This window comes from Gossypium hirsutum, chromosome A04 (assembly GCF_007990345.1).
Source record: "Gossypium hirsutum isolate 1008001.06 chromosome A04, Gossypium_hirsutum_v2.1, whole genome shotgun sequence".
In the NCBI taxonomy this organism is placed as follows: Eukaryota; Viridiplantae; Streptophyta; class Magnoliopsida; order Malvales; family Malvaceae; genus Gossypium; species Gossypium hirsutum.
Genome location: NC_053427.1, coordinates 88,912,581 through 89,041,435, shown reverse-complemented (window position 1 = coordinate 89,041,435; position 128,855 = coordinate 88,912,581). Strand labels below are relative to the sequence as shown.

General features: G+C 32.7%; 13 protein-coding genes, 1 long non-coding RNA gene, 2 other non-coding genes and 1 pseudogene across 21 annotated transcripts; 9 read left to right on the top strand and 8 right to left on the bottom strand.

Moving 5' to 3' along the window:
• LOC107934925 (26S proteasome non-ATPase regulatory subunit 11 homolog) lies at window positions 1-2,361 on the bottom strand (the record flags this gene model as incomplete). The annotated part of the gene is given in 2 exon segments (XM_041111807.1): window positions 1-607; window positions 2,164-2,361. A coding segment is annotated over 1 exon segment (170 nt), but the record flags the coding sequence as incomplete, so codon positions are not given.
• Window positions 2,362-3,282: 921 nt separating this feature from the next.
• On the bottom strand, window positions 3,283-7,596 carry LOC107934912 (probable protein S-acyltransferase 22). Its single transcript, XM_016867435.2, is given in 10 exon segments — window positions 3,283-4,115; window positions 4,117-4,397; window positions 4,499-4,687; window positions 4,786-4,866; window positions 4,951-5,079; window positions 5,459-5,530; window positions 5,627-5,695; window positions 5,879-6,283; window positions 6,840-6,953; window positions 7,042-7,596. Coding segments are annotated over 10 exon segments (1,860 nt in total). The 5' UTR covers window positions 7,084-7,596; the 3' UTR covers window positions 3,283-3,637.
• Window positions 7,597-17,834: 10,238 nt separating this feature from the next.
• LOC107934924 (probable WRKY transcription factor 4) lies at window positions 17,835-21,244 on the bottom strand. 2 transcript variants are annotated; one of them, XM_016867451.2, is made up of 4 exons: window positions 20,591-21,244; window positions 18,784-19,373; window positions 18,528-18,686; window positions 17,835-18,374 (listed from the first exon to the last, which is right to left on the bottom strand). In XM_016867451.2, the coding sequence occupies exons 1-4, from the start codon at window positions 21,011-21,013 to the stop codon at window positions 18,089-18,091; spliced, it is 1,458 nt and encodes a 485-aa protein (XP_016722940.1). In that variant the 5' UTR covers window positions 21,014-21,244; the 3' UTR covers window positions 17,835-18,088. The 2 variants fall into 2 exon arrangements, with proteins under 2 accessions (XP_016722940.1, XP_016722941.1); XM_016867452.2 differs by having other exon boundaries at window positions 18,784-19,346; window positions 20,591-21,207.
• A 2,854-nt stretch (window positions 21,245-24,098) lies between these two features.
• LOC107934919 (histone H1) lies at window positions 24,099-26,575 on the bottom strand. The gene is made up of 3 exons (XM_016867443.2): window positions 25,510-26,575; window positions 24,811-24,870; window positions 24,099-24,536 (listed from the first exon to the last, which is right to left on the bottom strand). The coding sequence occupies exons 1-3, from the start codon at window positions 26,446-26,448 to the stop codon at window positions 24,342-24,344; spliced, it is 1,194 nt and encodes a 397-aa protein (XP_016722932.1). The 5' UTR covers window positions 26,449-26,575; the 3' UTR covers window positions 24,099-24,341.
• Window positions 26,576-29,506: 2,931 nt separating this feature from the next.
• TRNAN-GUU (transfer RNA asparagine (anticodon GUU)) lies at window positions 29,507-29,580 on the bottom strand. The gene has a single exon. It is a non-coding gene; the product is annotated as a tRNA-Asn (tRNA).
• A 1,243-nt stretch (window positions 29,581-30,823) lies between these two features.
• TRNAT-CGU (transfer RNA threonine (anticodon CGU)) lies at window positions 30,824-30,895 on the bottom strand. The gene has a single exon. It is a non-coding gene; the product is annotated as a tRNA-Thr (tRNA).
• A 985-nt stretch (window positions 30,896-31,880) lies between these two features.
• On the top strand, window positions 31,881-40,109 carry LOC107934896 (probable 6-phosphogluconolactonase 2; annotated as a pseudogene).
• A 1,769-nt stretch (window positions 40,110-41,878) lies between these two features.
• Window positions 41,879-44,282, bottom strand: LOC107934865 (squamosa promoter-binding-like protein 6). The gene is made up of 4 exons (XM_016867379.2): window positions 44,084-44,282; window positions 43,367-43,886; window positions 43,011-43,147; window positions 41,879-42,784 (listed from the first exon to the last, which is right to left on the bottom strand). The coding sequence occupies exons 2-4, from the start codon at window positions 43,861-43,863 to the stop codon at window positions 42,279-42,281; spliced, it is 1,140 nt and encodes a 379-aa protein (XP_016722868.1). The 5' UTR covers window positions 43,864-43,886; window positions 44,084-44,282; the 3' UTR covers window positions 41,879-42,278.
• A 5,971-nt stretch (window positions 44,283-50,253) lies between these two features.
• LOC107934871 (MADS-box protein CMB1-like) lies at window positions 50,254-54,044 on the top strand. 2 transcript variants are annotated; one of them, XM_016867391.2, is made up of 9 exons: window positions 50,254-50,428; window positions 50,508-50,692; window positions 51,862-51,940; window positions 52,192-52,253; window positions 52,327-52,426; window positions 52,609-52,650; window positions 52,747-52,788; window positions 53,296-53,417; window positions 53,709-54,044. In XM_016867391.2, exons 2-9 carry the CDS (start codon window positions 50,508-50,510, stop codon window positions 53,794-53,796), a joined length of 720 nt encoding a protein of 239 aa, XP_016722880.1. In that variant the 5' UTR covers window positions 50,254-50,428; the 3' UTR covers window positions 53,797-54,044.
• Window positions 54,045-67,622: 13,578 nt separating this feature from the next.
• On the top strand, window positions 67,623-68,991 carry LOC107934867 (uncharacterized). Its single transcript, XR_001694078.2, has 2 exons — window positions 67,623-68,214; window positions 68,612-68,991. It is a non-coding gene; the product is annotated as an uncharacterized lncRNA (long non-coding RNA).
• Window positions 68,992-74,381: 5,390 nt separating this feature from the next.
• LOC107934869 (truncated transcription factor CAULIFLOWER A) lies at window positions 74,382-80,503 on the top strand. 4 transcript variants are annotated; one of them, XM_016867387.2, is made up of 10 exons: window positions 74,382-74,624; window positions 74,765-74,968; window positions 76,478-76,556; window positions 76,650-76,714; window positions 76,833-76,932; window positions 77,032-77,073; window positions 77,187-77,228; window positions 77,503-77,633; window positions 78,066-78,173; window positions 80,233-80,503. In XM_016867387.2, exons 2-9 carry the CDS (start codon window positions 74,784-74,786, stop codon window positions 78,166-78,168), a joined length of 747 nt encoding a protein of 248 aa, XP_016722876.1. In that variant the 5' UTR covers window positions 74,382-74,624; window positions 74,765-74,783; the 3' UTR covers window positions 78,169-78,173; window positions 80,233-80,503. The 4 variants fall into 4 exon arrangements, with proteins under 4 accessions (XP_016722876.1, XP_016722875.1, XP_016722877.1 ...); XM_016867386.2 differs by lacking the exon at window positions 80,233-80,503 and adding an exon at window positions 78,290-78,466; XM_016867388.2 differs by lacking the exon at window positions 80,233-80,503 and having other exon boundaries at window positions 77,068-77,073; window positions 78,066-78,466.
• A 1,924-nt stretch (window positions 80,504-82,427) lies between these two features.
• Window positions 82,428-88,293, top strand: LOC107934913 (nucleolar protein 14). The gene is made up of 14 exons (XM_016867436.2): window positions 82,428-82,760; window positions 82,863-82,997; window positions 83,270-83,411; window positions 83,875-83,957; window positions 84,159-84,218; window positions 84,319-84,531; window positions 84,930-85,058; window positions 85,396-86,073; window positions 86,162-86,354; window positions 86,442-86,635; window positions 87,000-87,104; window positions 87,190-87,329; window positions 87,448-87,726; window positions 87,823-88,293. Exons 1-14 carry the CDS (start codon window positions 82,542-82,544, stop codon window positions 88,088-88,090), a joined length of 2,838 nt encoding a protein of 945 aa, XP_016722925.1. The 5' UTR covers window positions 82,428-82,541; the 3' UTR covers window positions 88,091-88,293.
• A 4,064-nt stretch (window positions 88,294-92,357) lies between these two features.
• On the top strand, window positions 92,358-102,017 carry LOC107934894 (cytochrome P450 CYP749A22). Its single transcript, XM_041111805.1, has 5 exons — window positions 92,358-92,644; window positions 92,738-92,964; window positions 93,044-93,276; window positions 94,821-95,199; window positions 101,404-102,017. The coding sequence occupies exons 1-5, from the start codon at window positions 92,371-92,373 to the stop codon at window positions 101,830-101,832; spliced, it is 1,542 nt and encodes a 513-aa protein (XP_040967739.1). The 5' UTR covers window positions 92,358-92,370; the 3' UTR covers window positions 101,833-102,017.
• Window positions 102,018-103,757: 1,740 nt separating this feature from the next.
• LOC107934898 (cytochrome P450 CYP749A22) lies at window positions 103,758-108,141 on the top strand. The gene is made up of 5 exons (XM_016867415.2): window positions 103,758-104,044; window positions 104,137-104,363; window positions 104,447-104,679; window positions 106,191-106,569; window positions 107,534-108,141. The coding sequence occupies exons 1-5, from the start codon at window positions 103,771-103,773 to the stop codon at window positions 107,960-107,962; spliced, it is 1,542 nt and encodes a 513-aa protein (XP_016722904.2). The 5' UTR covers window positions 103,758-103,770; the 3' UTR covers window positions 107,963-108,141.
• Window positions 108,142-109,791: 1,650 nt separating this feature from the next.
• Window positions 109,792-111,968, top strand: LOC107934897 (cytochrome P450 CYP749A22-like). Its single transcript, XM_041111804.1, has 5 exons — window positions 109,792-110,065; window positions 110,141-110,367; window positions 110,449-110,681; window positions 110,797-111,174; window positions 111,395-111,968. Exons 1-4 carry the CDS (start codon window positions 109,792-109,794, stop codon window positions 110,945-110,947), a joined length of 885 nt encoding a protein of 294 aa, XP_040967738.1. The 3' UTR covers window positions 110,948-111,174; window positions 111,395-111,968.
• LOC121228122 (cytochrome P450 CYP749A22-like) lies at window positions 111,401-111,823 on the top strand. The gene has a single exon (XM_041111271.1). The coding sequence runs from the start codon at window positions 111,401-111,403 to the stop codon at window positions 111,821-111,823; it is 423 nt and encodes a 140-aa protein (XP_040967205.1).
• Window positions 111,969-114,041: 2,073 nt separating the features above from the next.
• Window positions 114,042-123,219, bottom strand: LOC107934895 (DNA-3-methyladenine glycosylase 1). The gene is made up of 5 exons (XM_016867413.2): window positions 122,796-123,219; window positions 115,999-116,056; window positions 115,845-115,928; window positions 115,369-115,510; window positions 114,042-114,545 (listed from the first exon to the last, which is right to left on the bottom strand). The coding sequence occupies exons 1-5, from the start codon at window positions 123,187-123,189 to the stop codon at window positions 114,267-114,269; spliced, it is 957 nt and encodes a 318-aa protein (XP_016722902.1). The 5' UTR covers window positions 123,190-123,219; the 3' UTR covers window positions 114,042-114,266.
• Window positions 123,220-128,855: the final 5,636 nt, after the last annotated feature.

The following is a 128,855-nucleotide window of genomic DNA, read 5'->3' as shown; positions in this document are numbered from 1 at the left end:
CTTGCAGCGGTTAGAGATGCCTTGGCTTTAGGGAGGTTTCGGAGAGAGAAATGAAGCTTACTCTCCAACAAGTTTATGTCAACGAGAAGCAGCTTGTCATCCAACCTTCTAACCTCCTTGATTAAGCCAGAAAGGAGATTCAGTGCTTCAGGATACTCCTTGTTCTCCATCAAAAGAGCTGCAAGCTTTGCTTCAACTCGTTGGCGAAGGAAAGTTCGCTTCTCAGCACGAGTCCACTGCACCACTTCTTTGCAAAGAGAAATCTGCAGATCCGAGGTTCCTGGTATTTTAGCTACATCGTCGATTATACCTATGGACAATTTTAGCAGTTTTTGCCTTGGGAATTAATACAAAAAAGGGCCTCAATTGAGTCAGAAAACTTCTAAGCTCCTCTGCTTGGTTCTCTTGACTAAGAAGATCAGAGAGATTCGTTATGGCCTGCTCTTTAATCCGCAGAGCATCAGGAGCGGATGAAGGATTTTCTAGTACACGATAAAGGATTGATATGGCTTCAGATGGTGTTTCGGCTTCTAGAGCCTGAGCAATTGAATCAGTGGTTGCAGGGAGGTATGATGAAGACATTGTAAATACTTAAAAATTCCAAATCCTGCAAAATCAACAATTAAATTTCACATAGATAAACTTGCATAAACAATTAAATTTCATTACAAAGAGACACAAAGGGAAATCAACCCTAGAAGTTACCAGCTACTTTGGCAAATGGATTGCACTTGAACCAACTCAAAGATTGCAAAAGTCAATGGCTTTTTAAAATCAACTTTTTGCGTTATTTCATCACTCAAACAAAAGCTAAACATCATCACACAGCTCATTTTTTTTACAAAACCGCAAACATTCTCACAAAGCTAACTGCAACTTTCTAGGCCATATAACCATTCATCCAAAAATTTTGAAACAAAAACACTTTATTGTTCGGTCTCCAGAAATGTTTTGACAATATACATAAAAATATGTCAGATATACACAAGAAAACAGCACAGAATAGCAACTCCTTGGACTATATGTATCAACGTGTTGCAAAAGAACAATAACTATCTCCTGCTCTCACATACAAGTCGAGTTCCACTTCAATAAACCTCAAACAACTATGGAATGTCAATATAGTTTCTCACAGAAGAAACAGCCATGTAAAGATTAAATCCAAGCGCTAATGATATATTTGAACTTCTACAACTTTCAATCAAAGGGTGAAAATCTAGAAGTCATAATCACTTCTAAATGTGAATATGATGTTAATTGAAATTCCAGTAATTAGCTATTCAACATTTTTATTTCTGGCTAAAACGGTAAACAAAGTGCTAAGCCTCATAACACTGTATTCAAAGAAAAAAGGAGTTGATATTTCTCGGTTGATATTCCCTATATTGGAACAAGTGAGTTTGTTTCCCTAAAGAATGGAGGTGAAACAAATTAGAAGACCCGGTTAAATCACCCCCGACACTTCACTTATTTGTTGATGTCCCTCAGATTGAGAGAATATATGAGTAAACAGTGATGTACTCGTTACTTCACTTTATGCTGCATGTTCTAACAATCAAATTTTAAGATCTTCAAATCAGGAACAGTGCATAAGCTCTATAGTTTACTCTAGTGGCATTTTCATTCCTAAACAAAACATTTCCCTCGTTATCTATTATCAATACAATTTAAACCCAACTACACAGCAATAGCCACCATATGATATGGTCCAAAGGGAAAATTAATACTCACTGAGAACCATAGAAGCTAACCAGCAGAAACTTATGAAGCTATGTGATATCTAATCAACATGCTTCCACATTCGCCGGATTTAATTAAAGGAAATATAATATTACTTTTACTTATTTAGGGTTTGGACGGATTCGACACCAGAAAACCTTGAAACAAAGTAGGATGAAGATCCGATAGCGGAGCGGGAAACCACGAAGATACGAGGTAACAAAGTGGAATATCAAAAGACCAAAATAGAACAACAGAAGAAAATTTCAAATAAAATATCATAAAATGAGCTAAATAGCAAACAAATTTTCGATAGTTAAAGAGAATTAGCAGAAATATCATGAATCTGATGGAAACCAAAAAAGAAACAAATCGTAAAATCAAGAAAAACCAAATCCTAAACATTAAAGTGAAAAAAAAAGTAAAAAATAAAGAAAATCGTACCTTCAACCAGAGAAGAAAATAGTCGAATCGATCCGTTCGTCAATCAAACACTTCACTGCTTAACTCAGAAACGTGTGCCCTTTTAGGGACGATAGACTTATGCAGCAAGAAAACTTCAGAGACGATGGATTTCAAATTTTGCCTTACAGAGTTTTGGGCTTACATATGTTGATCGGCTTCGGCCCGTGTCTCAGCCAACTTCAACATTTCACTATTTAAACAATGCTTAATTCCAAAATTAGCCCTAAACTATATTATTTTTTCCACTTAAGTACTTAAATTTTCCTAAACTATAATTTCTTCTCATTTTACTCCAAGAGTGTACGAGATAAAAAGAAAGCACGAAGTGTCGCAATTTTATTGACTGGTATCATGATTTGCAGTAAATAAGACAAAATTAATAGTTTAATTACAATGTTTGACCAAAAAAGTTAAATATAAAGTGAAAGAAGAGGTATAGTTTGAAGGTTAAATTTGTATTTAAGCCTTTAAAGATTTTAATATTATTTAATTTGTATTCGGATTGAACTAGCTCAAAGTCAAAAAATCTTTGTTCGAATTAGATATCAAGTTATGATCAAATTAGATTCGAAAAATTCGACTCATGAACAAGTTTAATATATATATGTTTAAAATTTGATCTATATATTTTAAGTATTCTTTACGTTAGATCTGAACTAACATTTAATATATAAACTAAATCAAGTTGTCGAGAGGGATCAACTGATCTAACCCCAGTTTTTATTCCTTAATAAACAAAATAAAACATATTATTAAATAACTTATAGAGAGCACAGAGTACTAATCATTGGGCTCGCTCCAACCGATTGATTAGAAACCAAAAAAGAACATATTATTCATTCATGAGAGTTAAATTAGATATCAAGTCATTTAAAATAAATTCATTCAAAAGTTGGACTATTTATTTGACGTGATAAGTTCAGATCAATAAAAATCGGACTCATCATTAGATGAGATTTAGGGTTGAGTTCAATTCGATTCTATTGAGTTATTGAAGCCACCTCCTGAGGCGGCGTTGGGATATAGCACCACCAGGGACATCTTTTACTTAAATGCAAGGATGATGTAAATAACTGATACAGCACCGGTGACAACATATTAAAATTTTCACATTTTTCTTCTTTCTTTTTTTTTTAGAAACTCAAGAAATGTTCAACAAAATGTCCATGGAGGAATCACTTTTCACTCCAAAACCAACAAGTACAATGGAGTATTATACCTAGTACAAACCAAAAAAACCTTCCTTTTTCGTCATCCCGAATGCCAAATGACCGACTCTTCGATGACACTTACAGCATTGCCCCTGGCGGATACCAGACTCTACAGCCGTGACTCTACAGCAGTCAAACACCTCTTCCGAAATTCAAAGAATTGAACGACAGTCCACTAGGCACTTGAGAGTTCTTAGGACCATAAATTAAAGAATAAACCGAAAAATCAAATTCGGAATGTGTCACAGCATTCTACCGTTAACCGGACCGGACGAAGATGGTGTTTTGAGTTTAACAACCCTCTCGGTCTGTTCAGAAAAGAGAATGTTGTTCCAGTTTGTTGGTCTATGAACAATTCTTGATGGAACTCGATCACTATCTTCCCCACCGGATGCTTCATAACCATCACTAGCGGATCTCGACAATGGAAATCCCTTTTGACCAGCCATATTGAAAGGAGGTAAACCTGTTCGATGTCTTGATTCTTCGGCTCCTGATGAGGAGACCCGAAATGGATGAATATCTGGTGAATCTAAACTACTCTCTGGAGAAGAGGTAACAACCCCAACTGAACTCGACATTGCTCGGCTCGTTTGGAAAGCACTCCGCGCTTCTAGTTGAAGTGGTGCCAAGCTACTTGATGTGTCAGTGAAACCTTTATCAGCAGGTTTAGACGAAATGTTCATTATGGACTCCATGGGTAGGTCTGCGGGTAGACGCACGCTTAGCTCTCAGTCTTGGGAACATTCGTCGGCCACTGCTGCCAAAGCTATTATCCCCTTCTAACCCAAATGGGGCATCACGTCTCACAACGGGCTGCAGGATTTTGGACTTTTTCCTTGCTTCAGCAGCGGCTTTTGAAACATGTTCCGCATTTAACCGTGCCAATGTCCACGGACTGATCTTAACTGCACCTGGATTCTTCTTCTTAATCGGTTCCTCCCGGACCATTTTTTTCCCGAACGAACTTACAGATCCGGTATCAGGAGGAACAACGTCAAACTAACATCAATTACAAAAAAAAACAGCTCAGTTTCAGTGATTCAACAAAAAGTAGGATCATTGTATGATGAACAATTTGAGGTAGGTTTCGTAAAAAATACCTGATCTTCGAGGAACAAGCGTGGGGGTGTACACCATGCACCCCGGTGGAAAGTAGAAAACGAACTAGCACTACTTAATCCAGTAAGCGAGCTGGCAGGGGACATTTGTGGACTCTGTTGGCCACCGACACCTTGTAGCTCTTGCTCTTGCTCCCGTAAAGCTATTATATAATCGTATGTGCTGATTCCCTGAGGCATATTCAGAAATCACCAAAATAACAAACAAGCTTTTTCGTTATTTCTTTACCCTCTAACACTCCTTGGGATTTTACTAATTGTAGCCTTACCTTTTTTATGAGTAGAATGTGAAAGAAGAATAGCTGTGCAAGCGGTAACGTCGCTACCATAGCCAAAATTGTGCACAATGCCTGCGGACATAAAAAACTACACTAGTAAGTAACGGATTTGTTTCGATGCCGGGGGGGAAAATGAGGATTAACATGAATACTTACAACCACAATAATGAACGGAACCAAAGAGAAACTGCTTCCTAACTTCGTTGAAATATCCAAAGAAAACTGCTTCCGGTCAACGAAACAGCAGATAAGTACGAGGATTCCGGTTGACCATTGTAGAATAAGCTGCAATCTCAAGCCCAAGGTGGACAAACCAAGTACATACCTGTCAATATTCAATTAAAATGAAAATGACTAGAAAAATAAAAAAGGCTTACTCTCGGTTCTCTTCGTGTCTGGCAATTGTGCAAACATGGCAGTGATCTCGTGAAGTGAATTTGGCATTTGGTAGAAAGAATGAAAGATAAAAGAACACAATAATAGAGGCTAATTGTAAGGTACAAATTGAATCATGGAACAAGAAGCCTCGTGTTATTGTTCTCGTAGATCAGGGTCGGAGATGCATGTAAGGAAGAGGTTGGCTCGAAAGGAAATTGGGATCGCAAATGAACATGTGGTATTACATGATGTAATATGACGACGGGAAGATGGAGGCCGAGCTTACCAATAGAATAGCCGACACCATGAGAGTGAAAAATTGTCGGTAGTTCCTTTTGCCTATACAATTGTTTAGCCACTACAGAAAAGAAACCGAGGGAATAAAATAAGTATTAGTAGAGTTTCTGATGAAGAACCGAGATAAAGTATTCAATGAATGAAGATCATGCAGTACCCTGCAGTGATGATCGAAATGGTTGACACATTTGTCACAGACTCGGCAGTGCTTACTGTATTTGAAAACCTGCCAGGAATAAAGTACTTATGACAACAAAACGAATGGCAATAGCATAAAAAGAATGCAAGACAAGCATGGACGGTGGAGCTACTTTTTCCCCTCCTAAGTCCTGAGATCATAATGTAATAATCATCTCATTGAAGAGAAGAACAAACAATCAAACTTTAAAGGCACCAAAGGGATCCGTACCTCAACTTCACACAAACTGCAATAGAACATTCCATCTTCACTCATCTGTTGCTCGGAAGATTCTTCATTCGAGCCACAGCATTTGCAAATAACAGCACAAGGAGAGAAAATCCATAGCAAACAAGAAGACTGCTTCATTGAACCATCGTTTCCCTCAAGTTCAACAGCACCGTCTTTCAAGGTTTCATCAGTTGCTGCTGTGTCCTTTTCTGCAGTTTTTCCTCCAACCAAAGCATCATTATCATCATGCAAGGTTGTAGCTGAACCTCCACCTAATTTACAGTCTTTTGGTCCAGAATACTTTCCGCTTTCAGGAATTATAAGATACTTTTTAGACTTAAAAACTCCAGGATCTGCAGGATCTGCCGCCGCACACCAAATATATAGGCCAAAGCAACAAGTAATCTAAAATGAAAAACATTGTTACTGATACTTCCATGTAATAAACACACACTTCCCCTAACAGATTCCGATATCAATAGAACCCCAAAAAACCGAGATTCTAGTAGCAAAACAAAGAACCTTCTCCGGTGTTAAATCAACTGCATTTTGAAACTCAAGTCCAATTGTTCTTAAACTTGTTCAATCAACACAAATAACTTAAACCTACTTTATCCTAAAAGAACAAACCCGAGACTAAACCGCATACCAGGAACTGTCATCTCCTAATCCTTAAACGAAGTTTAAATGTACAATCTTCAACCAAATCAAGTGATAAATTAACAATCTTGATGTACAAAAATTTGAAATTCTAGTACAGAATCAAAGGAAACAGTAGCTAAAAGACAAGCAACATATTTTGCTTTATCAACTGAGGTGACATGTTGATTGAAAAAAAAAACGACACGAAGAGAAAAACACCAAACAGATGAATCAAAAGAAACAAACAAAACATAGATCTCAAAGATGTTACTAAAATTATGTACCAAAAAAAAAAGGAAATTTGTTTGAAATGGCTTACAAGAGGGGTATAGATTCCCATCACAATATATTGAAACATTTTCTTCCCAACAAAAGGAGCAAAGAACACATAGAAAGCAAATCCAAGTGCCAAGAACACAGCAACAGCCACCACCTTCACAAACAACAAAAATGAAAACTTTACTCAATACCCCGAATTAAAACAAAAAAAAGCTCGATTTTTTACATAAAAAAAAAGTTACCTGAAGTGGATGAGAAGGAAGCTGCCATCCATGCTTCCTCATTTCCTCTTCAAATGCTTTAGTCCCAGAAAGAACAAGAAAGAAAGTGTATGAAACAGGAAAAGAAAAATCTGGGTATTCCTTTCTTTTTCCCACTTTATTCTTATTTTCTCACACTTTCCCTCATTTTCCAGGAAAAAAAAGGATAACCCATTTTCACTGGATCACTAACCAAACAAAAGCAACATTACCCATGTTTTGTTTCTTTTTTTTTCACTACAACAATAATGAAGTTGACGAAGAGCTTCACTTAATCATAGCCCTACAGAGGAAAAAAGAAAAACAATGGCTAGTCTGGTCTTTTTCGGGGGTTTCCTTTGTTTTCTAAGCAAAAACAAGGAGAAACAAAGAGTGGGAAATGAAATCTGGTTTATCTTTTCTATGACTATAAACTTATTAAATTTACCATTCAAGTCCAAAGTCCAACCCAACTTTTACTTTAATTTTATATTTTATTTTATTAATTTGTTTCTGCCATGACCTTTTTCACTGCGGCAAATCATGTGTCACAGGCCCAATGCAACAGACACTTGTTTGGTTTCCACTTTTTGTAATTGCTTTCACCAACCATTTGTCTTTCAAAATTTGGTCCCCCAAGGTCGCAAACACATTTACTCATTGCATTAAAAGCCATTAAAATCCCTTCCCACTTTAAATACCAAAAAAAAAAATGTAAAGATTAACACCAACAAAACACAAAACCCAAATATCCCATAAACAAAGTTTTATCAATTGAAATTGTTATTGGTTCTTTTTTGTGATGCAATTAACCCCAAAAGAAAAAAAAAATATGACCCACTCAATATTTATTGTGTTTTGACTAGAAATGAGGGTTCTTCTGTAGAAACGACTCATGTACCTGTCTTTACCTGATGCCGTTAAATGCATGGTTTCTTCTGGTACAAGTAACATGGAGATATTTGTATTAGTATTCATATTATATTTTTTTATTTAAAAAATAGTAAATTAATATTTTTTTAATTTTTTTATTTATTTTTATTATTAAAAATTAACATAGTTGACATAATAACTAAATAGATACACACATATATCTTATGCTAACGTATAAAGATCAGTTTTTAACAGTAAAAATTAATTAATTTTTTAATAAAAATATTAATTTACTCTTTGATCTAATATATAGATATTAATTTGTCAATTTTTGTAGTAAATAAGGTAAAATACAACCTGACTCTTAATACAAGGGTCCCTGTTATACTTTAAACTTTAATTTTGCCATCAATCCCTATATTTTTCGTACTTTTAAAATTTAATCTCTCGATTTTGTTTAATTTGAAATTTAAAGTTCAATCAATAATATTGATGGGACAAATCTTAAATTTATACATGAGCTTTGTTTTGGTACATTTATACATATAAAATTTTGATTTAATTATACACAAATTTAATGAAATAAATACATCCATTTGTTTTATATGAAATAAATATAATTATTTGTGTATGCAAAAAAATAAACATAAATTGATATTATATCGATAATTATGTTAATAAATTATGAAATTTAAATCAAATAAAAATTTTATATATAAAATTACACAAAAATAAAATTATTGTATAAAATTACGTAATTTTGAGATTTATTCCGAAATTACTTTCGTTTAGTATTCAAAGGTAAAGTTGGGCAAATTACACCTCGACTTTTTCTTTTAATTATATTTTTCAAACCATGTGTTACAAACTCTAGCCTCAATGGCTCTCATACCCCTATCACATAATTTGTATAGGGTGGATGAAATTTCAAATTAAAACTTTTATTAATTTTTTATTTGAAAATATTTATTTTTCAAGGGAAATTTCATAAAAATAGTCATTCAATTATTAGCGTATTTTAATTTTGGTCATTTAAGTTTAAATTTTTTTATTTTAGTCATTAAAATTATCGAAATTTAACATTTTAGTCTCTAAAAAGATATTAATATAGTTTTTTTATTGACATACTAACAAATTTAGCTCTTCAATATTTATAAATCCAAAATTCAATAAAATTAACCCTTAAATTTACATATCCTTATTCCATTTACAATAAATTCGTATCCCATGGATGTACTAAAAAATGGTACGTACGTCAAGTTTGATTCAATCCAATTTAAGCTATGTTTCACGTGATTATAGTTTTGAACGGCGAGTAAGGGTGGTTAAGTTGAAACTAGTGACAGACCAAGTTTGTCAATGATGTAATTAAAATAAAAATGATTCTAAACCAACTAAATTATTGTTGTATAAGTCAATAATCACCCAATTTGTAAATTAACTTTTATTATATTAAAAATGGTCACGTAACAGAGAAAAGAATAAACTAGGAAAAAGAGCTGATTTTTTTTTTTTTTGCAAATGGTGTTTTAAGAAATAGATTTGGCATTTTATTGTCAGTTTTTGGACTTTGTGACTCCCTTTTTCTTGGTTATACCAAATAAATAAATAGTTATTTAATAAGTAAAGACACCAAGAAAAAACAATGGCAGCTGGCCAGCCAGTTGACGGGAAGAGTCACAGTTGTAATAAAATAAAAACATACACGAAAACGGCGTTACGGTAATTAAAGGAGGTGTCAGAATATATGGACAATTCTGGAAGGTTAAAATGTAAATTTTATTTTAATATTTTAAATTTTGATAATTTAAATATCATTTTAAATAATAAAAATTATGTACTTAAATGAGAAAAATAATATTAATTTGTAACCTAAATAAATAGAAAATAATAATTATCCTTTAAAATTTGTATTAATTATTTGATTATATAATGCATAAAATATATCGTATGCAAGTATAAATATCGGAATTAATAGTGAGACATGAGGTATCGTTGAAGTGCTTTAATGAATGAATATATATATTGGTACATTACAATTAATTTTGAGGAAAAAAATCAAAAACCGATTTTAATCGTGGTGTTTAGATGATTTTTTTAAAAATTAAATATCTATGATTCTTCGAGTCGATTTTTGTTTCATTTAATTTATTAATTTTTTATTTTTATGATTAAAATAATTTTTTATATTAAAAAATATTTAAAAAATTGAAAATTTTCCTCAACATAAATTAATTTTATTAAAATAAAGTGTCAAAGACCCAAAACTCAAATTTAATAAAAAATTTCTAAGCAAACCAACCTGAAGTTGATCATAATCATAAGTATGTATATATATATAATTATAAATACAATTAAGAGGGAGGAAATATTGGCAATTATCTAATGGAAGAAGCATGTAAATCTTTTTACTTGTCTTTTCAAAGACCAATGACTAATGTATAAATTTCGTCTTGGGTATCGGTTTGTATAAATAATAAAATAGTAAAAAAATAATAATAAACACAAATATTTACATAGAAAACCTTTAAAAGAGGTATTACATTTTTATTAAATGAGTAAACAAAAGAGAGTACAATATAAAGAAACATAAACCTCAATACCAAACATACATTACCTAAAATAACGAATACAAAATTTAAAATCTTAAAAAGTAAACCGATAAATAAAATCCTAAAAAGGGTATAAAATACTTTCCATAATACGAAAATATTCCTAAAACACCCACATTTTGTATTACTTGATGTAGGTTATTAGTTTTAATGAATAAATTTCTTTATTATAACCAAACCTATATAATTTTTATTAATATAATTGAATTATATATATATCATTTTAACTGAAGCTATATAAAAAGACAAATTAATATATATTATACATATTAAATGAAATGTCTGAACATAAAGAGAGAGGTTGACATAGAAACAACAAGTATAAGACAAAATGAAAGAGACGATAAGCACTACCCTCTGATTTTGCTTTTCTTTATTTAATTAAATATATGATTTATTTTGTTAATTGTTGTTTTTTAGCTGCATGGGCGAGGCTCTCCATTACATGGTTCCCACTTCAATGAACATTAAGTCAAAGGAATGTCTTAATTGGTATCTTCTCCGGTTTCATTTCAAGTAAGTAAAAAGAAACAGGATAAATTATTAAAATTGTCACTTTTATTTAAAACGTTACGTTTTAGTCACTAAGTCATTAATTACTGTTAATAGTATAACTGTAAGCTAATGTGGTACAATAAATCATCTTTTCAAACGAAAATTTTAGGTTAAATTCTATAATTAGTTCATATATTTTTTTCATTTTGAGCAATTAAATTTCTTTTTTTTTCTGTTCTTTTAACTTTTTTTTTCTTTATCTTCTATTCTCTTCTGCTTCTCTCTCTGTTTTGCTCCCTTTTTATTTTTTTAGCGTAGTTTTTCTATACTTTTTATTTGTTAAAACTAGTCCCTCTACTTTTATCTAACAAATGAAAAATATAAAAAACTTATGTTAAAAGAATTAAAGAAGGAAGAAAAACAGAGAAAAAGCATAAGAGAATGAAAAATAAATAAATAAAAAAGAAGAAGAGGAAAATTAAAAGAACATAAAATAAACAAATTAAATTGCTCAAAAACAAAAAAAGAATATAGACTAATTGTATAAATTTACTTAAAATTTTTTATTTAAAACGATGATTTAATATGCCACGTCAGCTTACCGTTATACTATTAACAGCAATTAACGGCTTAAGGACTAAAATATTATAACACGATAATATAAATGACTAAAACGAAATATTTAAAATAGAAATAACTATTTTAATAATTTACCCCAAAAAAAACTATTTGTTTATGTTTATTGCTGTCTAACTTGAGAAAAAAATAAATTTAAGCATGTTTAAACTTATATATTTTAATATTAATAATAATTTTATATTAATTAAGGTAAGATTGAATAAATAAAAATAAATATTATTTTATTAAAAAAAGAAAGTGTGAAATGACCCGTGAGTGAGCATGGTATAATAGAAACACACGTGATTGATACATATTGATACCCGTGACAGGCCAATGACCACCTCACCTCCTCTAATGTTTTCATCACAATCATATCTTTTTTCCTTTTTTATTCTTTTACGAGGAAATGTATATATAGGTTTTTTATAATTTATAATTTTTTAAATTAATAATAATAAAATTATATTTTAATCTTTTTAAAAATAATAAAAATTTAAATTATTCAAATAATAAAAATTATATACAATTGAAATTCCAAGTCAAAAAAATTTTTACCACATAAAATGTGATGGAACATTGGAAGTGGACCGAAAATAAAGTATACAGCTTTATAGCCGAAAGCAATTAGGAACAAAATGATTATAATCAAATATAAGTTTTGCTTCATTTGTGCGCAAAGACAACAAATCAATCAATTAATTCTTTTTCTTTTAAATAAATTTTATTTTTATTCTCATTTGCTTCCAACATTAGTTAACCTTTCTATCTTTTCATTTTCCTCATTTTTTGTGTCACCCCCCACCAATCAACTTTCAATTTTATTATTGAATAAATTATTATTTTTTTTTATTTTTTTTACTGTTAAAAATTATATGATTCGACTTTTAACATTTGTTAAGAAAATAAATACAGTAATAAAGTAGAGGGATTTGTAAGAATAAAAGATCGAAGATTGTATAAAACTATTCTTCTTCTTTTGACTTCAAATAGAATAAAATTTTTCAACGTTAATAAATTTTTCCTCTTTTGTCCATGATTTTTTTTCTCAAAAAATTTCTACGTAAAATTTATATTCTTATTTTTTTTCTTTTTATTACTTAACGATTATTTTACTGTCATTATCGATATTTATTATAACAACTACCAAATGAAAAGAAATATATATTTGTAACAGCTAATAAAAAAATATAAAATGCATTTTTAGAGGAAACAAAACACCTACCATTCTTGAATTGATGGCAAGGCAGTTAAACCATATGGCGAAAGCTCTAAGATATTAGACCCAAGAGTTTACGTCAATTCACCGATATAATTATTATTTTTAATTTTTTTTAACAATAATCTCAAACTAATCACGACTTATCATAATTCTTATTAAGAGGATAAAACCACTTAAAAACACTTATATTCATGTTCTCCTATATTAATAATAATATTAATACTAATAAAATTAAGATTTAATCAACAAATTTATAATACTAACCTAACTCCACTTCGACCTTATGCTGTCTCCTTTTAATGCTTTTTTGTTTTTGGTTCCATGACTGAAAACCGTTAACTAGAAAAAAGGGACAGAGACAGAGGAAAGAAAAACAGTGGAAAAGCAATGTAGCGAAGAGAGAGAGAGCAAAGTATTGATACAGAAAAGACATGTAATTGTCTAACATATTAAGCAAGCCATGCCATGCCATGCCATCTATCATATCATATTATGTGGTCTCATTTTTGTACATTATCTATTATACAAAAAGGAAGAGGGTGCTGAAGATCTCACCCTCTTTCTTTCTATCAATAAATAGACACAGCTATGGGTGTAAATTGTTGAATATTGGCAATATCCCACATTAGGAAAAGATAGAAATGGAGGGGGTTTGGTTTGTTATATATAGAACCCCTCCCCCTTTGGTTGTATCCTCCCAAAATCTTCTCCTTTGTAATATTTCTAGAGGAAATATTAATTTGGTAGTGTCCGAGGACGTAAGCTAAATTGGCCGAACCTCGTTAAATCTCTGGTATTTTATTTCTTATTTGTTTGCTTATATTTAATAGCTTTATGTTGGTTATATTTATTTAGTTATTATTGCTATAAATATCTAAGTGAGTTCTGTCTAGTTGTTGGGTTTTAAGCGGGACCATTGTGACCCCTCCAATTTAACTGGGAATTTTCTTAGTATAATTGTTGGCATAATAATTATCTAAATATTTCTGATAATATTGTTATTAATATTATCGTCGCTTCCGCAACAATTGGTATCAGAGCCAAGGTTTTGTAGTATGCTCTGTGTTTGCAGCTTAGTCTGATCTTACACATCAGAAACATTTCCTAAAGCTTGTGGGTATTCTGCATTTGGTGGCTATTAAGTAGAAGCTATGGCAAAAATGACAGAAGAAAAACCATCCATATCAACAACTTCCACTTCGTACATTTTGCCGAGGATTGGAACTGCAAATACGAGATTTGCAGTGGAAATTTTTGATGGAACAGGTCATTTCGGCATGTGGCAAAGCGAGCTTCTAGATGCCCTCTTTCAACAGGGTCTAGATATTGCCATTGAGGAAGAAAAACCAGAAGGGGTTGATGATAAAGAATGGAAGACCATCAACCGATTGGCATGTGGTACAATTCGATCATGTCTTTCCAGAGAGCAGAAGTATACATTCAGTAAAGAGACTTCTGCAAGTAAATTGTGGAAAGCATTGGAGGAGAAATTTCTGAAGAAGAACAGTCAAAATAAGTTACATATGAAGAAAAGACTGTTTCGTTTCAGTTATGTTCCTGGTACCACGATGAACGAGCACATTACCAATTTTAATCAGCTAGTGGCTGATTTGTTGAATTTGGATGTGACTTTTGAAGACGAAGACTTGGCGTTAATGTTGTTGGGATCGCTTCCTGAGGAGTTTGAGTACCTTGAAACTACTCTACTTCATGGAAAATCGGAAGTAACTTTCAATGAAGTAACTGCTGCATTGTATAGCTATGAACTACGCCGAAAGGATAAGTTGAAAGGTTCAGGTGAAGCAGCAGTGGAAGCATTGGTAACAAGAGGTCGTCAGCAAAGTCAGTCTAAGGGGAAGAGAAGAAAGTCCAAAGGTCGAGCTGTTGCCAAAGATGAATGTTCTTTTTGCAAAGAAAAAGGACATTGGAAGAAAGATTGTCCAAAATTGAAGAAAAAAGGGAAGACTCCGCAAGATGCAAATGTTGCAGAATGCAATAGTGAAGCAGAGTCAGACTTTTCTCTTAGTATGACATCTTCAACATTATATGCAGATGAGTGGATCATGGATTCTGGTTGTTCCTATCATATGTGTCCCATTCGGGAATGGTTCTTTGAATTTCAAAAACTAGATGAAGGGGTTGTTTACATGGGTAATGATAACACATGTAAAATAGCCGGGATAGGTTCAATTAAACTGAGGAGTCATGATGGATCTACTAGAATTTTGCGGGATGTACGATATGTCCCAAAGTTGAAGAAGAATCTCATCTCTTTGGGGTCGTTAGAATCTAAAGGCCTAGTTGTGACAATACGAGATGGAGTTCTTAAAGCAACTTCAGGAGCATTGGTGATGTTGAAAGGCATAAGAAAGAACAATCTGTATTACTACCAAGGTAGTACAGTGGTCGGGACAACAGCAGCAGCAATTACGAGTACCAAGAAGGACGCTGAGGCAACACAGCTGTGGCATATGCGTTTGGGCCATGCTGGTGAAAAATCCTTGCAAACTCTAGCCAAGCAAGGATTATTGAAAGGTACAAAGACTTGCAAATTTGAATTTTGCGAGCATTGTGTTCTGGGAAAACAACGAAGGGTGAAATTTGGCACTGGGATTCACAATACTAAAGGTATTCTGGATTATGTGCATTCTGATGTATGGGGACCGTCCAAGACTCCATCACTTGGAGGAAGACGTTATTTTGTCACCTTTATTGATGATTTTTCCAGACGAGTTTGGGTGTTTCCTATGAAGAACAAAGATGAGGTGCTTGAAGTTTTCCTTAAGTGGAAAACTAAAGTTGAAAATCAGACAGGAAGGAAGATTAAGGTTCTCCGATCAGACAACGGTGGAGAATATAAAAGCGATCCTTTCCTGAAGATATGCCAAGATTGTGGCATAGTAAGGCACTTCACCGTAGGTGGAACACCGCAACAGAATGGGGTGGCAGAGCGTATGAATCGAACGCTTGTGGAGAAAGTTCGATGTATGTTATCTAATGCTGGATTAGATAGAAAGTTTTGGACTGAGGCTGTGACGTACGCTCAACATCTCATCAATCATTTGCCATCATCTGCTATAAATGGCAAGACTCCTTTGGAGAAATGGTATGAAAAACCTGCTACTGATTATGACACCTTACGCATTTTTGGTTCTATTGCATATTATCATGTGAAAGAATCAAAGTTAGATCCAAGAGCAAAGAAGGCTCTATTCATGGGCTTCAATGCTGGTGTTAAAGGATATCGTTTGTGGTGTCTAGAGGCAAAGAAGACGATAATCAGTAGGGATGTTACCTTTCATGAATCTGCCATGTTGAATAAGGTAAATCCAGAAGGAGTGAGTAGTACTTCGCAGCAGGTGGAGTGTACTCCGCAGCAGGTGGAGTTTGAGCAGAGTGTGGTAATTCCAGCAGAAGGTACCACTAGTGATTCTTCATTGGCAGATGCAGAGTCAGATGAGGAAGAGGTTTCTACCCAAGAACCTCAACAGCAATCAGAGCCAATTGCAGTCAGAAGGCAGAGACGAGAAATTCAGAAACCAGCTCGTTTCACTGACATGGTAGCTTATGCACTTCCAGTTGTTGATAATATTCCATCCACTTACACCGAAGCCATTCAGAGTTTAGAGAATTATAGATGGTTAGGTGCAATGGAAGAGGAAATGCAATCTCTAGAGAAAAACAAGATGTGGAAGCTGGCACAACTACCAAAAGGGAAGAAGGCGATTGGTTGCAAATTTGAAGACACTATTGAAGTTTGTGTTATGAGAAGATGTTCGAAGATGTGGAATATCGCCAAGGTGGAGATTTGTTGAATATTGGCAATATCCCACATTAGGAAAAGATAGAAATGGAGGGGGTTTGGTTTGTTATATATAGAACCCCTCCCCTTTGGTTGTATCATCCCAAAATCTTCTCCTTTGTAATATTTCTAGAGGAAATATTAATTTGGTAGTGTCCGAGGACGTAAGCTAAATTGGCCGAACCTCGTTAAATCTCTGGTATTTTATTTCTTATTTGTTTGCTTATATTTAATAGCTTTATGTTGGTTATATTTATTTAGTTATTATTGCTATAAATATCTAAGTGAGTTCTGTCTAGTTGTTGGGTTTTAAGCGGGACCATTGTGACCCCTCCAATTTAACTGGGAATTTTCTTAGTATAATTGTTGGCATAATAATTATCTAAATATTTCTGATAATATTGTTATTAATATTATCGTCGCTTCCGCAACATAAATATGAATTTGTTTGATTAGTTATGTATTCATTACTAACCATTCTCTTTAGTGGGTGCAAATATAGAAAGCAAGCTTTAAATTCAATTTTCAAAAATTTTAGATGACTTTATTTAAAATTTTCAAAAAATTGGGAGGTACTAAAATGAAATTAAAGCTACAGGGTCTTCCTTTTTGGCTAAATTTAGCAACAACTTCTATAGTTGGGTTTGAGTATTTTTTTTTCAAGTTAATCTCGATAATTGTTTTCACAGACTTGAACTTAAATTAGCCCACATAAACTTGACAATTGTTCTCGTATTGAGTTTGAATTTAATATTTTCAAGGAAATACAAAGAACTAATTTGGACAAAAAAATTTAAACCCTAATGTGAGAATAATTGTCTAATTCAAGGATTAACTTGGAAATAAAAAAGTTCAGGCCCTAATTTAAAACTAATTGTCAAATTTAAAAACAATTTGGGTCAAAAAAATTCAATCCTAATGCGAAAATAATTATCAAATTCAGGATCTAATTGATTAACCATAATTAAATTAAATGAAATCATTTCTAATGGCATTGTTTTCTCCCATCATATTTGGGTCAAAAGAGCGGGTCATGGGTGGGTGTCATTCATTATTCAACTTTACACAAACATGTGAATAGCATTTATTTATAGATTATCTACCAATTGAGTTTATATTTACAAAATTCAAATTCCATTAATATTTTACAGTAAAAAAATTGAAAAAATTACGGTTACTCAGAATTTTATTATTTTTATTTAAACATATTAATGGCCAACAATCATAAAAACAACATAATTCAGCATGTTCCATGTACAAAAGAATGCATGGAATAAGAGAATCAAATTACAGTATATATACACGCACTAAACTACTTTACGTACAACCTTTTAAGCTTTCGCCCCTACTTTTGAATATTACATACGAGACATTTGCCTGAAATATGACAGATTTTCCATGTTGTACTCATGCTGCAATTCAGAGACATTACGTTACCTGTTCTTCTTTTAACCGTAACCGTGCTACCGGTCGTTGCCCATCGTTCGTAGAATCGACACTGTTATCTACACCGCGGTTGTTATCGGTTACTATATTCTGTGTTCTTACCTGTGTTGCGTTACTACTGGCGGTGTTGTGGCTGCTAGTTCTGGCAGCCGGTACATCATGATTATGTTTTCCCTCGTATGTCGTTATAACAGCCTTGGGATCAGTCGAAGCCCTCTCGACGTGTTTACGGACATTGCATCCCGGGGTTGTACATTTGTAGTAGCTTCTGTAGAACCAAAAAACATGCATTAGGAATGTTCCACATCCATCCACAAAAGAACAGAACAGAAAATGAAACATTCCAGTATCCACATTTGTTCCAAGAGCTAACACCGGCGTTACGGATAAACAGTGAGTAAATAAAACCGAGACTCATTACCTTGGATAAGGATTGCCTTTGACAACTTTCTGTCCATACTTGCGCCACCTATAGCCATCATCCAATAGATCAACTTCGCTTGTTGTCTGCACGACAATTCTAGGTTCGGTAACGGTCCTATGCGACGAACATGGCTCCAAAACTCTAATTTCCGTACTTCTGCATATAAAGAAACAAGTTTTGTTGGATATAGGGAATTTCAATACTGATTCAGTGGTGGTGCATATAATAAGAACACAGGAAATTCTTTGCATACCGCCTTTTGGTATCAGGTTCATCTTCATCTTTTTCATCATCACTATCACTCGTCCCGGAAAGAAGTTCGGTTGTAGCTTGGCTAGACTCTTGATCCTTCTTAGACATTGAAGAACATGTCCCTTCTTTAATTATGTTCAAGTTGGTACTATGAAGTTGAGAAGTTGATTCGGAATTCCCCCGATTATTCGAAGTTCCGTTTCCTTTTGCACGCTTATTCTGCTGAGGAGGTTGATGATTATGTTGCCCTTTGTAGATGATTTCAGTGACTTGGCCATCAAGTGATCTCTCAACCTTCTTCTTGACGGGACAACCGGGATGCGTACACTTATAATAACTTCTTGGGAATTCGCTGCCTTTCACCTGTTTCTGCCCATACTTCCGCCAGTTGTAGCCATCACTGGCATGCTTACCAGAAGCAGGTTGGGATCTCTGATCAGACTGAGATACGTCCGACGGTTGCTTAATCATAGCACTAGAGTCTTGCAACGAGGTTGCCGTATCGGCGTGTATTTGCATATGCGAATTAGCTTGTGCAGCCTGCGCCGTGACCTGTGCTAGAGCCTGTTGGTGTGTCATTCCGAAAGGTCCCTATACATTTCGTAAACAGAGGATATTGGCAGTGAATCGAAAGCACCAACAGTTATAAAACTACGAGCTGCCACTACAATGACACCCCACATTGACAAAGCTTTTTAATGTAACAATGAATCAGACACGAGAATGTATCGAACCATATATCCAACAGCATAAGCGTTGAGGTCATCCACGCTCGTTTTTAACATGACAATGAATTAGACATGGGTATGTTCGAGTAACTTAAGCAACTAATCACACTCGAGATATGTTCAACAACATAAGCATGGACCTGAAAAGTTTTTATGTCGAGTGTATGTATCAAACCATATATCTAACAACAAAAGCTTCTAAGTCATCCATGCTCGTTTCTAACGCGACAATGAATTAGACACGGGTATGTCGAAGTAACATAAGCAGCGAATCACACAAGAGATATGTTCAACAACATAAGCAACCATCCATGGCTTCCTTTATATCTATCTCCTCACTCATATAAGACTCATAAACCAAGAGGCACATTCTTACAAGTTGTCATTTACTTTAACATCAATCAAATGGTTAAAGAATCCAATTCAATCCAAAGGAGTCTACAACTTGAGATAAAGTAAAGGATTTGCAAATGTTAGGTAAAAGTAAAAGTATTACGAAGTCACTCGTAGTAGAAGTTGGTTGAATTTTGACCTCTATACTAAAAAATAAATAAATTAGTCCTTTTATGTTATATAAAAAAGCAAATTAATTTTATATTACTATTCAAAATTATTTCTTGTACATTAACATAAAGTACATGTGTTAGTGTCTAATTACTATAGAAAGATGGAATCTTTAAAAGAAATAACCAATTTATTTCTTTAGTAGAAATAACAACATGCAATTTGACTCTTTAAATATATGAAAGGTGGTTGCGTAAATGAAGTAAATTCACTCAAGTCCTAATTTCACAAATTTTCATTTTTATTTCATTCCTTTATTGCTATATGAAAACAAAAACAAGAGTCTACAAGAAGAAAATGTTATTTTGAGTGCGAGGATGGGGTATTATATAATACAATATATTTGGAAGAAAGTTAAAAAGATGACATACATAAAAGTTTTTTCCTATTTACTTGGAACAAACTCTATTTCCAATCTTAAAAGCATTCCTTTTATACTATTGATTTTCTCAAACAAAACAACAAACAGGGAAGGAACTCCTTTAAAGAAAATCAAATTTAAGTTGCTAATATTACCTGGGGACCAGGAGAAAACACACTAAATCCTGGAGATTCCAATAAGCTCGCAGGGCTCAACAATCCTTGTGGCATCACAAACGACGACGGTTGTTGAGTTATCGCTAAACCGGCCGGCTTATTCTGCTTGAACCGCAACCCCGTGTTAACTCCTCCACCTTCAGCCTGCTCTTCGGTCAGCTTTTGAGCTGCTGGAGACGCCATGGCACCGGCGAGCAGCTGAGAAAATGACTTGGAATCGTCGGTGGTGTCGGAGAAGAAGTTGGAAACAAGTGTCATGGGACCTGGACTGAATCCCATCAAGCCTGCCTCACCGTTGAATAACGCCTCCGAGAACGGCCGTGGTGGTGGAGTAATCACTGGCCGTTTAGACGAAGCTACTGTTTTCGACGGCGGCTTCTGCTCCTGCATCTCATCCGCCATTAAAACGTGTAAAAAGAAAAAAGACAAAGCTTTAGCTTGTCTGGATTCTGAAATTATATAAGTTTTCCTTCCTCTTTCTCTTTTTGCGGATCTGAATCGTAGCAAAAAAAGTCCACGCTTCAGATACCTAAAAGCTTTTTCTTTTTTCCTTTTTTTTTTTTTTAATCTATCTAAGGATGTTCAATCGCGCCATCAGATCGGCCGATATGTACACTTAGAATTCCATTTATGCCCCCATTTTTTACTTTTTTTCCCTAAATATATTTTAAATTTAAAATTAAATACTAGAATTATCCACCACATAATATTTTCTTACAAAAATAATAGGTAATAGTTTAAATAATTTATAAAAAAATTAAAATAAATAACACAAATTGATATTAATATTAGTGGATTATCATATGCAATTTTTAACCTATTTTAAATTTTTTTCCAAACAACATTTCTTAACACTCCAGGGTTTGAAGCAGAATCTTATCAAAGTTGGATACTTATCTAAATATCTTCCTCCTTTTTCTCTTATCTTCTCACTTGATTCATGATAATAATTAATCGATAATAATATATTGTATTAATTACAATTTTAAATCATTTATTTATTGTAATTATTATATGATTTTTAGTGCTCGTAGTGATTAATGAGACCAATTTTTTTAAAAGTAACTATAATATTAATATACGATTTCATATATTATTAATAAAATAAATATAATTATCATTTTAAATTGATAATATTTAAATGTCTCGTTGAAAAGAAAATAACTTGTGATTGCAATACAACCTACTGGCTCCGTCTCCAACAACACTTAACACTTACTCACGTCCAAGTCCAAGTCCGAGTAACGTAGGTTAAAACCGACAAGCCCAGAAATTGAGATTTACAGATAAAACCCACCATGGCAGCAGCAAGATTGAAAGCTTAATGTGGCTTTTTCCAATATGTACCATGGCATGAACTCATCAGCATCATCCTCAACAGGAGTTGGTAAGATAAATTAGACTCGGCAATGGAATCTCAGTTGAGTCCTGTTTTCATCATTAATGTTTTTTCCTCCAAACTTCCAACAACCCCCTAATGCTTGGCCAGACTTGAAAATTTTGGTGCCCCTTGTTTTTTTCTTTCTTTCAACAACCATGTGGAAAATGATCTCTTTGTTTCTACACAAACTGACCATCGTTAGAAGCACATTTCAAGTCATTGTTACATGCAGAACCCCTTGAAAGCATCATCAAACACAAAGCCACCTCTTGTTGTTCTTGTTCTTCATCCCCCATATCTGCCAAAGTGACTGAGTTCTTTCAGCAAACGCCAGTTGTGTCACTGTTTCTTGAATGACAAGCCATGTGACGACAAACAGCTTTCAATGAATGGAAACCCTTACAACGTTTGAGTACACAAGTGTTCCTGTGTCAGAGAAATTGTTGGTCTTTTTGGGGTTAACCCTTAAACCACATGGGGATTGACCACCACCACCAACATCATTTTCACCTTCAGCAGCTCGCCTGTTAATGGAGATTTCAGCTGATCCTTCAACTTCAGCAAAATTCATATGAGTCCTTATGTCACCACCTAACGACTTTCCACATCGATATCTCTCTTGTTACAAAACTTACAAACAAATTCCTTCTCGACTTTTTGCCATTAAAACTCAATGGAGACTGATCATTCAAAAACATTAAAAAAGGAAACATAAGCAAACATAGTATCAATAGCTCATTTCTCACCTCAATCTTCAAAGAGACTGCATTTTTTCATGATAGCATAGAAAACAGGTCACAAAGTTTCTTCTTTTTTAAAAGGATCCAAAAACAGACTCTTCAAATCCCAATTTTCCGAAATGGAAAAAAATAAGAACTTCACAGTAAATGGGGGTGACTTAAAATGGCAATGAAAAGGCCTATAAGAAGAATAAAGGAAGCAAAGAACCCAAATACTTTATTTTTTTTTCATTTCTCTCTCTTTTCCCTTTGTTTTATTGTTGTAGTTGAAGTGGAATTACAATTACATGCATGGAAGCAAAATGCTTTAAAGGGGAAAGAAAAGATAGACAACACGTCTAATCAAATGAGAATCATCCGATGATTTTGAACGGTCAAGAATTTCTGGGCTTTGTTAAGGATTTCCTCAACAGAGTGAGAACGACTCACTGAGTGCAGTTGACAAAAATGTTTTTTTTTTTTTTTACTAGCAAAGCTGTGAGAGACATCCAGAAAGGTTTTGTCTTTGCTTGCAAAGCTCATATAAGTTAAAGGACAAGAATCTCCAACCCCTTTATGTTGCTTTCAGCTTCCTTTATTTGCCTTGCCACCATTAAAAGGATCCTTCTTATGCAAAAAAACTGTAAAACTTTATGGTTGGCCCCTCCATTTTCCTTCCAAACACCTTTAAAAATTCGAATAGACTCGTAATATTCACATTCAAATACATACTTATTAGTGCACTGATATATATATATTTTTTGTTATTTTAAGTGTCGACCACAATAAAAATATCATGAAAACTTTTATAGTAAGAGTTACATTACATTTTGTTCTATCTACTAAAAAAAATTAGTAAATTAGTATAAAGTAAAAATTCAATCCATTCTAACCGTTAAAAACTAATTCCTATACGTCAATATAAGGTGCACGTAGCACATCATATGTAGCTTTATGATTTTTCTCTTATTATTGTCAATTTTTAACAGTAGAAATGAATAAAATTTTAATAAAAATAACAAATTTACTCTTTAATCTAATATAAAAAAACTAATTTACTCATTTTTATAATAAAGGAGCAAAATCTAATCTAATTTATAATATAGGACCTTTATGATACTTTTACCATTATTAATCACTTCCACTACCAACCTACCTACTCTTACAAACATGGGAAGAAAAAGAGAGTGGATATTGGATAAGAAGAAAAAGCCTAGTACATAGGACCATCTCATTTAAATACTCCCAAAATACATAAAATTCATTTAAAATAAATAAATTTACGGATACCCGAATTCAGCAATCACACATAAATCCTGAAGTGCAGTAAATAACAACTACCATTCAAGTACAAAACTATGAATAAATTCCAGCTAAGTTCAGATCATGAGAAAATCGTACTCCAAAAATTGGAATTCTGGAATCAGTAATTTCACTACAGAGAAAAATGGCCGAATCAAAGTCATTCTCCAAAAAAAAAGAAAAAATGTTTCAGACAACCTCAGCAACAACAACAAAGAAAAAAATTTAGATCTGCAACTTCCCTGTTTCCCTTTACAGACATATATCATGGTTGTATGCCTAAGTCAAAACATTTCCTACATCTCTCTCCTCATGCAACTGAAAAACATCAAGGCCCTTGTCCTTCGTTCTGTAGTATCGGTGGCTGTGTTGGCACCTGCTGCGGCGGCTGAGCTTGCCTGCGAAATGGTGCGTTAATGTCCATTTCTGCAAGTCCTTCTAATTCTTGGATCGCGCCTGCGCCTGTTCCGTTGTTGATGCACTGAGTCTTTAGTACTTCAACTGCATGCTTCACTTTTGATTGCTGCAATCAGACATCATTCCAGGACAAAGCCACAAGTTTATTTTTAGGTGTCAAATTAAATTACAAAATTTTAAAGGAATTAAAGTACAATTTTATGCTTGTTATTTTAGAATTTTAAAAGGATTAAATTAAAAAATTTTCATCTTTAGCAAGGCCTAAATGATAATTTATCATTCCGAGGGGCCAGAGTGCTGTCCCTGCATCATTCATTCATATGATACATACATGCATAGATCCCAAATACGCATAATCGTAACTTTCCGACAAGACTTACAAAGAATTCGAGTTTTGTCTTAAGATCTTCATATGTAGCTGCTGATGCTCCACCAGTTGTCTAGTTATCAACCAAAAATAGGTCACATTAGATTTAACACAAACAAATCCAACAGAGTAAAAAAGAAACGGATTGTATTTTGCTTATATTTTTGTACAGAGTAAATTAATTTTTTTTTAATTTTTCTTCTATTTCAACCATTAAAAATTGATCAATATACGTCAACATAAATGTACATCAACATGAAGTGCATATAAAACCGTACATATAATTGATGTCAATTTTTAGCAGTAAAATTAGATAATAACAGTAAAAAGGTGATGTGTATTTCCACATCATGCATTGGGGAGCGGAAATCAGTTATAACTGATTTAATCAACTAAACCAACAAACCAAACGGAACCAATCGATATTGACTCGCTTTGGATAATTCAAGTAAGCGATCAGTCGGTTCGGTTCATGTTAGAAATGGCTAGTTAGATGAGTTAAATTTGAAAAGCTGATCAAGTCGAACCGAAAAGAAACTTGAATGGTCACCCGCTTACTCGTGTAATCATATCATTGAAAATAACATGTACCATTCTCTTACATATGTCTCCATATATTTTTGATATATTTGAAGAAAGAATAAATGTATAGCCCAAATTGCAATATTAATACGTAATACTAGGAAATGTACTGCATAAAAACCGGGTTTACCTTCTTGGGGCGGCCTACCGGTCTCCCAGTGGTTTTCTTGGCCATAGTGGCTAGCGGTGGCGCAATATTGCTGCCAACTTTGGGCGGTCGACCTCTCCGCTTTCCGGGGACCACCGTGCCGGTGGCTCGAGCCGTGCCCTTAGGCCTCCCTCTGCGCCTTGGTAAACTAGGAGCAACGGGGGCAGCAGGATCAGCGTCAGCATAGGGAACAGCCACGGGTTGACCCTGGATCGGCACAAAACCCTGTTGAGGTACCTGGTCCACGGCCCTAGGCGGCCGTCCACGGCCCCTTTTCACCGCATTAGCACCACCAGCCACCACTGACCTAACCGTCTTCGGTCTCCGAGACCCACTTTTAGGTGGCCGACCCCGGCCCCTCCTAGCATCAAGTTGACCAATGGGTGCATTTTTCCTAGGCCTACCGACGGATTTCTTAACTTCACCCGCAACCGGAACATCCACCAGCTGAGACCCTGAATCAGTAGCCGAAACCGTCGGTTTAGCCTTAGGAGGACGCCCGCGACCACGTTTTGGAGCCAAAGAATCGTCGGGGACATTAGAAGTAGCAGAATCCGGCACCGGAACTTCAGATCCGGCAGAGGGAGCAAGCTTATAAGATTTCCTTACCATAACAAGTTGACCGCTGCTTTTCAGGAGCTTCAAATCTTGAGTCAACAACTCGTCGTGACTCGGTGGGTACGGTTTGTGAGCTAACTCGATGTACTTAGAAATGGCCCTTTTGCTTGACCCATTCTTCTCTTTCAAAGCACCAATGGCCTCGATTATCATGTCTGAGTAAGGAGGGTGGTCGGAAACCGGAGGCACGGCGGACGCCGCCGCCGGTTGTTCGACCACAGAAGGCTGAGCGGGGGCCCATGCGGGCACAGTGGGCGGGGGGGGAGGGTCTGCGGGGATGGAAGCTGATGGTGAAGCATTCATTTCTTGGTTATGGGTTAAATTGTTTTTGGGAAAGTGATAATAATTATGGGAGGGAGAGAAACAAATTTTTTTTTAATTTTTTTTTCTGAATAATAATAAAAAGAAACGGTATTTTATTTTTTATTTTTAAATGAAAAATGAAGGACACATTGTGCTATAAATAAGGAGAGGCATGTTCTACCAGGGTTATTATTTCTTCACTTTTTTAATTTTATAATGCAGACCCCATATAATTTACATTTTTATCAATTTAATCCTTATTTTTTAAAACTTCAATCTTTTATTAAAAAGAATGTAATTGATTTTTCACTTTATATTAATTTTATCAGCTTTTTAAAATATTTTTATAAATTTTAAATTACTTGTTGACATGATATAATGTCATTATGAAGTACATGTGGACTATCATGCAGGTTATCATATCAACATTATTAAAAAATAATAATAATTTAATTAATATTTCTATTAAAAACGATTTGAATCTTTTTGAAAAACTAATAATTAAATTTGACTAAGGATTAAATTGACAAAAAATAATACTATCCCATTTTATAAATATAGTAAAATTTGTTTTAATTTTTAAATATTAATTAAAGATTTTATTTTCATATATATAAAAGGCAAAGATTTATTTGGCAGAAAATCACTTAAACCCTTTTAAGGTCGACTTACTAAATATATATATATATTAGTAAGCACAGAAGGGAAATTCCCTAAATGAATTAACTATCATGTAAAGTTTTGATTAAATTGATGTTGCTGTTATATCCTAATTTGAAAATATATATTATATTTAATATATAATTATGTTAAAGTATAATGTAATTTAATCCTAATTAAAATTATTTTTTAATTATTTAAATTTTTATTATTTGTAATTAAAAATTACTGAAAAAGGAGTGGAGATTGCAAATAAATAAAATAATAAGTAATTAATAGAGATTCAATTTTTTAATTTAATTATTTAATAAATAAACAGTGAGGCTTAATGTAAATTTTTTTAAAACAATTTTATTATAGATTTTGATCATATCTACTCTTATTGACACGATATTTAAAACTATCAATAGCCCCTCCCCAACCTTTAAATAGAAGGATTATGCACTCTAACGCACTCGAACCTATGTGTTCCTACGTTGACAATAGTACTCATACTAATCGAACTAAGATTAAAATTACAAGAGTTTTATTTTTTGGGGAAGTGATAATAATTATGGTGGGGAGAGAAATAAAAATAAATAAAATACATATTATTTAATCAAATATTTTATTTAATAGTATTGTTATTTTTTATTTTCAATTGTTTTGATATAATAAACGTATTTATAAAATCTCTTAATTAAATTTGTATAATTTATTTTTTTATCTTATTCAAATATATTTTTAAGTGTTGCAAATTTAAAAATAAAGTTTCTGAACGACTTGAACTTTTTATAAAAAAAATAAAATTGAGAATCCCTGAATCATTTAAATTGTTTCCAAGCTACATTTTTTAAGGTTTTCAATATCGTCTCGAGACACAAGAATGTCAATCTTTAGACAACCAACATCGGAACTAAAAATGCTTCAAATGAAACTTTTTCTCGAGACAAAAACCATATTATCTTGAAAACAACCAACATTGAAGCTAAGGTATGCTTCAGGTGAGTCTTGTCTCGAGACAATTGAGCAATTGTCTCTAGACTTAGGCTCCAATGGTCATATTTGTTTTTCCTGTCTCAATATATATTGATGCCATGTGGCACTCTCTATTAGATTGAAATGTCATGTGGCACATTCTAATTGGATCACATTTCAATCGATTTTTTTAACAATGGATTGAATCGATTAATAAAATATAACTTTAGGTATCAATTTGGGCAAAAAAAAAGTGGAACTACCGAAACAAGAAAAATGATATACTTCAGGGGCAAATGATGCTTTAACCGTATATCAAATAGAAAAAACTAAAATTGACAAAATACTTTGAGGACTGAATTAGATAATGTTGAGATTGAGCCATAGTTTAGGGATGTGTGGTGCAAATAATAAAACTATAATATATCAAATAAAAAAACTAAAATTGGCACAATACTTTGAGGACTAAATTAGAAGATGTTTAAGTTTGAGCCATAGTTGAGGGGCCTATGATGCAATTAATAAAAATATCAATTTAGTGCCTACTTTGGCCTTCGAACTATACTTATTTTCCTACCTTGATATCTAAACTTTTTTCATCTCACATTGATACTTAAATTATCTTTTGTTACTCGGTTCAACCTATTTTTTAACGACATTAAGAAAAAACCATGAACACACGACACCAATAAAAATGTTCCATGTGGCACATTTCTTTAAAAAATAAAAATAAAAATATATTAAAATTAAAATTTTAAAAATCTTTTTCATTTCCAACATCACCTGTTTTTTTAAGGAATTTTTCTTTAACTTTGAAATATTTTCAAAGTTTCACAACTTTTAAAAATAATATATATACTTTTACATTTTCTTTTAAAAAATAAAAGAAATTCTAAAATTGATATATTTTTATTTTTTTTAAAATTTAAAATTTTAAATTAATCTTTTTCAATTTCTAACCATCAAGTTTTTTTTAAGTTAAACTTTTTCTATTTTTTAAATTTTATTCAATTGTTTTGAATCGTTAGAATTTAGAATTTTTGGAAAATATATAACTTTTACATTTTCTTTTAAAAATAAAAAAAATTTAATTTATATTTTTTTTTTTTAAAATTTAAATTTTAATTAATCTTTTTCAATTTCTAACATCAAGTTTTTTTTAAGTTAAACTTTTTCTATTTTTATATTCATTGTTTTGATTATTTTGAAATAATAATTTTTACAAATTTTTAGAATATATATTTTTAATTTTAAGTTTTTTTATTTATATTTTTTTATTTTTAAAAATTTAATTATTATCTTTTTCAATTTACATTAAAAGTTAACCTTTTTCATTTTTATATTTTTGAATTTTGAAATAATAATTTTTACAAATTTTTAGAATATATACTTTTTGAAAAATTTAAGGTTTTATTTTTAAATTTCAAAAATTTTAATACAACGCTAGAAGGAGGGCTTGAACCTCCGACCTTGTGGTTAACAGCCACACGCTCTAACCAACTGAGCTATTCCAGCCGTTTGATTGCAAGTTAGAATGTTAAGATATTTTACAATTACAATATACAATGAACAGATCAAACCCAAAGATAATTAACTAAATCTTATTTCATATCCGAATACACATAACACATATATTTTGTACATGCACCAAGCAAGCTCCTCTACGAAGCACTTAATTAATGAACTCCTTCACTGGCCAGAAAATAAAAAGAAGTCATTGCCTTTTTGCAGAGACAAATGGGAGTTGGTCCATTCTTGGAAATTATTAAGGCTACCTTCATTTTATTTATCAACAAATCATATGGATCCTGTTTGTTCGTTCCGAAAAGTGTACGGATGCATCTAAAAAAAGGGTACAAAAATATAATCAACTTCACCATTTCCGACCTGAAAATATGTAATGAAAATAGGTTCTGGGATGTCTCTCCCGTGTCGGCTTTAGGACCGATCTTTACCTGGAGGCAATGAGCATTTGCTTTGGCTACAAGATCAGTGCTAAGGCCTACCGGCTTCACTTAAGTCATTATTGACTGATGGTACAAATGTTTCCTTCTAGGGTCCGATTCCAACGACATATGCCTTTACGGAATCGAAATAACCATCTGAAGTAATCTCGAAGAATGACTGCAACAACAATTTTCAAGTATAGTAGTCACCTGTGTCAAGTACAAGTAACATAGCTGAATAGTAGTGCATGAACCTGGTTACGTCCTCTGTTCTCGTTGTTGTATCGGCAATTAGCAAAACTTTCGGCGAATTTGTGAGGTTCGATAAGTCTGAGTGAATGTTTCAAATATGCATAAAAATATGATCTTTTGAATACATGAAAAAACTAAGTATTCCCGTATTTCATATTTTACATTTACCTAGTTGATCTTTAAATTTGAATGACATAAACACAAATGAAAAGTTTAAAACACTTGAATAACTTTAAAAAGGTTAAAATATGCTATTAGTCTATGTATTTCCATAAAACTTGAGATTTAATCCACATACTTTAAAAATTAAAATTCAATTATCTCTTAGTCCAATCATTATTATCGTTGATAGTTTCCGTTAAATTTTTTCAACTTAATATGTTTATTTTTTATTAATCATATATAATATCACATGATGGCAACTTAATTGATATACAAAATTGACAAATTTTGATAAAAATACTTATACTAAACAAAGTTTGAGGAGACTAAATTACAAATTTTATCAAAATATAAGGATTAATAATATATTTTAACCTTTTAAAAAGTATAACATAAAAAGCCTCTGGCGAGGATCGAACTCACGACTTTTCGCTTACGAAGCGTACGCACTACCACTATGCTACAAAGGCATCTGTCTCCCCGTTTCTCTATTGGTTTAAAAATCGAAAATCAAATTCTTTTTGGGCCATTTAACTACATCATTCACAACGAAATACAACTCGTTTGCCACCTCATTTTCCTTGAAAAGCTGAATAATTTTTTTTGACTAAAAAATTATTATTATTGAATTATACGTGGTTAATTTGAAAGTTTTGCCCTTGTTTGTATTTGATTCTTCCGTAATTACTCTCTCATTCAACCTCTTTTTTTTCTTTTAGCTTTACCATCTATCATATATAATAATTGAACCAGTCACGTGATTTATATAGTATAAATCCACTTAATCAAATCAACTTAATGTTGGTTAATTTGACTAATTAATTGATTGATATAAAATATTTATTTAAGCCACTTAATTAATTAATTTATAAATATATTTAAAATAATATTTTAAAAATATTAGATATTAAACCAATTAAACTGATGAGTTTAATTATGAAATTCAATAATGATTATCTTAAAAAAATAAACCAATTTGTCTAAAACCAACTTATGCTTTCTAGTATTCCTTACTACTAGATTCAATGTTTTGCTTCAATTAATGTTAACATTTCATGCACATCACTACGAAAATCCATTATTTTAGTAAAATAAAATTGATTTATATATTTATTTGAGATAGAAAGTGAAAGGTTTAATAAAATAGAGTAATTAAAAAAATAAAAGAAAAATCATTATTTTAGTTTTTAAGATAAAAAGAAGTCATTTGCTGCGAATTGATGCCCGTGATCATTATACATAAAACGTTCTATTAAGGTTAATTTATTAAATATGACTCATTCAACACGTATAAACTAGTGTCATTAGAGTTATCAAGGTAAATAGTATACATCTTAAATGGATAAGATTATATAGAATTTAAATCATTATGACTCTCGATTGCAAATAGGCTCTTATTTCGACCATCGATGTAATTCAATTTGTATAGTTGATTTTGAGAGAGCTCAACTATAAATGGAGGCATTCTCTTCATTTAGTTATAATACTATTGAGAGCATCTACTCAAAGTTCCGAGAGTATACTAACTTAGACAGGATTAAAACCGCGCGATTTGCCAAACTAAAAATCTAGCCCATTGACACAAAATGTTTGATTGTTTTTAGACTCTAGCTCGTTAACATAAATAAAAACTTTCTAATAATTTAATAATAATTTTATAAAAACTCTCTCAGTCTTTTATCCTTTTTTTTGCCTTTCATTTTCTCACATACGAAAATAGAGCAAGAAACAGAGTTTAGTTTATCTTTTTTATTTGGGTGATTTTTCAATATCATTGGTTGCACGTGGAAACCCAGAATGTAAGTTCTCTCTGACTCTTTATATATGTGTGTGTGTGTGTAATATTATATTGCAGTTTCCATCTTCATCTCTGTTTTTGCTCCTCAGCCTTCAGCATCTTCTGTCATAGTTTTCTCCTTTGTAAGTATTTTCCATTTATCTTTTTTACTTTTATTTGTCATATGTAAGAAAAAAATTGTATATTTCTCCATGAAATTGATCTCTTTGAAACTTATCAAATTTGTTAAAAATATTCAGTTTATGATGATCATACCCTTTTCTTGGATTGTCCTCTTGCTTCAATTTAACAATCTAATTTCTTTGCTTCAATTAAAGGTCATTTAGCTATTGGCTATTTTTCAAGTGACAGATTCTTTTTAATGCATATGAGCTGCAAAAAGTTAATGGCTTTACTGTTCTTCATTAAGTGTTTAGGTACCAAATTGAAGAAATGAGTATCCTTCAGGGGCGAATTAAGAATCCATGAAAATTTAGATGAACTAAAGTCAGATTTGGCTGATTATATTGCTGAGCTATCAGAAGCAGCAGTAAAGGAAAGGTTGAATTGTGTTTCATGTTACAATTGATTCTTTATTTGATTTGTTTTTTCTAATGTTCGTTTGAAGGTGTTAAATTGCATTTTGTTCCTATTAAAAAAAATTGGTAAATTAGTTATTAGATCAAAAAGTAAATTTTATTTTTTGTTAAAATTTGGGATAAATCTCAAAATTATACATAAATTATGGTTTAATGTACAAATGTATACATGAACTTTGATTTTGTGTAATTTTACGTGTATAATCGCACCAAATTTAAAGTTCATGTATACAATTGCACATTAAATCAAATTTTAAATTTTTCATCAATTTCTACCGTTAAAAACTGGTCTATATATGTCAGCATGATGCATACATGGCATGCCGTTTGGATATTCCATCAGTTACATCAGTTTTTAATAGTAAAAATGAATGAAATTTTTAACAAAAAAGATCAATTTGCTTTTGGTACAATGTACGGAGACTAATTTATGCATGTTTAAGTGAAGGGTACAAAATGCAATTTAACTCTTAGTATACAAGACGATACTTGTTAATCTCCTTATAACAAGACTATAGATTGGTCAAAACGGCATCTATTTTTGGCTGATGAATGTGTTATGGATAAAAACCTTTCTGATAGTAATTATAAGCTTTCAAAAGACATTTTCAAGGTTTGGATTCTTAATATTTCAAATTTTTTCGTCTTTTTTTATGTTTTCCATAAGAAAATGAATCAGTATCTTACTTTACTAGGATGTGTAGTATATAGATTAGTTCCTTCATTGCACTGATCCGGTTGCTCTTTGCATCTCGAAACAATAGCATTCATTATAAGCTAGTTTGGGATGGAACCCTGCATTTGTTAATGGATCCGTTAGTTTAGGGATATAGTACGATAGTTAAATATTAGGATTGTCTATTGATCTGCACTTGGAATCTCAAAATATTAGCTTATGTTATAAGGTCTTTAAGCTTTTTTTCGAGTTTGGGATGGACCGGTTTTAGTTGCTACTATGAGTTTACCCTATTGTTGTTCGAATAGGGTCGGAAGCGTGTAAATTATTGTACTAAAAAATCACACAAAGTTCAATTCCCAGGGAAGAGAGGTGGATCACAAGGATCTCTTAAATACCAAGTCTTTCCTTAGTCAGAATATCCCTTTTACAGTAATTTAATAGCACAATTAAATACTACTATTATACCCTCAAATATTGAAAGAAAAATAGGACAAGAAAGAACACAAGAGTTTTAACGAGGTTCGGTAAATTATACCTACGTCCTCGGGCACTAACACCAGATGATAACTTTACTATCTCCAAGATATTACAAACAAATAGAATTCCTTAAGAATTCTCAAATGAGAGAAGAGAGAAAACTAAGAGAGAAAGATTGGTTGGGATGAATTGAAATGAGAAATGAGAAGGCCTATTTATAGTTGAGGTTTAAGGACCAAACAATAAATAGCCCATTATCTCAAGGACCAAAAAAAAATTATCCCATGCCACTTTTTCAAAGTCAACTTTAGGGTGCTAAACTTGCACCACTGGGATTGTTTTCCATTAAAATTGTCTGCCATTAATCATAATGTTAACAATCTCCACCTTGAAGATTTGATTAGGATAATCACATCTTCACACACTTCCTTCAACTCCCCAAATTCGATAAAGCTATCTTTTGTAGTGCCTCCAAATGCGCTCTCGAGCGCCATACACCTAAAGGTGCTCAAATTCTCAAGATGTTAATCAAGTTCAAACAATGATTAAACTTGATTGTTGTTACCACCTTGGTCATCATATCTGCGGGATTATCTGCTGTCGGAATCTTCTGAAGTAGAATTTTTCCTTTTTCAAAGACTTCCCGCACAAAGTGATATCTTACGTCGATATGCTTGGTTCTTGAATGATCGACTTGATTTTTCGCTAAATGAATAGCGCTCTGACTGTCACAATATAAACTTATGTGACTTTGAACAACTCCTAAGTCTTTCAACAATCCATTAAGCCAAATAGCCTCCTTAACAGCTTCTGTAACTGCCATATATTCTGCCTCTGTAGTAGACACAGCTACTGTAGACTGTAAGGTAGACTTCCAACTCACTGGGGCTTTCGCAAGAGTAAACAGATACCCCGTAGTTGAACGACGTTTATCTAAATCACCAGCAAAGTCGGAATCAACATATCCAACTACAAACTGACCAAGTGCTTCATCCTGTTCAAAAATTAAACCAACATCTACGGTTTTTCGAAGATACCGTAGAATCTATTTCACAGCTTGCCAATGTCCTTTTCTAGGATCATGCATATACCTGCTCACAACTCCAACAGCTTGCGAAATGTCAGGCCTCGTACACACCATCGCATACATCAAACTCCCAACTGCATTAGCATATGGGACTTTCGCCATATATTCTCTTTCATCTTCAGTCTTCAGAGATAATTGAGCACTAAGTTTCAAATGAGAAGCAAGTGGGGTACTTACATGTTTTGTGTTTTCATTTACACCAAAACATTGTAATACCTTTTTCAGATATTGCTTCTGATTTAAACAGAGCTTGCCTCTCGGTTTATCTCTACTTATCTCCATGCCGAGAATCTTCTTGGCCTCACCTAGATCTTTCATCTCGAACTCTTGATTCAACTGAGCCTTCAGCTTATCTATCTCTTTTTGGCTCTTCGAAGCGATTAACATATCATCAACATACAAGAGTAGATAAATGAAAGATCCGTCATGCAGCTTCTGCAAATATACACAATTGTCATATTTGCTTCTTGTGTACTTCTGCCTTCTCATAAAGCTATCAAATCGCTTGTACCACTGCCTCGGGGATTGCTTCAATCCATATAGCGATTTGTTCAGCTTACAAACCCAATTTCTACCACCAGCATCTGTGTATCCTTCGGGCTGAGTCATATAGATCTCCTCTTCTAACTCACCATGCAAGAAAGCCGTCTTAACATCAAGTTGAGCTAGCTCCAAATTCAACTGTGCTACCAAGGCCAACAAAATTCTAATGGAGGAATGCTTCACAACAGGGGAAAATACATCATTGTAGTCAATTCCCTCCTTCTGAACGTAGCCTTTAACTACCAATCTTGCCTTGTAGCGAATATCCTTCTTGCTAGGAGATCCATCTTTCTTTGCGAATACCCACTTGCATCCGATTGCCCTTTTACCTTTTGGTAATTGCGCCAACTCCCAAGTATTGTTCTTCCGGAGAGACTGCATTTCTTCATCCATGGCGCTTTTCCATTTATCACTTTCTAAGCTTTGCATTGCTTCTTGATAAGTGATAGGAATATCATCAACAACGGGAAGGGCGTAGGCCACCATATCAGTAAATCGAGCAGGTTTACGAATTTCTCTCCGTGGCCTTGCAACTGCAACTGGTTCTGGTGTACTTAGTGGTTCTTGGGTCAGAACCTCTTCAACCTCTAATTCCTCCATTGTGGCTGGAGAATTAGACTTATTAACTGGGCAAATCCCCATCTGCTCAAACTCCACCTGTTTGGGAGTACACTCCACCTGCTGTGGAGTATTGCTCGTCTGAATATCTTTATCTGCTACCTTTTTCAATGTGGCAGATTCATCAAAGGTAACATCTCTGCTACAGATCATTTTCTTTGTGCTTAAGCACCAAAGACGAAATCCCTTCACTCCAGAAGTGATTCCCATAAAGAGAGCTTTCTTTGCCCTCGGATCTAACTTTGACTCCTTCACATGGTAATATGCAGTGGTTCCAAACACATGTAATGAATCATAATCTGTAGCCGGTTTTCCAGACCATACCTCCATAGGAGTTTTTCTTTCTAATGTAGATGATGGCAAACGATTAACAAGATGGCCAGCGTATGTCACAGCCTCAGCCCAAAATTGCTTGCCCAACCCAGCATTGGACAACATACATCGAACTTTCTCCAGCAATGTTCGATTCATACGCTCTGCCAATCCATTCTGCTGTGGTGTATCCCTAACTGTGAAGTGTCGAACAATACCATACTCTTGGCACACATCGAAGAACGGATCACTTTTATATTCCCCTCCATTGTCCGTCCTAAGCCGCTTGATTTTCTTGCCAGTCTGGTTTTCGATCATAGTTTTCCATTTAAGAAAAACTCTAAGCACTTCATCCTTAGTTCTCATGGTATACACCCAAACTCTTCTGGAAAAGTCATCAACAAAAGTAACAAAGTAGTGTTTTCCTCCCAATGAATGTGTCTTGGAAGGCCCCCACACATCTGAGTGAACATATTCCAAAATACCTTTTGTATTATGGATAGCAGTACCGAATTTCACTCTCTTTTGCTTTCCCAGAACACAATGCTCGCAAAATTTTAATTTGCAAGCCTTTGTACCTTTCAACAATCCTTGCTTTGCCAAAATTTACAAGGATTTTTCGCCGGCATGTCCCAACTTCATATGCCACAACTGCATTGAGTCCAAGTCTTTGTTACCGGAAGCTGCAGCGACTGCTCCAATAACTGTACTACCTTGGTAGTAATACAAGTTATTTTTCCTGATGCCCTTCAATATCACAAGTGCGCCAGATGTCACTTTCAAACCCCATCTCTCATAGTAACAACTGAACCATTGGATTCCAAGGCTCCCAATGAGATGAGATTTTTCTTCAAACTGGGCACGTACCGAACATCAGTCAGAACTCTGGTTGATCCATCTTTATTCTTTGATTGGATTGAACCTATCCCAACAGTTTTATAGGTATTGTCATTGCCTATATAAACAACTCCTCCATTTAGTTCTACTAAATCAGAGAACCACTCCCGGTTAGGGGACATATGATAGGTACAACCCGAATCCAATATCCACTCATCTGAATGGAACGACGATGATGATGCAACCAGTGATAGTTCAGAGTCACTAGTATCATGCTTAGCAACACAAGCATCTACAGCAGCTTTTCCCTTATTCTTCAGCTTTGGACAATTTTTCTTCCAGTGGCCTTTCTCATGACAAAAAGCACATTCATCTTTCCCGAGTCTGGACTTTGACTTTGATCTCCCCTTTTGAGTTTTCTTCCGAGTGTATGAACGACCTCGGACTACTAAAGCTTCTGTATCTCTGATTGAGTTTTTCTGTTTGTCCTTCTTTCTCTGTTCATAACTGTATAAAGCCGCACAGACTTCGCTCAAAGATATATCACTCCTGCCATGACGTAGAATAGTTTCTAGGAACTCAAACTCCTCAGGAAGTGACCCAAACAGCATCAAAGCCAAATCTTCATCTTTGAATGTCTCATCCATATTCAGCAAATCAGTGACTAACTGATTAAATTTGGTGATGTGATCATTCATTGTGGTACTTGGGACGTATGTGAAGCGAAACAGTCTTTTCTTCAAGTGGAGCTTATTTTGACTGTTTTTCTTTAAAAAATTTTCTTCAAGTGCCACCCACAACTTATTTGCAGAAGTCTCATTTGAAAAAGCATACCTCTGCTCTCGAGAAAGGCATGATCGAATTGTGCCACATGTCAACCGATTGATCGCCTTCCAATCTTTCTCCTGTACATCTTCTGGTTTCTCTTCATCAATGGCAATGTCTAGACCCTGTTGAAAAAGGGCATCTAGAACCTCACTTTGCCACATACCAAAATGGCCCGTGCCATCAAAGATCTCCACGGCCAATCTTGCATTTGTAATTGTCGGTCTTGTCCACATGGACGATGTTGAAGCTCCTACACCAACCGTTTTCTCCATAATCTTTCAATATACCTAAGGAAATCTTTTCTGATGTGGAAGATCAGTTTAAACTGCAACCACAGAGCATACTACGATTAACCTTCGGCTCTTGATACCACTTGTTGTTCCAATAGGGTCGGAAGCGTGTAAATTATTGTACTAAAAAATCACACAAAGTTCAATTCCCAGGGAAGAGAGGTGGATCACAAGGATCTCTTAAATACCAAGTCTTTCCTTAGTCAGAATATCCCTTTTACAGTAATTTAATAGCACAATTAAATACTACTATTATACCCTCAAATATTGAAAGAAAAATAGGACAAGAAAGAACACAAGAGTTTTAACGAGGTTCGGTAAATTATACCTACGTCCTCGGGCACTAACACCAGATGATAACTTTACTATCTCCAAGATATTACAAACAAATAGAATTCCTTAAGAATTCTCAAATGAGAGAAGAGAGAAAACTAAGAGAGAAAGATTGGTTGGGATGAATTGAAATGAGAAATGAGAAGGCCTATTTATAGTTGAGGTTTAAGGACCAAACAATAAATAGCCCATTATCTCAAGGACCAAAAAAAAATTATCCCATGCCACTTTTTCAAAGTCAACTTTAGGGTGCTAAACTTGCACCACTTGGATTGTTTTCCATTAAAATTGTCTGCCATTAATCATAATGTTAACACCTATGATATTCTTGCATTCATTAATGGATTCGTTATTTTTGGTGGTTCCTAGGTTTGCTCTTTGCTTTCATCTGAAGTTTTTCGTATCGGTTTTCACTTACGTAAATTTGATGAATGTTCGTTCGTTGTGAGTTATCTGAAGCATGAAATGAATTAACTAGCTCGATGATCATGCACTGCATCCATTTGGAGTTGCTAGTTATCGAAAATGACTTGACTTAGCATCGAACTGAGCTTGATTATGAGGTTAGGTTACCATTTGTTGTTTCTTTTCATCTATGTTTTCGGAATGTTATCTAAAACATGCCTGTTTTCCGTCTGCGTTTGGTGTTATGGTGACACCATTTCGAAGTTCCGAATTTAACGATGCTTACCTTGAGGGATAGGTTAATCAAAAATTATTTTTCAGTTTGTGTGCATATTATATGCTTTTATGGCTTATCCCTCGTATTTTCAGGTTCCAATTGTTCCCAGTCATGTTCATTCTATCAACGATTCAGTTTCGGCAGAGGAAGCCGCCGACGAATACATGTTTGTTATACGCTAGCTAATAAACACTAACGGTCAGTGTTCCCGACATTAGTGATTGCCCCAAGTTCGATCTTATCCTTCTCGGGATAGGCTCATAGGCCCTGACGGTAACGTTGCCTCACTATTCTCTAACCATTCAGCATCGATTCCCCCAAACCGCCACCCGAGAGAATAACATTCACTTTCCCAGTCATCAATTCAGCATCCAACGTAGCAATCGTAGTAACAGGCAAGAGCAAAGCCGAAGCTGTCCATTTAGCGATCGATAACATTGAACCCAACTGCCCGTCGCTGCCTGCACAGTTAGTCCAACCAACAATAGGGAAGCTGATATGGTTTTCGGACAAGCCGGTCGCATCGAAACTCGTTTCCGAATAGGGTATAAAGTGTGTGTTTAATCATGTTTTTTTCCCACCTTTTTTATTCAATATAAAAATAAATTGATGTATTTATTTCTTTAAATATGTATGATTGAATCAACATTAAAGTTTCATGTATACATTTGAGTTACAATCGAAATTTCATATATATAATTGTACCATATCAAAGTTTATATATCAAATTTTAAATCGAATCAAAGTTCATGTATAATTTTAAAATTTATACTTAATTTTTTAATCATAATATATATATGGATAACTATTTGATACATCTCTATTGATATATTTTAACTCCATAAATGAATAAATTATATGAAATTTCTTAATATCACATGCAAATTAAAGATCTCTATTCTAAAATAAAATTTAATCCAAAATCACTTGAAATCCTAAACCCGAAATTATGAATCTTAAATCTATAGATGTAAGCTCACATTGATTAATCACATGAAATCAACACAATATGTCCCTTTCTTTTTTCATGCAGACAATGACCACCCAACACCCTGCTAAATTTTTTTTATTCCAATTTGATCATAAAATATTATGGAGTACCCATTGTTTATGTTCAATATTTACTTTATTATTGTTCTTTTAACCTATTATAACTGTGAAAAATGTTGACATTAGACATAACATACTCGTATATTCATATTTAACTTGAGGTTCTAAAGGAAATACCTTGACAAGCAGGTAAGCGCCATTAGACAATAGGACCATTTTTAAAAAATTGATGGACAGGGCTTGGGGACCTCTTTTTAATTTTATCAATTCAATCATAACACTTAATGTCATGATCAAAGATCATTTCACTTGAAAGCTACTAAAAACATTATCTTTTTTCCATTGCCTTTCTCACTATTGGTTGACTCAAAGTCAACTATTAAACGTTAGCAAAAAGACATGCATTTTGAAAATGACATTAAGACTAGTGCAAAAAAGCAGATAAATGATAATAATTATATAATCAAGTTCCATGAACATTACGTCACCTATGACATCATTTTTAATTAAAAGAAAGGCTTTGGGCAAAACCCCTCTTTGGTCCCTCTCAATTTTGATATTGAATAAATTGATCTCTCTTAATAAAATCAGAGCAATTTAATCCCTATCAATTTTGAAAGTGAGTAAAATTGAGAGTTAAACCAGCCAAAATATGTGCAATTGGCAGAAAAGTTAGTGGCGTAATTAATTGTCCTTAATTACTCACTTTTAAAATTGATAGGGACTTCAACTTTTTTTAGAGGGGCCGAAAAGATTTTTTACCAAAAGCTTTTGAAAGATTATCAAGTTTGAAGCATAAGCATGTACCACAGGTCCACAAATATGTATAGGAGGATTCAAATAATATACCATTAAAAGCCAAGTTGTAATTCTTGAATGAGATTCCTATGGGGGAATTGATGGTTTCATTTTCATTGTTGTTAGCTTTTAGAGATTTTTGTGACATTTACAGCTCAATGTCCAACAAAAGCACTGACCAAAACATAAAAAAAAAGGTAAATTGATGGGTAAATGAAGTGGCAATCCACTCATTCCTTCAAAGTGCTAAAAACAAATCTGTGTTTACAAATATATAAAACATAAAATATTAAAAATAGTTTATTATTTCTGTTCATGACATGAGTATGAAGATACGATCTTTTAAATACATTTAAAAAAAATTAAAATATAATCATATTTATATTGAAAACATACATCTATTGAACATTCACACTCGAATCCGAAGTTTAATATTAAAGCTACCTAGAGTAAAAAACTCCAACACTTTTGGGATAATTCCAAGGACTAAAATAATATCAACAAGCACCAAAGGTGCAAAAAAAAATATTATTCAAAGATATGTAGTCCACAAAGAACCATGTTTTTTCTCCAATTACTATTAACCACTTAAAGTTTTATGCACAGTATAAAGTACAAAGATTTTATAAAAAAACAAAAAAAACATGTTAGTGCTACATGATTCCTTTCTAAACTTTTTTACAAGGGTATTATTCTAACTTTAGACTCTTACTTTGTCCTCTCTCAAGTTGCCCCTTCAGTGCCACAAAAGTGATAGGGATCATTAAAACCCGAGAAGTACTCGTGTCCAACACCCGTATTTGACACATATCCGTACATTGGTACATATATGATCCTCCAAGGAAATTCAAAATATACGAAAATCTTGCGAAAAACCCGATCCGAGTAACATATCATGAACCTGTAAGAACAACAGAACATACCTTGTCCTTCTCATACTGGATTAAGTTGTAAGGAAATAAAAAAGGTCTTCGTTTTCAGGCTTTACGTGCATCGAACTCCTTTGTTGTTCCACTCTTTGGAGATGTGTTGATAGTTGAAGTAAATCAACAGTGGTTCCATTTGGACTCGAAAGACCCGCGTCTCGAAAGGATCCTGCTTGGCTAACTCCCATGGGGTTCATCCCACATGAGTAAAAGCCATTGGCATTTTCCAAACAACTCCCATGGTGGTGGCTAGCTTGATTGATAAAGGGCTCGGTCAATTGAATTCCGGTCGCATGGCTCGATAAGTCTCGTGATTGAGCTGACAGAAGAGAGAGAGCACAATCCGAGCAAGAAAGACCAGATAACTCATTAGGAGCATGGAAGGCTTCAGTTGCCGACGAAAAACTTCCGGGGATGTGTTGTTTCTTTGACACCAATTTGCCATTTATGATCGATATTGCCGACTGAGGATCATAAACCGGTTTCTCTCTGAATTTAACCTGATCAGCATGTTCATATCTCTCTGCAGAAAACAACAAAGTCACTTTCAAATGCATTCTAGATAACAAAAGGCATTTTCAGTATAAGAGTCCGAAGAATCTTGGTACCCGAGAGGCCACATAGGTGACAATTTGGTCAAAGTTTGCTACATAGGTGACACTGCTACCAAATTGTCAATTGGATTACATGACCAAAGAGGTCGTGCTCATGTCCTAGTTTCCTACAGAGATGCAAAAAGTTGTTCATACCTCGATATGACTGCAACAACTTATGTGATTTTCCGGGAAGGGTACTGAAATGAAGCTTCCTTCTACGCTCATTATGTCCTACTAGTCGTTTACGACAACTACGCTTACCATCATCGAATTCAGCCAATAAATGGAACCTAATAAATGAACATAAATCACATTCAATACCAGAAACAATGCCAAAACATAAACACCATGAAACAACATTAGTAAGCTTAAATCGAAGGTCCGGTCGAGTAATGGTGGCTAATTCATTTGCCTACATTGAAACTATGAGTTTCTCTATGAAGCATATATACAAACACCTTTAATATGATAAAAACAAATACAAGAAGATCAAAATTGAAGGGACAAACCTGCTACATTGTTGACAAAATCTCATTTCATTTCCATTAACAATAACTTTGGCTGTCTTAGAATGAATCTCACAAACTTTGTTCCTCTTGTAATAATCTTTTGATGAACTAAGATCCTTATTACAACCATAAACTTGACATTGAGGTGTTTGAGGACATGAACTTGTTGTTATCGAAGCTTTCTTCGATATCAAAACCGGTTGAATCGAAGTTACAACGGAAGTTTCCTTACAACCCTTTGAATCTCCATAATCAATGATTGAAGATTCTTGACTGTTGGACTCCATTAATGAACTTGAATGTTGCTCAACATAACATGAACTAGTAGTAGTGGTAAATTCATCACTAAAAATTCCCAAATTGGTGTTACTAAAAAAGGGTTTCTTTTTCTTATAATCAAAGCTAAAATCCATGAATTGATTGAATTCCATACCCTCTGCTTCAAAATCAGTAAAAAATAGGTTTTTCCCTTCACAATCATAGCTCCAAGAATCCATCAGCTGATAAATAATGTAAATGCCTACATAGAAAAAAAGAAGAAGGAATCATTAGGCTAAATCAATCAAAAAAAAATCAAAACTACCCATTGTTAGAGATTAACGGACAAAAAGAACTCATTTTTTGGGATGTTGCAAGATTCCCAATATTTCTCTCATTTTCCAACAGTTTCTCGGAAACCAAACAGCAAAAAAGAAAAAGATTCTTGGTATGGCTTACCACGGAGAATAGGAGATAGCAATGTTAAATGAAGGCTAAAACAGAGATAGCTATAGAGATTGATGGAAAACAAAGATTATTACTATTATATATAGATAGATATATATATCGTGAAGTCGAAGCTGATACAGTGTGACTTTAGTGAGTCAAAACATGAGTTCCACAACAACTACGTATTCTGTCTGAAAAGTATGTATGTATGTATCATGTATGTCCATCTCTGTCTTTACTCTTTTGTAGCTTTCAAGGGGTATAAATATTTGTTTTTCTCTTTTTTGGTAAATATGTCATAGGTCCCTGTACTTTCCCAAATTTAGAATTCAGTCCTCATACTTTTATTTCCATGAATTTAGTCCTTCTACTTTCCAAATTTTAAAATTCAAGTCCAATTGTAACAACAATGTTGGTTTTTCCATTAAATCTGTTGTGTGGCATTTTGAAATTAAAAAAAAAAGTCTCACTTAGAAGCAGGGGTGAAATTAGAAAACTTTTCAAAGGGGTCAAATTTGAATTGTAAAATTTTTAAATAGCTAAAAATATACTTTCGTCATTGTATTAAAGTAAATCATTACAAATTTCAAGGGATTAAACTATAAACTTTGTGTTTTTGGAGAAGGCATAAATAGATTTTAAATTTTATGAGTGGTCGAAATACAATTTTATTATTAAATTAATTTAAAACATTGCAACTATTCAAGGGACTAGAGAAGCAGTTTTTCATTTGATGGGGTAGGGCCTTGTCTGCCATTCTAGCTTTTTCATTGCTTGGCATTAATATGACTTTAAACTGATTTTGTAATGAATTTGAATTTAACAAAACAGTTTTAACTGTGTTAGTGATAAAATTTAAAATTTGAAATCTATTTTATAATGAATTTAAATTTAACAAAAAAGTTTTAATTGTATTAGTGATAAAAAAAATTTAATTCAAAATTGGCCTTAAAATGATTTTTTTGACTTTACCCTTGTTAGGTCCCTCAAAAAATGGTAAAATTTTAGTTAAACCTCTTCAAAATTTATAAAATTATAAACTAATACCATAATAAAATTGTATTTTAAGTCCTCCAAAATTTTACAATATAGTTCTAGTCTCTTTTAAAATAAAAATTGGCTTTACCTATTTACTAGTTAATATCTAGTAAGGGTCTCTTTGGATGGACCTCCCGTTTATCTCCTATTAAGTTGTTGCAGTTGAGAGAGCCAAAAGGCCAATAAAAAGACCCTACAAATGACCAAATATTTGTGTTTTATACTTAGACAGGGTACTAAATTACTAATCTAAGCTAATATTTAGGACTGTGTGAAAGTCTACTTGTCGGAACATTGCTATGTCATTTGTAGTAATGCCATTGCCCTACATCTTATTTCTAATCAACAACTGGAATTTCTCTCAATCTTTACTAAACATATTTCTCTTAATTTAAATCTAATTATAAAGCATTCAAATATTAATATTTTTTCATTATTATTCCATCGATAGATTTTATAAAAATATAAGAATAAATATCAAAACTATACATAATTTTTTTTTATTTAATATGTAATATAATACGTGAAGTTTATTTTTATATAATTGCATGCATACATGAATTTTAATTTTTAAATATATAAAATTTAATTAAATTAAATTTTTATTTATATAACTACTCGATTCGAAATTAATATATCACGTTACATATCAAATTCAAATTCAAATTCATACGTAAAATCAAGACATATATATATGCTTTAAAATCATGGGTTTAGGATCACTACTCACTTTAAAAATAATGCAATCCCGAATTTGACCTAATCTACCTAAAACGCATATTTTACAATATATAAATTTAATTAAAATATATTTTTTAAAGAATAGAATAAATGGAACTAAATTGAGTGTATTGAACAGACCATCCAACTCATAAACACCTTTGTTCCCGGTATCAAATTTTTTTTCTTCTTCTCTTTTTGACATTCTAAATCACTTCCCACTATTGTCCCTTCCTTTCTAAACATGTGGGTAACATAAAGAAGCTATTATAGATAAAAAGGCAATGCTAGGAAAGGACTTATTATTGCCCTTTAAGACTAACACCAATATTGAATCCAACATTTAATTTCATATCTCACAAAATATTATTTAATTTTAATAAAAATTACTAACGATTTTAATTCTTAAATAAGAAATAAGAAGATTTAATTTTTAAATTTTAAGTATCAAAATTAAATACTAGATATCGTCAACGTTTACGGCTTGACAAAAGATGTTAATACAATAATTCAATGGTATAGTTTATGAGTTATGTTTCAATATGCGAATAATTGACTATGAGGAACACACCGATTTTTTTTTAAATATATGTTTCACGAGTTTGTAGTTGTTTTTTTTTAACATTTGTCATTTTTAAGGTTTAAAAATATTTTTATCGAGAATATAATGTATCTTACTATTATATTTAACATTTTTTGATACATATAAAATTATTTTTAATACTATATATATACTCAAATTTAACTTTAAAGTCTAATTTGGTATCCAGACCAAACGGTATCATGTGGATCAATAAATATTTTACATATGTGCTCTAGTAAAAAGAACATAGGTATTTAATCGGAACAAAAAAAGAAAAAGAGCAATCGATACCAAATTGAATATTCAAGCTAAGTACTCAAGTACCAAATTAAATATTAAAAGCAAATTTAAGTATCAAAGAGTAAATTAACTCTTTTTAATATTATTAAAGTATCATTTAAATATCATGCTAAATTATACTCAATGCCATTAAACTATTAGTAAGTTTATGTTTTGGTTACGCAACTATAAAAAGTTACAAAATTGTCACTAAACTATTTGAAAGTTTTAATTTAAGTCGCTGGGCTGTTAAGTTTTTTTGTTGTTTATTAAAAAAAGTTCAAACAACGAGTTCTAAGTGATAATTCGATGATCAGTATAGTGGATAAGTACCCACTGACGAGTAGTAAAATATATCTTACATACGGGTTAATCTAACGGTCAATGGCAAAGATCAAAAAAGAAAACCGTTTGGATTTTGATTCACAAATTTATGATGTTCAAAGTTGTTTCATGCAAAAAAATGAACTATACAAGAGAAAGGGAAATAAAACTTTTAATTGGTGCAGGTAATACGGATAGAGAAGGCCATACGATAACAATTTTAACGACACAATAACTTAAATGAAAATTTTTGAATAATTTAATGACCAATTTAATAACTTTATAAAATTAAGTGAGTTTTGTTAAGGAAAACGATGACAGCTTTGTCATCCTAGATTCCTAGTCCTGTAATGAAAAAAACCTCAAACTCAGGTTAATAGTTGTGAAATCGACACGTCCTACTGCTGACAGTGCTTAAAGATGTTCTTTTTCATACTTTTTGGTTTTTTATCCTCTAAAACAAGTTTTCAACCTCCCATCTTGATATTTGTGTGTTTATAAATTTTTTAGATTAATATATCATTTTAGTACTTATATTTGTTTCTAATATTCAATTTAGTAAAAAATTGATTTTAATGTTCAATTTGATACTTAGATTCAACGGCATCATGGTCATGTGGTCCAATAAATATTTAACATGTATGCTCTAGAGACAAAAATAAATATAAATATTTGACAAGTGCCAAATCGAACATTAAAGTCAAACTTAGGTACTTATATGAGATAAAAGAAAAAGTCAAGTATCATTTTGGAAAAAAAAAACTCAGGTACCAAACTAAACATTGAAGCCAAACTCGGGTATCAAATGAAGATAAAAAAACTTAAGTACCAAATTGAATATTAAAATTAAATATAAGTATCAAATGTTATATTAATCTAGTTTTATCCGAAACAAAAATTGTTCGTCTTTACTCTATAAGGCCGTGAGAATTTGGAGGCAAAAATTAGCTTAAGCGATATTGAAACTTAAAGGAAAGTCATTGCTTGTTGCTATACTCGAGCTTGCTTTGAGTACGTATTTGCTATATCAAAAAGTATTTTGGTGCATCTTTTTTGATTGAAGATGTTGTTTTGGTACAGATTAAGTTGTTTAGGAGGAAAACCAATCGAAAGAATTGATCTTCAGTTTGTATTTCTTCAGATATCATCGGTTAATTTATTTGTAGAGCTTAAAATTACTGTAAATTTTTTTTTTACAATAATTTAACTGCTTTCTTAAATTAATGGAATTTATGATTCATAGAAAAAAATAAAAAATCAAATTATAACAAAGAAATTAAATCCGTTAAAAACACTATACTTATATTAAAAACATTATGTTTATATAATTTTGTTAAAATTAAATCATTTATATTAGATATTTAAAAAAAAGTATTTATATTAAAGTATCGTAATTGTCCCTAGATGTGAACAATGATAGATCGACACGTGTCCTTATCTTGCTGTATGCCTGCATGTTGATCGTGACTGATGCTTTTTGTTTTTCCAGTAAAAGTACGTATTATAATTTCATTTGTGTTATTATCATTATAAACAACACATATTTAAATGTGTTTAAATACGTATTATATTTTAAATTTAAGGGTTTAAACCGAACTTTAAATATCAAATTAAATGTGATTTGACTTGAGCTTGATAATAAAAAGAAAGTAATTTTGTTTTTGTTTTTTTCCCTTGAGATGTTGGGTAATTGACCAAAGACATGTTGTGACTCGCATTATCATCTTTGTACCCTAAAGAAAAGGCTAGTGCCATGAATCTTGCTAGTCTAAATTTAATGCAAAGTTCACCTTTCAAAGGACTAGGTTTTTAGTGGGAGAAAATTTGGTTATATGTTAAATCTCAATTCAATTATTTGATGATTCATATCTCAATCTTTTAAAAAAATTTGTTCCAAGTGAAGCTACAAAATTTATTTTGAAGCGTCAATGGTAAATTTTTCATTTCGGGATGGCCTTGTCCCTTGTCTATTCCGTCGATGATCGTGATAAAATTTGAAGTTTAAATTTTAGTATTTTCTAATAAAGTAAACTAGAGGGATTAACTTTTTAATATTGATAAATTAAAGGGATAAGATTCAAATTAGACCTTATTTTTAGACACTTTTATAATCTTAATCAAACTTATACATGTTTTTTAATAGAAATAATCAAACTTTTACTCCAGCAATAGAATTGTTAGAGATTGTGTGACCTAGTTGAGTCCGTGTAGAACTATACTTTGATTAGAGCAAAGTTTTTTAGTTCTTAAATAGTCGAAACTTCTATTGTATCATTCGTTTTCCAACATTAATAAATTTCTTTTCTTCTGCCCGTGATATTTTACTCAAATGATTTTCACGTAAAATCTGTATATATTCTTATATTTTTTTTTAATTTTTTTTATTTCTTTACGGTCGTTCTACTGCTATTATCGAATAAGTATAAATTTCAAATTAAAAAGTTAAAATTTAAGATGAAAATGATATAAAAAAAACATTCCATTATACCAAACATCATTCGGTAACCTTTGCTTTTGTGCTTTTGAGTTTATATATTTACGCTAATGACATGATTTGATGATCCCTTCCCCATGTCGCAACATTTTCAGAACCAAATTCTTTGATTCTTCACCCAAATTTACATTTCTAACCCCTATCTCTTCAAGCTGGAAACAAAAGGTATGCCTATAGAGGTGGGAATATAATTGTCCAAACACAACCAGTGTTCTTAGCTTCCACAGTTGTTTCGACACGTAGAAACACACTTAAAGTCAGGAATGTTATTAAAGATTAAGATTGATGTTGACGTCATTTAGTCAAAATTTTAAGAAATTTCTAAAACTTATTTATTCATAATTAACATATTATTCATGTCGATTTTATGTTTATTAAAGTTAATTATTTTGAAAGTATGTAATTATTATTATTTTAATAACCTCATTTATAATATCAAAATTTTAGAGTATTTTTTTAAAAAAATACAATATAACACTAACTCAATTGATAAAGACAGAAGTCTTGAATCTTATATATTTAAGTTTGAAATTTATTATGTATAATTATATAGTTAGTTGTTTAAATTCGATCATGTACAATTAATCTCAATTTATTGACTATAATTTATTTATTTGCATATTTAAAAAATAATATTCGATATAAAAAATATAGAGAGAGTATATGGAGTTATCAACCACATACATTATCAAAAAAGAAAAAAAAAACAAAAACAAAACCATATGTAGTTGTCTTGTCCCACTTCCTTTTCATCTTTTCTATTTGAAGGAACAATGAAAACCTAACACCTAGAATTTATAGACTCATAAGCAGAAAAAAAAGAAAAGAAGAAGCAACAAACCTTCTTAGTTCTTTACCCTAAGAACAACAAAACCAAACACAAAAAACAACAACCTAGTTTCTCAAAATAACATAGGTTGTTTTTCTTCCTTCCTTCCTTCCTTCATAAAAGCTTTTATTTCTTTTAGTTATTTTTGACAAAAATACATAAACAGATGGGCAGAGGAAAAGTGGAGTTGAAGAGGATCGAAAACAAGATAAATCGACAAGTCACATTTGCAAAACGAAGAAATGGTTTACTCAAAAAAGCTTATGAACTTTCCATCCTCTGTGATGCTGAGGTTGCTCTTATCATTTTCTCTAATCGTGGTAAACTCTATGAATTTTCCAGTTCCAACAGGTAACTTTTTTTTTTCCTTACAAAATCTGAATCTGTGTTTTTCTTCTGGATTCTTTTCAAGAGATCTTTTAAAACCCCCACAAAATTTCATCATCTTTGTGTTTCGATTTTATTTTACCAAGTTTCAAAGAACCCTAAAGTAGTTTTTTTTTAATCTATAATTTATACACTATTTTTAAAGATTTTCGATAAAACCCTTAAATCGGAAGATAATACAATTAAGTACAAATTTTTAAACCTAATGATGAATTGACATGCATACTGCTTTGTGTGTATATATAATTTATTTTAAAAATGCATGGATTAATTCATCTAATTTTATCAATGAATTAATTGACAGTACTTGACGTATTAATACATGGTCTTCTATATGCGTCTTCATATAAATCAATGTGCAGCTTTCTCTATAAAAGCTTACTGCAAATTTGTGCTTTTATTTAGGGCCCCCTTTCTCCATTGTTTCATTCATCCATGGATAGGACATCTTATATATAAATTAATCTTTTTTTTATCATAATACCCTTTATAAATTAAATAAAAAATATTTTAAAAAATAATTTTCCAAGAATGTACATTTAATGAATCTAATATTCACATTATTTGCAAGCAATGAGGGATTAAATCAATCGATGTTTAATGAGAATAATCAAAGGATACTTTTGTAAAGATCATAGTTAGGAAACTAATATTAAGTAGAAATAATTACATTTTATTTAATAATTTAAAATTAATTTAAAATATAATTATAATTTTAGTGTCATAAATTAAGTTTAGTTTCATAAATCAACGGAATATCGATACCGTGAAATAAATTTATAAGAGAAAAGTGATTGAGTTATTGTTAAATAAATGATTTATTTTTTTAAAAAATAAAATAAAATAAAAATAAACACTCTCTTACTTCTACTCATTCAATTTTTTAATTAAAAATTTTACATTATTTTATTTCCATATTATTTTTTATTATTTGTGTACCATAAGACTAGTTAAATTTTAATAATAAAAATTAAGTATAATTTTGGTGACAATTAGAGAAGCACCCATGAAAATTTGTGACTGAACATTATTACCTTTTTCCATATCGATGTACAAATGGTACCTTATTTAATTTTTTTATAATAACAATAAAATTAGTATATTAAAGTACTAATTTTCTTCTATGTATGCAGCATTGCTGATACACTAGAGAGGTACAACAGGTGCACCTATGGAGCATTGGAACCTGGTCAAACAGAAATTGAGACACAGGTTATTTCATACCTGTGATTCACTCTCTCTCTCTCTCTATATATATAACTTTAGTCCAAGGAGTAGACATGGGTGAAGCCAAATGAGGTCCAAGTTCCAACCACTCATTTCACTATTATATTAATTTGTAATTTCATAAATTTTAAAAGGGTTAAATGATAAATTTTTCGTTTTTTTAAACCACTCTGGGATATCATGTTATATGAATTTAAGTTTGACAAAATCTAAAAGTGGTACATGTCATCAAGCAGAGAAACTACCAGGACTATTTGAAGCTCAAAGCAAAAGTTGAGGTCCTTCAACATTCACAAAGGTAACACAAAGCAAAACAAAGTTGTATATATAGTATCTATATGTGTGTGTATAAACATATATATATATTGTAGACATTTTCTGGGGGAAGAATTAGGAGACTTGGGCTCTAAGGAACTTGAGCAGCTTGAGCATCAGTTGGACTTCTCTTTGAAGAAAATCAGGTCATTAAAGGTATTTTTCTCTCAATTAGGGTTCTCTATGGTGAATATGATTATTTTAATTTTACATCATTTTTTTTTGTATATTATTCCCATACAATTATTCATCTTTGAGTGGTATTTTATTGATAACATTTTGCTGAGAAAAAATGCTTATCTTATGCTGAATTTTATGCCCTTTTTGAATGAATGCAGATGGAGCATATGGTTGAGCAGCTTTCCAAACTTGAAAGAAAGGTATATATGTATATGTACATGTACATGTATATGTATATGTATTATTAACTTTGTGTTTTCTAGATATCATCATGCTTGTATTCTTTGTATACACAGGAAGAAATGCTACTGGAAACCAACAGAAACCTGAGAAGGAAGGTAAAAAACCTGCTCATTTTTAAATGTTCTGATGTAATAAGTTTCCAATACAGATATGCGCCCAACACATGTTGAAATTTATCCATGCATTTTATATAAATATAAATCATAAATATTGTTAGAGTTGTGTGACCCATATGTCGTGCAAGTTGAATCCCTACAACTCAAATTCCATTTGTATAGCATGTTTTCAAACATAGTGGACTTTTATTCCTCTGTCCGTAATTTTTCCTGATAAGAGTTTTTCACATAAAATTTATGTGTTTTTATTTTTTCTTTCTTATTACTTTGCTATCATTCTAATATCATTATTGACGTTTATTATAACAAATATTTTAAGAAAAGTAGATACAAGTTTACTTGCACACTTAACCATGTGTGTTTGATATAACATATATATTAAAATATATATGTATTTAAAGGATCATGTCTTCGTACCATGTTGGGGTTGGATACTGTCTTTTTCACTTATTATCATTTGATCTTAAATGGAATTCATGTTCCCAGTTGGATGAAAATGCTTCAACACTAAGATCAACATGGGAAACTGGGGAGCAAAGTGTTCCATGCAACCTCCAGCGTCCTCCATTTTTTGAGCCTTTACAATGCACCACTTCTATGCAGATTAGGTAACTTAACCTAAACCCTAATTTTTCCATTATTCCAATTCAAGACATAGATATAAACATGTGCCCATATATATTCGATTTTAGAAAATTATTTTAGGGGAGGAAAAATTGAATAATAAGTGGGTAATTTTATAAATTTTAAAAAAGATTAAAAGATAAATTTACCATTTTGAGGCATTAGCCTCACTCAAATGGGAAAATTATTTTTTAGTCCCCTAATAAACAAAAGGATTTCTATTTAGTCCTTTCAACTTAATTTTTTTTTTATTTGTGTGTGTGTGTTTATTGCAGTTACAATGTTCCAGCTGATCTAACACATGAAAACATTGCTACTACAACTTCAGCACCAAGTGGGTTCATCCCTGATTGGATGCTTTAATAGTTTTAAAACATTTTAATCAAATAAATCCATGTATAATCTCTTCTCTATAGTGATGAAAAAAATAGCAGAAATTGGCTGTATTTAATTATTAAAAAGGGTGGTCGATGCTTGGGGTAAAGCTCCATTTGTAATAATTTCTTGGATTTTTATTATCATGAAACCTAAGTTTTCATAATGTATATGCTACCAACCTTTCATATGTTAGTATTTCACTCCCTTAGCTGAAGGGTAAAATTACAGTTTTAGTCCATTGTAGTTATGAATTATTTAATTTAAGTCTTGACATTTGGCCCCCAATATCATATTCCAGACTTGGGCCCTATTTGCAGGAGCTTTTAATATGATGAGCAAGGAGAATGTATATATATATAAGTATATATATAGATAGATAGATTTTTCATGTGTTTAAAAATCCAATCTTGTAATAATTCGATATTTGTTTGTCGACCTAAAAAAGGTGATTCAGGTATTTGTCTTTTCAACTGAAAGTAGACTTAAAGAAAATGTGAAGTTAGGAAGCGTGAATAAAGTTTGCGATGAAATTCAATGCAGCATGGAAAAGTGGGTAATTTTTTCATATTATATTTTTATATCATTTTTAAAGGACAATTTATTTATTCTTTTATCAATAAAGTCCAATTTAGGCAACAATAAAAAACTAGTTGCACAATGCCTCAAACAGACAGGACCAGCTATACTAGACAGCAACAATACCATGCGTAAAATAAAAACTATCATAGAGGTCCTTGTATTTTGAGTCAAATTATATCTTACTTCATTTATTCAAAAAATTGACAAATTAGTCTTTATATGTTAAATTAAAGAATAAATTGAACTTTTTTTTATTAAAAATTACATATATTTCTACTATTAAAAACTGATATGATTGATGAAATACCTCAATCTAGTGTACATAAACTAGTTTTTAACAATAGAAATGGAGAAATTATTTTATGTACTCTTCCCAACACATCATTTATGGTCCTTTTCCAATTATTCAATAACATTAATTTATTCTATGTCATTAATGCATAATTTTGGTTTTTTTTGGTGAAAAAATAAAAATACAAAGAAAATAACTTAGACCCTCAAAGGAGGATTTTCAAACAATCTTAAATCTAGGCTCTTAGTATGAATTGACTTAGCTAGACTATCAGCAATTAAGTACTTATCCTCTTTGGGAATATACTGAATTTTCCACTGATCCATCCTCCTCAAAATAAGATGAATTTTCCTAACCAAAACAGAGCGAGAGAGTTTTGAAGAGTCCTCCAAGATGACATTAACAACTTCAATACTATCAGTTTGGAATAGGATTTTCTGTAAACGCCTATCCAGAATAAGATTTAGCCCATCTAGAATTCCCCAAAGTTCTGCCTCTAGAACGTGCAATTGCCCAAGTATTTGGCGAACCCAATGATCCATTCACCATTATGATCTCTCACACAGCCGTCATCTGCAGCGAAGCCTTCATCAAACCTCACCAAACCATCTGTGCTCAAACTTACCCAGTTGTTAGGTAAATGCCAATGTTGAATATGATTTCGCGCTTTATGAGATGAAATCATTGAAAAAGAGGAAAATTGCCTCGCCCAACTGTGAGAGATTTTAATAATGTCGTCAGCACGCCATGTGATGCATTGAAAAATGAACATGGTCCAGTTTTTCCAAATACGCCACACGATAATCCCAAAGAGACATGGCCAATCGATTCCACCCCAAGAAGAAGAGTAGCTGTGAAGATTGTTCTTCATCCAGTGAAGAAAAGATTTGGAATAGAAAACAGAAAGATCTTACTGTGGAATAAGCTTGTCCCAAATGCCTTTGTAAGCATTGCAATATCTGAGTATATGCAAAACATTTTCATAATCATATCCATAAAGGCTACATGCACTGCTACTCCCAAAGCCTCGTCTTACCCTCTCAGCGTTTGTGAAGAGACTTTGTTTAAGAGCCAACCAGATGAAAAATCTAATTCGATGAGGGCCTTGATACTTCCATGGTATTTCCCAAAGTCGCTCTTTTAAATTAAAAGTCCCTTCACGAACCTTCTCATAAGCGTTTTTGAAAGAAAATGAGCCAGTCGAGGTAGCTCCCCAAAGAATCCGATCCGAACTTGATGAAGGATAAGGTGGTGGAACGCTTACTGTTTTGTTGATAATCTCCTCAGGAACCCAAGGTCGGAAAAAATCAAACTTCCAAGAGCCATCATCTGCAACCATACTATTAAGAGAACAATATAGAAAAGGGTTAGTAGAATGAGGGATAATTTTTTTACCTTAAACCATAAACCCTGAATTCGAATCTCGAACTCCAAACCTTGAACCTGAATCATTTAGGGTTCGAGTTCAGTTTTGGGTTTGGGGTTCAAGATTTGAGATTCAATACTTAAAGGTTAGGGTTTAGGGTTCTAAGTTTAGGGTTTAGGGTAAAAATTACCAAAATTATGTATCAATGACATGAAAAAAACTAAAATATCATTAAATAATTGAAAAGGAACTATGGATGATATGGTGGAAGGTCCATAAAATAATTTCTCATAGAAATGAATAGAAATTTTGATAGAATGATTAATTTGCTTTTTGATTTAATGTACAAGAACTAATTTACCCATTTTTTGAGTAAAGGGGACATGTTGCAATTTGACTTCTAATACAAGAACTTTCATGTACTTTTACTAAAAATACACAGTGGAAAGATTGAGTTTAAAATTGAGTAGCATTTAGATTATTTCCTCCTCCTCTCACCAAGCCATGAACATATCAGATTGGTCGACATCCACCTAAGTTAAGACATCTATCTAGTGGCGGAATGTGTTAATAAATTTTAGGGTTGTAAATAAAGATTTAAAAGAAAAACTAAAGATCTAATTAAAATGTTTACAAATTTTAGAGGCTTAATGGAAATTTTCAAAATTTCTGAGAAGATTAAAGAGAATTTTTTAAATTTTTGTAAGGCATTATTAGAATTTCTAGAAATGTTGAAGGAGCTTAATTAAAGTTTTAAAAAAATTGAAGGGTATAATGAAAATTTTCCAAAATGTTGGAGAGGCGAAGTCCCCTCCTACTCCAACGGTGTTCCACCTTTACATCTATATACCATTTGCTTCTCGGCTACCGATAGAATTAAACAATCCTAATAATGGTAAAATTATTTTGTTACTTCTTCAAAATTTTAAAAATTATAAATTAGCATAATAATAAATTTATACTTTAATCCTCAAAAATATTTATTATTCATCTGTGAACCCTAAAATAATTTCCTGCTTCACCTGAATACAGTTTACACGATATTCACAACTCTAAAAGTTGTTTTGTTGGAGAAAAATAATTGTAGATTGGTCGATTGATATTTGTATTGTTATCAATGTAGAAAGTGTTTGAGTACGCTGAAGTGTATTATCCTTCTATTTAATAGCTAAGGAGAAGTCATGGGTAATTCTAGATATTGTATCAAAAAATATAGATATAATAAGAATTTATAACGAGATTAATGTTAAAATATATATATACAATAAGTTTAATTTAATTATTTGTTAATAAATAAAATATATAATAAATATGTTTTCCCAGAGTTCGTTGGGTAGTCTTTGTCTTTTCAGCAAAATGAGGTGTCAAATCACCATAATAAGGTTAACAGTCCTTGGCACATCATCATTCAACTTCATCATGATATTTCCTTTATTTCTTAATAAATGGTAAATTTTTCATTATAGTCACTCAATTTTGAGGGCCTTCTTATTTTCACTATCATTAACTTAATTTCAAATTCTAGCCATTTTATTGTTAAAATGTATTTAGTCATTAAACGGAATGTTGACGTGACTTTATTGTTAAAAAGTATTTTATAATTTTATGTATTTTTAAAATTTTTGAAATTAGGATTAAATTAATAGAATGTGTAAACATTGATGATTAATTTGTTAATTTTTTAGAATTAGAATCAAATTAAAAGAGTATGTAAAATATTTAGGGCTAAATTATTATTATAGCAATCAAAAGAAGGCTACATCAGCCTTCGATTTTGTGACCGAATACATTTTAACAATTTATTTTTTTCTTATTTGTAAAAGAAAAATTCAAAATTTATAACTACAGGTAAAAATCATAAATAATACATATACAATTAACTAAATACAAAACTCAATAGATCGAAGGCTAATATATAATTGGACCTAAAATAAAATAAATCTAGACAAAACTCACCCATAATAGAACTAATCAAGAAGAGAACCACGCATGACATTTGCACATAAAAGTCCACGACCTCAACCTTGCTAACACTACTTAAGTACAATTGGCAACTACTTTTACTCGTACTCCTTACCTAACCTTTAAATCAGAGGAAAATCACGCATAAGCACGCTTAAATTCACGTCCTCTTGATTGTTATAATAATAACAATACCACCTCTTAAAGTGTAACGCCTCAATTTTCGGGAATTCTGTGAATGTTGGCATAAGTTTAATTATGTTAGTGGGCCTCTAGAAAGCCAAGCTTAAGATAGAACCCGACAATTTTAGTTAATTTTTGTTTCATAAGAAAAAGGGGGTGAAATTATGAAATAGAACCTATGTGAAAATGTTTGAAAATACTATAGGCTAAATTGAAGTGGCCAAATAAATAGGAGTGCAAAATAGGAGGATTTGCATGACATACCTCCCATTTTACATGAAGTGGCCAGCCATCATGTTGTTGTAGACAATATGAGCACTTGATATCCATAATTCATGGTATAAATTGATAATGGGTTAGGTAAATGTTCCATGATAATGGATTAGGTAAATATTCCATGATAATGGGTTAGGTAAATGTTCCATGATAATGATTTAGGTAAATGTTCTATGATGGGCATTTCATGTCTTTTGTATTAAAGAATTAAATGGATGAAATATGAAATTTTATTAAAAGAAAAAGGGGGGAAAAGAACAAAATTTTGTCCATATTTGTTCATCATAGCCTAAAGTTAGAGAAGAGAAAGGAGAGGAGAAAGCTCTTGAATGTTCGGTCACTTGGGGAAGAAAATTGAAGGTAAGTTCATGGTAGTTTGCTTCTATCTTGATGTTTATGAGTTCTTCTTGATTCTACCTTAACTCTTGAAGCATATTTTGGTTTTTAGTTGTGTTGTGAGCATTTAGTCATGAATTAAAATGAAGGACATGGTTGTTGTTTCATGTTCTTTTGATGAAAAATGGAAAATAGGTGAAGTTGAGCCAAACAAATGAGCATGCATGTGCCTTAGATGTTAAAGGGAAAAATCAGCTAACATGTTGTGCTTTAAAATGATGAAATTGAGATTATACTTAAGTAAAATCATAGATATGTGATGATTGATTGGTGATATACATGTTTAAATAACAAGCATGCAAGTTAGGTGTGAAAGAGTGATTTGGTAATAAATCTGCTTGGGACAGCAACAGTAACGTGACTTTGGAAAATCACCATAAATCATGGGAGATGAGTTAGAAGCTGCATAAATTATGTAATTAAAGCTTAATGAGTCTAGTTTCAAATGGAATAAACGAGAACATATTTTGAATTCTGTACAATGAGAAATTTGATTCGTAATGAAGAGTGGTCAGATTAGTCAAACAGTGAAACATGGGAAACTTTAAGAAAATTCTGGTATTGATTGGCTAAACAAAAAATTCTGAAAATTTTATGGATAGAAGATATGTGAGTCTATTTTCAGGTAAAATTAACGGAACTTGATTTGGAGTTTCGTAGCTCCAATTATAAATGATTTAGTGACTGTTGTTCAGGAAGACAGCTTACAGTGAGATTATGATTATGTGGTAAACATTGACAAAAATTTGTTAATGAGTTGCTTATTGACTTCTTATAAGCTTACTATGATCTGTAGGTGTGGTTGGCCGAATATTGTAAGGGGTTAATACGTAGTTCGTATTTGAATAGTTAGATTAATGTGTTAGTAATCCAATTGTAGGCAGTTTGTGTGTGGATCTCATCAGCATATCGTCGCAAATAGGTGTGTAACTAACACCCTCTTTCTTAGTCTGGATCGGTAAAAGTTGAAAAGCCGAAATGCCGAAAACCGATATTTTGTAGATTTGCGAGTGTGCGAATGCTCGTGAGGTAAATCGATTAATGTTTTTGGTAAACTGCAAAATTTGGACTGCAAAGTGCATGATTTCTGTGCCCTCGATATTTTTGGGCTTAATGGGCCAAAATTGGAATGATGAGCCAACAAGCTCAATTCGGTAAGAACACTCGGTACGTGATTCTGTTAGTACGTGAAAAGTAGGAATATGCATGAAAAACCCTAAAATAGATAAATTACTGAAATACCTTTAAAAGTGAAAAATTTATAGTTTTACCCCTAGTAGATAAATTACCGAAATACCCCTAGGGTTAAATTGACCTAAATGCATGTTTGACTGTTGTTATTTACTGCATGCCATGTTGTTATTATCTGATGCAAGGGATTGGGATATTGACGGAGGAAGTACTGAAAGTGGCTTGTCCACGTACTGGAGGCTTTGCCTCAATTTACTGTTAACTGAGCCTTGTGTTGGGCTGGGTGGGTTGAGCTATTCCCCACATGGAGTGTAGGGCTGGTACGGGTGGAGTGTAGTGGTTGGTGGGTTAAGTAGTCTCCCCAAATGGGCTTGCATATGTTATTGATGTTGCATGTATTTTGAAATGGGACTATGGGCCATACTGTTATCTGAATAAGGGGCTAAGGCCCAGTTTATTGTAATCTGAAAAGGGCTCTGGTCCAGTACCACTGTTACCTGAATGGGCTTAGGCCCAATAGGCTTGAGCTGACTTGGGCTTTGAATGGGTTTTCCTTACACACTGAGTTTCCCCAAACTCACCCATTTTATTTTCATCCACGCAGGAAATCCCCAACCATAGTGGGCTTGGAGCTGTGAGGGAATTCGGAGTGGCCACCCATTCTAAAAGTTTGGTTTTCTTCTGGTGAACTGGACATCCTATTATTTACGTTGAGGTTTGGGTTTTTAAATGTAATGAGGCCGCTTAATTATTTTTGATGGTTTTAATATGTATTACTAAGATAGGTATTACTTATTTTAACTATTGAAATTGGATAGCTTTAGGGCGCGTTTTCAAAAAAAAAATAACAATTGATTTCAAAATAACATGACAACAAGCAAAGCTTCCGCAATGAAAGTATTTTCCAAAATTAATCACTTTTCCTAAAAATGACTTAACCAAATCGGTTTCTTAGAAATATACATGACGTTAAGGTGTGGCAATGGCGGTGTGCATGTCTAGGATTGGATCCGAAGGGAGCTTGGTACTTAAGTAGTCCGATAGACTCACCTCCTCTTTTCCGGTTTCCTACCTGGTGCACAGCTTCCATTCACTTTAACCTATAATGAAATTATCTTTTAAAACACTAAGTAGGTTTTTTCTAGATCAACAATATAAAATGTTTTGAACGCTTCGATGTGGCATGTCGGATCCGGCCATAACGTCTGGACCGGGTTTGGGGTGTTACATAAAGCAATTTTATTTTTATTGAATACACATATATTAATTTTCTATTATTTCTATTAATTATAAGGTAATTCGGTTAAAATTGCATCATAAAATAAATTAAATGATATAATTTAATTAGTGAAATTCTTAAAATTACGTCTAGAATTCAAAGTTCAGTGGAATTCATCAATATAATCCTTACTAATATTTAAAATTCGAATCTACATTTACAAGTCTCTCAATTATTGTCACATACATCACCAGTAGATAATTTCAACGATTAGGTCTCATGATGCACATGTATTCATATTTGCATGTGTTTATCTCATTGAAAGATGTGATATGCAAAATACACAAATCAAAGTAATTGACAAAATGGGATAAAATATGTTTGACATGGTTCAATTGTGGCAATTCCTTCTCATTCATGTAACAATTATATCCATATATTTTTCACTATAAAAAGTATTACCTTTCACTAAAAAGTAGTGGTCCTCCTTCCCCCCTCCTCCCCCACCCCCTTTTTTTTTATTTGTTAAAGCTAATTATAAACCTATACCTGTTTTATATAAAGAAGTAAAATACATGATGAACCTCATCTCATTCCCATTCCTTGTATCTCACCATATCAAGTACCTAATCATTTTTCTTTGTATTTTTTAAATTAGTACTTTTCTTTCTTCTTTTTTTCATTCTTTTCCAACATTGGGGTTTTTTCTCGTAATAAGATCTCAAATTCCAATCTTGTAAAAAGGGTTGAAAATTTTAGCGTTAACTGGGTTTATTTGGTGGGACAAAAAAATATGAGTCGTCAATTTGTTTAATAAATTATTAAGGATTTGTGTGGTACATACCGGATTAATCGTATACCAGATTAATCGTTTTCGTACGAATAGACGTGGGTATATGAGGTGACTCATTTTTGTCCTTGTAAAGAAATTATCAATGGCTTCAATTGCTTGAACCCACGAGGGAAAGATTCTCCCAGTTTCTCTATTTTTGTAATATGGTCCCAGTAATATGATACTTCTTTGCAACTTCAACAGTGAAATAAAAGGAAAATGGGAAAAAAATAGAGAAAATTATTGTGATTGGATCTGACAACGTTTTTTGGTACACTCACAATTTAAAGCATTAAAAACCAATGATATTTTGGTAAAAGAAAATAATAGTATTATGTAAAAAATTAAAAAAATATTACTAAATAATTTTTAAAAACCATAAAATAAAACCCAAAATTAATATCTAAGAAATTAAAAATTCAAAAAAATTCAAAAACCCCAACTAAATCCAACTCGCACTAAATCTGGCCTCTACCATGAGATCATTACCATAAAACTAGTAAAACCATGCATGTCCATGAGACATGACATTAAGTAATACATCATTCAATCTTCCCATATGGTGCTTTAGAATTTAGACATACTAAGGCATGAATAATTTCATCAGCTATGGGAATGGTTAAAAGTATTCGACAAAAGTATTATGGAGAATTCTATATTATATTATAAGTTAAATTGTATTTTGTCTTCTTTATTAAAAAGTTTACAAATTAATCATTGTATGTTAGATCAAAAAGTAAATCGATTATTTCATTTAAAAATTTTAACCATTTCTATCTTTAAAAACCAACATAGCTTACGAAATAACAAGAATGGCATGCTGTGTGTACTTTATGATGCCATACGAGGACCAGTTGTTAATTCTAGAATTGATGAAATTTTTTAACAAAAAGGACTGGTTTGTTCTTTGATCTAATGTACATGAACTAATTTACTCTTTTTTTGAATAAAGAAGATAAAATGCAACCTCCATAATACTTTTACGAAAAATCCTTTTTGGCATAAAAAACGTCCTATTAATTATTATCAAATATGAAATAGTAGTAAAATAATTTACAATAATTCTAATCCAATAACAATTTAAACTCATACAAATAGTAAAATCATGCAAGAAATACTATTCCACACTATCATAAGCCTTAGACATGTCATGTTTTAGTGCAAAACCCTTGCTCGGATGATTCTTTGACCTATGGAGATGATGAATGAGTTCACACGCAACTAACATATTATACTTTGTTTATGACTTACAACATGCATCATAACATGTTTTGATATTTTCTTTAGGATGAATTTGGTTCAAGGAATCTAACATGCATGGGAGGGTATCCTGAGATTTCGGCATAGGACTCTTATATTTGGAGTTGGTAATTTAACTTTTCAAATAGTGTTAAATTTTTGAAATATGGTGTATATTATTATATGAATAATGTCATCTCAATTTGTTATCTCTACGTAATTCCCACAAAAAACCGGTTAATGAATTAATGATTGTTATATGTGTTGAGACTAAAGTTTCAAATTTCGAATAAAATATAGGGTTTTAGAATAATCCAATTGGAGACTATTGACCAAATCTATAAATTTATGCATAATATACGACTAACAATTAAATTTAACTAAATAGATCTAAAATTTTTAATTTAACTAAAAATTAATCTTATACTTCGTTTTGACCTAGCAACATTTTCGTATGCCACAAAATTTTAATTTTTTATATTTTTATTAAAATAGAAAAATATTTATTTATTTTATTATAATGTATATTAAATGAATATTATATATGAAAACAAATAAATAAATAATCCATAATGCCATTTGTTGACACCATTTTTTGGATGAAAACGGGGTCAACTCGGATTTTGAAAATAAAATAAGATAGTTTTTAGTGTTGTTCACCTCATTGTCTTTGTTCTTTGGGGTTGATCTCTTGATGCCTTCTTCCGCATCTATCTTCCCACTTCTTACTGCATTTTCAATCATTTCACCAGACATCACTACATCTGAGAAGCTCATGGTAGCACTTCCTAACATGTGGTTAATGAACGGTGCTTTCAGAGTGTTGATGAAAAGCATCGTGGTTTCTTTCTCTAAAAGAGGTGGCTGGACCTGTGTCGCGACCTCTCTCCATCTTTGGGCATATTGCCTAAAGTTCTCACTTTGCTTCTTTTCCATGTTCTGCAATGTGATTCTATCGGGTGTCATATCTGTCACATGGTTGTACTGCTTTATGAAAGCCTGTGCTAAGTCCTTCCATGAATGGATGTTGACGCGACTTAACTGGTTGTACCACTTAGCTGCAGACCCGATCAGACTGTCCTGGAAGCAGTGGATCAACAGTTGATCATTGTTGATGTATCCTGTCATTCTTCGACAGAACATAGTTATATGAGCTTCAGGACAACTAGTCCCGTTGTACTTTTCAAACTCCGGCATTTTGAATTTGGGAGGGAGTACTAGATCAGGTACCAAACTCAAGTCCTTGGCGTCGACTCCACAATGGTAGTCGGTGTCCTCTATGGCTCTAAATTTCTCCTCTAGCCATCTACATCGGTCCTCAAGTTGTTTTGACAAGTCCGTTTTCGCTTTCTCTATCTCTGCCATGTTATCGAGATCAGGAAACACGGGGTTGGTAGGATTATCACCGGGATTAGAACCCGAGCCTATTGGAAAGTTCATCGATGCCGGGGCACCAACCTGGTATTGGGATCTAATGGTAACAGGTGCCCTCTGCGGGTACACCTCTGGTTGCGCTTGGATGTTAGTTGGGGTGAAACCTGGAGGATAGGCAGGGTCATCGTGATCATCCCCAGCATCAACTAAAGGGCCTTTTCCTTTGTCATTCCTTCCAGTCAATAACTGCTTTAATTGGTTCATCACAGTGTTCTGGGATTCTAACATGTCTTGCTGGATTTTTTCCAGTCGTTCGTGCATCTGATCTTGCATCTCTCGTTGCAACTGTTCCAATCTTTCCAACCTTTGATCCATTGCTTTCGTTTGGCGACGAGTACCGTAGTGATATTTGATTAGATTTTTGTTGGTTTCCAGGGTAACTGAAATAATTTTACCTAGTTAGGGTCACTTCGTGAAAGTCTAATGCATATGATGCAATGTAATGCAAATGCATGAAATGAATGCCAAAAGAAACGTTGATTCTCGGTTCAATTCTATTAGAACAACTGGAATAGAAAACAAATCTATTTACATAAAGCAGATATATATACGGCTTTGCCGTCATAGGCGGGGACATTCGATCCTCTTCTTCATTCGAGCGTTAAGATAAATCTCCCAAACTCTTCAAAAGGGACATCCCTTCTATCTTTTTTTTCTTCATCTGGGCCGCGACTCGTTACTCATTCATCCTTGTGATGCTCGTTGGCTTCTCTTTAAAAAGTTTAGCGGTTCTCGAATAATCTTTATCATCTTGAGTCTTCAGGCAACGAGGCAAAGTCGTATAGTCCTCTACTGAACTATCATCCTTCTTTTGTTATATCTTCTCGGACCGTATTAGGACAACCGTATCGTCATCCACTTTATCAAGAAACCCATTTTCTTATGACAAGCTCTCTATTTAGCAATTGAACGTGAATCAACACCTCTTTTTATGATGAAAATGCAATGCAATCATAACAAAAAGAAAACATGTTAGTACAAAGCAAAAGCAAGCAAGAATAAATAGAACACCTATTTGGGTGAATACTAGGGGTTCGAAGTGGTTCTACCTAGGGTGGGCTCCTAAGGTTCACTACATGGGGTTTGGTTCTAAAGTAAGGGTACCTGAACCAGCAGATTCCTCGATCCTCACCCATTATAGGCTCATATGGACCGAGTTCAGTTCAGGGGAATACATTTCCCTATGGCCATGCGGAGATGAAAATCTCACGAAGACATAGGTACGGATGCATCCCGGAAGCGATTCACTATCCCATGCGGAGGTGAAAACCTCACGAAGGCGTAGTTTCTCACTCCCACTTAAAAGGGTATGACCAGCGGTCATGCAATGCAATGTGCAGAGGTATAAAATAAAATACAGAACACAAAAAAAATATAACTCAAAACAAAAGAGGTGTAATGAGAGGATCGTAAATTTAAATCGAATTTTCCACTTTCAACAAAAAGACAAGAAATAATCAACACGTGGCTTGACTCTCTTATTTTCCCCAGTGGAGTCGCCAAGCTGTTGACACCATTTTTTGGATGAAAACGGGGTCAACTCGGATTTTGAAAATAAAACGAAAAATGGGAGTCGCCACCAATCTTTTTTCATGAGGTGTGATTGGGTCACCTCGTAAAATGGTTGTTTTTAATAAACGATTTAGATTTTATTAAAACAACGATTTTTTGTCTACGAAATTCAGAAAAATGGGTTCGGGAGTCGGTTACACACGAGGAAGGATTAGCACCCTCGATACGCCCAAAATTGGTACCTAGTTGATTAATCAGTGTCTTAGTGTCGAAAATTAAAAATTTGAAGAGTTTTAAAAAATACGATCCTTAAAAGAAACTCTGATAACGTGAATTGAAATATAAGATTCTCTTGTTCCGAAGGAATATCACATCCAGCACGTTAGGACACGATACTCTATACCATCGAAACCAAGATCACCTTATAGTTTATTGAAGCCATACTTTGAAGCTTTAAGAGGATATTTGGCTATTTAGTCGAATGAGAAATCGAAACCCAGCACGTTAGGGCACATTTTCTCGATTTTCCAAACGCGAAATATTGCCTCATTTAGAAAAAATTTTCTTTTTGATGTTTAGTGTCAATGCTTGACAAGACAATAACGACTACGACAAGGTGAGCAAAGTAAAATGAGTAACAACAGTACAATAGGCAAAATGAAATGACGAGGCGATTACAAAGCATACAAATAAATAAATAGAACTAACATTTTAGAAAAAGCACAAGTGTACATGAATAAATAAACAAACAACAAATAACAATGATGACAATAAATACAATTATGTAAAAATGTATATGCATATATAATTTTAAGCCATAAAATAAGAAATGCATATAAATTATAGAATATGAAAACATAGATAAATATATACATATATAAAAAATCGGTAAGTATTATAAAAATAAAAATGTAAATATGTGTTTATATATATTTACAAATCGTGATAATATAAAATATATGTATGTGAATTATAAAATATGTGAAATATACAAAAAGCATTTTTAAGAATATAAAGAATATATATAAGTATGTATATGATGTAAAATATGCATAAATATATGTAAGTATATAAGAATTATGAAATATGAAAAATATATTTAAGTATATATCTACATATATATGAATTAAGATGTATGTATTTATGCCTATATCTATGTATACATAAAAATATGAAATATAAAAATATAAAAAGTATATTTATAATAAATGAAAAGTATGTACATATACAGTAAGCATAGATTATAACGGTTAATTATTTTTATGACTCGGTTTTGTGGTCCCGAAACCACTTTGCGACTAGGGCCAAATTAGGGCTGTCACAAGCAGATTATACAAATAAAAGACTAGATTAAAATTAAACCTAAAATAAAAGGAATAATTTACAAATAAGATAGTTTTAAAAAAAATTAAAAAAAATAAAAAGTGCAAAGTATATAAATGTATAGGGACAAGGACTGAAAATAATCCAGGTCCCAAAACGCTGCACCTTGGAGTGGACTAAAATGAAACGGTGTACAAATTTTTGGGGAAAAATTAAAATAAAACACATGGATGCCAATGGGGGTCTGCTGAAATGTGGTGCAAAAAGTGAGGGATTAATCATGGAAATTTCCCATTTGACATACAAATGCACAATTGGGTCATGGCATGGGTCAACACGTGGTCCCCACCCTTAACCACCACTGTTTCAATTTATTTCAAAATGGCAGGAAATTGAATGGCAATTGGCCATTTCTTCAAGCCACAACAATTAAGGCAAAAAACCTAATACCTTATACTTTCCCCTTATTCTGCCGATTCTCTCCCCTCCCAAACACTAAGTTACACATTCAAGCCTGGGGAATTATTTTTCAGCCTTGAAATCTCTTCTTGGCTTCGATTCAAACAAATCAAAAAGGAGATTTATGGTGTATTTGCCAGGTATGAACTTCTTTCTTCTCTTTTATTTGCTTTCAAACATAAAAACGATGAACCCAAAAGAATGAAGAACCAAAAAAAAGTATACAGAGATTTAAATCGAAAATCACCTTCTCCAAAAAATTGCTTTTGAACTCTATTATTCAATATGAGTATGTAGTATCTCTAAACCCCCCCGAAATACAATCGATTCTCCCCTCCAAAATACAATCTGTTTCCCCTCAAATCCCTCATCCAAAATACAATCTGTTTTCCCCTCCTTTGAAATATAAAAAATCCTCCCCTTTACAAATGATAGATTTCGGCTTTTAAAGCCAATATATTTTTTTTGTTCCTTTTGTTTATTACTTCCCCCATCATTCGCATGCTTTCTTTGCTGTTGTGTTTGTTCTTGTTGCAGGTGGTCGTGGCCAACAATGGTGGTGGGAGTGTTAGACGGTATGGGCGTCGTGGGGGCGAGGGCGCGCATGCGTGAGGGGAGGTGAAGCGGCGGCAGCTACAAAGCATGAGGCTAGGGTTTTTTTTGTTTGGTTGAAAACTAGTATAGTTTTGGGCCATTCGGGCCTCTAAGGTTTTTATCATTATTGGGCATTTGGATTGGGTCTGTTTTTGGGTTTGTAATGGTCTGTTAATTCTTTATTAGTCTTGGTCTATTTGGGTTTTTATGGTCTGGGCCCGGGCAAAATTTTGGGCTTTACACCATTATATTAGTTGGCTTGAGATTAATGAAGCTAATATAAAATCGAAACCAACCCGATTCAATCGGTTTAATCAGTTTAATCCGATTTTTGCATTAAAAAATGATGTCTAAATATGGGTGTTAATTAAATTACCTCATATGTTTTATACAAGAATAAGATTTTCCACATTTGGTTTTCATTTGAATGGTACCAAAAAAAGAATGTAGGCGTATTATAATTTTGTTTTTCTGTTAAATGCCATTTTGGGTACAATACCTTTAATACTAGTTGTAGCTTACTTGTATGCCCTACTTATGAAATGCAATGTAACTTAAAACAATAATGTTTCAAATATTAATTTCAAGGACCAAAATGCATATGCAAAGTAATAGAAAATGACAAAATAATAATAATAAAATATTCATTTTGAGATTTATGCATGGTAATTCTAAGAGAATGTTGTCGGCGAAATTGAAGGCAATTTTGTGGGTGAAAATACTTGAGAAGTCCCTTTTATTATAGAGATGATATCAAATTAGTCCATCTACTAATTAATTACATCATTTTCGTCTTTTTATTATTAAAAAGAATTAAATAATGTTAAACTATATAACAGAGTTGACATATAGTATTAAAAAATGATTTCCTTTGTAGAATCGTAAAAAAAATTAAAAATATTAAGTATCTTAATAATAATTATTAACTCTGTTGAAATTTAGGCTTTTTTTATCTTTTTTAATAATACATGGACTAAACTGATCCATTAATAATAAAGATATTAATTTGATCCCGTCTCTATAATAAAGGGACTAAACTGAACATCAATTCAATTGGAAAATGATTAAAAGGTCAATTAAAAAAAAGGAAATATTACTATAAAGGTAATTATGTCATTTAAATTTTCTATACAAAATTCTTAATAAAATAAAACTATATACTTTCTAAAACCTTATCCACTTAAAACTTGCTGTCAGTTCATGTAATATGTGTAAGTTATGGATTTAGTCTTTATATTTTAATTTGGTCAATTTTAGTCTTTTACTTTTTTCAAACTGGTCAATTTTAATCGTTATGCTTTAAAATTTTAATCATAACTCAAATCATAGCAGTTAAATTCACTTGGTTAAATTATGTTATTAGTCTTGTAATATGCGAAAAAGTTGTATATTTAATCCATGCTCTCGAAATTGATCATTTTTAGTTTCAATACCTTTTGAACTTTGGAATTTCTAACTTGACGCACATGACAAAAGTTGAATCCGTTAATTGGCTTTTTTTCTTTTTTTTTGCGAGTAATAGACGGAAATAACAAATAAATGTGGCCTTACACATGTGATAATATGTCTGTCATATAAGATTTTAAATATAGTAAATTAAAAATATAAAGACTAAATTCATAACTTACACATATTACAAGAATTAATAGAAAATTGTAACCTTATTAAAAAAAGAATTTCACTCAATTACTTTCTTTTATCCATACGTACTATTTGTAAATAGGTTGATTGAGTTTGGTGTCACTAGTGAAATTACTAAAAAAACCTAAAATTTTATTATTATATATTTATCAAATAAAGATAAAAATATCACATTTGAACAAAACTACCACTCTTGAAAAAACAACCCACTAATATATATTTAATTTACTTTTTAACTATAATAATAAATAAATAAATAAAATTATCTCATACACAATATATGGAGTTTCTTAGACACCTCAACTGGGTTTTGATCTGATATGTGTCTTATAGGGTATAATAAAAAATAATATATATAAAAACAAATGGGACACTTATCACATTAAATATATATATTATCTCATAACACTGACGCGGTCCTCTCTGTGCTATATGGTCTTGATAGACCCCTACTCAAATTAATCCCCCGCGGACTTTCTTACTCGTTAGCCCTCACGTTACAAGATCTTAAACTGGCATACTCTTATTCAATAAGTTACTAGCGGACTTACTGTTCAAATCGTTTGGCTAAGAATCTGCTTCATTAACTCTCTTATTATACCTGAGGTTATATTTCCAGCCGCGAACTAATAATGATGGTTACTACATACCTCACCATGGGTAGTTCATCCATTATCTTTGCCTTGTTAAGGCCACATAGACTAGTCCCTCCTTTCCGTACTTCTTGGGCGGATTCCTTTACAAGCTCGTTTACCCGCATTATTTGGCACGCCGACTCATCCAATTATGCTTCTCTCTATGCGAATGTTATAGTGATTTCCCTTTCCTTGCCTTATCTTTTTCCTGATTCATCATTATGGCGGACTTGATTTGATGCCATGGTCAAGATTTGGTCTTACACAAAGTAACTCCATGTTTATTGTCCTGGCGGACTCTTCCATGTTTACTATCCCTGCAGACTATCCCTGTAAACTATCTCGTTTTTACTGACGTACTCCGAGAGTTTTTAACCTCTTTTGAGGTGTTGTCTCGTAAAGCTTGTATATCGTCATTATGGTGTCACCCCATAGAGCCTGTAGACCGTCGTTGCGGTGTTACTCTATGGAACTTATTAACTGTTATCACAGTGTTGCCTAAAAGGACCTGTCGATAATTGTTGTCACGGTGTCATTCTAGCGAGCCAGTCGATATCATTCCATGGCACAACCATACTCCATTGTATCCCTGTACCTTAATTAACTATCAATCTAACAAAATTATTAGACCAAACTTTAATAAACTTTTATACTAGCATCATAAATATTAAATATTACTATTTATGAACTCAATTTATGAAAATGGGGTTCCAAAATTGTCGTCTCCGACACCATTAAAAATTATGCTGTTACAAATCATTTATTTCATTTCATTTCAATTCAATCGAATTCATATATATATAATTTCAGAATCATATTCCACTTCATCATCAACACACAATACCTCATACTATCTAGCATGTTTCAATCCATTCTTATATTACAAATCATGTTCCACTAAATCATACTACTTTCCATTTTCTTCAATTCAGTCCATTATCTCGATAATCAATATCAATTACAACAAATCAATTCACATGGCAATTATATACTCACAATGATATTCAAGCATGCAATTAACATGAATATACAAACAAAAAAATTGATCTCGAATCATAAAAGTGCAAATCGAAATCTCGTGTCACTCGTCAACGACTCTCACTTTTCTTTTCCCACTCGACGACCTGACATCGTCTTTTGCTACAATTGATAATTAATAAATAAGACAATGTCATATTTCATTCAATCCACATCCAAATACAAAGACACACGTATTTTCATTATATTCAATTTAGTCCCTAAACTCGGGATAAACATATCTTTCGATATTTAGCTTCGGATCAAAATTCGATTTCACATTCTTTCATTAGGTACCTGTAGTTTCTATTCTTAGCATATTTTTAGGTTATGCTTTCAATTTGTTCAATTTTATCCCTAATGTAACAAAGTTGACAACTAAGCTTATTAAGTTTTACAATTTAGTCATTTTCATAATCTAAGCTTAATTTCTATCAATTTCAAACCTAATGCATCAATTTTTCAACAATGACAACTTGCTAAAATTTTAACAATTGTTCAAATTGGTACATGAGCTAGCTAAATCAAGCTCCCATGGCATTAAATCCATAAAACTAACATGAAAAAAAGCTTAAATTAACTTAAGTTTTAGCTTGGCCGAATGCAGGCTTCCATGGAGTTTTTCTCTTCTCTTTTTCTTCTAAACGGTGGATGAAGATGATGAAAAATCATCTTTCTTTCCTCTATAGCACTTTATATAGTATAATTAACCTTCAATTAACATTAAGTAATTAGATTAATTAAGGTTTATTATATTTTTAATTATTAATTCAAACTAAATCGCATAATCATTATCATCCACCAACCGCATAAAAACAATGGTTATTAATCATTTAGGCCCTTTTAATAATTGCCATCTAGGTCCCAAAATCTTTTCTTAATTAAAGCATTATAATGATTGGACTTTTACAATTTAATCTCTAAACTTTAATTAATTACCTTTTTGACTAAATTATTTAACTGAATTTTATTATATTTTCATATTAATTTAATAAATATTTTTATTTATAAAAAAAATATCTCCCAACACTCGTGAGAAAATGAACCATTCCTCGAATAATCACACACTTTGGCTCTTTGCAAATGATTGGATCGAGACTCTTTGCAATTTCGTGTTCCTTGATTCATTGAGACTAAATTGTGCTCTTGATTGAAGAAAATCTAGAAAATATTAGTATAATTAGAGTCCTTTTTGGATGGCTACTTTGATGGAAATTTAATTGTCATTCACTTCTATCTTAGCAAGTCATAAACTCTTATATATGACATACTTATTTAATTTGAAGCAAAGAGAGTTATCACCTATATTTTGTTCAATGAGGAATCTATCTAAGAGTGCATTTTTGTAAATAAAATACAAATACAAATACAAATGGGTCACTTGATTTTACGGCTAAGCTTTTGGGGATGAGCATGAGACTGTTACTAGTGAGCTGTATGACTAAAATCATTATTTGTATGTATTGAATAATAGATGGTTAGCTCTTTGGGAACGGCCTCGCAAATGTAGGAGGAGCCTGATTTGATTAACTAATTTATCGGTGTTTAGTATTTGTTTCCTGCACTTATCAAACTGATTTTCTTTATAAAGATATGTTTGAGGATCAAATGACTAAAATATGTATACGTGACATGATAAATTTGTTGAATTGTTTAAAACTAGGATCAAATTGATAAAATATAAAAGTAGATTAATTATGTTATTATACCAGTTAAAACGGATAATATCATCTTTTTTGTTAACAATTTACCATAGAGTAACCAAAACAAAATCAATCAAAAACGTTATAGATGAAATTGAGAGATCTTATAATTTAGTGACCAAAACACAAATCCACTAATAACTAAGTGACTAATAATATAATTGACCTAAAAGTAAAACTCAAATAATTCAGATACAACGTTAAACCTAAATATCAATAAAAAATATTTATGGATTATAAATAAGAAGGGAAACAGGAGCACCGCCGTCAACAACAGCAAGTGTGTGGCAGTGTGGTGGGTCGGTCTTTGACGGTAATAGCATCCGTAGCCTATAAGCTCAAAACCCTATTTTTTCTAAAGTTATATATAGGTGCCATTATTTTAGTATGATGAAATTATTGGGAAGTATAAAATAATTTAAAATTTATTTACATCACTATAAAATTAAAAAATATATTTTTATATTATTATATTTTTAATCCGTTTTAATTTTTTAATCTATAATGCGGGTGAAAATTTTTATTTAATAAATTATTATATAAAATAAATGTAATTTTGATTAAAATTGTAAAATTAATATTTTGGTTTCGTGTTAATGAAATTATTAAAAGTAAAAATAACAAGTAATTTTACAACTCAAACTACAGATGTAGATCCATGTAGACGTCCATGTAATAAAGTAAATGAAGATAGTAACGACTGCTCAGCCATTCCAACCAATAAGAACCCGACAGCACATCTGTCAAAAAACCACTCTGGTTTTGCCCTAAAACCATTTTTTTTTCTTTTTCTTCTTTGTTTTACTTTCTGGTTTTCACTTTCTAGTTTTGCTTCATTTCCCAATTCTATATATGTTCTATTTTTTTTTCTCATTCTCTCTGAAAACCACTTCATATTTAGCAAAATCATAAGAACTCAAAACATAAACTAACTAACAACAACAAAATTCCCCAACTTAGGTACGCACAGCACATATACATACATATATATATACACATAGACACACACACAAACATATATATATATATCGTTTTGGTTTTAAAGAATCTGGGTTTATTTGTTCCTTTGTTTCTGGTGTAACAATTTTTTTTTCTTACAGGTATATTTAAAAAAAAATCATGGGAAGAGGTAGGGTTCAATTAAAAAGGATTGAAAACAAGATCAACAGACAAGTTACTTTTTCCAAAAGAAGAGCTGGTTTATTGAAAAAAGCTCATGAGATCTCTGTTCTTTGTGATGCTGAAGTTGCTTTAATTGTCTTTTCCCATAAAGGCAAACTCTTTGAGTACTCCACTGATTCCTGGTAAAAAAAACAATACCATTTCTGTTTTTTTTTTTGTTTCATATCTCAACAGCAGATCCATGTTTTAAAAATCTGGGGTTTTTTTTTGCGGTTTTCGGTTTTTATTGCTTCTTTCATGTATTTTCATGCAGGTGAAAGAATTTAAGACATGTTTAGGTAACATTTTAGGTAACAGGACATGTTTTTGTGTAATGAAAAACATATAAAAGGATCATGAAAGTACTAAAATGAATGACCAAGTTTGTGAGAACGAATTTTTTGTCAAATCCGGTTAAGGAAGTTATTGACCAATGGAAGAACAATAATTTTTTTCCCTTTTTTATGATTCTTTTTTTTTCATGTTCAAATGGTCTAACTTTATTAATTAGGAGAAAATACAAAAAAAAAAATCTATTATATGAACTAAATTATACCGAGAAATAAAAGATAAGAAAAAAAAAAACCTAACCCTATGTTTATATGTTGTTTATAATTTATTTTTCTCTTGGGAAAAAATGTTTAATTTGATACTTAAATAAACCCTATTTTCATTTTCTCATTTCCTTTTTAATTTTTTACTTAAAACACTTTTTTTTGTATTATTTTGGGGTTATAATTATATATCTTCTTCTTCTTCTTCTTCTTCAGCAGCTCTTGTAACCTAAACCCTCTCTGGTTTTTTTTTCCTGTTTCTAATTCAAGAAACTCCCACACCTAAGATAAAAACCCTAAAAAATGATACATCTTTTTTATAGTTTGAACAAAAAAAGATTTTTCACCAAAAAATATTTTTTAAAATGTTAAATATTCAGTAAGTTTAGCTAATTTACCAGGAAAAAAAAGACACAGAAAATTCTCTCAAATTTTTTGTTCTTTAATTGTTATTATTATTTTTTTCCATTTTTTGAGGTGTATATATGGCTATATATATTTTTAATGATCTATTTATGGTTTTTAAACTAATTTAGAATTTCAATTTTTTTTATAAAAATTTTATTGAGAATTAAAATAATTACTTATATATATTAAAAAATTTCCTTATTTATACCTGAAATTTTATATCTTAATTTTTTTACAATTAATAAAATATTAAATATAGAAAATATTTACATAGAGTTTAATAATAAATAATGAACATTTATAAGTAGTAGCAATTTATTGGTTTTGATTTATTGAGTGATTTTTTTTCTTGATCGATGTACATGTTAAAGATTGTTTGATTATAAATGTAAATTTTAATAATGGATTCGAATATTTTTAAATCTATTTTTATAAAAATAAATTAGAGCAAATATTTGCATAATATATTGTAGAAGTAAAGTAAACTTCACATTTGTTAGGGTTTGGATCCTTCCTTGCAACTTGAAAAATGGAATTGTGAATTAGGGTTTACAAGTTCTAAAATTGTTTTTACATTTTTCTTAATAATTGGATTGACTTTTGCTTATGATTAGATGGACATTTTAAAAGGAAAAAAATAAATTTCATTTCTTTTTCAAATTTATGAACTTTTTTCTGCATGTAACTCAGTATGGAAAAGATACTTGAACGCTATGAAAGGTATTCCTATGCTGAAAGACAGCTTGTTGCTACTGAATCTCAACCTCAGGTATATAATTCTTATACATATACATATATATATATAGCACATAACATAAAGGAAAAAAAATGGGTGTTAATGTTATGGTATACAAATCTGCAGGGCAACTGGTCCATGGAGTATAATAGACTTAAGGCAAAGGTTGACCTCTTGCAGAAAAATCACAGGTATAATTCAATATATATTATGTTATATATATACTTGGATTAGTGTTAGATATGGATACAAGATATTAGTATTTTAAAAATCCGAGAAACATAGGGTTTTGTTTGCAATTTTTTGCAGGCACTATATGGGAGAAGATTTGGACTCACTGAGTCTCAAGGAGCTACAGAATTTGGAACAACAGCTTGATACTGCTATTAAACACATTCGATCTAAAAAAGTAATCTTTTTTTATTTTTTTAAAAAAAATTTACAATTAAAATTGTTCAATTAGAACTGTTTTTTTCTTTCTAGTGATGATGAAATTGTGTTTTTGTAGAACCATCTCATCTCCGAGTCAATCTCTGAGCTTCAGAGAAAGGTAGAGCCTTTCACAACATATGTTTTGCTTATCAATGTGTATATATATACATATATAAAGGCCTAGCAAAATATTCTTTATTGTCCTAAAATTACATAAATTTGTTTTGACAGGAGAAGGCAATACAGGAGCAAAACGCCATGCTAGCAAAGCAGGTGATTTACCCTTCTTTTACATATATGTCTATATATATATATTTCCTAATCTACCCTACAATTACGAACCCAACATTACGTGTCTAAGTCTAGTCGACCTTGCAATCTCTAGGAATACATCATTGATGCCAACTGAGCTAGTAATTACCCTTCTTTCCATGTTCATGGTTTCTTACTCTTTTTTTGCTCGGCATTCATGGTTTCTTACAATGTTGCTTTGGGTCGTTATTGATTCTAAAAGTACTCGTGTCCAACATCCATGTAACATTTGCAGATCAAGGATAGGGAGAAAACGGTGGCGCAGGCACAGCAGTCGCAGTGGGGGCAGCAGCAACAGCAGCTTGGCCTCAACACACCAACATCTTTCCTGCTGCCTCAGCCGCCGCATCCTTGTTTGAATATCGGGTAACATTTCTTCTCTATCTTCTTTCGGTACATGATCCAAAAAAAAATAATAATAAAGGATAATATAATTTTTGGATTTTGAACTTGACAATTAGGTTTATTTTGGAACCTGTCAGTTTTTTGCCTATTTTTGTATTTAAACTTAACAACTAGTTCTATTTTTCTTTTACCCGCTCGTGTTCCATTAACACTAGTTGTATAATCAAATCCCAATAGAATTTAAATTCAGGGATCAAAATGATTCTAATTACCAAATTCAGGAACCAAAAAATATATATATATAAGTACCAAAACGAACCTAATTGCAAAGTTTAATGACTACAAATTATATTATCTCAAATAAAAACAAAGAATTCAAGTAAAATAGATTCTTATCAGCCAATATATATGGAAATGATGATAATTTGGCAGTGCAATTTGTGTGTGCTGCAGTGGGACATACCAGGAAGAAGCAACTGATCAAGTGAGGAGGAATGAACTTGACCTTACCCTTGAACCTATTTATACCTGCCATCTGGGATATTTTGCTGCATGAAACTGGTACTCTAATTACATACATATATACATATACATTGTATGCATGCATGCATATATGTATGTATGAGAACGCTTTGATTTAGCAGCTAATTATGAAGTTTTGGATTGTGTGAATATAGGCAGAAATGGAGTTGCATTATCATGGCATGCTAAAAGGAAAAAGAAATTTGTTGGAAACTCATGCCTTTTTATGTATGTTACTACTTTGATATATATATATATGTCTATGATAAGTGTATAATATATCTATGGATCTCGGATTTCCCATTATTAGTTATCAAGTTCCAATTTATTAATTATCCAGGCTTTTTATTGCAAATTTGGTTAAATATTGCTATTAGTCCTGTAAATTATGGATTCAATTTAATAATCTAATTTAGTTAATTTTAGTCTTTTTACCTTCTGAATTTTTAATCAGACTGGAAAATGCTGGTTAGTTAATTTTAGTTTATATATACTTTTTGAATATCGAAAATTTGGTTCTAAATTAAACTTTAACAGTTAAATATGTTAGGCCAAATTCAGCCATTAGTCTCGTGAGTTGTGGATATAGTCCCTGTTCAAAAATTATTTTAATCTTTACCAACTAATAATTTTATCTAACTATTTTTTAAGATGTTTATTTAGAAAAAGAAAAAAAAAACTAAATTGGCAAGTCCCTCATTTTAAAAAATGATTTAATTATTATGTTATATAAGGGGTTAATTTATTAAACTAATGATTTAATTATAAGGTTTAGTATAGCTTTGCTTTTACAAAGTGTTAATTAATAAGAAATTAAAAAAAAGTGATTTTTGAGAAGTTTGATAAATATATATACTTATAATAAAAACATTTTTTTGTAATTTATTATTAATATTTTGATATATGAAATATAAATTTTAAATATTTTTTAAGTAATTAATATAAATTTTTATAAATTTTAATTTGAAGATATAAATCATGTTTCAAATATTAAAATCATATATAAAAACAATTCTTACAAATTTAAATATATAATTTTATATATTTTAAATAATTTTTGAAAAAAGAGAAACCATTTTTAATGATTTTTATGTTTTGAGTTCGTTTTAGCTTATTCTAGTTAGCCCAGGGGTTAATTTGCAAAAAAATTAAAGATTGAGGGACTTACCATGAATGATTTTGAATGTGTTTTGAAGTTATTTGATGGACTAGTAATCTTGGTTGTTAAATAAATATTTTTGTTAAGTGATTTTGATGAATTCTTGAAATAATGATTAAATTGTTAAAAGTATAAATCCATGGGTTTGGTTGTGAAATGTTGGTAATAATGGGATCTTTCAAGGTACCTTGTAACACTGGTTAAATTGGATTTTGGTTAAATTGGATGAGCTTAAGGACTAAATTATGAAAAGTTAATATGTTAGGGGCAATTTTGTAATTTTGCATAAATATGAATTATGGATTAAATTAAATTCTAAAAGTACTTAATTGAATGAAACTATTGTTTTAGATCACGAGCGTGTGTGACGATCGTGGAAAAGAAAAAATTGCGGATTAGCTTCTGTGCTTTTCAATTACTACAAACCAGTCCTGTAAATTCGTTTTATGTATATGCATGGTTATATTCAATTCATTGTTAATGATTTAATCTTTTAGTTCTAATTTGTATTGTTATTTAAATGTTGAATCGTACTATATATTCAAATGCGGTGTTATTCAGGCTTAGTGCCTAGCAGGCTTAGTGCCAACGTTATTCAAGATTAGTGCCGGTGTTATTCAGGCTTAGTGCCAGTGTTATTCAGGCTTAGTGCCTAGCAGGCTTAGTGCCAACGTTATTCAAGATTAGTGCCGGTGTTATTCAGGCTTAGTGCCAGTGTTATTCAGGCTTAGTGTCTAGCAAGCTTAGTGCCGGTGCTATTCAAACTTAGTGCCTAGCAGGCTTAGTGCTAGTGTTATTTAAGCTTAATGCCTAAAAGGCTTGATGCCAGTGTAGTAAATGTTAACGTCCTTTGGAAATTTGGTAATTGATTGTAAATGAGTTGACTTATAGAACTTACTAAGCTTCTTTGTACTTATTCGTTTAATTTGATTTTTGTAGAACTCTTAGAATCGTATCATCGATTGGATCAACTTGGGAAGCTCACACACTATCATTTATACCTTGGTAGTCATTTTGTGCTTGTTTTGATGTTGGTTAAAAGTGGCATGTAATAAGAAGAGTCTTGTAGTAATATGATATTTTGTGGTGGAATTAGATGTTATAAATGGTCACTTTGATGTTTGTATGATAGGCTTCATATTTTGGTGTTTATGCTTGTAAATATGATAAGTGATGCATATATATATAATATTTGAAATAGTTTGAATTATGATTGTGTTGGTGCTTAGGTTAGTTGATGGAAATAGGTTGTAAATGTGTGATTTTACAATAATGTTTGATACAGTTATGGTGCCTTTGAATAACATATTGGTTAGATGAATTAGGTTATTTAAAATGACATGTTTAGGTATGTTTGAATGATATTTAGATCCCTTGAATGTATATCCAAATGGTATGGTTGGATTGGTATGAACTTGACTTGAAATGGCATGAATTTAGGGTTAATTATGGATCACATGGCCGTGTGTCAATTGAAATTTTTTAGTATTTCAAGTCAGTGAGTTACACGGCTTGGCACACGGCCTTTGACACGGCTGTGTGACCCACTTAGTGAGTTACACGGGTGAGGAGACGAGTTGGGACAGGGTCGTGTGTCCCTTTGTTTGAATGTTACACGACCTAAGCTATGTCACACGGCCTGCCCACACGGTTGTGTGACCCCTATTTTCCAATTTTTCCAAATTTTTCTCAAATCTTCTATTTTGTTTCAAGTTAGTCCCGAACTGTTTCAAAGCCATTTTTAGGGCCTCGAAGGCTCGATTTAGAGACCAAATGCATATATTTGATTGTATTTTAATGTGATTTACTTAAGTAATGTTTAGTTATTGTATTGAGATGTATTAAGGTTAAATATTTTCCAATGGTACGATAATGCTCCCTAACCTTAATCCGGCGACGGAGACGGGTTAGGGGTGTTACAGCTATTAACATTATTTTTGTTTTATTATACTTTTAACATTATCATATTATAAAATAACATATAATTTTATACATAAATCATTTATAAACCATCCACCATACTTAATATGGGTTAATTGTCTCATAAAACCCTCTAATTATGATTTTATAAACATTTCACACATATAAACTAATAGCGATTAAATTTTTCAACTTTTATGATTTGTCCTTTTACTTAATTAACTATCAAATCACTAAAATTTCTGGACCGGACTTCAATACACCTATATAAAAAACTCTGTAAATATTTAATAAAAATATTTATAGGCTCGATTTATAGAAACGAGGTCCCAATACCTCATTTTCGAAAACCACTTGACTTAAAGGAAAAACCACTTGTACTAAACTAATCGTTCAATAAGCAAAAATTATCAGATCAAAATTCAATATAATACTATATTTGACTCATAAATATTAAATAATAATACTTACGGACTCACTCATTAGATTTATGGTCCCGAAATCACTATTTCCAACATCACTGAAAAATGAGTTGTTACAAAAACAACAACAATAGTGGAAATAGGAAACCACATAATGGGAAGTGGAAGCCCAAGAATAAACCAAAAGGGCCAGTGAGATGCTTCCTTTGTAAAGGTCCACACATTGTGAGGGACTTTCCAAAATGATCCTTTTTTTTGCTATCAAAAGGGATGATGATCCAGATAGAGCATCAATAAGGCTTGGTTTGATCATGCATTCAGTCAAAGCGAAGAGGATTAGAGAGAGTGAAAAAAAGCCAGTGGAGTGCTTCTTAAGTTGTGGTCTGCATAGGATACGGGACTGTTTAGAGTGATCCAAGATATCTGCGAACAGTAAATGATACTCAATTCTGCGAAATTGAATAGGGATAACAAGTAAAAAGGGGTAAAAATTAACACTCAAAATCTTTAACATAGAAGTTAGCTAATCTATATAAACTTAAAACTTAATTAGTCAATGTCTAATCATAAAGGCATTTATGTCATGTATTTATAATTTTAATTAAAATATCAATTTGTGATCCTATTTTCAAATTATTCTGAATATTTTTGAAAAAAAACTTTAAGTACTTAAGTGAAAAAGGTATAATTTGGGATCCGATTTTGTAATTAAACCAAAAAATTATATGAGGCAAAGGCCCATGTCTCAGCCAAAGCCCATCAATTATAAACCTCTAAGCTCTTACAAAACCCAAAGCCTTAAAACAGAAAAACCCTGTCTTTCTTCGTCGATATTTTCCTCCGCCAAAATATACCCATTAAAATTCCCGCCGCCGTCGAGGTCGACAAAGATACGCCGGCTTAGCCATGGCTAAGCAATCGACTCCCGGAGCTAAAACCAAGAAGAAATCAAACAAAAAACACCACAAAAAATCTGATCCAGATGCCATCTCCATGAAGCTCAAGTCTCAAAAGCCTAACCCTTTCGAAACCATCTGGTCACGTCGCAAGTTCGACATACTCGGCAAGAAACGCAAAGGCGAAGAACGCCGCATCGGCCTTGCACGTTCCCTCGCCATTCAAAAGGTAAATTATAAAACTCTATCCCCCATAAAAAATTCAACTTTTTTTTTTGCCCTATATTTGTTAGTGTGTTGATATGACTTTTTTTTGGCGGTTTTGTTTCAGAGGAAGAAAACACTGTTGAAAGAGTATGAGCAAAGCACAAAGTCTTCTGTTTTTGTTGATAAGAGAATTGGTGAACAAAATGATGACATGGGAGAGTTTGAAAAGGGTATCTTGAGGTCTCAACGTGAACGTCAGGTTGTTTTCTCTTTTTAAATGCTCGTCTGTGTACGTAGTTTATAAGTGAAATATTGAAGTCTAGTCGAATTGAGCATTGCTTGAACATCATGGGAGAATGGAAGCTGGAATATTCCTTCATTGATAAAAAAGATTTTTTTTTTAACATTCTAAATAATATATCGATTGAATCTTTATAGTACTCGAGTTTAGCCTGTGCTGTGTTGGTTACTTCTATTTGCATAATTGGAAAAATGAATACCTGTTGAGATTAAGTTTATATGATTCTGTAGTTGAAATTGGGAAAAAGGAGCAAGTTCAATTTATCAGATGGAGAAGAAGATGAGTTTGATGCTCCGGATTTTGGTTCCCTTCCAGAGAGGGATGATTTTGAGGATGAAATGCTGTCCGATGACGATAATTATGCTGATGAAAGTAAGATTAAACTTCTGCTCTTCATTATGATGATGCTTTATAATTTGTTTATAGATAATCCAGATTTCCTAGTAACTTTTTTTTTCATTTGTTAAACAATGTATTGTTTAACTAGTTAGCTTTTACGTATCAGTAACACTTGGAAGTGGTCATAGTTCCTGCTTATTTGTCTTTAAAGCTCCAGTCTACAGCAAGAACTTTGTATTCTTCTTTATGTACTTGCTATTATCAATAAGCTTAAAGCTTGTTTTTGTTAATGATGCATGCAAATGTAGTAATTTAGTTTAGGCATGACTTGTCATCTCCTCGGTTCTCCTTTTACTATATTTCTGCGTACTTTGAAGGATGTTCTGTTCTTTATGTACATTCCAATCTTTTATTCTTTATGTGAATATTTTTACCTTTTTTCATATTCTTGCTTTAAGCTACATTAATGGTCGTGATGATTTGTTCTTCTTTTCAGAGCGGTCAACGGTCTTAAAGCACCTTAATTCTCACAGTGCCAAGGATCCCTTGGAAGGGGATTTGATAGAAGGAGAAGAAAATGTAAGACCTATTCTCTTTCATTAAGAAACACTTGTTTGTAGTCGAGTTTGATGGTCAGCTTAGCAATTTCAATGTTATCGGTCATTTGTGTTTGGTCTTATCCTCATTAGGGTTATATACGATATACAGAGCGTGTCCTTTTTGCGGTGTTATATTAGATGCCCTGAAACATAGTTTAAATTGATGGTTTTCACTCTACAGAAGCACAAATCCAAGAAGGAAATAATGGAAGAGGTTATTTTGAAGAGCAAGTTTTTCAAGGTAAAATTTCATATGCACCATAAAGGTAACTCTATTGTTTCCCAACCGTTGTCGTGTCTTGACATCCGGTCTCGAATTTTTTTTCCTCGTTTTGTACCAGGCACAAAAAGCTAGAGATAAAGAAGAAAACGAGCAACTGATGGATGAATTAGATAAGAGCTTCTCATCTTTAGTGCAGTCCCAAGCCTTATTGTCTCTCACTGAGCCAGGCAAAATGAATGCCTTGAAAGCTCTCGTGAACAAGAGTATTCCGGATGAGCATGTGAAAAAGGAAGAGTTAGCCGTTACGCAGAAAGCTGTAACTAATAATCAGGTACGGAGTTATGGTTCTACATTGGGTCTTATTAAACTTATGTTACTCTTACTTGGGTGTCTGTTTGATGCATACCTGAATCCAGCATGGGTATGGTTAGATTTTTCTAAGTTTTCCGTTGCATTTGGAGGATCCTTTGAGCTCATATACCTGTATCCCTGTCTCAGACTGGAGTTTTAGACACAAATATTTAAAAGAAAAATGAAGTGTAATCAACATGGTATTAAACTGGCCATGCTGATCAGTGCTCTTGCCCATGCAAAGTTCTGATCTTCATTTATTTGCTGTTTTCCGAAATCTTACTTTAGCATGCCGTATTTCTTCACTGTTGGTGTTAATATGTTCTTGCTTTTAGTGGTGCATCAAAATCAAGCATTTTCCCCCTTTTTTACTGACAGGAACAACCTGATTCCTATGATAAACTTGTCCATGAGATGGTATTGGATATGCGTGCTCGGCCATCTGACAGGACAAAGACACCCGAAGAGATTGCCCAAGAGGAAAGGGAGCGACTCGAGCGATTAGAGGTATCTGTGGTCAAAGCTCAACTACTTCCTTTTGGTTATATTTGCTTTTGCATGCTATGGTTTTATTTAGAGAGCTATTTAGTAGCTGTTACTGTTGATAGAGTTTTTCTGAGAGATGGAAATTCTCGTAAAACAGGGCTTTATATTGTGCTTTATTGGTTCGAAATAGGATTTTGTTTGATACGGTAACTACTATTATCGTTGTTTCATGGTTATGTATGTTAAAGACGCTATGCTAGAATGTTTGATTATTATTATTTTTTCATGGTTATATATGTTAAAGACACTAAGATAGAATGTTTGCTTAAGAACTTACATAGGATTGCCCAAATTTCAGGAGGAGCGTCAAAAGAGGATGTTAGCAACGGATTATTCTAGTGATGAAGATGGTGAAAATGCGGAGAAAGATTATGCTCAGAGGCCAAGGGCTATCTCGGGAGATGATCTTGGTGACTCCTTTGCACTTGATGATGAGCCTGGTAATAAAAAGGGTTGGGTTGATGAGATTCTTGAAAGAAAAGATGCTATTGATTCCGAGGATGATGAAGAGGATGATTCTGAAGATTTGGGAAGTGCTGAAGATACTGATGAAGATGAAGAATCTGAAGAAGAAGAAGAAGATGATGAAAATGAATCTGAAAAGACTCTCTCTTTGAAGGACTGGGAGCAGAGCGATGATGACAATGTTGGTACAGATTTGGAAGAGGATGAGGAGACCGATGAACATGATGAGGCCATTGGTGATGAAGATGTGGATAAAAAAAGCCGTAACAAAACAAACAAAACTGAACTTAAGAAATGTGTAGAGTCTGTGGATGCAAAAAAACCAAAAGCAAGTGGCAAACATACTTCAACAAAGTTGGACATTCCGTTTATAATCGAAGCTCCAAAGAACCTAGAGGAACTGTCTTCCTTATTGGAGAATCGTTCTAATGATGATGTTATTGTGATTATCAACCGAATTCGGGCAAGCAATGCAATTAAGCTTGCTGCAGAAAATCGGAAGAAAATGCAAGTAAGTTTCCTTATAGGGTATTCTGATATCCTACCAATATTGAGATTGGCACCTTCAATTTAGAACTGATATATCTTTTATTAACCAGGTATTTTATGGTGTTCTTTTGCAATATTTTGCCGTGTTAGCAAATAAAAAGCCCTTGAATTTTGAGTTATCGAATAAGCTTGTCAAGCCAATAATGGAGATGAGTACGGAGATCCCATTTTTCTCCGCAATATGTGCTCGTGAGCGAATCTTACGAACTCGCGTACAATTTTGTGAGGCTCTCAAGAACCATGGTATGTGATTGCTTGATTCTTTGTCACTGCCCTAACTTTATTATATTTGTAGAATTCCTAATAAGATGCATTTTATTTTATTTGCAGAAAATGGATGCTGGCCTACCTTGAAAACGTTGTTTCTCCTGAGGTTATGGTCCATGATTTTTCCATGCTCTGATTATCGTCATGTAGTAACAACTCCAGCACTATTGTTAATGTGCGAGTATCTGATGCGTTGTCCCATTATGTCGGGTCGAGACATCGCTATTGGTTCGTTTTTATGTTCCATGATTCTCATGGTATGTACATGTTTATCCTTTTCACTATATCCTTGAACTTGTCTTGTAAGAGTTTGAAATTTCTTCTTACATGCACCTTATGACATCTTAGATAATGGTCTTCTCTTTTTGTTTGTTGAGCATATGAAAATCAGTTACTTTAAAGCACGCTGCTTAATAATTGTGTTTCAAATGGAATTTGTATTTATAAGTTTATCTGTGCAATCACTTGTATTCTTAAGGTCCCTAACTTGTAAAGCCAGATTCGAACCGAGGGATTGCCACAAACCCACAACTACAAAAGGATTTTACCAAGTTGATTCACATGTTTACCAACGTACCATATATATGCCGTTCCTTACATGATAAATCTTGGTATTTGTAGTTCATGAAGCAATCTCGGAAGTTTTGTCCTGAAGCTATTATGTTCCTCCGAAGTCTGTTGATGGCAGCTACAGAACACAAACTAGCATCCGAGCAAGATTCACAGGTACTGTAACTTCCTAATAAATTTGTTTTCTCGTGCTACTTGTTGGACTAAATTGTTCTATTTATGTACATTTCTTTCTTATCAGTTCTATCATTTTATGGAACTGAAAGCACTCAGGCCCTTATTATGCATACATGATGGCGTGGATGAAATTAATCCTCTGAATTTCCTCATGGTAATGGAAATGTCAGATGACTCGTTGTTTTTCCGCTCGGATAATTTCAGGTCAGCACTTGGTGCTGTTTTTCATTGTTGGTTTCTTTGTCTCATTTCATTAAATTCTACTGTCTTAGGTAACTTTTGACTTATATGGACTTTTCCCTTTCATTGCGTTTATCTTCAGGGCTAGTGCACTGCTAACTGTGATTGAAACTTTGCAAGGATTTATTGAGATCTATGACGGGTTGAACTCCTTTCCTGAAATTTTCTTACCGATTGCAACATTATTAGTTGAAGTTTCGGAGCAGAAACACATGCCGAAGGCACTGAAAGATAAGTTCAACAATGTTTCTCAACTCATTAAGAAGAAAGCTGACGAAACTCATACGCTGCGGAGACCACTTCAGCTACGCAAGCAGAAGCCGGCTCCTATCAAATTACTTAATCCGAAATTTGAAGAGAAGTAAATCACATTAGCTCTAATTTTAATTTTTATCTCCTGTCTTAATGATATCTAGACTCGGGGGACTAAAGGTCTATTTCCCATGTTACATTGCAGCTTTGTTAAAGGCAGAGACTACGATCCAGATCGGGAACGAGCCGAGAGAAGAAAGCTACAAAAACTGATAAAACGCGAAGCCAAAGGCGCGGCTCGAGAGTTACGTAAAGACAATTATTTCTTATACGAGGCGAAGCAAAGAGATAGGGAATTAGTGGAAAAGGAAAGAGCAGCTAACTATGGAAGGGCGATAGCATTTTTGCAAGAACAAGAACATGCCTTTAAATCTGGACAATTAGGTAAAGGCAGTAAGAAGAGAAGGAGATGAAAGCTATATAGGTAAATTTCTAATGCAAAGCTCCTTGAATTAGCTCATCAAATTTAATAGATGTTTTGACATAGAATTTTGAGATTCTTGATTGTTTTTTAGTGGATTGGCATGCAATCAACTAGCCTAGCAATTTTTGTGTATTTCATCACGTGTTCCTATTGTTTCTCGTGTCGTAATCATATTTAAGATTTCGAAATGTATCTAGTCATGTCTTGTTAGTGTTTTACTTGTTTTTCCGTCTTATGTTTCATGCTTTAGCTCTATATATGCCTGTAGACCGTAAAATTCACATTTCTAAATCAACAGCGCGGTAGGAGACTGAATTTTGCTCCCTTTACTAAAACGTGTAACTAAACGTTAATTATGATAGTTTTTAACAACAAAAATGGATTAATTTGTTGTAAATGAGAAAAATGTAATTTAATTTTTATATTAGGGGTTTTAATGGTATTTTTACCAACAAATAGGAGTGTGCATTCTGTTGTTTTGGTTTTTTTTTTAATATCAAATTTAAATTATCTATGTAAACCGAATAATTTGAATTGATTTAGGGAGCAAAATCAAATAAAAGGAATGAATTTTTTTTGTTTGATTCGGTTTTTCAATTTTTGGATATATTTTCCTTTTGAGTTGGAAAAAAAATTCTAATTGAGTTTCTTGTAATTTTATTTCTTTTAAATTTTTTAAATGTTTTTTCTTTAAATTAGTATATTGTATTACTTTAATTTTATTTTTGTTTCAAATTCATTATAAAAATATTAAAAATTAAATTAAAACAATTTTAATGAATTCCAAAAATATTTAATTTCTTAGTTAGGTATATAGAGTTGTTTCTATATATTAAATAATAATTAAAATGAATATTATAAAAAAATAAAATCTTAATTTAGGTTTTAAATATTAGTGGATATTGGGTTTTAATTTGATGTGTTTGGACTTTTAAGGGTATTAAATTTTAATACGTATTTAAGTTTATTGTCTAAATTTGGGTTTGAGTATGTAAATGAATTATGGTTTTTTAATTTTATGAGTTATGGTCTTAATAAGTTTATTTGGTTATTCGGTTCTCAAATTTTAAACTGAAGTGAATCGAATCGGTCGATTTAATTAATTTTCATGTTTGATTTATTTGGTTTATTTGATTTAAAATGTCAAAATAAAAAATCAATCAAACATAAAAATTAATTAAATTAAAAAGCCCGAGTATATGAAAAAAATTCAAAATTTTCAACTCAGTTCACTTTGATTTTTTTGTGATTAGAATTTTGTATACACCCCTAGAAGCGGGACATCGAAAACATAATGCTTAAAATGATAAATGAAGAGTAAGAGTAACCTAAAACAGTAACATGGGTTATAGAATCAGCGAATGCAAACTTGTCAAAACGATGATTTCTGAAAACTCAACACCTGGGGTTGGTTCTGAATTACCGGCGGGGAGCAAATGTTGACCATCAATCATCGGAGTGAAATTAGCGTCAGTCATTCCATGAGTTCCATTGGCTTCCATCAATGAACTCTTCAGCTCCTGCCGCCATGCCAGCTCCAAGTTTCACAATATTTCCCCCATACTAGGTCTGTTGCTTCCTTGTCTGCAAAACATTTCTTTGCTGTACCTGTAAATGTCTTAAAACATTCAGGGTTGATCTTTCCCTGTAAGAAAGGGTCAATGTTCTATTCCAGGGTCCCCATTTGATAACAATTTAGTGCCCAATCAGCCAAATTTACCTTGCCATAGTCTTCTTCATTTTTGACACACTGTAACACTGCAGGTCTAGCAAACAACAATTCAATCAGCACAACCCCGAACGAGTAAACGTCAGATTTTTCAGTCAGTTTTTGACGTTGATAATACTCTGGATCCAAGTACTCACATGAGTTTCAGATTCTGTCATTGTCATATTTGGTCCGATTTTCGATGGTCTGAAATCCGGAAGCTTGGGTTCCCAATTTTCATCTAATAGGCTGTTTGTAGTTTTCACATCACGGTGAATGATACATTGCTTCCCTGACGACGTGTGGAGATAATGCGATCGTCGAGCTGCACCGCCTCTTCTTCCATGGAAGTGGTGATTCCTTGGTCTTGTAAAGGTGGTCTGCTAATGTACCTCTTGCCATGCAACACCCGATCAAGGATACTAAATGGCAGTGTCGAAGCTTCGAAAGTATGGTGATTTCGTTTTGGAATTCATTGATACGTTGACGTGATTCAGGATTCGAACGCTTTATAGCAACAGCAGTCAGCGTATTTCTGTTGTTAACAAACCCCTGTATATCTTTCCCAACCCCTCCGAACAAAGTAAGAAAGCAGCCGAGAAGTTCTCGGTTGCCGACTTTATCTCCGCAAGAGTGAAGTGTGGGCAGTCCTTTGACAATGGCAATCATGTAACTGTTCTGATCTTCCATTTAAAGTTAGATGGCAATGGTAATTGTAAAGAAATAAGGGCCATATATATACTTACACCAACCACTGTTAAAAGTATATTATAAACAGTCCGAGCGATAAAATGATTTGCAGATAAAGATACCTTTCTTGCTTTGAATGGATTAGATCCCGCAAGAGAGTTGTTTTCATCAGATAGTTTGAAGGTTTCGAACCCATTCAAGAACGGCACATTATGAACTAAACTTCGATTATATTGTATGGACACTAAGACAAACACACTCCCCTGCTGTTTTCTCGAGAGATTCACAATAAAATCTCCATACACGGGAGCTCCCATCTCCTGAATTAAGCTGCTGGTTTCTGCAAGAGTGGCACCACTTGAAGAGTTGGTATGAACAGCCATTCCGTTTTCGTCGACAAAATTCGTGCTTTTCTGCACGTATAAGTGCAACCTGAATAGATAACTGAACCCAAAATCTACGGGGAGTGACCAAGTTATGTTATCTTCACGAGACAATGACATTCTAGCTGTGGTATAGACTTCCTTAATAGCAGCATATGCTGCTGGTATAAACAATATACACATAAAGAGACATAAGTTTACATCTATTGAAATAGAGTAGATTAGTTTTGCTGGTATAAACAATATAAAAATATAGACTCACCTCAATTGAAGTCGCGAAGTCAAGCTTTTGCCTTCAATGTCGCGACATGATTCCCAAATGGTCACTATATTATCTTAATATTTTGAAATTTTTACATTTTAGTTCTTTAATTAACAACGGTTTCTCATAAGAACTTTCGTAAGCTTATTTATAGCCCGGATTTGAATAAATAACATATAATTAAGTATTTGAACTTAATGACTTGTGTAAATTGTTTATTTGGTATGCAAACGAAGTTGTAGTTGTTTCGGCAGCGAATGTGACATTTCATATCTTAAATTCAACTATTGAAACGGGGGTGGGTGTTACATTCATAGTCATTGCTAATTATTACAACCCATTAATTAATTTATATATCTATTGTTACATATTCGAGGAGTTGTAAATAAATTATTATTCTAACAAATAAAATTCAAATTTTCTTTCACAAATATGATAAAAAAATATTATTATTATAAAAAGTTTAAATTTCATTAGAGCATTGTTACAATGTCATAATGTTACACGTTGCAAGACAATGACTAAATACCAAACATGACATTAGATTGATGATGACTAGAAGATTATATAAACTATTACGGTTAAGAAGTAAAGTGTAAAACGATGTTTCATTATTTGTCTTACAAACATTTGATGTATGACATTTTCCATGCAATATGGATGTTATGTCTGTTATGTTACTTGTTTTTCTTGTTTCAAGAAATGGGAAATTTTGATTTTCTATATATATATATAGACTGATTTGGATTCGTCGATTATGTTCTAAATTAAATTATAACAACAAAGCAATAAAATCTTTTAGGATAAATTGTTTGAATTTAACAAAATTTCCCAATTTGGTCCACATTTAAAATTTGATAATTTTTTTCAATTTAATCCTTCAATTTGGATATCTTAATACTTTAAGATTATCTCATATCATCATTTGAAAAATATTGTAAAAAATTATTAATTTTTTTAAAAAAAATCAATGACATAATACAATTTCATAATTTCATATCACCATATATTTTTTATTGCTGAAAATTTAGGGAGTGGATGGATGACAACTCAAACTATTATTTTTAGAAACTTTTTTATTTGAAATTAATTTTTTTTATCCACATGATGTCAAATATCAATTAAATTAAGTTTCAATGAATTTAAACTTTCTTATTTGTCTTCACTTCAGCTTTTAAATGTATATATGTACATCAACATCTGAATTCATTCTTAAACAGAGGAGAATGGATTCAACAGCAAGGCTTTTAATCTTTCTGGCAGGTTCTTTAACCTTATTTCTATTGAAATTCCTTCATAAATTCTGGTGGATACCTTTTAAGATACAAAGAGCACTGAGTTTACAAGGAATCAAAGGACCTCCATATGAGTTCATCCATGGCAACAACAAAGCCTCTACCCGTTTCAGATACGAAGCTTTAAGCAAACCCATGGCTTCCTTAACTCATAATATAGTCCCCAGAGTTATTCCTCAGATTCATTCATGGATCAACACTTATGGTGATGATGATTTACATGTTCTTTTTCATATGTCTATAATTCTCATTTGAAAATGTTAATCATTTCTCTTTTTTTTTTTAAAAAAAAAAATAGGGCAAAATTATCTTACGTGGGAGGGGAATCGAGCTCAACTGGTGATATCCGAACCCGAATTAATCAAAGAGATACTGAAAGCCAACGACGGGTCTTTTCCGAAAAGGAAGGATGATTCGAGTATTATTCATAAGATCCTCGGGGAAGGCCTCGCGTCCTCCGAAGGTGCGAAATGGGCGAAGCAAAGGAAGTTGGCGAATCATGCTTTCCATGGAGAAAGCTTGAAAGTAAGGCTTTGAATTTATATCTGTAATCATGATAAAAGCGACGTAACATGGATGGATGGTGTGTGTGTGTGTATGGCAGAATATGAATCCAGCAGTGATTGCTAGCGTTGAGACGATGTTGGAGAAGTGGAAAGGTCGAGAAGGCGAAGAGATCGAAGTGTTTAACGAGTTCAGGTTGTTGACATCAGAAGTTATATCGAGAACGGCTTTCGGTAGTAATTACTTGGAAGGGAGGAATATTTTCGACATGTTGACGAAATTGGCGATACTATTTAGTCGAAATTATTTCAAAACTCCGATTCCTGGCATCAGGTAGCTTCATCCATTTTTTCATCCAAAACCATCATAGCTTAGATATCTTAATGCCACTCCAACTAGAAAATTTGACTTGATGAATTTCAACCTAAACTCCATCCAACCATAAAAAGTCAACCATCATAATCTAAATTTACCCAAACAATTAATTTGAAATAATTTAAACATAACTCAAATGACTCAAACTCCTGATTGAAAAACCCAAGCTTTTTTTTTTTGAACAATTTCATTACATATTCTGACTATATCTGTTTTTTTACATAATATATAGAACTAGAGATGCTCATAGGCCGGATCAGGTCGGACCTAAACATGATATTAACATACTTTATGTTTTTCCAAGCTCATCCCGATCCAAAATATGAGCTTAAAATTTTGCCCAAACACACTCATATTTGCAAAAAACTTTTATTTATTGAAAATTTTTATATATTCATCTTAACATTATTTTTATTGTTTACATTAGAGTAGTATTATATATTTAGTATAAGTTTATTTTTTTAATGTGTTCTAAATTACATAATATATAAAAATAACATAATATAAAATATTATGAACTTAAAAATGGGTTAGGTCAGATTAGGCTTGAGCCTTGAATGTTTAAGCTCAAGCCCGGCCCATATTTTAAACGGGCTTAATTTTTTTGGCCTAGTATTTTTGCCCAAACCCTCTCAAATTTCGGGTAGACCTAGGTCTACTTAGAATTACTCATAGCCCCTCTCCAACTCATAAATAGGAGGATAATGCGCTCCAATGCACTCAAACCCAGGTCCTCCTGCATTGGCAACAATACTCATGTCAATTGAATTAAGATTTAATAAATAATAAAAAAATAAACTTTAAACTTGAACATGGAATGACTAAAATCTAGAGGAATTCATGGTTGGGCTAATCCTATGTATGATATTAATATATTTTATTTTTATCCAAGCCTGGCCTAACTAGAAATATGAGCATAAAATTTTGTCCAATCTTGTTCATTTTTGTAAATAACTAATCGAAGTTTGTTTTAGATCCGCCAATATAATTTCTTAAAAAATATTAATATTAATTTAATATTTTAGATGATTTCATTTTATTAAAATTTTAAATTTACACAACTTAATATATATTTTTTAATGTTTACGTAGTTGTGTATTATTATATATTTAATTTTATATGATATAAATTGCATAATATAGAAAAGAAAAAGAAAAATATATTACAGAAGTATAAAACAGGTTGAGACGGGCATAGACATTGAATGTTGAAACTCAAGCTTGACCCATCTTTTAAATTCGTCTAATTTTTAGCATTGTAGTTTTGTCCAATACCTCCCATATTTCAGGTGAGCCTTCCGGTTTGGAAGAGTTGCCCAACCTATGAAGTATGAACAAGTATTCCAAATCCAAATTTAATCAAAACCGTGAAATAATTTAACCGTCAAATTGACCCAAATTGAAATGAACAAAAAAGTGATTCAATCCAAATTGACTCAACTAAAAACCAACGGATCCACTCAATTGAAAGGTTTGAGCTTATACCTATGTTTTCTTTTACAGCAAGATATGGAAAACCGCGGTTGAAATAGAATCAGAGAAACTTGCTAATGGAATTCATGATTGTGTGATGGAAATGGTTAAGAGAAGGGAAAAGAAAGTAGAGACAGGAGAAGCTGACGGTTTTGGCAATGATTTTCTAGGATTACTAATAAATGCTTATCGTGATTCCGACGAGAAAAACCAATTTTCCATCGAGGATCTAGTGGATGAGTGCAAAACATTCTACTTTGCCGGTCAAGAAACAACCAACTCCTTGCTTGCGTGGACGATCCTTGTTTTAGCAATTCATACTAAATGGCAAGAAAAAACAAGGCAAGAGGTGTCTGAGGTATTTGGGGACCAAAATCCTAATTCTGAAGGCATTGCCAAATTAAAAATTGTAAGTAAATCCATATTAGAATATACCCATACCCCATACTTTGCCCATACCTTTCCCATACCTACCCATACTTTGGAAAGGTCAAAGTTATGGGCACCAAATATTTATTTAGTGTTGGGCATGGGAAAATAGCAATTTTTGGTCCCTAAGTGAATAGTGACTTTGCAAGGTGGCCCTTGAATCTCAACTATAAATAGGCCAACCATTGCTCATTCTCATCATCCCACATTTGCCATTCTCTACTTAAGGCATTGTTCTCTCTCCCTATTTGTAAAGTTTCACTTGTATTTTTGGAGTGAAATATATTTGGTAGTGCCCGAGGACGTAGGCAAGATTTGCCGAACCTCGTTAAAATTCTGGTGTTCTTTACTATTTATTGTTCATATTTTGTGAATTTGATTGTAGTGATTTATTGTGCTATTAAATTACGATAGAGGGATATTCTGGCTAGGAAAGACTTGGTACTTAAGTGATCCTCGTGATCCACCTCTCTTTCCTGGGAATTGAACTTAGTGTGATTTTTTAGTACAATAATTTTACTCTTTCACACGCTTCCGCACAATAATTGGTATCAGAGCCAGATTCGTACTTGGAGAATACGACCGTTTACGGTACTATTCACGTATACGGCACTATTCACGTATACGGTACTGTTCACGTATACAGTAGTTGGGATTGAGAAGAAAAATGGCAGCAGCATCGTCATCAGCAAGGACTACTGTGACAAATGCAAAATTTGAAGTAGAGAAATTTGACGGTACCAATAATTTTGGTATGTGGCAATGTGAGATCCTGGATGTCTTATGTCAGCAAGAGCTAGATATAGCCCTTGAAGAAAAACCTGACAAGATGGATGACAAGGAGTGGGCCAAGATCAATAGACAGGCGTGTGGTACAATCCGCCTATGTTTGGCCAAAGAGCAGAAGTACTCTGTCATGAGGGAGACATCAGCGAAGAAGTTATGGGATACACTGGAAGAAAAGTTTCTAACGAAAAGTCTTGAAAATAGGCTTTATATGAAAAAGAAACTTTATCGATTCACGTATGCACCCGGTATGTCGATGAATGACCATGTGAACTCATTCAATAAAATTTTAGCAGACTTGCTAAATTTGGATGAGAAATTTGAAGATGAAGACAAGGCATTATTATTGTTGAATTCCCTTCCTGATGAATATGATCATCTTACCACCACATTGCTTCATGGGAAGGACACGATCACATTTGATGCAGTCTGTAGTGCGTTGTATAGATCTGAGACTCGAAAGAAAGATAAAAGAGATCACAGAGATACAACCGCAGAAGTCTTAACAGTAAGAGGTCGTTCACACAGCAGCAAACCTGGTAGAAGGGGTAAGTCCAAAGGGAGACCCGCCAAAGATGAATGTGCCTTTTGTCGTGAGAAAGGGCATTGGAAAAAGAATTGTCCTAAGTTACAAAAGGGCAAGTCTATTTCTAATGCATGTGTAGCGGAGCATGATGAGGAGTCAGACTTTAGCTTGGTTGGCATGGCAATGGCATGTCAAACGGATGAGTGGATATTGGATTCGGGATGTACTTACCATATGTGTCCTAATAAGGACTGGTTTTCTAGTCTTGAAGAACTAGAAGGTGGAGTTGTTTTTATGGGCAATGATAGTGCCTGTAAGACAATGGGTGTAGGTACAATCAAATTGAAGAACCATGACGGCTCAATCCAAGTTCTGACAGATGTTCGCTATGTACCCAGCTTGAAGAAAAATCTCATCTCATTAGGGGCCCTAGAATCTAAAGGGCTCACAATCACTTTGAGAGATGGATTACTAAAGGTAGTAGCTGGGGTATTGACGGTGATGAAAGGCACTAGAAGAAATAACTTGTACTATTTAAATGGAAGTACAGTTATTGGATCAACATCAACAGCTTCTGCGAAAGATGCAGATTCAGAGGCTACCAGGTTATGGCATAGGCGATTGGGACATGCTGGTGAAAAAGCTTTGCAGACATTGGTGAAGCAAGGCTTATTGAAAGGTGCAAATTCTTGCAAAATGGAATTCTGTGAACATTGTGTTCTGGGCAAGCAGAAGAGAGTAAAATTTGGTCCAGCAATTCACAATACGAAAGGAATTCTGGACTACGTTCACAGTGATGTGTGGGGACCTACCAAAGTGGCTTCTTTGGGAGGTATGCACTATTTTGTCACTTTTCTTGATGATTATTCAAGAAAAGTATGGGTGTATCTAATGAAAAGAAAAAGTGAAGTTTTGGATGCATTTCTGAAATGGAAGAAGATGGTGGAGACTCAGACTGGTCGAAAGGTCAAACGACTTCGATCAGATAATGGTACTGAGTACAAAAATGATCCATTTCTACAAGTATGTCAAGATGAGGGCATTGTGCGACACTTCACTGTTCGAGATACACCACAGCAGAATGGGGTGGCAGAACGCATGAATCGGACTATACTGGAGAAAGTTCGATGTATGTTGTCCAATGCTGGATTGGGCAAGGAATTTTGGGCTGAGGCAGTTACATATGCGTGCCATCTAATTAACCGATTGCCATCAGCTGCAATAAATGGAAAAACTCCTATGGAGATGTGGACTGGTAAACCTGCTACTGATTATGATTCTTTACATGTTTTTGGTTCCACTGCATATTATCATGTAAAAGAATCTAAGTTAGACCCAAGAGCAAAGAAAGCATTATTCATGGGTATAACTGGTGGTGTAAAAGGATACCGTCTCTGGTGTCCTGATACAAGGAAGATTGTTTTCAGTAGAGATGTAACTTTTGATGAATCAACCATGATGAAGAACGAAGATTCACAAAAGGATGACAAAACCAGTAGTACTTTGCAGCAGGTGGAGTTTGAAAAGGTTAATGATGATCCAGCTAATATTGAAAGAACAAATGATGAAGAAGTTTCGACCCAAGAACTTCTACAGCAACAAGATTCAATTGCATATAGGAGGCCAAGAAGAGAGATTCGTAAGCCTGCTCGCTTTGACGATATGGTGGCCTATGCACTTCCAATTGCAGATGATGATGTTCCTTCCACTTACACAGAAGCAATAAGTAACTCTGATGGTGTAAAGTGGAAGCAAGCTATGAATGAAGAAATGCAGTCTCTTCATAAAAATAGGACTTGGGAGTTGGTGAGACTGCCCAAGGGAAAGAAGGCAATTGGATGCAAATGGGTATATGCAAAGAAGGAAGGATTTCCTGGTAAAAATGAAATTCGATACAAGGCTAGATTGGTAGCAAAGGGTTACGCTCAGAAAGAAGGAATAGACTACAATGAAGTGTTTTCTCCAGTTGTGAAGCATTCGTCTATTCGGATTTTGCTAGCCTTGGTTGCGCAATATGATCTTGAACTAGTTCAGCTTGATGTGAAGACCGCGTTTTTACACGGTGATTTGGAAGAGGAAATCTATATGACTCAGCCAGATGGATTCAAGGTTGCTGGAAAAGAAAATTGGGTTTGCAAATTGACAAAGTCGCTTTATGGATTGAATCAATCTCCGAGGCAGTGGTACAAGCGATTTGATCAGTTCATGAAAGGGCAAAGGTACACAAGAAGTAAATTTGATCATTGCGTGTATTTTCAGAAGCTACAAGAAGGAACTTTCATATACTTGCTCTTATATGTTGATGATATGCTAATAGCTTCTAAGAGCAAAGTTGAGATTGAAAGATTGAAGACTCAACTCAATCTCGAGTTTGAGATGAAAGATCTAGGAGAAGCTAAAAAGATTCTCGGCATGGAAATATGTAGAGATAGAGCTCATGGCAGAGTTAGCTTGTCTCAGAAGCAGTATTTGAAGAAAGTACTACAGCAGTTTGGCATGAACGAGCAGACCAAACCTGTAAGTACCCCGTTGGCTTCTCATTTCAAGCTTTCTGCACAACTATCTCCTTCGACGAATACGGAACGAGAATACATGTTGCAAGTTCCGTATTCTAATGTAGTGGGTAGCTTGATGTATGCAATGGTGTGTACAAGACCCGACATTTCACAGGCAGTTAGTATAGTGAGCAGGTATATGCATAATCCTGGAAAAGGACATTGGCAAGCTGTGAAATGGATTCTACGGTATATTCAGAAGACCGTGGATGTTGGATTACTGTTCAAGCAGGATAATACACTTGGTAAAGGTGTTATTGGGTACGTTGATTCTGACTATGCCGGTGATTTGGACAAGCGAAGATCAACCACCGGTTATGTGTTTACACTTGCTGGAGGACCAATAAGTTGGAAGTCTACACTACAGTCTACAGTTGCATTGTCAACCACAGAAGCTGAGTACATGGCTGTAACAGAGGCTGTAAAGGAGGCTATTTGGTTACAAGGTATGGCTAAAACCTTGGGGTTGGTTCAGGAGCATATTAACGTGTATTGTGATAGTCAAAGTGCTATTCATTTAGCAAAGAATCAAGTCTATCATGCACGTACAAAACATATCGACGTACGATTCCATTTTGTGCGGGAAATTATTGAAGAGGGGAAAATTTGTCTTCAGAAGATCAAGACTGCAGATAATCCCGCAGATATGATGACCAAGGTGGTAACAGCAACCAAGTTCGAACATTGTTTGAACTTGATTAATATCCTGCAAGTTTAACAGTTGAAGAAGGCACTATCAAGTATTGTTGTCAAAAGCAGAAAGAATTGTGTGAAGATAAGATTATCCTAATCAAATCTTCAAGGTGGAGATTATTAGAATATACCCATACCCCATACTTTGCCCATACCTTTCCCATACCTACCCATACTTTGGAAAGGTCAAAGTTATGGGCACCAAATATTTATTTAGTGTTGGGCATGGGAAAATAGCAATTTTTGGTCCCTAAGTGAATAGTGACTTTGCAAGGTGGCCCTTGAATCTCAACTATAAATAGGCCAACCATTGCTCATTCTCATCATCCCACATTTGCCATTCTCTACTTAAGGCATTGTTCTCTCTCCCTATTTGTAAAGTTTCACTTGTATTTTTGGAGTGAAATATATTTGGTAGTGCCCGAGGACGTAGGCAAGATTTGCCGAACCTCGTTAAAATTCTGGTGTTCTTTACTATTTATTGTTCATATTTTGTGAATTTGATTGTAGTGATTTATTGTGCTATTAAATTACGATAGAGGGATATTCTGGCTAGGAAAGACTTGGTACTTAAGTGATCCTCGTGATCCACCTCTCTTTCCTGGGAATTGAACTTAGTGTGATTTTTTAGTACAATAATTTTACTCTTTCACACGCTTCCGCACAACAATCCACAATCTCTATCAATTTCAATAGTGCATTGTACTTTCAGTCAATTGATCAGCTTAGGTTTGTTTCAAGTTAGGTCAATTTAGACGGGCGAATTTGACTTTTAATTTTTTGATCATTTTGAATTTGAATCATTTCAAATTTAGGTTAATTTTGAGTTCAAGTTATTTGAGGTTTACATCATTTTTAGTTCATATGTCATTTATAATTGAAGTCATTTTCAAACTAGAGTTGGGCGAGTTTGGGTTGTTAATGGTTTATGGTCAAAACAAGTTGGGTTAAGTTCAGATTTAGATTATTTTGGCCTTTGGTTAAGTAGATTTAACCTGCCTCGATTTTACCATAAAATGGCAACAATTTGAATTTAAATTCAAAGCTAACTCAAACCAGAAATATCTCAAATCTAAAATGATTATAATAAGTAACCCAAAATGATCCAAACTTGAAGTACATGAACTCCTAACCAAAAAACTCCCATACTCAAATTCGACTAAATTGGACAAAAAGTGACCAAACTTCAAAACTGACCCAAACCCTAAATCTAACCCAAATTGATTTGATCAAAAACCAATTTGACTCATCCATTGACAAGTTTAGGGTAGAGGCAAGCAAAAAATTACTGTCAACTTGATTGGCAACTTATGTTTGTACTAGTAAGGTGTTTTCTTACTAATATCAGGGGCAATGTCAAGGAGGACAGGTAGTGGCATTGGCCACCTTAAAATGAGAAAATTGCATTTTTTTTATTTCTAATATATGGTAAATTACACTTTGTCCCTTCAAATATGATAAAATTTTGATTCAGTTCTTTAAAAATATATAAAGATATTAACTAATACAATGGTAAAATTGCATTGTACCTCTTATGGAAATATATAATTTCAGACCCTTTAAAATTTTTTTATGACTTCACTCCTAACTATTATTTAATAAATGAAACTTATTTTGGTGGCAGATGAACATGGTCGTCAATGAAACCTTGAGATTGTATTCTCCTGTAGTTGCCGTGATCCGAAAGATCAAAAAAGAAGTTCGATTGGGAAAATTTGTTTTGCCTGCAAATCTGGAGATATTGATCCCAATCATAGCACTTCACCATGACCCTCAACTATGGGGAGACGATGTACATCTTTTCAAACCGGAGAGATTCGTTGAAGGCATCGCTAGTGCTACCAAATACAACTCTGCAGCATTCATTCCCTTTTCGATGGGACCTCGATCTTGCGTTGGCATGAGCTTTGCAACCACAGAAGCAAAGGTTGCTCTCTCAATGATTCTCCAACGCTACGCCTTTACTCTCTCCTCGACCTACGTTCATGCGCCATTTACTTTAGTCACGCTTCAACCACAACACGGAATTCAAGTAATGCTTCATCCTTTATAGGGTGATGCCTGAAGTTCTTGCCGTAATAATTGATTATATAAATATATAAGCATACTTCAACGTCTGGATTGCAAAGGTAATAGTTATTATTGCAATCAATTACTCTAAAATCTATAAGTAAAATAACGATTAAGTTGCCACTTTTATTTAAATCCGTGATTTGAAAGCTACGATTTAACTCCCAAATATTTATTTAAATCTATTTCTTTAAATCTTGGTCAACAATTTAATAAATATAAACACAACTGACCGATCAAATCACGTAAATCTTTGTGTCTTTCACTATTTCTCCGTTATTATCGCTATTGAAAATAATGGGTGGTTGTCTCTTGCATGCTTAACACTCTTGACTTATCAAGACATACCTATTGAGTGTTACAATGTCTCGAGTAACAACGAAAGTAACGTTGCATGTGTGCAATTTTTTTTTACGGGATTTAGTTGCAACAAATATAGAGATTCAATATGTGTTCGGAAACTAAGTTACGTGGAATGTTTAGAGAATAAAGATTGAATCGTATTAGAATCAAGATATTGATGGTTGACAAGTTGCTCGAGAGTTTATTTAACTTACTATTTATTAAATTAAAAAATATAAAATAATATTTTAAAAAATTTATAATTTATTTCTGGTCCCCTATTTTTTTTAATTTTGCCTTCCCTCCTGTATACAAACTCACCATAATGTTTCAAGCTCCAACAGGTCAAAGACAAAATAGCAAAGCAAGACATTGGATTGATGATGATTGGAAGATTATATTAAGGTTATAATTGTAAGTGTCAAACGTTGTATATTATTTGTCTTATAAGTCTTCGATTTATGACATTTTCCAGGAAATTTGGACTTTATGTGTATTTTTTTCTTTCTTGTTTCATGAAATGGTATATTTATTATTTAAATTTCTTCTATCGACTGATTTGAATAAATAACATATAATTAAGTATTTGAACTTAATGATTTGTGTAAATTATTTATTTGGTATGCAAACGAAGTTGTAGTTGTTTAAGCAATGAAGGTAGATGTTACACTCATGGTCATTACTAATTATTGTAACCCATTAATTAATTTATATATCTACTGCTACATATTCGAGGAGTTATAAATAATTTTTTATTCTCACAAATAAAATTCAAATTTTCTTTCACAAATATGATAAAAAAAAATATTATTATTATAAAAAGTTTAAATTTCATTTAGAGCATTGTTACAATGTCATAATGTTACAGGTTGCAAGACAATGACTAAATACCAAACATGACATTAGATTGAAGATTACTAGAAGATTATATTAACTATTACGGTTAAGATGTAAAGTGTATAAATGATGTTTCATTATTTGTCTTACAAACATTTAATGTATGACATTTTCCATGCAATTTGGATGTTGTGTCTGTTCTTTTACTTGTTTTTCTTGTTTCAAGAAATGGGAAATTTTGATTATATATATATTTATGGACTGATTTGGATCCGTCCATTAGGTTCTAAATTACATTACAACCACGATGCAATAAAATCTTTTAGGGATAAATTGTTTGAATTTAACAAAATTTCTTAGTCCAAATTTGAAATTTGATAATTTTTTCAATTGAATCCTTTAATTTGGATATCTTAATACTTTAAGATTATCCCATATCATCATTTGAAAAATATTATAAAAAATTATTAATTTTAAAAAAAATCAATGACATAATACAATTTCATAGTTTCATATCACCATATATTTTTTATTGCTGAAAATTTAGGGAGTGGATGGATGACAACTCAAACTATTATTTTTAGAAACTTTTTTATTTGAAATTAATTTTTTTTATCCACATGATGTCAAATATCAATTAAATTAAGTTTCAATGAATTTAAACTTTCTTATTTGTCTTCACTTCAGCTTTTAAATGTATATATGTACATCAACATCTGAATTCATTCTTAAACAGAGGAGAATGGATTCAACAGCAAGGCTTTTAATCTTTCTGGCAGGTTCTTTAACCTTATTTCTATTGAAATTCCTTCATAAATTCTGGTGGATACCTTTTAAGATACAAAGAGCACTGAGTTTACAAGGAATCAAAGGACCTCCATATGAGTTCATCCATGGCAACAACAAAGCCTCTACCCGTTTCAGATACGAAGCTTTAAGCAAACCCATGGCTTCCTTAACTCATAATATAGTCCCCAGAGTTATTCCTCAGATTCATTCATGGATCAACACTTATGGTGATGATGATTTACATGTTCTTTTTCATATGTCTATAATTCTCATTTGAAAATGTTAATCATTTCTCTTTTTTTTTTAAAAAAAAAAATAGGGCAAAATTATCTTACGTGGGAGGGGAATCGAGCTCAACTGGTGATATCCGAACCCGAATTAATCAAAGAGATACTGAAAACCAACGACGGGTCTTTTCCGAAAAGGAAGGATGATTCGAGTATTATTCATAAGATCGTCGGGGAAGGCCTCGTGACCTCCGAAGGTGCGAAATGGGCGAAGCAAAGGAAGTTGGCGAATCATGCTTTCCATGGAGAGAGCTTGAAAGTAAGGCTTTGAATTTATATCTGTAATCACGATAAACGCGACGTAACATGGATGGATGGTGTGTGTGTGTGTGTGTATGGCAGAATATGAATCCAGCAGTGATTGCTAGCGTTGAGACGATGTTGGAGAAGTGGAAAGGTCGAGAAGGCGAAGAGATCGAAGTGTTTAACGAGTTCAGGTTGTTGACTTCAGAAGTTATATCGAGAACGGCTTTCGGTAGTAATTACTTGGAAGGGAAGAAGATTTTCGACATGTTGACGAAATTGGCGATACTAGTTAGTCGAAATTATTTCAAAACTCCTATTCCTGGCATCAGGTAGCTTCATCCATTTTTTCATCCACAGCCACCATAGCTTAGATATCTTAATTCTACTCCAACTAGATAATTTGACTTGATCAATTTCAACCTAAACTCCATCCAACCATAAAAAGTCAACCATCATAATCTAAATTTACCCAGACAATTAATTTGAAATAATTTAAACATCAACCCATCAAAACTCAAATGACTCGAACTCCTGAAGACCCCAATTGAAAAACCTAAGCTTTTTTTTGAACAATCTTATTACATAGTCTGATTATATCTGTTTTTTTACACAATATATAGAACTAGAGAAACTCATGGGCCAGATCGGGTCGGATCTAAGTATAATATTAACATACTTTATGTTTTTCCAAGCTCATCCCGACCTAAAATATGAGCTTAAAATTTTGCCCAAACACACCCATATTTGCAAAAGACTTTTATATAGTCATCTTAACATCATTAGAGTAGTATTATATATTTAGTATAAGTTTATTTTTTTAATGTGTTCTAAATTACATAATATATAAAAATAACATAATATAAAGTACTATGAACTTAAAAATGAGTTAGATCAAATTGGGCTTGGGCTTTGAATGTTCAAGCTCAAGCTCGACCCATATTTTAAACGGGCCTAATTTTTTTGGCCTAATTTTTTTATCTAAACCCTCTCAAATTTCGGGTGGACCTAGGTCTACCTAGAACTATTCATAACCCCTCTCCAACCCATAGATAAGAGGATAATGTGTTTCATTACACTCGAGCCCGCGTCCTCGTGCATTGGCAACAATACCCATGTCAATTGAGTTAAGATTTAATAAAAAAAAACTTTAAACTTGAACATGGAATGACTAAAATCTAGAGGAATTCATGGGTTGAGCTAATCCTATATATGATATTAATATATTTTATTTTTACCCAAGCTTAGCCTAACTAGAAATATAAGCATAAAAATTTGTCCAATCTTGTTCATTTTTGTAAATGACTAATCGAAGTTTGTTTTAGATCCACCAATATTATTTCTTAAAAAATATTAATATTAATTTAATATTTTAGATGTTTTTATTTTATTAAAATTTTAAATTTACTCAACTTAATATATATTTTAATGTTTACGTAGTATTCTATTATTATATATTTAATTTTATATGATATAAATTACATAATATAGAAAAGCAAAATAAAAATATATTACAGAAGTATAAAACAAGTTGAGACAGGCATAGACATTGAATGTTGAAACTCAAGCTTGACTCATCTTTTAAATTCGTCTAATTTTTAGCATTGTAATTTTGTCCAATACCTCCAATATTTCATGCGAGCCTTCCATTTTGGATGAATTGTCCAGCCTATGAACAATATACCAAATTCAAATTTAATCAAAACCCTGAAATAATTCGAACATCAAATTGACCCAAATTAAAATGAACTAAAAAGTGATTCAATCCAAATTGACTCAACTAAAAACCAACGGATCCACTCAATTGAAAGGTTTAAGCTTATACCTTTGTTTTCTTTTACAGCAAGATATGGAAAACCGCGGATGAAATAGAATCAGAGAAACTTGCTAATGGAATTCATGATTGTGTGATGGAAATGGTTAAGAGAAGGGAAAAGAAAGTAGAGACAGGAGAAGCTGACGGTTTTGGCAATGATTTTCTAGGATTACTAATAAATGCTTATCGTGATTCCGACGAGAAAAACCGATTTTCCATCGAGGATCTAGTGGATGAGTGCAAAACATTCTACTTTGCCGGTCAAGAAACAACCAACTCCTTGCTTGCGTGGACGATCCTTGTTTTAGCAATTCATACTAAATGGCAAGAAAAAACAAGGCAAGAGGTGTTTGAGGTATTTGGGGACCAAAATCCTAATTCTGAAGGCATTGCCAAATTAAAAATTGTAAGTAAATTCACAATCTCTATCAATTTCAATAGTGCATTGTACTTTTATTCAATCGATCAGGTTGGGTTAGTTTCAAGTTAGGTCAATTTAGACGGGCCAATTTGGCTTTTTAATTTTTTTGATCATTTTGAATTCGAATCATTTCAAATTTAGGTTAGTTTTGAGTTTAAGTTATTTGAGGTTTATATCATTTTTAGTTCATATGTTATTTATGATTGAAGTCATTTTCAAACTAGAGTTGGGCGAGTTTGGGTTGTACATGGTTTATGGTCAAAACAAGTTGGGTTAAGTTCAGATTTAGACCATTCTGGCCTTTGGTTAAGTAGATTTAACTCGGCTCGATTTTATCATAAAATGTCAATAATTTGAATCTAAATTCAAAGTTAACTCAAACCAAAAATATCTCAAACCTAAAATGATCAGAATAAACAACCCAAAATGATCTAAATTTGAAGTACATGAACTCCTAACTAAAAAAACTTCAATCCTCAAACTCAACTAAATTGGACAAAGAGTGACCAAAATCCAAAATTGACACATACCCTAAATCTAACCCAAATTGATTCGATCAAAAACCAATTTGATTCATCCATTGACAAGTTTAGGGTAGAGGGCAAGCAAAAAATTACTCTCAACCTGATTGCCAACTTATGTTTGTACTAGTAAGGTGTTTATTTACTAGTATTAGGGGCAATGTCAAGGAGGACAGGTAGTGGCCTTGGCCACCTTAAAATGAGAAAAATGCATTTTTTACCTTCTAATACATGATAAATTACACTTTGTCTCTTCAAATATGATAAAATTTTGATTCAATTTTTTAAAAATATATAAAGATATTAACTAATACAATGGTGAAATTGCATTATACCTCTTATGGAAATATATAATTTCTGACCCTTAAAAAATTTTATGAATTCGCTCCTGACTATTATTTAATAAATGAAACTTATTTTGGTGGCAGATGAACATGGTTGTCAATGAAACTTTGAGATTGTATTCTCCTGTAGCTGCCGTGATCCGACAGATCAAAAAAGAAGTTCGATTGGGAAAACTTGTTTTGCCTGCAAATCTGGAGATATTGATCCCAATCATAGCACTTCACCATGACCCTCAACTATGGGGAGACGATGTACATCTTTTCAAACCGGAGAGATTCGTTGAAGGCATCGCTAGTGCTACCAAATACAACTCTGCAGCATTCATTCCCTTTTCAATGGGACCTCGATCTTGCGTTGGCATGAGCTTTGCAACCACAGAAACAAAGGTTGCTCTCTCAATGATTCTCCAACGCTACGCCTTTACTCTCTCCCCGACCTACGTTCATGCGCCATTTCCTGTAATCACGCTTCAACCACAACACGGAATTCAAGTAATGCTTCATCCTTTATAGGGTGATGCCTGAAGTTATTACCGTAATAATTGCTTATATAAATGTCTAAGCATACTTCAACGTCTGGATTGCAAAGGTAATAATTGTTATTGCAATCAATTACTCTAAAATCTATAAGTAAAATAACGATTCAGTTGCTACTTTTATTTAAACCCGTGATTCGAAAGCTACGATTTAACTCCCAAATATTTATTTAAATCTATTTCTTTAAATCTTGGTCAACAATTTGATAAATATAAACACAACTGACCAATCAAATCACGTAAATCTTTGTATCTTTCAGTATTTCTCCGTTATTATCGCTATTAAAAATAATGGGTGGTTGTCTCTTGCATTCTTAACACTCTCGACTTATCAAGACATACTTATTGAGTGTTACAACGCCTCGAGTAACAACGAAAGTAACATTGCATGTGTGCAAATTTTTTTAATGGGATTTAGTTGCAACAAATATAGAGATTCAATATGTGTTCGGAAACTAAGTTACGTGGAATGTTTAGAGAATAAAGATTGAATCGTATTAGAATCAAGATATTGATGGTTGACAAGTTGCTCGAGAATTTATTTAATTGACTATTTATTAAATTAAAAAATATAAAATAATATTTTAAAAAATTTATAATTTAATTCTGGTCCCCTAATTTTTTTAATTTTGCCTTCCCTCCTGTATACAAACTCACCATAATGTTTCAAGCTCCAACAGGTCAAAGACAAAATAGCAAAGCAAGACATTGGGTTGATGATGATTGGAAGATTATATTAAGGTTAAAATTGTAAATGTCAAACGTTGTATATTATTTGTCTTATAAGTCTTCGACTTATGACATTTTCCAGGAAATTTGGACTTTATGTCTGTTTTTTTCTTTCTTGTTTCATGAAATGGGTATATTTATTTTTTAAATTTCTTCTATCGACTGATTTTGGATTTATCCTATAAATCAAAAACAAGATTCTAAATTCAAATGACATCAACAATGCAAGAAAATTTCAAAGTTTCTCGATAAAATTTTTAAGTTTTGAAATGATACAAATCTATATTCAACTATTTTGATAAACTCAAGCCTCAAACTTGAATTACCCAAATTTGAAATGACTTAAATATAAAACAATCCAAACCCGAATTACCTTATCCAAAATGATCTAAAAATTTTAAAACTTGAATTGACCTGGCCGAAAATCAACTTGACCCGCTGAAGATAGTTCTAGATATTATAAAAAAATAAAATTATATCAAATTAAATCACAAAATTTGAATATATAGAGGGTCGAAAACCAAAATTGACCCGAATGAATCAAACTTGAAATGACTCGAATCCAAAACCTTTAAAACTTGAATTGCCTTTATCCAAAATCAACCTGACTTACTAAATCGATAGTTCTAAATCGAAATGACTCAAACTTGAATCAATAATGACCCAGGTTGAAAAACTTGAGCCTCAAACCTGTAATCATCCGAACTTGAAGTAACCAAAATCTGACATGACCCAAACTCATAAACTCCAGCCTCAAAACCAAATGATCTACACTTGGAATGACTTGAATCCAAAATAATTCTAAACTCAAAATTGACTCAAACTCGAAATTAACTGAATCCAATTCGAAAATTTTAAAACCCAAATTAACCCAACCCAAAATCAACAATTCGAGACATTATAAAAATAGAACATCAAATTATATCAAATTCAAATATACAGATTAAATCACAAATTTGAATATCTAGAGGGACCAAAACCAAAATTGTACCTATTATAATAAAGAGAAAGAGAGTCATCATAATTATATATATGTATAATCGGAAACATTTGAATTCATTGTTAAAGATACCAAAAATGGATTCAACATCCAAGTTTTTAATCTTCCTCGCAAGTTCTTTAAGCTTATTTCTATTGAAATTCCTTCACAAATATTGGTGGACGCCTTTGAAAATACAAAAAGCACTGAGTTTACAAGGAATCAAAGGACCTCCATATGAGTTCATCCATGGCAACAACAAAGCCTCTTCTCGTTTTAGATTCGAAGCTTTAAGCAAACCCATGGCTTCCTTAACACATAATATAGTCCCAAGAATTATTCCTCATATCCATTCATGGATCAACACTTATGGTGATGATGATTTACATGTTCTTTTTCATATATATATATGATTTTCATTTGAAAATGTTTTTTTTTAATATTTAGGGAATATTTATCTTACATGGGAGGGAAATCAAGCTCAACTGGTGATATCCGAACCCGAAATAATCAAAGAGATACTGAAAAGCAACGACGGGTCTTTCCCGAAACGGAAGGATGATTCGAGTTTTATTTATAAGATTCTAGGTGACGGACTCGTGGCGACAGAAGGTGCGAAATGGGTGAGGCAAAGGAAGTTGGCGAATCATGCCTTTCATGGAGAGAGTTTAAAAGTAAGTCTTCGAATTTATCTGTGACTGAAAAAAAAGGACATTGATGGTTTTTTTTTTCTTTTTTTTCTTTTTGGGTGGTAGAATATGAATCCAGCAGTGATTGCTAGCGTGGAGACGATGTTGGAGAAGTGGAAAGGCCGAGAAGGTGAAGAGATGGAAGTGTTTGAGGAGTTTAGGTTGTTGACTGCGGAAGTGATATCGAGAACGGCTTTCGGTAGCAATTACTTGGAAGGGAAGAAGATTTTCGAGATGTTGACGAGATTATCGATACTAGTCATCAACAATTACTACAAAACTAAGATTCCTGGCATCAGGTATGCTCCTCCGTGTTTATGGCTTCTCAATTCTCACTCAAATTGACCTGAACAAAAACTAGCTCTAGTCATCCAATTAACATATCTAAGCTTATATCTTTGTCTTCTTTTACAGCATGATATGGAAAACTGCGGATGAAATAGAATCGGAGAAACTTGCTAAAGGAATACATGACCGTGTGATGGAAATGGTTAAGAGAAGGGAAAAGAATGTATCGGTTGGAGAATCCGACAATTTCGGCAATGATTTCTGGGATTGCTTATAAATGCTTATCGTGATTCTGACGAGAAAAATCGATTTTCCGTCGAGGATCTAGTGGATGAGTGTAAAACATTCTATTTTGCTGGTCAAGAAACAACTAATTCCTTGTTGGCATGGACGGTCTTAGTTTTAGCAATTCATACTGAATGGCAAGAAAAAACAAGACGAGAGGTTTTCGAGGCATTCGGTGACCGAAATCCTAATTCCGAAGGCATTTCCAAACTAAAAATTGTAAGGAAATCTGCAATCTCTAAGAGTTTTACTAGCATATTGTACTTCTAGTTAAGAATCAGGGTTGAGTAGAGATTTCAAATTTGACACAAACCCGAAAATTCGACTATTAATCCAAACTAAAATTAATCCCTGCTTGATTAACAAAAACTTGAACTCAAATTGATTTATACTCAAAATTGACCTTGTATTTAATAAATGAAATTGGTTTTGGTGGCAGATGAACATGGTCATCAACGAAACCCTGAGATTGTATTCTCCTGTATCTGCTGTAATCCGAAAGGTCGGAAAAGAAGCTCAATTGGGAAGGCTCGTTTTGCCTGCAAATATGGAGGTAATGATCCCAATCATGGCACTTCACCACGACCCTCAATTATGGGGAGACGATGTACATCTTTTCAAACCAGAGAGATTCACCGAAGGCATCGCCAGTGCTACCAAATACAACTCAGTAGCATTCATTCCCTTTTCGATGGGACCTCGATCTTGCGTCGGTATGAGCTTTGCAACCACTGAAACAAAGATCGCTCTCTCAATGATTCTCCAACGCTACGCCTTTACTCTCTCGCCGGCCTACGTTCATGCACCGTTTCCTATAATCACGCTTCAACCACAACACGGTATTCAAGTAATGCTTCACCGTTTATAGAGTGATGCCTAAAGTTCTTATCGCAATAGCCGCTTCTGTAATATCTACGCATACTTAGGCACAAGGATTACAGATGTAATAATTGTTATTGCGAACAATTACACAAAATATTAATAATGAAAATAATTAGATAAAATAAAATAACGACTACATTTATAAATAGATGGATGCCTTTAAAGTTCAAACTCAAGCTATGTTACTTGGATTTAATTGTGGTGTCAGAACTTGTATACGTAAACACAACCGACAAATCAAATCACATAAATCATTGTTCCTTTCGTCATTTCTCCATTATTATCGCTAAAAATAATGGGTAGTCGTCTCTTGCATTCTTCACACTCGACCGAAAATGACACACCTATTAACAGAATTTAATTAAGGTTGAAATATGTCATAAGTCCCTATACTCTTCACAAATTTGGATTTTTGTTCCTATACTTTTATTTCCAGTTATGTAGTCTCTCTACTTTTTGGATTTCAAAAATCAAGTTAAAATTTGTTGGTGCGATATTTTGAAATAAAAAAAAATAATCACTTTGTAGCCATGTAACTAAAAAAATAGCGTAGCAATGAACTTAAATCTAACAAAATAATTTTAACAATATTAATAGTTGGACCTGGATTCTAAAATATGTAAAGTATAGGACTTAAATTCCAAATTTATGAAGTGTACAGGGACTTAATTTATATTTTAACCTTTAATTAACTAGTAATTAAATAAGTAAATTTTTAATGTTTTTATATTTAATAATTGGTTCCCTTATGAACAATTATCGTCTATACCTAATCTTTCTAACAACCGGTATGAAATTTGTGGACAACCTTTGATAGCTTGTCTTCATTTGGACAAAAACGAGATTAACAATGTAATACCTTTGCAATTATTCTATTAATGTATCAAATCACATAATCATCATTATCCTAAATATACTCATATTAAATAAGCTTCCGTTTAAGTATTTATGTCGGATATTTATATCCAACATATATTCAAATGTTAGTAAAGGTATAAGCAAGGGCTAATCTATCAATATTTTAGGGACCATAATTGAATTATAAATTTTTGAGAGGCCAAAAAGAATAACTTAATGATATATATTTATAACTACACCATTTTTTAAAAGGTTAAATTACTTTTTGGGGCTTGGACTTGCCAACTACTTCCACGTTAGTGCCTAAATCTTTTTTTTATTCAAATTAGTCTCTAAATTTGACAATTATTCTTACATTAAGGCCTAAACTTTTTGTATCCAAGTTTAGAGAATCGTTCCCACATTGAGGCTTGAACTTTTTTTTTTTTTTGTCTGAGTTAGCTCTTGATATTTTCTTGAAAACCCTAAAGTGTAAGCCCCAATGTCAGAATAATTGTCAAGTTCAAACCCCGATATGAGAACACTTGTCAAGTTCAATGACTAATTTGGACAAAAAAATTTCAAGCCCCGATGTGGGAACAATACCATTTTTAGAGACTACTTTGGATAAAAAAATTCAAACCCTAATGTGAGTTTTTTTTTCTCGGCTATAAGATAAGTTTTATTACAAGAGCGAAACCTCCATAAGAACAAACTAGTACATGCAAAGAACAACTAAAGCACCGTCAAGGTGAAACACCCGAACATTGAAAACATAGGGGCAAGATAGGGGGTACAGGCTGCATAAGAAGAATTCGTATAAAAGTTTACTTCCTTTGTTTGATATTGATTTGAATAAGGTGTTTCAACCTTACTGCATTACTTCTATTAGATGTTGATTAGAATAATGTTTTCTAAACCTATAAATAGACGCAATCTATATTCCTTGTAATCATTCAAATTCGAGACATAGTAAATTTTCTTCTCCTTTGCCCGTAGTTTTTTCCCCGAAAGGGTTTCCACTGTGTGTTCTATTTCTCTCTCTTTTCTTGCCAATATCGACATTCTATTTTGACAACAACAAAACAAATCTTACTCAACAATTTTAAAGGACTAAGGCCCAAATGTGAGAGTTGCTATCAAGTTTTTTTAAAGGACTTAAACAACATTTTTTCTTTTATTTTGAGAGTGAAATGCAATTTTACCATATATCAACTTATAATTTAATCATTAGTGAGAAAACTACACTAATTTTTTCATTTAGGGGATTAAGATCCCTGTTTGCCCTTTTATATTTGCCTATGGATACATGAAGATATATATATGTATTTGATACTCACTCTTAAATGTAAATAATACATATAACATCGACCCAGAATCCAAATAACATTTCATTAAAACAATAAAATCCAAGCTTTGTATTTAATTGAATATGCAAAACAATTACATAAGCCATGAAGCTTTATGAATCATCGGTGTACATATACAAAAAAGGTGGAAGAGAGAGATTTAAAGAGAGTTAGTAAAGATGTTAAAAGCAAACTATCCGTATACTTGTCGGACACATACCTTATCCGAATAGACATAGATTTTTAAATGTGTCTCCAAGGTCTCTCGGCAAGGGCAACACATTCTTTGTGTCTAAAACATCCGATGAGATGATCGATAGTCAACCCGGCAGCTTGCATGAATGAATAAACGATGACTGGCCCAACGAATCGGAATCCTCGTTTCAATAGGTCCTTGCTAATGGCTTCAGCTTTTGGGGTTCTAAGAGGAACATTTCTTGGGTACTTGTATTTGTTAATTTGGGGTTTATGATTCATATAACCCCACATGAAGCTACTAAAAGATCCATATTCTCTCACAATCTGTGTATTTGGGTAAAGAAAATTATTTAGTGTAATTAATTGAGTAATAAATTTGAAGTTTATTTCACTCGGTTTACGCAATCATATGCAAGAAAAAAAAAAGTATTCAATAGATTTGGAGTTCGAATCTTACCATCTGCAATTTTATATTTTATTCCCATGCTAAAAGGTTTTTGAAAATTTTAATTATGCTCTTTTGATTTTTTTTAGAAGTTCTTGTTAATCTCACAATTTTTTCAATACTTTTAATTAGACTCCCAATTTTTTTTGAAAATATCTCGTTAAAGTCCTAAAATGTTTGAACATTTTAGTTAGCTCTCAAAACTTAGTTTCAAGATCCGCCACCCTTAAAAAGAATCATTCAATAGGTTTGGAATTCAAATTCTAACATATCAAAGACCCTTTTCTCTAATTTGGGATTGCCTCTCAACCCTATCGAGAATCTGAGTGCTTAAAAAGGTGACCGTTCACTAAGTTAAATAGAAGAACCATCAAAGAAACTGGAGAGTTTGGAATCGATGAGATTTGAACCCATGCCTTACATAAGCATGAGTGCAAGTTGGGAACCACTTGAGCCAAACATGATCTAAGCATCTACAACCATTTTTCCTATTCTCGAGCTAAAAAAAAAAAACTACAACACAATGAACCCGAAGCTTAATTGGTTCATGCAACCACCTTTAAGAAGGAGCATTCATTAGGTTCGGAATTCGAATTCCAACATCTGCAACTATTTCCCTATTCCCATGCTAAGAAAAATGTAACGCAATGCAATAAACCCGAAGCTCTATTAAAATTCGAATCCTAAAATCCACAAACTTACCTTTTGTATGCATTTGGCATTGTGTATTATGCACCTTATTCTGCTCTCAACCAACATAATAGCTTTGTTTGATGATACCTCATTGATTTCTTTATCCCCCATTTTTGCAACAATTTCAGGATCAAACCCAGCAAAAGCTTCTCTGTAAAATTATTATAATAATAAATAATGGAAATCTTTAGTTCAATATTCACCTTGAATTATACATATTTTAATAATATCACTAAATTAATCTAATCACATAATTTTTCTTGATACGACAGAGATTAAATATGAGATCAGTGTTAACTAAAAAATTGAACAAGTCTCTAGTCACTTAATCTTAACGACAAATTAACATTTTATGTAATACCAATAGCACATTAAAATAAATCGTGACGGAATATAAATTTAGAATCTGATACAAAAGCATGAAAATGTGTATAATTGAATTAGAATTTATATATTCTTTAAATGAAAATCGAGGAATAATATACCTATAAAGTTCCTTTTTTTTCAAAATTTCGGTCCAATTGTAATCCATCAACATACCGGACAAGGCAAGCAGTTCGAATAATTGGCTGTTAAGATATCAAAAAAATCATAATTTAGTGAAAATAATTGTGATTTTATTGAATTAGAAAAACTCACTTGTCATCATAAACTGGAACTCCCCATTGTTCATCATGAAATGATATGTATACTTTATCTGCATCAAGAAAACTTTTGTTAGTTTTACCGAAATTTAAATGCTAAAAATTCAAATAGTTAGATGTTGATATCAGTATCATGGAGGTTATTAGGATTTAAATTGTATTTTTTCTCTTTCTATTTAAAAAAGGACAAATTAGTCCTTGTATGTAAAAATTTTATCCATTTGTAAAGTTAAAAATTGGTGTGATTGACGGAATAATCAGCATGTGTACCTCATGTTAATGTATAGGACCAATATTTAACAATAGAAATTGATAAAAAATTTTAACTAAAAGACCAACTTGCTCTTTGATTTAATAAATAGGGACTAATTTATCTATTTTTTAGTAGAGGAGACAAAATGCAATCTCTATAATACTCTTATCTGAAAAAGTAAAGGGACTAAAACCAGAATTAAACCTATTTAAATCCTTACGTATTTCTCAGTTTCTATAGGAGAGTACCTATATAAATATAAATAAATATGTTCTTTTGAATTTATGTAGAGATTAGAGAAGTCTCAACTGCAAGACAATGATAGGTGACAAAGACAAGTTTCCTGTTGACTAATTAGATTGTCTGAATATTGCAGGTGTTCTATCTTTTCAGTTTAATTTGACTTCGAATTTTTTCACAATATTCCCATAGCTTAACCACTCAGAAAGCAATGGTCAACAAATTAGCAATAAAGTGTTATATATATATATTCATACTTAAAACTAAATTAAATACAAGTGTTAAACATAAATAAAATATTTTTAAAAATAAGTATTTGATTGCAAAAACATTAATGATGGAAATTGAAGTTGGTATACTTTTCTTAAATTAGATTGGAATTTAATAAAAATAAATAAATTTATTTTTAAATTGGACTAGACCTAAATTTAAAAATTAATTTAAATATGTATATGAACTTAATCTGAACTTAACTTAACCGATCAACGTCTCTAGTTTAAATAGATTGAGGAGATTTTTGGTTGGATTTTAGCTAAAAATTAATTAAGAAGGACAAAGATCCAAAAACCAGCTATCAAACCGTAGTGGTTGAGATGCTTCATGATAAAAATTAATGACCATTATTATTATTGTTTAAATATATATAATGAACATTATTGTTGCGGAAAGGATCGATTCGAGAACTCCGATATGACTACAAGTAAATTGACCGGAACGAAAAATAAAGTGAACACAAGGATTTACGTGGTTCGGCTTTAATGCCTACGTCCACGGGCAGAGGCGAAAAGAAATTTCACTATAACAAGATGAAGATTACAAGTGTTTTACACTCAAGACACAACCCGAGAACCTCACAACTCTCAACCCCTATAGAAAACCCGAAAGCTAAAATCCTAGCTTTCAAAGAACAAGCTTTGCTCTCTCTTGGTTTGGGATGATGAATATGGCTAATGAACCTCTCTATTTATAAGAGAGTTCAAGGACATAATTGTCCAAAACTTTGGCAAAGATTTGTGGTTGAAAATGGACACCAACAACCATCCACTAATCCACTACCACCAACAACCCACTACCAACAACAACAATCCACTACCAATTTTAAGCCATTTCTTAACAAATCTCCACCTTGGCTTGAAATTTACCAAGCTGAACATCATAGTGAATTCCTCGAACTGGATCACCTCTTCCAAACGCCTCTCTGGCGCTAATCAATCCCGAATACCTATCAAGTCCAAGCAATGCTTGAACTTATATGCAGGGATCACCTTAGTTAACATATCTGCAGGATTCTTCTCGGTAGCAACCTTGCTGATAACAATGTCACCTTGCGTAACATGTTCCCGAACAAAATGATATCTGACATCAATGTGTTTGGTCCGTTCATGAAACATCTGATTTTTAGTCAGATGTATGGCACTCTGGCTATCGCAAAATACAACAGTGAAATCCTGTTGTAAACCCAAACTGCTTACTAGACCTTTCATCCACAATGCTTCTTTCACTGCTTCTGCTAACGCCATATATTCCGCCTCAGTCGTAGATAAGGCTACGGTAGACTGTAACACAGCTTTCCAACTAATGGCTCCTCCAGAATAAGTGAAAACATAACCCGTCAGAGATCTTCTTTTGTCCAGATCTCCAGCATAATCAGAGTCCACATAGCCCGTGACACTGCTAGTGCAGTCACTCTGATCATATACCAAGCATAAATCTGCAGAACCTCTCAAGTACCTGAGAATCCATTTCACGGCCTGCCAGTGTTCCTTGCCAGGACAACTCATGTATCTGCTGACCACACTAACTGCATGTGAAATGTCTGGACGAGTGCAAACCATTGCATACATCACGCTTCCAACTGCACTCGAGTATGGAATGTGAGACATTTGCTGCTTTTCTTCATCAGATTGTGGTGACAACTCTGCAGAGAGTTTGAAATGTGGTGCCAACGGAGTACTCACAGTTTTCGCTTTATCCATGCCGAAGCGTTGAAGAACCTTTTCAATGTAGTTCTTCTGCGACACACGAAGCTTGCCCGCCTTGCGATCTCTGTGAATATCCATGCCCAAAATTTTCTTGGCAGCACCCAGATCCTTCATCTCGAACTCACCACTCAACTGCGACTTTAACTTGTTGATTTCCGACATGTTTTTGGAAGCAATTAACATGTCATCAACATACAGCAACAAATAAATGTGCGAACCATCTGAGAGCTTCCGATGATAGACACAAGCATCATAGTCACATCTTGTGTAACCATGCTGAATCATGAAGCTATCAAACCGCTTGTACCACTGCCTTGGGGATTGTTTCAATCCATATAAAGACATCTTTAATAGACAGACATGGTCTTCTTTACCAGGAACTGTAAAACCCTCTGGTTGACGCATGTAGATTGTTTCCTCGAGCTCACCATGCAAGAACGCCGTTTTTACGTCAAGCTGCTCAAGTTCTAGATCAGACTTGGCCACCATGGCAAGTAATACACGAATGGAAGAATGCTTTACGACTGGGGAGAAAACTTCATTGTAGTCAATCCCCTCTTTCTGAGTGAAGCCTTTAGCAACCAATCGTGCCTTGAATCTAGTTGCTTCAACCCCTAGGATGCCTTCCTTTTTCTTGAAGACCCATTTGCAACCAACTATCTTCTGGTTACTTGGCGGCTTAACCAACTCCCAAGTATGGTTCTTGTGAAGAGATTCTATCTCCTCACTCATAGCAATTGCCCACTGTGCCGACTCATCACACGTGACAGCCTCATTATAACTGGAAGGTTCTATACCAATGGACTCCGCCACACTGAGCGCGAAAGACACCAGATTAGCGTAACGCGGATTTGGTTTGATTTGTCTCTTCGTTCTTCCAGTGGCAATGCTATATGGTTTTTCTTGAGGTGACTCATCTTCATCGGAATCTTGCACCTCAACTTGATCATCCTGGACTGAAGTACCTTCCGTAGGAATTGGAGCGTCCACCTGACACTCCACCTGCTTCTCAACACCGTGATCTCCCATTCTATCTGACACCTCCTTTTCCCGGGAATTTGTGGTGGATCGAAGCATGGATGACTCATCAAAAGTCACATCTCTGCTGATGATGAACTTGGACGAAACCGGATCAGGACACCACAACCTGTATCCTTTCACCCCTTGGCCGTATCCAAGAAATATGCATTTCTTCGCCCTCGGTTTGAGTTTCCCTCATTTACATGAGCATACGCAGGGCAGCCAAACACTCTTAAACCAGAGTAATCAGCAGGAGAACCAGACCATACTTCCTCAGGAGTCTTCAGCTCAATAGCTGTTGATGGAGATCTGTTAACCAAATAACAAGCAGTATTAACAGCTTCAGCCCAAAATTCTTCACCGAGCCCAGCATTTGATCGCATGCAACGAGCTCGCTCCAAGAGAGTTCTATTCATGCGTTCTGCAACTCCATTTTGTTGTGGTGTTCGACGAACAGTGCGGTGTCTCACTATTCCTTCATTTTTGCAGAACTCATTGAATTCACCTGAGCAAAACTCCAAGCCATTATCCGTCCGGAATCGCTTGATCTTCTTTCCTGTTTGATTTTCGATCAAAGCTTTAAATTGCTTGAAGTTGATGAGAACCTCATACTTGCTCTTCAGAAAATACACCCAAACCTTTCTCGAGTAATCATCGATAAAGGTAAGCAGATATCTGTAACCACCTTTAGAAATTGTCGGAGAAGGCCCCAAAGGTCAGAATGGAAGTAATCCACTGTGCCTTTTGTCTTGTGAATCCCAGTGCTGAACTTTACCCGAGTCTGCTTACCGAAGACGCAGTGCTCACAGAAATTCAACTTTCCTGTACACTGCCCAGACAATAATCCTCGTTTGCTTAGCACCGATAAGCCTCTCTCGCTCATATGCCCGAGCCGCATATGCCATAACTTCGTGGTGTCAGAATCTAGATCATCTGATGATGACACTCCCGCAACACCTGTAACCGAGGAACCATCGAGGAAGTAAAGGCCCCGCTCCAAATTACCACGTATCACAGTCAAAGCACCCGAGAATACCTTGAGAACTCCACCTTCAGCAGAGTACCGAAAGCCTTTCTTGTCCAACGTACTCAAAGAGATCAAATTTTTCTTCATTTCTGGAATGTGCCGAACATCAGTTAGAGTTCTAACAATACCGTCAAACATCTTTATACGAACTGTGCCAATCCCCATGACTTGACATGCGTGGTCATTTCCCATTAGTACTGAACCAGAATGCTTCTCGTATGTTGAGAATGCATCTTTCGAAGTACTTATATGAAATGTAGCTCCCGTATCAAGAATCCATCTCCCACCAGCGTAAGAGTCGGATACTGCAAGAACGATCTCGGCATCACTTGAAGAATCTGCATCAGCTACATTCGCACGATCATTTTGTTGCTCCTGTGATTCTGATTTCTCCTTCCTTTTCGGACAATCTACCTTCATGTGCCCGTACTTCTTACAGTAGTAGCACTGTATTCTCTTCTTGGACTGCGATCTAGGATGGCTTTTACTTGAACTTCCACCCTTTGCCTTGGATCTTCCTCGAGCAACCAAGCCTTCGCCTTCATTGTTTTCGACCACCTTACCAGTGATTTTCTTCCTCAACTCACTGGAACTTAAGGCATTTTTCACCTCCTCTAGAGTCAGGTCATCACGACCGTACATCATTGTATCAACAAAATTCTCATACGAGGGAGGCAAAGAACACAAAACAATTATTGCTTGGTCCTCATCATCGATTTTGTTATCGATATTATTCAAATCCATGATAATGGAATTGAATTTATCCAGGTGCTGGGAAACAGGTGTACCTTCCTCCATCTTCAGGGCATAGAGTCTTTGCTTGAGGTAGAGCCGGTTCGTCAATGACTTCGTCATGTACTTGCTCTCTAACCGGAGCCACAAACCGGACGCGGTTTTCTCATCCGCTACTTCTCGTAGCACTTCATCTCCTAGACATAGCAGAATAGCACTATGTGCTCTTTCTAGCATGTCATCCTTTTGCTCTTCCGAAAGCGTGCTTGGTAATTTATCTTTACCAGACAATGCTTTTAGCAATCCTTGTTGAACCAGCACTGCCCGCATCTTGATGCGCCATAAACTGAAACTATTTTTCCCGGTAAATTTCTCGACATCATACTTAGTCGATGAAACACTTGTAGCCATAATTTGGAACCTTTGAATGAATGATAATATTTTCTTCCTGATGTGAAAGATCAGACAAAGCTGCAGTCACAGGGCAATTCAGAAAATATTATCACTCCTTCAACTACGCTCTGATACCAATTTGTTGCGGAAAGGATCGATTCGAGAACTCCGATATGACTACAAGTAAATTGACCGGAACGAAAAATAAAGTGAACACAAGGATTTACGTGGTTCGGCTTTAATGCCTACGTCCACGGGCAGAGGCGAAAAGAAATTTCACTATAACAAGATGAAGATTACAAGTGTTTTACACTCAAGACACAACCCGAGAACCTCACAACTCTCAACCCCTATAGAAAACCCGAAAGCTAAAATCCTAGCTTTCAAAGAACAAGCTTTGCTCTCTCTTGGTTTGGGATGATGAATATGGCTAATGAACCTCTCTATTTATAAGAGAGTTCAAGGACATAATTGTCCAAAACTTTGGCAAAGATTTGTGGTTGAAAATGGACACCAACAACCATCCACTAATCCACTACCACCAACAACCCACTACCAACAACAACAATCCACTACCAATTTTAAGCCATTTCTTAACAATTATCAATATAATGATCAATCGAACGACCAAATTATTCCGAATTGGAAAAGCTAAATTATGACAACCATTAATTTAATTGTATGATCACTGCCAAATTAAGATTCTATAAAAGTATTTTTGGTACCATATGCTTAAACAATTCGTAATTTGGTGTTCAATATATCAAACTATATAGTATATTTGATATTTCATTTATCCATAAGTTTTTTTAGAATTTTTTTAAGACGAATGGATTAAAATATAATTTTATCATATATTTAATATAAATATCTATTTTTAAGATGATCGAGGTTATTGTCAGTTCTCCTAATTTTCAATATATGTATTTAAGACATATTCATGATTTCGATCCAACCCCAAACATTTTAATTAACAATTCATCTCGTCTTGAATTCAATTTTAAAAAAAAAAAAACTCTCATTTAAGATAATGTCGGCTGATATTATTTTTCCATCCCTACATATTCAGACAGGAGTACATAGTGTATGACTACTAAAACCACTTGTCCGTAAAAAAAATAAAATACTAGGTATTGTTAACTTACCACTGTTCTTTGTAACCCAACGGCATCTCCTAAGTTCCCCATTGTTAGGATGTTCTTGTTGTTGTTGTGGTTGTCGGCTTTGTCGCACATTTTTAACAATCGGGACGAACTCTCTCCGTTCATGATGAGGCGCGATCAAGCTAAGAGCTAACGAAATCCTTTGCTCCAACGGTGTAGTACTCGAATGATCTGTAATCGATGAATCATTCGAGTTCTGCGACAAAGACAACGACAACGACGACAACGACAAAGACGAGCTACTCCGTTGAAACCCGATAGGGTAGATTTTCTTCAAGTTCTTCAACGGCACTGGACTTTCCATTGGCTTTTCTTTTCCTTTCTTCTCCATACCATGTTTCCTTACATTGGCTTTAGACATGTTGGAGAAAAACATGGAGATCTCTTTGCTTTTCTTTTGTGTACTAAACATGAGTTTGTTTAAAAAAAAAATTTAGGGTTTTATAAAAGCTGCCATGGCTAAGTTGGTGAACTATGAATTTCACTATCAATTATAACATTTTCTTTTTGCATATTTATTAAGCAAAATAAAAAAAATGCAGTAGGTTGGAAAGTTGAATAAATTATATATTTTAAATTATATGTTTTTAGTTCATCTAAAAGAATAATAATTTAATATTCTAAATTATTGAACTAGACCTATAAACTAATCTGATTTTATATTTAATGAAGTTACATGTATAATTTATATCATTTATATAAAGGTCAACTCATGTTTTAAATATTTGTTTGTGTTTTTCTTTGGTAGTTTAATCCATATTTTAGTTAATTATGAAAGATAATGACAAATGATGTTGAAGGATAATTTCTTTAACAACAATAAAGTCCTATTTTTTACTCAAAATTTAATTTAATTAATTAATTCCAACAGTTAATTTTATTAAATAACACCAAATTTAAATATAAGAAAAAGGCCAAATTTCTCTTATTTGGAATTAAAACAAAATATTCGATGAATTATTTGCGATAACAATTAAATAGATTTATTTATGAGTTGGAACTATTCATTATTAAATTAATTTATTGTGAAATGTCAAATTTTAGGTGTAATGGTGAAAACATGTTTGATTTAGTGGCATTTTAGTTGCAGTGTTTTGTCTGAATGCAAACAGGAACAATGGGGTCCAATTCGTTAATTCTTAAATTTCACTCCTCAGCCATTGAGGTTTTGAGGCAAACTTGTGGCCTGCATTGACAAAGAAATCTCGACATATCCTAACATGTTACTCAAAAAAAACACAATAAATAATACAATTAATATTGAAATTTCAAATTTTAAAAACTGTAAGGATTAAGAATGATTAACTTGAAAATTATTGATTAAATCAATATCTTTATACACAGTATATCACTGATCAGTTCAAAAGGTATTGAGACTAAAATTGTTCAAATACGACAACTAAATTCACAACTTACGCATAATACATAGACTAACAACAAAATTTAACTAATATTTAAATATTATATGATGTTTAGACACGTTAATTTTGACCCCAACCTAAAAACTTATTCAACCCGAATCTAAATCTAATCCAATCAGATTTGATCATAAAAAGTTTAATAACTTAATCCGCATAAACCCAAAATTAATCCAAATTCAAAATTCATCCAAAACTAAATTCATATTTTTTAATGAATTTTTTTAAAAATAAATAAATAAATATCCGAGAAAAAAATATTTAATAATATGTAGGATTAGTTGATGAATAATGATTATCTTTGGTAAGATTTGTCTTTTCTATTTTTCGCATCTGTTATTTCTGTTTTCAATTTGCTATCCTCCAACTAACAAATATTTGATGCTTTAATCACCAAACATTTCCTATTAAATCGGTTGTCTTTTTTTTTAATTTTTTTAATTATTTAAAATCATTATTAGATATATTGGGTAATGATTTTTTTTATTCCATGAATGGGATTAAAAAATTATTCCATAATTATCGGTTTCTTATTCTCGCTTGTTAGTGGCAAATGACATTAAATTTTGGATAGACCTGATTATGGGTTGAGAAAATAAAAATTTTAGACTTGTTTTTTAGGGCTGAGTCCAACTCGAAAAATGGGTTTAAAATTTTGTCCAATCCCAACAAAGATAAAATGCTAAACCTGAGCCCGGCTTGACCTGCTTGCATTAAATTATTTTATATTGTTTTTTATATATAAATAATTTTACAAATATAATATATCAAATACACTAAAAATATTAAAAAAAAAGTCTTAATACTTAACTAACACTAAGATAGTTACAACTTAGCAAGCAGATACCTCTAAAATAGTAGCAAAATTAATAATAAAACAAGAGTTATATAATATTCAAATAATAAAAACAAAATAGTTACAATATAATAGAAAAATGATAGCAAAACAACATCAAAATGACAACAAACAACAGTGAAAAAAAAGTAGGGCAAATTCAGGCCGGACCCAAGCCAAAAATACTACCACAGACTCGACCCGTTTAGAAAAAAGACCTTGTTTTTTGCCCAAACCCTCTCACCTTTGGGCAGGCCTTCGGGCCTGAACAAGTAGCCCCACCCATAATCAGGTCTAGTTTTGAAAAGGCTAACTAAAATTTTAAAATTTTTGAGAAATTTAATGAGAATTTAAATAAAAATAGGAGTTTAATTAAAAATTTCAAAAACTTTAAAGGGAGTTAAAAAACACATACCATCAATTATTTAATATATAAAAATAATGAAAAAAAATACTATATTTAAATTACAAATTTTCTTCTCACTTAATCAGGGGAGTAACCGAGGGGCATGGCCCCGGCCCCCCTAAAATAGAAAATTTCATTTTAGGCTCTTAAAATTTTTTAAAATTTTTAAATTAATAAAGGTAAAATTACACTTTGACCCCCCTAAAATTATAAAAATTTAATTTAATTATTTACAAATTATAAAAATATAAACTATAAAAAATTAAAATTTCATTCGGCCCCTCTAAAAAAATTTTCTAGCTTCGCCCCTGTACTTAATTTTGTTTTTAATATTTTCTTTTGTAAATGCCTATTTTTAGCCCAAAGGATCCAAATTAATGCTAACTAAACATTTTAAAAATAAATACTTAAATTTTATTATTAATAGTTCTTGTTGGACCGGACCAATTGAATGTCCAGCTTTTAGGACATGTCTAATTTAAACACAGTTAATACAATATATTTAAGACAGTTATATGTTTGTCTTTAATATGTTGACATAATTTTGTTATATTCATATTTAATAAATTTATCATATTTTTACATTAATTTGATGCATTTAAATCTATGTCAATATTAATACTTTAATTGAGTTAATATAGTAAAGAATCGATTTTAATTAAATCTTAAAATAAAAAATATATTTTAACAAAGTTTTTTTCGAGAATAAATATTTTAATAAAGTTATATTATTAATTTAAGAGCATGAATATTCTCCAACTTCATTCAAATTTAAAGTAATTATTTTTTGGTTGAAATATGTTATTGGTATTATATTCTTTATAAATTTAGAATTTAGTCCTTGTATTTTTTTGATTACATAATTCAAGTCCAATTTTTAATTTTTTTTTTGTTAAATTGGTTGATATGAAATTTTGAAATAAAAAAAAATTTGGTAACAATGTAACTGAAAAAGAGATGTTATAATGAATCTGAATTTAATAAAAATAATTTTAACAATGTTAATAATTGTACTTGAATTTCGAAATTTGAAAAAGTAGAGGAACCAAATTCCTAAAAATAAAAATATAATGACTAAATTCCTAATTTATGAATATGGCATATTTTAACCTTGTTTTTTTATTCCAACAAAGTCTCGGTTTGTTGGTTAAAACAGAGGTCTTGAATCTGTGAGTATTTAGGTTCAAATTCTATCATCCACAACTGTGATATGTGAGTCCTGCTCTCACATTGTGCATATATCATATGTGAATTTTGCCCGATTCTTTTTAAATTGGTCCGGCTTCATCCAATTCATCGTCTAATGTACATTGTATTAATTGAATTCCACATTGTAATTCTCCATTGGTTGGACACATATTTACAACTATATTGACTTTTTATTAATAAAACTTAAAAAAATTATTCTCTAGTAAATAAATAAATTGTATATTGATTAAATTTGACTTTCCCTCAAAATCGGTCCAATCAAGTTGTACTCAAATCCGATCCAATTCGATTTAATCATAAAAAAAATTATCAAAAAATCGTTCCAACACAAATTTAATTTTTCCTAAATTGAAACTAACCAAAACTTGAAAAGATTTGAACTTTCAATATCATGAATAAAAAATAACTCAAATCCAAAATAATTCGAACAAATAACCTAACCTAAACCTGTATTAATCAAAAGACAAAATAATTCAAATTTATAATGACCCAACTCAAAACAACCAAAATCCAAAACAATCCATAAATTTTAAAATTTCAATTTGATCCAATCCTAGATTGACCCAAATAAAAACCAACTCCGTTACAACAAGTGTAAGTAAAAGTACCATGGAGGCTATCATACTAAGAGTCAAACTGCATTTTGCCCCTTTATTAAAAAAAATAGGCAAATCAATCCCAGTATGTTAGATTAAAGACCTAAGTACTTTGTTAAAAAATTCATACATTTCTACTGTTAAAAACTGGCACGGTTAATAGAATAACAAGACACGTGACGTGTCATGTATACCTCATATTGACGGACAAGGACCATTTTTTTAATAGTAGAAATAGATGAAATTTTTAACAAAAGGACCAATTTTCTCTTTTATCTAATGTACAATGACTAATTTGTCAATTTTTTTAGAAGAGGGGGCAAAATGCAGTCTAACTCTTAATACAAGGGGCCTCCATGTACTTTTACCCACAAATGTACAAGTTGTCGCAAAATGACGCCGTTTCCAGTTATATATGAACCGAATCTTTCAATCCCTCAATTTTTTTATCAGTATCTTTAAAATTGCCGGGAAAATAACGCCTTTTTAAATCTTAAACCCTAATTTTCAAATATAAACCCCTGTTTTCCCAGATTCAAACCCCTGATTCTAATAAATAATTATCGCACTACAGAAATTAACATCCTAAAACCTTAAAAAATGCTTCTTCTTTTTTTCCATGCTCGACAAATGGAAAACCCTTCGGTTACCTATCAAGACCTCACATTCTCTCCCTTCCTTCTTCGGTAGCCTTTGTCAATGCGGTTTCCGTTGAATTGCTCGAGATTTGTATCAACACGCTGTTGAGTATGTCTTTTAGCCGATTCTGTGTTTGTGCCTTTTTCTAATTTTGCTGTTATTATCTTCTGATTCTGCTGCTATTACTTCTGAATAAATCTCCTAATGCTTAGGAGCATGCTGCTACAAGCTCTGTATATAAAAGGATGCCTCTGAGTCATTAAAATTCATAGCTTCATTCTTTCTTTCTCACTTTGTCTATAATTTGAAAGCTTGATTTTGCATTGGTATTCTTTGAATTTCACGGTTCCTCGAAGGCCCCCATGTTTTGGCGGGACAGAGGTTTGGTTCAGAGCTAATGTTAAAAGAGGAAAGTACTGATTCCACTTCTGGATTTTGGTTTCTGTTCATAGAAAAATTGTTATATATATTGGTGGTTGGATTTGTGTCGAAATAGGCTCGTTTTTCCATCTGGGTAACAATCAGCTTTTGAAGCTGCCAACAGCTTGATAGGCTGTTCATATTGCAAGAATATACCATTCATTTCAATGATTTTATAATTGTAAGTGTGCTTTCCTGCCCTCTTTTTACTAGCTATGCACTAATTTATTGATAATGATAGTTTGTCAATAAATAGAAAATGTAGGATGTAAAATAGTGAACAAGAAAGTTGCTTCTGCTTATTTTAATGCATGTTTTGATCCACACTAAACCTTAGACTGAAACCCTATGGTGTAGGATGAGTTCTACTATCTAATTAGGCTACCTCAGCTGGATTCAATTTCCTTTGAAACTATATACGCATGTACATGTATATCTATATTTACTCATGCAGGCTCATTGATGCATGCATGTAACCTCTTGGTAGATAATGTTGCATCAAGAAACTTGAACAAAGCT

Excerpts from the sequence above, each read along its gene's own strand:
- LOC107934924 (XM_016867451.2), bottom strand. The coding sequence starts at position 21,013 with ATGGCGGATGAGATGCAGGAGCAGAAGCCGCCGTCGAAAACAGTAGCT. Across the intron at positions 19,374-20,590 it reads TGTTTTCTCCTGGTCCCCAG|GGACCTTTCGGAATGACACA; the intron begins GTAATATTAGCA and ends CGAAATGTATAG. Across the intron at positions 18,687-18,783 it reads GAACCTGATACCAAAAGGCG|AAGTACGGAAATTAGAGTTT; the intron begins GTATGCAAAGAA and ends CTTTATATGCAG.
- LOC107934919 (XM_016867443.2), bottom strand. The coding sequence starts at position 26,448 with ATGAATGCTTCACCATCAGCTTCCATCCCCGCAGACCCTCCCCCCCCG. Across the intron at positions 24,871-25,509 it reads CGGTAGGCCGCCCCAAGAAG|ACAACTGGTGGAGCATCAGC; the intron begins GTAAACCCGGTT and ends GTTGATAACTAG. Across the intron at positions 24,537-24,810 it reads AGACAAAACTCGAATTCTTT|CAATCAAAAGTGAAGCATGC; the intron begins GTAAGTCTTGTC and ends GTCTGATTGCAG.
- LOC107934865 (XM_016867379.2), bottom strand. The coding sequence starts at position 43,863 with ATGGATTCTTGGAGCTATGATTGTGAAGGGAAAAACCTATTTTTTACT. Across the intron at positions 43,148-43,366 it reads TTTTGTCAACAATGTAGCAG|GTTCCATTTATTGGCTGAAT; the intron begins GTTTGTCCCTTC and ends TTCATTTATTAG. Across the intron at positions 42,785-43,010 it reads GTTGTTGCAGTCATATCGAG|AGAGATATGAACATGCTGAT; the intron begins GTATGAACAACT and ends TGTTTTCTGCAG.
- LOC107934871 (XM_016867391.2), top strand. The coding sequence starts at position 50,508 with ATGGGCAGAGGAAAAGTGGAGTTGAAGAGGATCGAAAACAAGATAAAT. Across the intron at positions 52,254-52,326 it reads GTCCTTCAACATTCACAAAG|ACATTTTCTGGGGGAAGAAT; the intron begins GTAACACAAAGC and ends TATATATTGTAG. Across the intron at positions 52,789-53,295 it reads ACAGAAACCTGAGAAGGAAG|TTGGATGAAAATGCTTCAAC; the intron begins GTAAAAAACCTG and ends TCATGTTCCCAG.
- LOC107934869 (XM_016867387.2), top strand. The coding sequence starts at position 74,784 with ATGGGAAGAGGTAGGGTTCAATTAAAAAGGATTGAAAACAAGATCAAC. Across the intron at positions 76,557-76,649 it reads CTACTGAATCTCAACCTCAG|GGCAACTGGTCCATGGAGTA; the intron begins GTATATAATTCT and ends ACAAATCTGCAG. Across the intron at positions 76,933-77,031 it reads AACACATTCGATCTAAAAAA|AACCATCTCATCTCCGAGTC; the intron begins GTAATCTTTTTT and ends GTGTTTTTGTAG.
- LOC107934913 (XM_016867436.2), top strand. The coding sequence starts at position 82,542 with ATGGCTAAGCAATCGACTCCCGGAGCTAAAACCAAGAAGAAATCAAAC. Across the intron at positions 85,059-85,395 it reads AGCGACTCGAGCGATTAGAG|GAGGAGCGTCAAAAGAGGAT; the intron begins GTATCTGTGGTC and ends CCCAAATTTCAG. Across the intron at positions 87,105-87,189 it reads CATCCGAGCAAGATTCACAG|TTCTATCATTTTATGGAACT; the intron begins GTACTGTAACTT and ends CTTTCTTATCAG.
- LOC107934894 (XM_041111805.1), top strand. The coding sequence starts at position 92,371 with ATGGATTCAACAGCAAGGCTTTTAATCTTTCTGGCAGGTTCTTTAACC. Across the intron at positions 92,645-92,737 it reads TTCATGGATCAACACTTATG|GGCAAAATTATCTTACGTGG; the intron begins GTGATGATGATT and ends AAAAAAAAATAG. Across the intron at positions 95,200-101,403 it reads GCATTGCCAAATTAAAAATT|ATGAACATGGTCGTCAATGA; the intron begins GTAAGTAAATCC and ends TTTTGGTGGCAG.
- LOC107934898 (XM_016867415.2), top strand. The coding sequence starts at position 103,771 with ATGGATTCAACAGCAAGGCTTTTAATCTTTCTGGCAGGTTCTTTAACC. Across the intron at positions 104,045-104,136 it reads TTCATGGATCAACACTTATG|GGCAAAATTATCTTACGTGG; the intron begins GTGATGATGATT and ends AAAAAAAAATAG. Across the intron at positions 104,364-104,446 it reads TCCATGGAGAGAGCTTGAAA|AATATGAATCCAGCAGTGAT; the intron begins GTAAGGCTTTGA and ends TGTGTATGGCAG.
- LOC107934897 (XM_041111804.1), top strand. The coding sequence starts at position 109,792 with ATGGATTCAACATCCAAGTTTTTAATCTTCCTCGCAAGTTCTTTAAGC. Across the intron at positions 110,066-110,140 it reads TTCATGGATCAACACTTATG|GGAATATTTATCTTACATGG; the intron begins GTGATGATGATT and ends TTTAATATTTAG. Across the intron at positions 110,368-110,448 it reads TTCATGGAGAGAGTTTAAAA|AATATGAATCCAGCAGTGAT; the intron begins GTAAGTCTTCGA and ends TTTGGGTGGTAG.
- LOC121228122 (XM_041111271.1), top strand. The coding sequence starts at position 111,401 with ATGGTCATCAACGAAACCCTGAGATTGTATTCTCCTGTATCTGCTGTA.
- LOC107934895 (XM_016867413.2), bottom strand. The coding sequence starts at position 123,189 with ATGTTTTTCTCCAACATGTCTAAAGCCAATGTAAGGAAACATGGTATG. Across the intron at positions 115,929-115,998 it reads GTTCCAGTTTATGATGACAA|CCAATTATTCGAACTGCTTG; the intron begins GTGAGTTTTTCT and ends ATATCTTAACAG. Across the intron at positions 114,546-115,368 it reads ATGCCAAATGCATACAAAAG|ATTGTGAGAGAATATGGATC; the intron begins GTAAGTTTGTGG and ends CCAAATACACAG.